Below are 124606 nucleotides of genomic sequence, written 5' to 3' on the forward strand. Positions count from 1 at the left end.
AATACCTTCTCGCTGCCCAAAGCCTGAACAGCCTGAACTTGGACAGTGCAGTTTCTGGCTCTCTTGCCAAAAGAGAGAAGACACGAGAGTGCGATCAGTCTTCTCATCTGACTCCCGGCGACAGGGAAGTAGAGAGGCATATTTTCCAGAATTTGGACCGGACTCCAGCTGCATGCACGTAAACGGTCAGGAGGCGCACCAACAGCCTGAGGTGGTCTGGGCCATAGTTCACTGCTGGGTGTGACGTTGTTGATTTTGTAAATTACGGAAAAAGGTAAAAATGAAAATGGAAACTCAAACAAAATGTTCAGGGTGACCAAGCTGTCATTCTTAGCGCTCTTTTACAGCCCCACAATCAACACAAAGTGTCGGGTGAATTTCCATACTGGAAAAAACCAAACAAAACATACATCTCATTCACATATAGCACAATAAGACGAGAAGGAGAGAGCTTGTCTATTTAAAGCAGTTACAGTCTTCGTGAAACGTTTTGAATGAGTAATACGACGGCAGTGGTTCCAAATAAAGATTATCTGGTTAGTAATTGCGAGACCAGAATGTGTCGTACAAAGGTTTGGAACAGACTCCGGAGACATTGAGGATTATTCATCTGGATGGTCGGCTCCGATAGCTGTCAGAACCAGGGAAAGTGTTTTACTGAGACGGGTCGTTACCAGGTGGGGTGGTATCAGGTTTCTCATCTAACCCTCGGCGAGGATGCAGATAAGCGTGTTTCCCAGAACGTTAAATGAAGCCTTTAATACTTTCACTTCAGCCGATACTGTGGGAATTCGTGGAAATTCCCAAACAACTTTCCATTTCATCGAATTGCCACAACCTAACCTTTGTTATTTCAGCTCATAGGAAGGACTTTGTGTCAGTCTTTGCATCTAAAAATCCTGCCCTGGTGCTTTGATCAGCTGCTTTTAAATGAATCAGCTCTTGATGATGACAATAACAAAAACCTGCTTACAATCAGAATAAAACCTGACATCATAAAACTAATTTAAAAAATAAAGCAAAATAGGTTAAACTATAATACTAGTCAAGCCAGTTTAGAAATTTGCTTTCTCCCGATTCTGTTCAAAGGGACCCGTTTAAGTTAAGCTATGCACTATATCTTTTTATGATATTCGCATGTACGGCCGTAGCGTCCTCAGGACATGTCTCGCCGTCACCTCAGACGGCCCCTGAGGAATGAGCCGCAGCAGCCTTTTGGCCTCACCACGCTGCTGATGTGGATCTCACCGTGTCCTCCGTGGTGATGGGGAAGACCAGATATACTCTTAATCTGATGAACACAAAGTTGACCTTTATCTGTGCACCGCTGAAATTCCTCACCATACATAGCACGAGGCATCTTTCACCTGCAGTGCTAGAGTAGCAGCTTGACCAAAACACAAGTAGCACACATATTAATGTCCTCATGATTCGCTTTATGCTAATCCTCTTTTTTTATTTCAAGCTGGCATCGTCCGCTGCGGTTGGACATTAAAGCGTCTATAATGAATATATTTATAATGAAAAATATCAAAAGACGATGTGAAACCCTTGTGACAGTGTGAAAGGAGTCTCTGGTGGTGCTGAACCTTCAGAGAATCATCCGCTGAATCTTTAAAGTGAGTCTCAGCTCATTGTCTATCCGTCCGGGCCACGGCTTTACTGGGCTGGTTGACTCCAACGGCTCTCATAGTGTTGTTTTCAAACACGACGGAAATGAGTAACAAAATGAAAAAAGAAAGGCCCTGACTAAACTTGTGTTGTTTTGTAACTCATTTCCATCTAACTCCAGTGTTTCTGTTTTAGGTTTATAAATTGTAAAACAAAATTGTTTGCCAGTTACGTTGTGGTGACAGTATTATTCACTGGTTGGAGCCTGTTCAGAGCCGATTGTTTTTTTGAACATATGTAAGTGTGTCTGTGTGTTGATGTGTGTGTGTGTGTGTATATATATATATATATATATATATATATATATATATGTATGTATATATATATGTATATAACTATAAAGAGTCCTGGTCTAGACCTGCTCTATATGAAGAGTGCCCTGAGATAACCTCTGTTATGATTTGGCCGCTATATAAATAAAATTGAATAAAATTGAAAAAAATTGAATTATTCTGCGTATGTGTTTGAAATTTGTATTTTTTCTTCAATTTCTTTTGTTTTGTCTATGAATATGGGTTTTCTAAGTTGAGGGCCATCGGATTTATGCGGCGAAACTTTACTAAAGTTGTACAGTTAAGAAAAGGAAAATTGCCTCAAGGTACCACAGGGTGCCGAGGGCGACGCTTTGGGAACCGCTGCATTTTACAACTGTTCTCAGAGGCTGCGTAGTACCCCTCTTAATATTTAGACTGATCTTAATTTGCTCCTTTAAATTCGCTTTTCGGCGTTGTCGAGGGCATTTGGGTGGCTGTGGCCGACAGCATGAAACACGCCACAGCACTCTTATCGAGCTGAGAAGGGCTGATGGTCGCGTACAGCACTGCCACTCTGTCCTTGTCTGTGTGTTTGGACGTACACACTTCCCGTGAGCGCTTCCTCTTTTGCTCTGAGGTCACAGCCCCAGTTCCCCTCTGGTCCATTCAGGTGCCCCTCCGGCTGGGCCGAGTGCTGCTCTAAGCTGTGGAGGAAAACGCCTCTCTCGGATGATGCAGACAGGCTGGAGTCAGAGGAGTTTTTCTAGCGTATCGTGTCTCGGGTTCTTCTCCGACATCTTTCACACAAACTCAAATCTGACTCACCCGTGTTCAGACAGGATGCGCGACCCAACTCCTCTCGCCTTCGTCGGATCAGAGTAGAAAGGCAGACATTACCTACAATCTGAATGAACTCGCTATAACTGAGCGTCACATCATTTCCTACATTCAAATTTCAGTAACTATAATACAGCCCACGATCTACAGTGTAATTTTGAAGAATTAGGTACAAAATACTTACTGGTTTCATACAGGTGCTTGCACAGAGGAAGGAAACAAGACTTATGGGGAACAAGGGAGTTAGAATTGTTATAGAAAGGAGAAATCAATTAAACTCTACGTATTTTTGTAAATACTGCATACCTACAGGGTGAAGCACTGGGAAAGAAAACTGAAGTTTGGGGAAAGTGGTCAACGCTTCATATAACTGCCTCGTTCTTACTCTGCAATTAAAGAGTAAAAAGGGAACAATGGTCAACGCCTTTTTACCGCCACCGAATCTACACTGACCTACCAGGAGGGACCAGTGGGAACCATTTGCCACCTGGTTCATGAAGTGAAGTTTGGCTTCAGAGCGCGGGCTGGGTTATCACGGGTTCTTCGACAATCGCTGAAGGCATTATCTGGTGAGGTGCCCCTTCCTTCCACCTGTGTGACTGCGCCTTGGGGAATGCGGAGCATGCGGAAACCCGCAGTTAGACAGTTTTGACGTGACCTCCGGTTACCTCCAATTACTCTGCAACCAGCGAGTACAAGAACCCGGAGGACCAATTCATTTAACCTAGTTTTGACTTCAAACTGTAGCTCAGTGTCAGTTCCTTCACTGGTCTAAAAGGGACATTTACTGTTCAGGCCTGGATTTAGAAGCGGGTAGTACTTGGTGACATTTACTCGATTATACTGTATGTATGTACTTTACTTAGGTACCATTTTGGAGTGAATTGCACTTTAAGAGAAGCTTTAATGCATCATACTTTTAAACTCTGGGACAAAGTTCTTAATACTTTTTCTACATTTCTTATACGCTACTTTTATTTGGTATTTATTTTTATCCACTTACTGCACGTTCTGGTGGTCAGATCCCGGTTTTTCTGCTGTGGCTCTCTGTTGACAACAGAGATAAGAGTGTTTATCAAAAAGCTACAAGCCCTCATGTCTCTGCTCACAGATTTATCTACAGAGTCAGATCCAGAGAGATTAAACCTCCATGGCAACAGCACCAGTAGCTCAATGAAATGCCATGAAATTTTACACCAAACATGCATAGTTGCCGGAGGATAAATCGTACTGACTTTGGAAATCCCTTGACTTTCCTTCTAGTGCCACCGTGAAGTTTGCTTTGTGGTTTTGAGTGAAATGTGTACCGACAACTATTGGTTAGATTGTTATGAAATCTAGAACAGACATTCAGGTTCCCCCTTAAGATGAATTGTAGTAACATAAGGTCCGAAATGTAACTGAGCAAATACCTGCAAATAATGACATTCCCGTCAGCCTCGGCTGTAGTTGGTGTTTGGTGCTAATTAGCAAATGTTAGCACGCTGACAAGTTAGTGAACGCGGGTTCGATATCACCGCCTCATTCACTCACTCACTTTACCCCATATAACGGACACTCATTGCTTTACCTAATAGTGAGCAGTAAACTGAGATTTCAGACACGTACTAATCATCATTTTGCATCACCTCTGTCGGCTGTCGAGTTGCCCGATGGGTATTAGACACTAAATTAGTGTACACGCCATGGACAGCTGCACGGTTGTAACATGCTTACTTTCAATTCGTGATGTTTAGCATGATAGCAAGCTTTCGTGCTAATATTACCACGTCAGTCTGCAGCGTTGGGATAATGGGGTTAGCAGCGTGCATTGCTGTTTGTGACTGTATCTTTTTTAATTCTGCCGGTGAGGTCAGAAATTTTCCAATTCCACACACAGTGGCTTTAACACAGTGCTGGATGAGACCTAAAAGTAGACCTGAAGCTGACAGGAGTTCGGCCGTCGGTGTTGGTGCTAGTCTCTTATGAACTTTCTCAGGACAAATTCAAATTTTGACCTGTGGATGGTCCTCGACTGAAAAGTCAGGGCATCAACATGGTCATTGGGACTCATCCAGGGAATAGAGTCTGATGTTTGACATGAAATGTGTTTACACACCGAATGGTAGTGTTTGAAACTTTTCAGTCTGGAATTGAGTGTTGGGTTGACACACCAACAGACAGTCTGCATCACCATCCGTACAGCCACTCCCAGCATTGCTGATACCTTTTCAGTTACATTATACTTGGTTTTATAAGGAATACTACAACGGACAAGCACACAACCACCCCAGACTGTATTTAACAAACTTGTCGGCCTGTCCTATTCAATTTTTATCTGGTACTCAGTCCTATTTGGCTGTGCATTTTGGATCTTTCTGTCTATAGTTTCTCAGTAATTAATTCATTAAATGCATTCATTCCAGTAAGATGCTTTAAACCTTTATATTTAAAAAGTCTTATGCTTCAACCGAGAAACTAATGTTTGACTGCACTCGAGGCATTTTTAGGGGTCTTTGAGCAAGAAAGTCAACCACCTTCTCTTGTTGTCTTTTTACATCACCCTGCATGAGAGAATCAGCTAATCCTCTTCTTGACACATGGTGGATGTTCAATTCTGAAAATCCAAGACATTGTTGTTTAAAAAAACAAACAAAATACACACAAACACAACAAAAAACATTTCTTGATCCTATTTCTTGATCCTATTTGTGCTGGCATACTTTCCAGCGACTAGTCAGGTTTGCCGTGCCAGATTTATGCAACAAATTCTTGCCCCCCCTAGGTTACACAGAAAGCACAAAATCAGAACCAGATGTCGAGCTCCTTACACAGCTCTCGATCCCTCGCACTGAATTTCTCGGAATAGGGCTGCTGCTCTGAGACCAGCCTGGCTCTCATTCTGTGTTGCGCATCTTACTGATATGTGACCTTAGCAGTGGTCCTAAATCAGTGCTTTGTTTGTAGAGACTCCATTCGTGGACTCATACTCCACCTCCAGAGAGTAGAGCAGAACAGCAGAGACACACTGGTTTCAAAACTTCCAAGGGTCCTGCAGCACAGGACAGCTTTAGAGATTACTGAAAACCATGAGGTATTTTGTCTTGGTGGTTTTGGGATTGCTGTTGTCTCCTCAGCAAGCACGTAGTGGGAGAGATGACAGGCCAAATTGCAAGCCGGTAACAACCAGCTTTTGTCAAGGGCTGGGATACACCACTACCCTCCATCCGAGTGGAGTTCAAGGCTTCAGCCTGCAGCAGATTGGTCAGATTGTGGAGACAGCCTGTTCACCAGAAGTCTCCACACTCATGTGTCGTGTGGTCATGCCTGAATGCAGCTCAGAGGACGACAGCCGGATGAAGCCATGCCGAGCTCTCTGTGAGAAGGTCAAGACAGACTGCGCATCTGCCCTCAAAGCGAAGCGGTTGTCCTGGCCGATAAGGCTCCGATGTGAAGCTTTACCAGAGTCTAACTGTATACGGGTAAGTATGAAATAATGAGGATATCAACTCTTGTATTTGAAGGGGGTCTTGTTTCGTTTTTATGAGTCAGTGGCTTTTAGAGACGCTTTGAAAAATAGTTTGACACTTTGTGAAATGCCCTTATTTGCTTTCTTGCTGATATTTAGATGAGATGGATACTGCTCTTATTTCTGCTCATTAAATATGAAGCTACTGTACAGCAAGGAGGTAGGTTAGTTTAGCTTAGCATTAGGACAGGAAAGGGGTAAACAGCTTTGTCAGAAGGTAACAAAATCCACCTACCAACACCTCCACAGCGCACTAATTGAGGCGTTATATCTTGTTTGTTTAATCTGCACAAAACCGAAGTGCAAAAACAACAATTTGTGGTTTCACGGAGTGACCCCTGGAAGTCACTGCACTCAGCCGAGACATAGTCTCGTAAAACCACTTCGGCTAACCACTTGGCTCAACCAAAAGGCCAGTGTCCCATTCGGGCAAAGACGAAGTCCTGGTTGAAGTTTTTTTGGTGCCGGGGAAAAAAGTTAAAAGGGCAGGACAGTTGGGGTTGGTGAGAACTACAGTAGTAAGAATGTTGTTTATTCAACCTTCACTGATTTATCTTTCTGTTATTCCAGGGTCAGAACACCAATGTTACTCCAACCTCCCCTGCAACATGTCAGACAATCACTGTCCCTCTCTGCTCAGACTTACCTTACACTGAGACTGTGCTGCCTAATATTCTCGGCCACAAAACTCAGGAGGAAGCAGGCCTGGAGATACATCAGTTTGATCCACTTGTAAACGTGGAGTGTTCCCCTCATCTGAAGCCTTTCTTGTGCTCCGTCTACACTCCTAAGTGTGTGTCAGGAAAAGCTCGGTCTCCCTGCAGAACGCTCTGCGAGCAGGCACGGTCCGGCTGTGAGTCACTGATGAACAAGTTCGGCTTCCTGTGGCCCGAAGCCCTCAGGTGTGAAGCATTTACCACCGAATCATGTGAACACGTGAGTCTCCTCTCTTTACCGACATGAACATATGTTTACATGTTTACAAGCCACCAGGGGAAGAACAGAATAGAAGAATGCATTTGTCTAGGCGACCCAGGGTAGGATCCGTGGGTAGCTGAAAAAAGAAAAGAAAGAAAGAAAAAAAAAATAAAGGAAGAAATAAGCCAAACTAACATATTTGCAGAAACATATGTTGTGTCGAAGGTTGTTGAGCTCACCAAGGCAAGTTCCCGACAGTGGCAACAGCCAGCCTCCCCTAGTTACCTTAACACAGCTCCCTAAGAGAGAGACTTTCGACTGCGTTATCTACCATGACCTTAGGCTTTGAACCACCACGTCAGTCCAACATAATGACTAGCATCTTCTTCGGTCTTGTCATTTACAAATCAGAAAACACTGCCATAATTAAACCAATGCTCTCCAGAAACATAGTTGAAGGATTTATTCACATCTTTTTCTTTAACTCTCGCCTAGACTATTGCTATTCATAACTCGCCTGAATGATGCAGCAGTTGTCCACCTACAGCAAGGCTTCCGGCAAACACTAGATATGGAGAACATCACCGGTCCTCATACATATCACATCTCATAACCCCTTATTCTACATGAGACCCCTTTAGACGTGAAAACCATCTGCCATGTAGATGTAGTTACATGCAGAACATCATGAACTCCAATGATCATCGCATATAAAACATCCATTAATCTGCTTAGAGAGCACGGGAATAAGACACTTCAGAACTTGGCAGAGAATCAAAACATTTTTAAGTTTTCTTAAGTATCAAAGTAATGCTGTGATAGCTGTCCGTAAGTCCATGGGTACGCTGTAAACAGGAAGTGCTAGTAGCTAATTCAACGTACTTTTAATGGTGCCAATTTTGACATAATGTAAACAAATATAGGCTAAAAAACAGGACTCAAAAGACAATACCAGTACCTGCATGTAGATTTCATTACAGCAACACATTTGATGAGCTTTTATGGGGTTCTGCTCTCCTGGTGGCTTTACTTTTTTCTGTTGTCATATTGGTTCCCCATTAGACCCGTACGTTGGCGTTAGCATGTTTTATCAGATTAGCAGAAACATTTTACTTAATTTTTTTACGTATAGGGTTTTCAGGCTTAAGTTCTGCTTCTGTGCCCAACCCTCAATGACAATATTTAGCCAAAGATGTCGCCACACTAAAAGAAAAAAAGAAAAAGAAAAAAATCTGACACATGTCAAAGGGAATTGGAATTGGAATTACACTGTGCACTTGTGTCTCGTTCCAGTATGGAGTGAGCAACAGTGGGGGGATCTGTGAGCCGATCAGCATACCGATGTGTCAGGGTCTCTCCTACAACCAGACCATCACCCCGAATCTTCTGGGACACACAAGTCAAAGGGAAGCCGCAATGAAGATGTCTTTTTTCAACTCGATAGTGCAAGCCGTGTGCTCGGTGGACATCCGCCTCTTCCTGTGCAGGGTGTACGCGCCCCAGTGTGTGGCTGGGGAAGTGCAGCGGCCCTGCAGGTCTTTCTGTGAGAAAGCCAAACAGGGCTGCGATGGTCTGATGACCAGTTTCGGTGTTTACTGGCCAGATGAGCTGCAGTGCAACTCATTCCCAGAGGAAAGGTGTATATCAGTAAGTAACGGACAATTTGTTGATTTAAAAAAAAAAAAAAAAAAAGAAATTAAAAGAGTTCTGTTTGGTGAAGGGCATGAACCTGAATGTTTCCTAAATGCTGCATCACTGGATATTTTGCTAATCATCTATCTGAACCTGACATCTTCCTTTTTCTCTTCTTTTACAGGAAGACAGCAGGAGTGAGGTATTTTGTTTTCAGAAATTTATGTTAACTCTATACTGAATTTTATATTATATTGTATATTAGTTGTTGATCAAGCATCTTGCAGCAGCACCTACTGAGGGCTCAACATTGGAGTGTACAGGTGACTCAAGGGGAAAAGTTCTCACCCACCACTGCTGGGTTCAGCTTGATTGCACAATTGAGCACGTTTGCATGTAGGAAGCCAGTGACAGATTTTGTCCCCATTGCTGCATTAAGTGACTCCTTCTGGTGGGTGCGGGCCTCTGCACGGAGGGTGTTGAACTGAGGGGGTTACCAACCTGTTAAAAAGACATCATCAATGCCATGTGTCCATCTAATCACGGCTGGCAGAGACAAGAACCGCAGTCCGCATTGACGAGAAAATTGAACACATTCCCAAAAAAGACAATAAAATAACAAATAACTTTAAGGTACCCTGTAGAAATGTTTTTCTTTATCACCACTAGCGCTGGGAGGCAATGTTTTACCCCTGCCAACAGTTTCACAGTGTTTCAGCGATTAACAGGTGGCGATAATGGACCGAGAAACACAGCGATGTGCCAGTAAAGGCAATGAAGGAGAAGCCTACAAGCAAGTAAACTATGCAGGTTTCAAACGCTTAAGAAAAGATCAGATTGGCAAAGGTCTTCGGAGGAAGGAAATGTGTTCAACATGTTTAGACCTCCAAGATGCACACAATGCATTTTACTGAGTAACACAAAATGTAAACAGAGACTTTGTTTGTTGACAAGAGAAACTCCACAGGCCACCTTTAAAGCAAGACTATCTGACTCTGAGCAGCGGCAACAGCGCCCCCCGCAGCCACACTTGGTGCACAAGTGTTAATTACAGGACGCCGGCGCGTTAAATTCTGTTGGGCCCCGAGTCCGCGCGGTTAAGGGAAGGGGAAGCAGCGTATCCCTTGAAGCTAACAGCTCGTGTACAAACAACAAGGCCCATCAGTCGCTCAGGCAACAAACAAAAAAACCATCATCTCAGGTCAAACCAGCAGTCACGCCGTCCACTCACGTCAAGTCAGCGTTCGGCTGCTCTGACCGATACCACAGCAGCTGTGTGCTAAGATGTAGATGCTAGGAGACGGTCTCTTCGCCTCTGCCATGGCGTCCGTCCTGAGAATACCGGGCTAGCTTCTTCTCACGGCTAGCTGAAGACCCATAGTTGGGGTTGTGCGACGTAGTGCCGTAAAGCGTTGCACACTTCTCGCAGGAGTTCGGACCCACTCACTCCAAGTTACATAGGGCAAGAACGGGAGTTCGAGGCACAGAGTGGGAACGAAAGAGGCGCCATTCTCCCCATTACAAGTCAGCTGTTTGAAGCTGTTATTTTAAAGTAAAATAGTTGCATAATGTTGCTTTAAATCATAAATGACCGTGATTTTTACCCATTAAAGGAAAAGAGAAAAGTTTGTTTGGGGCATTCGATTGGGTTTATTTCAGCAGGACTGTGTATTGCCTTGTGTGCTTCAATGATACAAAAAAAAAACCAAACAAACATGGATCCTCTCGTAAAAACATTACTCCAGAGAACTACTAGTGGTCAGAAACGCCACATGGTACCTTTAATTGACGCTAAAGTCTCGACCGGCAGCTGGAATTTTAATTTAATGTTTTGGTGCACGTACAATGTTGTGGGGGGGGGGTCCCTGCCAGTATTTTAGGATCATTTTGTGCGATGAAGCCGTTTGTATTGTACTAACTGTATTTCACCTCAAAGTTAGAGTTACCAAGTTATTACATGTTGTGTCTTGTGTCCAACAGATGCTGAAAGCTGAAGATGTTCTTGCTAAACTGAATGCTGGTGGCTACTCTGTTCGTGGGAAATGTCAGTTTATTTTCCGCTAATTTTAACACTTATCTTATGAATGAGAATGAGACATTTTCACGCTCATAATCACATTTATTTTCCCCGATTTAGCCCTGAGTCTCAGGACTGCGCGCCTCCTGTTGACCCTCATGGATGTATCCTTTGCAGCTCACGCTTCACTGCCGGGTTTTCACCCTTTTCTCTTTTGGGCAGTAATTTCAACTACTCATCAGAACAAAAGGAACTTCAACCATCATGTAGCTGCTCTTTACGGTCGGTAGAGGACAAAAATTTGACCCAGGAATAAATTATTCTTCCCACCATGAACGCTGATTACAAGAACATGTCCCATGGGTGGGTCTAAATAAAAAAGGTGAATGTTGTAAATGTTAAAGTGATGTTTCCCAAGGTTTTGTTTCTCTACCTGATCCTAATGAAAAAATCTGAGACTTTATGTAAACTGGCAGTTTATTCCAAATTACGAATAGTTTTACCCAAAAATTAAAAGTAAAAGCATCAGTGAAACCTCAATATTTTTGTTTTGTTTGGTTCAGATCTTTATTGTCCCACGAGAGGAAAAAATACAATCCTAACTAACCAGTAATGGGTCACGAATCTGTCACACCGACCTCATTTCTGGCTGTCAACGGAGCCACTATGCAATCAGGTCTTGGGCTGTGAGTTTTCAATTTAGTTGAGCTCTTCAACAACACTTCCAGGCAGACAAGACTAGGGACCTGGATGTGGTGGAGTTCTTCAAACTGGAGCATTATGTGGCTGTAATCAGGAGAGAGTACGTGGAGAGCTACGAGAGGACGAATCCGCCCTCCGTCACTCAAGCCCAAATGGAAAAGGCTCTGTCTGCCCGTGGTAATACATTCTATCTTTAACAGTACAGTAAAAATACACACGGTATCATTTACCTTTTATTATTTCTCATAACTCTGTTGTTGAATCTGAAGGATGAGAGTCATTTTTCAAGCTTTCCTGACAAAATGAAGGAGATGGTAACTGGCCGAAGGTCAGGAAGGTTGATGAGTCTACGCTGACTCGCTTTTCGTCCGCCCTTGTCTCTGTCATGCAGACTTCAGGTTAGACGATGACACCTTCAGAATTCTGTGGCACGAATACCAATCCCAAGGGGGGATCAACTACGATGAGTACGTGGCGGTCCTGACCAAACTCCAGATCCTCAAAGGTAGGTATCGGCAGGCGGGCTGAGTGCTCTAGGTTTTGGAAGGTGCTGCCGAGGGAAGCTGTTGTCTGTCACTCGCAGCTGTTGTGATTTTGCATGGTCGCGGAGCCGTAGCCGGGATTTTAGGAATACTGAGGCCATCTCTCAAACCTCCATGAAGCTAGCCCCCGAAAAGTCTTTGAATTTTTTTCTTTTTCCACATTTTTGCTAGTATTTCAGCGGCAATATTTTCTGCAGATTTTATCCTCCTTCACAATTGTCCAAATGAAATCCCTTTCTGTTTTCGGCCTAAAGCTGACATGACCTCAGGGTCCTCGCCGGTAACTTCCGCCCTCCTCGACTCTTTCGCCACGTATTGCATCTTTTTTGGAAATGAAGGTGGATACGACCGTACCTTTACACAGCCCAGAAACCACTGGGATGATTCGACAACGGCATGGTTTCTGTGAGCGAGAGATTTACCCGGCGGGAAAACAAAGTGAACTTTAGAACAGTCTCACATTGATCTGTTAGTGAAACAACTTGTAGAGGTTTTCCTCCTTATCAAACACGATGAATTCATTTCATAGAACGGATGAACATTAAAGGAGAAAACAGCAGACTGTTAAAAAATGTAATATTTGATCAAATAACACGTTGTCACATTGAGCCTCGTCAGCTGTTATCTCGTCAAAGTGGAGTGAAGATTATTCCCCAGTAAAAGTTCGAAAGGTTATGTTATCTTCACCTTCTTACAAGAGTTTGATGAGTGTGTTTTGTTCGGTCAGCTTTTCATGGGTTTGTTTGTGGTTATGTTTGGGGGGGACTCAGGTGAATGAGACAGGGAGGACGTTCTGAGAACATCTGGTGGGAAAGAGAGGAAAAACTAAACAGGGCTGAGACGGGAAGACTCTAACCACATATTTTAAATACCTGTCTCAGATCGTTTCAGAACCCATCTGCTGAGCTTGCCATGTGACTGCCAAGTCGCCAGCTTCTCTTTCAAGCAGGTGAGTTCAAATATTTCGATTTATGTTATCAAAGAATTTCTCCTCGAGGCAGCATTGGCCTAGACGCTGTTTGTCCACCTGGGTGTGAACCTGCACCATAAACATTTCCAGCAAAAAGAAGTATCACTTAATTACTAAAAAGAAACAAAGGTGTTATAGAAATACTTCAAAAAAGTTATATTAGTTAATTTGGGATTGTGCAGATTGATATCAGCATTTTGTTTGTTTCGAGAGACTTCCTAAACTTCACCCGGGACTATGAATTAAAACAGTGTCTGTATGTACAAAATAATCCGCAGCAAAGAAATGACAGATGAACAGCAACCGAGAGAAGTAGCAAATAAAAAGAAATGTACAATAGAGTTTATGAAAGGTATGAAAAGTTTTACAACTCTGCATCCGACCACCGTAGATTAGATTCAGTTTTATTGTAACTGCACAGAGCACAGGTGCTGAGACAATGAAATGCAGTCTAGCATCAAAAGCAGTAAAGTGCAGAGCAATGTACGTATGTATGTATAGAGATACACTGTACGTAACAGCGAGAGGAATAATTGAATACGCTTAGATAAACAGTATGAACAGAGTGAAACGAATACACCAAGATATAAACAGCATGCGCAGCAGTTACAGGAGCCGTTTGCAGGTATAGCTGTAAATATGTGGTGCGGGTGTGAGAAGGAGTGATGCTGGCAGTGGACATTACATATAGAACAATCAGTGCAGAGGTTCAGTGCTTAACGCATTAGATGCAGCTACAATGGCGACGCCGGCTGGTCAGTCCTTGGTACTGCACACCTGGGAAAATTAAAAGGCAAAGCCTGGTGATGTCCTGCATGCTCAAAGGTTAATTGTGTTATTACACTGTTAATAACTTTTTTCCCTCTCTCCCTCTTTTCAGTTCATGAATTCAGCCATAATCTGAGCGTCAAGCAGGAGCCGAGCTGAACGAACCGGTGGAGGAATGTTTTTGGAAAGTGGCAGCGTAGCTTTGGTAGCACCGAGAGCTGCAGGGCCGAATATATGGTTGTGAATCCTTTCATTATCATCTCCATTAACAAACCTTCATTGTTTAAGTGTAGAATTATTAAAGGGACATTGAGCTATTTCTTATTAATTCCTGAATTTTGAAGTTTCAGCAATGTAAAATGCTTCTTTTGTGTTTGTTTATATTTTCGGATCAAATACATGAAATAATGCCCATCTTGTAAAGTTGTTACATCTCTCATTTAAAAAAATACTCGGCTGCAATAATCATTAAGCCTTTTTTTTTTTTAACATATTCCTCTTTCTTTTTCTGTGGCTCAAAATCTGATGAAATTACACTTGAACGTGATGGTCTATTTTAACTTATTACAAGCACACATTAGGTTAAATAAAAGAAACAAGACATTAAAAACATTAAATTGAATTTTAACATACAATCATCAAGCACTTTATCAGGAACACAGGTACACCTGCTTATTCATGCAATTATCCACTCAGCCGATCACGTGGCAGCAGTGCAATGCGTTAAATCGTGCGGATACAGGTCGGGAGCTTCAGTTATTGTTCACATCAAACATCAGAATGGGGGAAAAAAAACACGATCTCAGTGACTCTGACCGTGGCAGGACTGTTGGTGCCAGACGGGCTTTGGGTTCGAGTGTTTCTGAAACAGCTGATCTCCTGGGATTTTCACACACAACAGTCTCCAGAGTTTTTACTCAGAGTGGAGCCAAAAACCAAACAGACGGCAGGTTGGTGGGACGGGTCAGAGGAGAATGGCCAGACCGGCTGGGCTACAACAGCAGAAGACCAGACCTGAGGCTGCAGTGGGCACAGACTCAGCAAAAACTAATCTGGCTGTTCTGATACCCAGTATTAGTACGGTGTTCCTAATAAAGTGGCAGTGAGTGTGTAATTGATAACTGGCAGCACAACAGTTTCTGCAGGTACGATTTCAGTCAACCAGGCGTTTCGTTGGTTGACTACAGCCCTGGCGCCTTCATCCATTCCCTTCAAAGAACACAAGCTCATTCTCGTCTAGGCCGAGCTTTCAGTGGTAACTTGACATCCACTCAAGATGTGTAGTCAGCGATACACGCACCCACTTGAGCGTCAGTGGGGGGCAATGACAAGAATAGCTGAGTGGTAGAGGAAGCCACCTGAGTAGACTTCCTCGTGTTGAAGCACTCGAGGAGGGGCCCAGACTTAAGCCCTGTGGAACCCCTATAACCACAGTTGTTAGGAGCAACCTCTCAGGAAGGATGCGAACAAAGTGTAGAGCCTGATACACCAAACCCTTCAAGAGTGGAGAAGAGGATCCGTTGGTTCACCGTGGTAAATTCAAGCAGACCGGTCCAGGGTTCACTCTTACAGCATGCAGTGCCCCTGTCACGGCAAGGAGGGCTGTCTGCGTTGGACGGCCTGCCTTGAATCCAGACTTGGTGACAAGTGGCTTGCTGAAGTTTCTCAGAAAGAAAGGAAAGAGGAGTAAAGGTACATAGCTCTAGACGTCTGAGGGGCACTTTTTTTTTTTTTTTTTTAATTTTGTTTTCAAAATATTTTCAACTTGGAAAATTCCAATTTGGCTACAGCCCTAGTTGTGAGTGGACAGAGAAGAGGGGGGTCAATTAGGACACAAAGTAGTGATCAGAGACATGAAGTGGCAGTGAGATGACGGGGTTGGCAGTAGGACAGAGTCAGGTGTGGACAGGGTCCGACTGATTGCCAGCTCTGTGAGTGGGCTGGGCCACAGGGGTATGTAAAGAGAAGAGAGGAGAAGAGGACAGGCGGAAAAAAGAAAATCAGACTTCTCTGTGTGGGAGTTAAAGCCTTCAAGAACAACGAGTATAGAGCCACCATCAAAAAAAGTGAATGGGAACCATTATTATTTTCATGAGAGATCTGCCTGGTCCCTAATACAAATCTAATGGACAGAGGGCAGAGACTGTCCAGACGAATCTGTGGCATCGTTTCCCTCCAGTGAGGAGAATGTGCTTGAGGCAGTAGACCGGAGGCAGCCAATGTAGACAAGAGGTCCACAGGCATGTGAACGTTAGGGGGATCAGGCAGGGATGCACTGTACTGTACACATGGGACGGAGTAAACTGAGGTTGGCCATTACGCAGTTTTGTTTCAGAAGTAGGCTCAACTGTTCAACAGCTGACTGTGTGGGAGGGGTGCAGACTATTTTATGGTTGATTAAAGAAGGAAGAGGTGAGGAAGTCTGCTGAGGTAAACACATGAAATGAAAACCTGCAGACTGTTGGCTCTCCATGGTGCATGGTTGTGTACGACTTCGCTCTCACTATTTTTTTTTGAAAAGAGAAGCACACTTGCACCTCCCCAGACCAGATAGCGTTGACTGGTCGACTACTGTCCAGCCCCGGTGCAATGTATAGATACGTTTCTAAACATGTCTCCAACGTTCTCCATCTGTGTTTTGCTCAAACAAACGAAAGAAAAATAAAAAATTACAACCCCACCGATGTTAAATGGAGTAAAAAAAAAAAGGACCAAAACATCAGTGAGCGATGTTAGTTTTTTAGCGGTCGCCATGTTTATTCATTTCATACACCTTCACATTCATATGTTGGCCAGTGCTTTGGGCTAACACGGCTACCCGAGGTAAAAGGCTAAAAATGTAAGAGTGATAATAAAACCCTCCGGTGCACAGGTAAGCAGGCACTCTGGTGGTCGCTGCTGGTGCAGCGTGAGGTTACTATAATTCCTGTTTGGTTTACAATATGCATTAGTTGTTTACTGTTCATATTAAAATGGAATGTGACAGTGACATTTTAATCTCATTTATACAACGTAAATGAAAAAAGGCATGCAGTGTACAAATACATATGGAAATTATATGCTGTTAATATGAGAAAATGTTAAAAAAGGCCTGCGTGTCCCTTTTCTTTGGTCTTTTCCTCTTCATATGCTCATGGTGACCTGGATGAACTAGAGAGAGAGAGAGAGAAACGTATTCAGTGTTATCGTACTGCTCCCAATCATCTGTCCTCTGTAAGGTCACAAAACAAAGTCATACGTCCCGGGAAGGAACATCCTCTCATGCTACCTTTTGCTGTAACTTTTCAAATCTGACAGTGTTTGACGCAGGTCATCAGACAATCTGCATCGTTTCACGTTACTAAAAAAAAAACTGTTATTTGTTTGTACACTAAATGCCACAGTAGTTCGGAGGCAAAACCTGCATATCCACTGCACACTTTATACGTCATATACACCAATTAAGTGTTTACAGTAACTGTAGTAGAGGAACTGCACCACACCCATTTACGAAATGAACGGCCGTATTCAATTACTGTCTGTGAAGCAATAAATCCGTCACTGACCTGTAACTGATATTGTCAGTTTGCTAGCTGGCCAACCGTAGTATCTGCTCAAGCAACCAACACCCATCGCACACTGGCTTACATACAGAGTAGAAACATTAGCACTAGCGTGTTGCCGTTAACCGCAGTGACTGTGCTGACTGAACCTGCTGCCTAGTGATCAAGCTCAGAGTCAGCTCAGTGTTCTGTGGGACTAAGACAGCGTTTTCTACCCCGGGTATAGACTTTTAGCCTGTAAAGCCAAGGAGCCACTTTTCCTGTGCAGTCCCATGACAGAGCTAGATGTGACTGATAGCAGATCTGTGAAGCAACGTCAGAAGCTTTAGAACATGAAAATCGCAGCTGTGGAAACTTACATCATCATACTGAAATGAGGCATTGCCAGTACGGGTCGTGTCTCTCCTTCGGAACTGATCTGAAACACACACACACACACACACACACACACACATTAAAACAACCTAATCGATTAACACTGTTAAATGCTTTGATTTTATTGACTCTGACCATGCATGTGTTCATTACACCGTCCCAGATTTTTAGCCTTGTGGGGCTCTCAGGGTCGGTCTGTGGGATGTATGTAACTGCACAGTCTACGGCAGCTTCTGAAAACTGGCCATAATTCTGAGCGGCCTTCCAAATGCCATGTTTGGTCACATCATCTTTTCAACTTGAACACAGCACGTGTCTAATTCAGAGGATAATGCAGAAGTAGAAGAAAGGTCCTCTGAACTGCCCCAACAAGCAAAACTCTCACCGAGCTGCCAGTCTGTGTCAGTTCAGTGCTTTTCCGACCGTTAATGTGGCAACAGTTGGTGCTGAGTTCATGCTGCCGAGGGGCATTTAAAGCAAATGTATTCGTTCTAAATGCTGCAAGTTAAGTCACAGTTCACGCATTCCTCGCTCCCTCACCAGTCAGGGCGCGGAGTCTTACGCAACAGCTCACAAAATCATCGAAGGGGATCCTGCCGTTTATGCTGTAGCGCTTCATGATGCAGTTCATGGCCTGAGGGCTCAGATTGTAACCTGCACAGAAACAGGCAGATTGTCAACCTCATCTCCAGTTTATTTAGAGTGCACATCATCACCAAAGAGTCTCTGCAGAAGAGCTCCTTCACAGTTCTCATTCCTTTACACTTCCATATACTGCTAAACCACTGAGTTTATTTGAATAAAAATCTGTTTTACGTCATGTTATAAATATATAAAACTATAAATGAATTCGGTGTCTAACAGGTCGTTGTGTTAGCTTGCCCATACCCAGGGTGGCAATGGCCTGCTGCAGCTCATGGCCCTCCACCGTTCCACTGTGGTCCCGGTCGAAAGATGCGAAGGTATTCTTCCATCCGTTCAGAGCCTGCCACAGCTCCTTGAATTCGTTAAAGCCCATGGAGCAGGACATGTCCCTCTGAGACAGCGCTGTCCGTTAAGGATCCGACACGGGCCTCTCCAGTTATCGTTTCCTTTAACAAAACACTTCGCTCAAATATGAAGACTCCATGCTGATGTTAAAAGCCGACTATACTCGCTGAAAATCCTCACGCCAAGAGGAAAACTATGAGATAAGACACTCTGTAGCTACGGTGTGGCCCCATTTCATAGGATGTATTACCACTATACAGTGTTTACAATATACTAAACTTTATAGTATGCGGTTTTTTGCAGGTAGCATTAAGGAAATCACTGATGATAATGAAATGATACGAGACGTGCACCACACGACAAATATCAAACTAAGACTTTGGGAGCTTTTTGTCAGTTAAACTTAACAAGGGAGAAGCAAAATGTTTTCAGAAGGATTGGAAAAACCCAGCTGGAATTACAACATATGGTCAAAAGTATGTGGATAAATACTTCTGTGTTCTTTTGGTGTGGGTTTGTTGTTCCTGGTTTGGGTCCTTTAGTTCCAATAAAGGCAAATGTTACTACAGTATACTCTGATATTGTAGGCAGCAGCGTGCCTCCAACTTCCAACAGTTTGTGTTTGTCCCTTTCCTGTTTCAACATGACAATGTCCCCGTGCACGACACGAAGAAATGTTTTTTCTCAGTCTGGTGTAGAAGAACTTGACTGGTCTGCACAGAGCCCTGACCTCCACCCCATGCAACACCCCTGGGATGAACGGGATCACTGACTGTGAGCCAGACCTCGTCACCCAACATGATGCTCTGTCCCTGCAGCAGGTTCGACATCTGCTGGGAAGACTGGAACCAGAGGAGCGGAGGCTGTTAGAGCAGCAGGTTAGTGCTCATGGAATGACACGTTCTGCGAGGCTGTACTGACTGACAGTGTCCTGCAAACGGAAGGAAGGAAATCTAATCTCATCAAAGTAAAATGCCAAAGTAACATTTAGTCCAAAGAACGCTTGACAAAATGTCATCATGGGAAACTATAGACCAGCAGCATAAACACAACAGTAAGGTTTAAAAAAAAAAAAAAGGAGGAACTTGACTTTGACTAATGAACCTGACATTTCGTCATAACGTTCACAAAGAGTTTAATCACTAACAACAACGTCCATCATGTCAGTTAACCTGCTATATCTGTGTGTTTGGCTGATGGGTGAAGGATACATCCAGCATGTTGATCATCAGTCTGCAGGTCTCCAGGCTGAAGGCTGTAAAAGGAGAACACCGACTGTAAGCGCAGGCCAAGGCCACATCCACGCTCGCACGGACACATCTTGAAGTACACATTCAGATTACATCTGGAGCAATGCATTTCACAGTTATTCTCTTGGGAGACGTTATCAGTGCATGGTATAGTTATCTTTCTGTCCATCTGACGGCTAGACCGACCACCCTGGTACATATCTGCTCTAAGATTATGGGTATAACACTTGGGCCAACTTTTAAAAAGTGCATATACAGGATGTTGTCTCTGGCTGGTAGCATTACATCAACCCCTCCCATGTTTTATCTGGAGTATATCAGCTTCTTCCATCAAACAGAAGATTCAGAGTCGAAAAACTAAGTCGGAGAGTTGTGAAAATTAGTTAGGCAAGTTTAATTGATATCCAAGTTGATTCATTTAGTAGCTACCACAGGAAACTGTAGTATATCTGGCCAGCAGCAGCTGATCACCGATCTAAACTTAATCTTTGAGTTATAGTTATTTATAACTTTAGTTACTGGCAAATGATGAAAGCCGGAATTAACGGGATTCGTCTTCGATTTAGAGAGGATTCAGATGTGATCAGGGGATTTGATGCTGGATTCAGATTTGATAAAACGCTACTGAACGCCAACCCTAGTTATGTGAAAAAGTGTAGCTCTTGTGATGCAGGACAAATTTCAGAGAAATCTGAGCTGAGTGAAATTCAATTAAATCAAAATCTAAAAACCAAATTTACACATCAGAGTTCCTCTTTACAAATAGAAGTAAATGCATTTTCAGATTTCTTCCCCAGGCACAACGACATGAGACAACAACAACATTATTTATCTCTAACGATGAAACCACCTTCATTTTGTTTTCATCCTGTTGTTTCATCTTGTGTTTTATGACTTTAACAATAATACAAAACCTGCCTACTGCCCAAATGCCAATGACCTTGCAAAGGTCGTTGGAGAGAAGAAAGTGTGTTCTTCTCTCCACTCTTTCAGCCTTCTCTCGCCTCTCGCTCCCTCTGAGACCCAATTCTTGTGTTTTCACTGGCATTCAAGTAGGTTTCTGGTGTCAGACAGTTGCATTAGTATAAAATAGTGATTTGACAGAAGCGCTCAAAGCCAACGACCTTGCAAAGCTCCTGCCATCCATCATGAGGGATTCTCAGCACAGCACATTTTTAAAATATGCAGGCAAAGGAGGGACTGTCCACTGGCTGAAATTTGTGGGCCACGGTATAACAACAGCATTGGGTGAAAATGTGTCCACACAGCTGCAATGCATGTGGATATTTTATAAAAAACAGTCCGGGGTTCTTACGTTGGTATGATCCAGAGATGCCGGACTGTGTGAGGCAGCGCTGCAGCTCGTCTGCTGAGATCTGCCCATCCTGTCAGAGTTCCGGAAAAAACAGAAGGAAGGGAAAAACACAATGTCAGCGTGCAGTCAGATAACAATAAGCTATTGTTGTTAGGATTTGGGGAGTGCTGCGTGATCTGGCTCAATAATACAAAGGGAAATTGTTTCTTTAATGTCTGTGCAGTTTAGGTACCTGTCCTGCTACGGCTGAAAAATATCCATAGAGGGGATCCTGCTGCAGAGAGAGACAAAAGAAACGGGACAGATTTAGTGTGATTTGGTCTACTTCTTAATATTACTATAATTATTTCTTCTTTGTTCTCCACCTGCTTGGCTTTGTGTTACTGAGCTCCTGACAACACCAGTTTATGGCCTGCTGTACTGGTGTGAACGCCAGTAAAGCTTCGCTGAATCATGGGTTTGACACATTTGCTATAATCTCTGTAAAAAAAAAAAAAACCAAAACAAACAAACAAGGCAAAACAAAATCCAAGATGACCAGAGCTTCTACTAAAAATATTTCAGTATCAATTAATTTGCCAGTTATTTTCTAAATTATTCAAATAATCATTTTTCCATTAAAATTTCAAAAAACAGTGTAAATACTGTCATATATGACAAAGCAAAACTAAAAATTAACAAATCTTCACGTTTGAGAAGCTGGAATCAGGGAGTTGTTTTTTGGGGGTTTTTTTGGGTTTTTAAAAAAAAAAAAAAAAATTTTTAACCATTTTTGCTTCAAAAATAATGTGACAGAATGTCACATCAAGTCACCCGCTACTCCATTTTAGCTCTATGCAGCTATGTAGCTGAATTACTTCATTTAAAAGAAGCTACACTTATCAAAACACATCACGCAGCACCGAAATCAATCATGACTTTGGGCTCTGTGCAAGTCCCTCTAACGGGTTTTCAGAAGGAATTTAAATGATTCTACATTATTTAAAAGCCAAAAACCCATGTAGCTGGTCGCTGCGCATCCCCAGGGTTTTTAAAAGAATGGACGTAACCACAGCCAGTGAGGACATGCAAGTCTCACGCTCATCATTTATTATTTATTTAACAGCCTTCAGTCCTAACCAAAAAGTATGGTTCTTGCATGCTTACTGTAAATTGCTTTAAGTGAGGAAAGGCAGGAAGAGCAAACCTTCCCGCACGCCGTCTCATCATGTCATTACTTAACCTTAAAAGGCAGTTTAAATGACGAGAGAGCGCTCAGGAAGCTTTGCTGCCCTTTCCTAATCACGTTGTAAAATCTCCAAATGTTAACAGCTAGAAAGCCGATGCGGTGGCAAGTATGCGGGTCCCGGCCTGTTGCTGTGCAGCATTTGAGTCATCGAACTCATCCCAGATAAAACCTCATGAATGTCATTGTAGCAGCGCAAAACCCGATCCCTCGTTCATAATCACTGCCAGCAGCCTGCATGCTTTACATCGCCCACCAGCGCTGACTCAGTCTGCCCATGTGTTCGTGCTGACCACAGAAAAGACTTGATGACTGAGCTGATTATCTAGAGTATGTGTGTGTCTGTGTGTGTGTGCTTGTGTGTGTGCTTGTGTTTGTGTGTGTGTGCGATTGTACGGAAGAGATCCCACCGTTCCTCACCCCAAACTCATTGTAGTTCCACCACGAACACTTAAACACTGTAAACGGTAACAGATTGTTTTCAGGCTAAAAGTTGCACAAGTCATCTGGTTATAAGAGCTACAAGAGTTCACACGAGAGTCCTCAAGACAAACAGTCAAAAAGTCCACAAACAAAAGGAATCAAGTTTCAGCGGCTGTCTGTCCTCAAATGTCTCGTTTTGTCCAACTAATTGTCCAGAATGCAAACATATTCAGTTTACTGTCATGTGCGACGATGAAAAGCTTCAAATCCTCACATTTAAAAAGCTGGAACTAGCAAATGTTTGGCACTGTTGTTCTGAAAAAACAAATAAATAAAATAAAATACTGAAGTGAGAATTTGATCATCAAAACAACTGATGACGGTGGATTAATCTTCAGTCGATCGACGAACAGACTGATCAGCTTTTAAACTGCAGCACTGCTACTTTTACTTCAGTAAAAGACCAGCAACCGTCGTCGACCACTGGCCGTGAAGTGACGGGCGACATAAACGTGTGCACGGCTGCAGTTGAAGCACACTTGGTGACTTGTGCTAATGGTCAGCTGGTCAGCTGGTCGCTTGGCAGTTCTCTGAAATCGTCCGTATTTTCTACACAGTCAACCCGCGGTGGGAGAAGTATTCAGATCCTTCACTGGAGTAAAAGTACCGGTACAACGATGTTAAAAAAAATACTCCATTACAAGTAAAAGTCCTGAATCCACAATCCTACTTAAGTAAAAGTACAAAAGTATTTTTACACAAAATGTACTTAAAATATCAAAAGTAAAGTTACTTTTGTACTTTTCTGCTGTAAAAGCTTCCCCGTTGACTGATATATTATTAAATGCGACATCATTAGATGGTTAATGCATCGATGGTTCGGCAGCATTTTATGGAGCCGGTTTTAACTACTTCATGTACAGTTGGCCAGGTCAGTCCAGTGGTGCCCATCCTACGGGGTCGGGCCCCTCCAAGGGATCGTCAGATAACTCTGAGGGGTCATGAGATGATCAGTGGGAGAGGAAAACTGAAAAAACAAAGCTGTGTTACGCTTACTTGTATCCCCCCCCCTCCACTTTTCTCCGATCTTTACCACTTTTGTGTAATATTGGATTATTTTACTTGTCTGGGCCTCAAGCAATTATTTACATTAAAGCATCAGAAGGGAATTCACTCTTCTACGTAACTCCTAAAAACGTACAGAAATCTGAAACTACACACTGCTTTGTGTGTGTGTGTGTGTGTGTGTGAGGGGTCACAAACCAATAACCCCTGCTTTAATCTTTAATAATGTGTTTGTAATGTAAGCTTTTCATGTTTTTATTTATTTATTCATTAGTAAAACCTCGCACTGTAAAGTAACAATTCACTATATCTGCCAAATAAATGTAATGGAGTGTAACTATTAAGTAGTAAAAAAGGGAAAATACTTTTAAATACCTTATAAGTGTACTTGTACTAAATTCGGTACCTGAGTAAATGTACTTTAGTTACTCTCCATCACTGCATTTGACAGATTCGTTTTCGGCAGAGCCTTTAAACAGGTGACACACCTGCAGCCTTGTGCATTTTTAGAAACTAACGACCCGCTTTCGGCCACTTCGACCGACTTCCGCCCCGAGTGTACAGGAAGCCTGTCCCGGGACGGGTGGTCGGTGGACATGTCGTCGAGTTTTCTGACGGTTTTTCTTACCGCTCCTGGTCCTCCTGGGAAACCGCCGGGGCCAGCGCCGTACCCTGGATAGGCCATTTTGTTTTTGGTTTTTTTAAAACCACGACCGCGGTTCTGCTGGTTCAGCTCAGAGGGCGTGTCGGTGTCTCTGCACGCAAACAGCGAAAAGCAAATAAAAAACGGTGAAAGCTGAGACTTAAAAAAAAAAAGACACAAAGACTAAAACTGCTGTAAATTCGCCTGAAGCACCGTGGCGGGCAGACACGTCCACAATCGCGGGACAAAACGACCCAAGTAGAGCTGGAACTGGCAGTAAATTACAAAACCTTCCGGCGGTTAATGAAAATCCCCAGTGTGTGACCACATGACCTCTCATCGACCAATCGGATCAGAGCGCAGGCTACAAAATAAAAGCCTTTTGTTTTTTTCGTTGTTTCTTTTAAATTTTTATTTATTTATTTATTTATTTATTTATTTAGCAGCAAGGAAAAAACAACCTAATAAAAACCAAACAGACGTGCAGACGCCAGACACGCAGAGTTTCCAGTTTACTGGGTGCAGCAGATAAAAAGTAATGCAGACTAATGCAACGGTGCAGTCATTAATCCTACCATCATGTCAGTTATCACTGATCTTGAAACCGATTTAGAGAAGTGTTGCTTCTACTTTTGGAGCGTAGTGGTTGTGCTGTTGAACTGTATGTTTTTTTTTTTTTTGGTTTTTTTTAACAGAGAATCGTTTCTGCTATTGAGCCTACCCTAGTTGAGTATAAACAGGGTGGACGAAATGAAAGAAACACCTGTGGGTATAATTCAATACAATTCAACAGCCTCCAAGTCGAATCAACACCTGTCTAAAACAGTTTCGACCGAAACTGAGCATTTCTGGCAGGAACGTTGTATTCGTATTAATCGGGACACCTACAGTGAGGTGAAGAGTGCAAACATATTAAAAAAGAAATCAGGTACCGGTGCACGACATAATTTAAGAATTATAAACCACTGTGGATATCATTTTCTTATAGCTTCGACAAATAGATTCAGGGGAATCAAGAAGAAGACCTGGCATAATAAAAACTGACATGACTGATGGCATCCCATCATTAAACATAAACATTAAAAATAACAAAAGTTAAGTCAAGTCAGTTTTATTTCTAAAGTCCCAACTCACAACTTTGCCTCAGAGGGCTTTACAATCTGCAAAGCATGGGCCTACTATACGCTGAATTTTTGTGTGTAAAGTGTAATAACTACAAACTGTCAGTACACAATGTGCAGTACAAACCACGCAATGTTAAACAATTTTATTGTGGTTGTAAATATGAACGTCAGGCTAGCCTCTCCAAAAAAAAAAGGAAAAACCTGTTGGAGCTGATTCACTGTTCAGCTGTTACAGGTTTGTCTACATTATTTTTTAGGGCTGTTGGTTAAAAACAGGCCTATTCCCAGTTATGACAGCACAAAATACAGATTATCCTTTTTTTGAGTCACTTTTTTTACTGTTATAACAGTTTCCATAAAGTCACTGATATTTTAAAATGTGTTTTTTCCTTCCTTACAGACAGCCAATGGTCTTGCAGAGAGTATGTTAGTTGTTCAAATTTGTACATACACTTGTGCATAGTTTTCAATAGGTTTGCATCATAGACTTACAACTGCAATAGCAGAATAAGGCTGGTGTAGCTTCAAGCCTCTTGAAGCTGATTTCTCTATACTTTAGCTCAATGAATGAAAGCCAGCGGAAAACTTAGTAGCATGTACCCCACATTAATAAATCTAAAACAGTGAAAACACATCTAAAACACTCCAGCTTGCCTCGAAAAAGCAGACAGAAAAAGAAAATATTCTTAATACGTAGTAAATGTTTTAGTACTTGGAAAACACAGGTGTAATCCTTTAAATCCACAACATTACATCAGTAGCTGAGACAAGCTGCCCAATCAGCTTGTTCTCTGACACATACAGTCACTCCCGCTGTGTCTAACTCCATCCAGAGAAAACCCATCTGACGCTGCATGTTTTGTTTCAGAGGCAGAGCTGAGAGGAAGAGGGAGGGAGAGAGACGCACTCCACTTCACCACCCTGACCACGCGTACCCGCGGAGGGCACTGAAGGTCGAGTTCGGGGCTGGGATGTACAGACTAAACCCTGACTGCTGGGTTTGGTCGCCCAGACCTCCTCTGTGTCGCCTTCCTCAACATTCAGGGAGCTTTGCTTCAGGCATGCTGAGCCACCAAGGGGAGGAGGAGGAGGAAGAGGAGGAAGATGCAGGAGAGCATCCTGCTGTTTGCTGCCACACCACAGGTAAGTTTAAGATAAGATAAGATAAACTTTTATTGATTTACATGTGTTGTAGATAAGTTGTTGCTCCAGTAAAAGCAGCAGAACTTGCTAAGTCTTGACACCCCACGAGTAAATACTGACCTTGGGAAGACAGCCTTCCACAAATCACCATGTAAACAGGATTAACTACACTGTATATCAAAACCTGAACGTCTCATCTCATCAGATGAATTTAAATTTTTAACCTGGACCTTTTTAGAGATGTCTGTGACAGTTTCGGATGCTGTTTGTATGTGCTTGCTTGTGATTTGTTGTGTGAATTGTTTTTCTTTGTATGAGACCACCTGATTAAAAAGAGGTCAGAACAATGAGCTCGTTGATCCTGTCAGTGCCAGCCCCTCTCGTCCCTGCCGTCCCGACACATCAGAGCAAACATCAAAACGACTTGGCTGTGAATCCATCCCTGAATGCGGGTTTTTCGTTTGCACTCCTTGCTATGTGTGCATGCGGTGTTGTGGGTGTTATTGCGTATTGTGTGCCAGTATATGCAGGTGACCGGTGACTACAATTCCTGTCCAAACCCAGCAGGTCTAATCAGCAGGTACAGGAAACATACGGATCAGACATGTGATTCAGGCATGACATGCAAATCTAAGCCAACCCCCTGCATCAACCGTGCAGCCGTGGATTGTTGATGTGTGTTTACAGTGCGGTTTTACAGAAACACGAATGTGCTTCTTTAAATCCAGAATAAAACTAACTAAAATAAAAGAATGTTAATCCACAGTGATTCCAGGTTGACCTAGCACTACCTGGCAATGATAACTCTACTTCTTTTTTTCTTTTTGCTATTTTTGATCTGCTATTATTGGATTATTTATTTTTTATTGTTATAAGAGAAACAACAGCTCTAAGGTAGGAGGAGTTACAAATCATAAAAGGATTTTTAATAAAAAACAGGTATTAATAGTTTTTACAGCCTTTGGATTAATAGAAAAACAAATCAAGTCAACGCACCATGAGCACCACCCATGAGTTCGGCTTTTTATCTGTAAATTTGCATGTATCAAAATGAAATCTAGGCAATAAAAAGAAGAGATTAGCAACCTACAGCTGAGAATTCAACTGTATGTACACTGCTCAGCAGTTAGGGCGAAGCGTCCAATCGTCTAATTGAAGGGTTGGTACTTAGAATCCAAGCTCCTCCTTTCCTATGTGAGTGTGTGTGTGTGTGTGTATGTGTGTGTGTGTGTGTGTGTGTGTGTGTGTGTGTGTGAGAGGTTGAATGAGAGGCCAATGGTAAAGCGCTTTGGATAAAAGCTCCATAAAAATGCACTCAATTTACATGTTTCCAACACAATATCCAATTTTTCCACAAAATGCGTGTTGGTAAAAATACAATAGTTACTCCACAAAGGGTAGAACCTAAATAAATGAACAAGACTCAGGGCAACTACAACAAAATGCACAATTTATATCAATATTTTTTCTGAATTTTTAAAAATAAACCTTAGCTGAGCAAAATCTATGAATAAGTTGGAACGGAACTTCCCTAATCTACTTAGTTATCAGATTCCAGTTATAAGAGCCAGGGCCTTTTTCCAAGTACCAAGTTATCTGGTAACTCCGCTTCTCACCAGGTGACATCACCAGTTGGGCTGCTGACGCTCAGCGGTCCAGATCCGAACCCCCCGTCCACTCGGGGACACCCAGCGGCTCTGGCCTGGCTGGACGAGGACCTGGTGCTTCTTCCTCAGAGCAGCCAGTGACAGTGATCGGCTGTGATCAGGAAGACTTATCCCGGCATGTCATTGGTGGTCGCTGCTGGGAGGGTCCGGGGATGGAGACCCAAGGATGCGTATGTGTTTATGGGCAGAGGGAACCAGAGGGTTTGGGTCCCTGCTGGCCTGGATCTCCATACGTTTACTATGGACGTGAGTGACTTTGCACTTTGTGAAGGTTTTATGTTTTTTTCCTCTCTGGTTTTTAATAAAATACTTTCTTTCAACTTTTAAAAGGGGCGTTATTCAGGGGACAAGGCCATTAACCTTTCATCAAGGCAGTTAAAGCTAAATGAGCTACTGCTCACGCATCCATACATACATACATACAGGCACACAATCCACTGACGAACCGCCAAGTGGCAGCAGAACCAACATGACGCTGTTGTTGTGTTTGCTCCATGCAGTGAGGAGGAACCTGGTGGTTGGAGTGGAGGTGGTGGAGGAGGTTGCTGTTGAAGACACTCTAGAAGTCATGTGAGCACCGCACAAATTATTATGCCAGTCGTGCTAATCATACCTCAAATACAGTGTGCATTTATCACTTCTATTAATTGTAAAGCTCCTAACCTTCTTTGTCCGACACGGAGATACGGTGTGATACATGACAGCACAATCATACGCACGTTTGTAGTTGAAAAAGATGGCTGCTGTCTTTTCTCTTCCCAGAACAGAGGACGTGTATACAGATGATCTGCTGGATCCTGAAGACAACCATCTGTACCCCACATGAACCTGTGTGACTTTCAGCCTGTCCAGCATAGATTGTATCCATTGTAAAAAAAAGATAATATTCACATTATTATCCGATTTTTTTGTATTTTATATGTTTACCCTATAACTATTGTTATGTGTGTCTTTGATATGTTTTTTTTTGTAAATAAAAGCCAATTTCATGTGTGATTAATAAGATTTACAAAAGAAAACAAAAAAATAAAAAATGACTTGCTTAGATGATTGTTTTATTTGTTTATTTTTTTAAAACGGAGATATAATACAGGTATAATCCATCCATTTTGTGTCGCTTATCCGGAGTCGGGTGGCACCAGGTTAAGCAAGGTAATCCAGACGTCCCTCTCCGCTGCAACGTTATCCAGCAACATTATCCTCCCCCGCTGAATACAGCCCGGGCCAAGCCCTGCTTTGCCTTCTTGGGTCATCTGATGGTTTTCCAGATCTTCCTTGAGGCCAGCCGAAGATGCTTCTCCATGGCCTCCCCGAACTCCTCCCACACCCAGGCTTTTGTATCTGGGACAGCCACAGCCCGGCTTGCCTTCCAGTACCCATCTGCTACTTTCGTAGACCCTTGGGCCAACCATTCCCAAAAGGTCTCCTTCTTCAAACTCCACCAGCGTTTTCTCAGGTTACAACCACGACAGGCACCGATGACCTTCCGACCGCAACTCTGAGAGGCCGCCTCCACAATGGAGGACTTTGAACATGTCCCGCTCGGAATCCATGTCCCCAACTTCCCCCGGGATGCACGAGAAGTTCCTCCGAAGGTTCGAGTTGAAGACCTCGCCGACAGGGGTCTCAGCCAGGCGTTCCCAGGTCCCCCTCACTACGTGTTTGGGCTTACCAGATCTGCCTGGCAGCCTCCCCTGTCACGTGTTCCCACTCACCACCACCTGGGGAAGCAGTTCTGCTCCTCTCGTCGCCCGAGCGTCCAAGACATACGGCCACAAATGTGAGGATATGACCTCAAAGTTGGTCATCGATCGTGGTCCTTGAGGGTTCTGGTAACAAGTACACGTATGAACCACCCTATACCTGTACATGGTTTTATGATCAGCCCGTGAGGAGCACAGAGGCCCTTTAACAAAGCACCACTCTGGTTTTGATCAGGCAGGCCGTCCCTCCCAAACAAACCCCTCCACGTTTCTCCATTGTTGCCCACATAAGCGATAGCATAACATAGTGGACTTCTACTACCAGCATGCATCTGTTATGCGCTCCCGCCAACGCCCCGGCACACGTCATCATCTCGCGCACAATAGGGCCGCGGTGAGCGTACGGTGAAAACGGACACAGACGATTCCGGGGCAAAATCTCCGCTGATTTGGCTTCAGACTCCCAAAATGTCGGAGTCCTCGGAGACACAGACTATTCAGGATCGTCTGGACCGTCTGCAGGAGCTGACGGAGTTCACCGAAAACTGCAAGAAACAGCTAAACGACATATTTGAAACGCTGGGATGGTCGCTGGACTACGAGCAGGTACCGGTCAGACAACGTTAGCTTAGCGTTTAGTCTCGAGTCAAAATACAAGTCAGTCTTTTATAAAATAATCTAGGGTTTGTCGTAGTCTAACTACGTTATCACAATTATTTTGAAAGTAATGTAAAGAAAGCGTCGCTTTTCAGCTGTTGCCGAGCTGTAATGCGTTTTTATTGTTATCTTCATAAACCCAGTGCTACAGATTAATTTACAAGTCTTCACTGTCAGGTCAAACATATATTTTTGTGTGTGTGTGTGTGTGTGTGTGTGTGTGTGTGTGTGTGTGTGTGTGTGTGTGTGTGTGTGTGTGTGTGTGTCTCTCTCGTTTAAAAGTAAACAAAAAGGGTTTTCACCTCATCATTTGTGCGCAATTTCCCGGCCGTCGTCCAGCTGAGGTTTGTGGTGTTTTTCCTCAGGAAGCCACGGAGCAGTGCCCCTACGACCCCGACCACAGGGTCCCAGTCAGGACCATGGAGAAACACAAAGCCTCCTGCCGCCTCAGAAAGATGGGCTACTCAGCGGAGGAGCAGGTAGTGCGGCGAGAGTGACAACAAAACCCTAACCAGACAACAGACCGCCACAGTGTTGACGCACTGCAGCTGTTAACGTTGTCTCTGTTTTGCAGGCGGAGATGTGCGACCCTTCCGTGTGTTATGAGAACAGCAGTGTCAGAAGCTTTACCATGGGTGAGTCGTCGTTGATGAGTGTCACTGCAAATCAAGGTTACCCGTCACTGTCTTCTCCTGACTCCCATTGCAGCTTAGGGCCTCAATAAAATGTCCCTTTTTTGTCCATTTGATATTCGAAGAAAATGAGTTCAAGACAATTAAGTTATGATGATGTTTATGTTCGTAAAGATCAGTTAAGGTAATGTACGCTTTACCCTGCAAAACAATGTAAAAAATAAAACAAAAAAAGCCCCTCTGTTATGTTATATTGAGGCTCACTGTAGGAGTCTTCAGAGCTCCAATGGTCAGCTAATGAAAGTCAGGATGCTCTGCAAAATAGTAGTCTTTATTCGTAACATTTATTTTCTAATTGCTGTTGATGAGCGTTTTTTAAAGATAAGAGAACCTAAAAAACAAATATATTATTTTTCCTGTCGTTGTTGTTAAATGGTTTTGCAATTACTATGTCTAAAGGACGGGAAAGAAAAAATCTTCAAGACCTGTAAGATATAATCAAATAGAAATTTGTTTTTTAAAAGATCATTAAAAAGGTTTCTTATTTAAACAACACTGATCCCACCCTCAACTGCCTCACGTAAGACTGGTGACGAGTTGGGTTTAAATTAAATTCTTTCATCACACACACAAAATCTGTGATTGGGAAAAAAAAAAAGTGGGAAATCAAGGGAAAATATTTAAATCTAGAAGTTAAATGCATGTTCATGTCAGCTTCTTCTGGAGCTTCTGAAATCAGTCATCATGTCATTTCCTTCTTGCAGACAAATCCACCCAGCACCAGGTGATCCTACAGGCCAGATCTGCTGCACCGTTGATGCGGATGGAAGGAGTCTTCTGGCAAGGTATCGGCTCCTTTTATAATGGGGTTACCGCAGAACTGTTTCCTCTGGTGTGCTCCTCTGTACCATCCTGATCAGAGATGCAACAGCTTGTCATTAGAGGCGAGGACACACAGTTAGATTTCGCAGCTCGAGGACGTTCAGTCTTACGTTCAGGTGCAATGAAAGACCAGTAGGTGTCACTAGAGGGGTATCTAGTGCTAAACTCATCACTCAGTTGTTTGTTCCAAACCCTCTCAACCGACATCCACCTCCATTACTCCCAAAATTTAATCCCATTAATTCAGAGGATTTTGTAACTCTTCGGGTACTTTTTGCCCGGATTTGTCATCTTTATTTAATATCATATTTCTGCTGACGTGTGTGTGTAATGTGTGTGTTATGTGTTCTGTTTGCAGCAACAGGGGTGAGTATTAAAGAGACGATGGGCTCTAGAAAGTTATGCTGCTCAGGTTCAGGCTTGCCTGATTACGTGCAGTATCCTTTAATGTCATATCCTTTCTAACCACAGGGCTGGGGGATTCTCATGCTCACACACAAACAGATACACACACACTTTTCCCATTACGTGTTGGGGAAAGTCCAATCCATACATTCAGACCTGTCAGTTAACATTAATGTGGATAAATGTAAACTTTATGTATGTGACATGTTTTAAAAAAAAAAATGTAAAGATTGAATGTCACTCCCTCTTTCCATGAAGTCCACTGCTAAAATGATCCTAGTTAAAAGCCATGATCGCTCACTAATTTCCCTCATTAGCTCGATATTGATCGCAAAGGAGGAGATATACAATAGATAAAAAGAGCAGATTAATTCGATATTTTGTACAATTTACAGCAGCTAAGAAGAAACAAAGCCGCATGTTAAATTGAAAACAAACCAGTGCCGTTAATAAATTTTAGAGAGCTGGGGAACTTGTTGAGCAGACTCTCTTGTGACCTTTGAAACAGATCTGGTGTTTAGCATTGAAGTGAAATTTAAAAATTAAAATAACATCAATCTGATTTCAAAAGTATTTTTCTCTCTCCCCAGTGACTCGCTTTGATGGGTAAATCAGATCACAAAATTATATTTTTAACTCATTTGTAGGATACAAACTACGCAATTCTGCCAGTTACATAGTGTAAATGTAAATGTCAAGGGTCCACCTCCTGATCTTTCCCTATGTAGTGATAACTAATTTGCCTTTTTTGCTTTGTTTTCTGAGTCCAGCTCTGGACTAGTTTTGGTTGTGTTGAACTCAGTTGGTAATTTCCCGCTTTTAGGGCCTTTTCACTTTCCTCAAAATAAGTAACAGAACTTTTTTGTGTGTGTGTTTCAAATTATAATGTCAGAATCAAATTTTGTGTGAATTTAGGAGATACTTTTCCTTGCAGTCCAAAGAGTAAAATTACACTATTTTGAGGTTTCCCACCTGGAGCTGATGAGGAACCTATGGAGATGATCAATAACAGTTGGACTTGTACCATGGAGACCAGTTCTGTTGACCATATCCAGATAATGTAATTAGTTAAATGACTGGATGAATGTTTCTGAATAATAAACGTTATCACAATTATTTTGAAAGTAATGTAAAGAAAGCGTTGCTTTTCAGCTGTTGCCGAGCTGTGATTTGTTTTTATTGTTATCTTCATAAACCCAGTGCTACAGATTAATTTACAAGTCTTCACTGTCAGGTCAAACATATATTTGTGTGTGTACAGAGACACACAAAGTGTGTGTGTGCGTGTGCGTGCGTGTTCGTTTGTGTGTGTGTGTGTTTGTGTTCACCTGCCTCAGTCATTCCTCATTGTGTAAAGCCTCTCTGGTTCTCCATCAGGTCAGTACTCCGGCCAGCCTGTCGACGTGCCTCAGAACCACAAGCGAGCTGTGTGTGATCTCACTGTGGCCGACCGATTGGCTCTGTACGATCACGTGGTCGGCGCCCTCGGCCAACAGAACGAAGCTGGCTCCTCCAGCAACGAAGATCTCTACGTAGATTTGGTGTCCAAACTTCAGAAGGGTGAGACTTGTACGACATGGTGGGGACCTCCCAGGTTCTCAGAAACAAGTAGCCTGATTTATACTAGTAAAGAAGGTTGGAACGTGTCGGCTGTGCCTCTCCACCATTGTATGTTTTTGTTTTAGGGTTATTGTTTTATCTTTGTTTAGTTTGTTTAGTTTTGTTTTGTTTTAATTATTTTTTGTGAGTACCACAATAGAACTAAGTTATTTACTCCGTACTTTTATCCATCAAATGAATTCAGTCAATCAATCAATAAAGCCTTCCAAACATCAGAATGATAAAATGTTAGGTATTGGATTATCTGTACACGAAAAAAACAGTTTTGTCACAGAGTATTTGGACTATATAGGAATTTTAAAATGTTTCTATTTGTACAACTAATTTCACTCCTAAAAATAGTTTCTGTTTGGCTTTTTGAAAAAATTGATTTTTGCGTAAGTTTTGAAGAATAAAGGAAGAGAGGTTTCTTTTCTCCCCTCGGTGCAGTGCTCTGGTAAAATTAGTCTGAGTGTCCCTATTTTTGTGTGTACAGATGACGAACAGAACGAACCGAAGACTCATCTCGAGCTGATGGCAGAGATGAGGGACTACAAGAGGCGGCGTCAGTCCTACCGCGCCAAGAACGTTCACATCACCAAGAAGTCCTACACTGAGGTACGAGTGAGCCACAGGACAACGTTCGGCCGGTTCTCTACCCACAATTATTTCTGTTTGTGGTTACGTTATAGAAATCGCTTCACAGATCTCATGCTGGAGGAGTCACGCTCACATTTTCAGGTGTCTGTGTACCTTTAGAGTTCGGGGGGGTGAAACAGAAAAACAGAATACCAGAAGCACCGCAGGTGACTGTAACAGGCTGAGACACCTGTAAATCAAGCAAATTTGGCCTGAAACATTAGACTAACGTTCAACACCAAGTTCCTGACAGCAGAGCGGATAACCCAGCGCACAAAATTCATTTGTATCTCATTTAGGATCATTTAATGAAGTGCAAATGAAAGACACAACAGGCTCAATGCGCCGTGGATTTGGCAAAAGTGATTTGCAAATCCAGCCGCTGTGACTGATTCTTGATGTGTTCAGGTTGAACATGAAGGTTTTCCTGAATTTTCACATACGAGCAGTGGACAGAGGAAGTAGAGCACGTAGGTGCAGGAAGTAAAGAACTCGTGAACTCCTGTCAAATACTGATGAACAGGGCACTGACCCTCTGCCTGCTCACTGGATCTGGAGCTTCCAGCGTGTGTGTGTGTGTGTGTGTGTGTGTGTGTGTGTGTGTGTGTGTGTGTGTGTGTGTGTGTGTGTGTGTGTGTGTGTGTGTGTGTGTGTTTTCTGCACCAAAGACTTTTCTATCAGTCTAAGTGTATAACTAAATCTTAATGTAGAGTTTAGAAGTTGAGAAGTAATATATGCAGAAAATTTTAGTATGTTGGCAAATGCGTTAATGTCGGCCCAGATAAAGACTGTCTGGGAAAGGCTGGTGTTTTAGTGTGTAACTGTAAAAATCTGAAGCTGACCCCAGAGCATTAGATTCAGTAAAGACTTTCCTGTTGAAATGAAGATTAAGAAACCAATTGATTACTTGGTATCACTGTGGTCACCCTGTAGGTCATCAGAGAGGTGATCAACGTCCACTCAGAGGAGCTCGCCAGACAGTGGAGAGAAGAGGATGACGAGGATGAGTCGACACGATCCGAACACTGCTCCCGCAGGTACAAGAAACACTATGAAACGTATTATAAACTGAATTAAATCTGAATGAAAATGTATAACGACTGATATTTATTTATTTATTTATTTATTTATTTATTTATTTATTTATTTATTTATTTATTTATTAATTAATTAATTAATCAATCTGTCAGGCGTCGCTTGGATGAAAGGAGATCAGCGTCCTCAGAGTCTCAACATTCCCGCAGCAGGTGCCATCGCAGCCGGGAAAGAAGCCATGACAGAGAGAGCAAGAAGAAGAAAAAGAAGAGGGAGAGGTAAGACAGGACGAACAATACCTCCTTGTTCCTCTGTAAGTTGTTTAGGACATGTTACCACCATGTACTGTACTGTAACAATCCCTGGTGAAATTTTTTTTTTTTTTTTTTTGAAAGAGCCTATTGTCCTGTGGTAATCTTGTTAAAATCTCCGCAGGGATTCCCGCTCCCCCAATGACAACCACTACGACCGAAAGAAGAAGAAAAAGAAGAAGAAGGAAGACAGGGAGAAAGAGAAGTGATAGTCCTGGATCAGCAACAACAGAAGTCTGATCAGATGAGGTCATAGGTCATTTTGGCCTCTGCAGGTCAAAATATGTCAGACGCTGTAACATTTTAAGTTTTTCAACTGGGGGATTTTGGGACGCTATAAATGGGAATAAAGTTTTGGGAACCAACAACACGAACATCTTGAGCTTTTTGTGCTTCACAGGAACTATTTAAAAACTGTCAGAACTGCTGATTGTCATGGTAACTGCATGTCTGCCAATCTCAAACAGACTCCACCTGCCTCTGTTTGATTGGCTGAGAGTGATTTCCAGCTACAGACTACCTGGAATGTTGGACAGGAGTGTCAAAGCTGGCACGCTTTTACCACAGGGTCAAAGGTCATTTTGTTTTGAGCCTAATTCTGCTGTGTGTCTGCAAGTGTTTACGTAGGATTTCTGCAGTCTTTAGGGAAAAAATGGAATATCTTAAACTGAAATTTGGGTTTCTAATGTCTAGATTTTTTTTTTTAAGACAAATATTGCAAAATTGTTTATTTTTAGAATGATGCTATTTAAAATGTGCATGTCCTCATTTTTAAAAACCACACATGATTACATTCAGTCCATTTGTGTGGTGAATGTGGTGTACACGGATCAGCCACAACATTAAAACCAGCTACCGGCTTTAATGTTGTGGCTGATTGGTGTGAAAACCACTACAGTTTCAAATGTTTTAGAATCTTTTAGCAAACAAGAAAAAATCTGCAACATGATGTTGCCAAAGTTTTGTTCTTTTGATATAATGAGGGTTATTTTGACAAGATGAAATCTGTTGCTACGTGTAGAACCTGGGGTGAGCAGCAGAAACTGGTTTGTAGGATCCAATTTGAACGCAGTATTGGTAGCCTCTTGGAAAGTGTGGTCGTATTGCTTTGCCAACGAGGTTATGTTTTCAGTCTCATTTGTCTATTTAGTAGGTAGTCGGATACACTATAGAAGAGGTTGTGCTTTGAGATGAACAATTAGTTTTTGGAGCACAGTGTTTGAAATGTATTTCTTAACATTGAGATGAAGGAACTACTAGTCTTATTTGATTTAAAAAATCTTTTAATTTTGGATGCATATGAAAACTGATTAAAAAACATTTCAGATATGAAAATGTGTAATACTTTCTGGTTACGTTTTCATTTGCAAACACTAACATCACATGAAAAGAATATTGTAAGTATAAAGTTTGGACTTTCTCGAAACTTCTGCACCAATCCAAGCATCTCTCTCTCTCTCTCTCTATCTCTGTGTCATTCTTTCTCTGCTGATGCCGGATTCTGACTCAGGTATTTCTCACCCTGTTGAGAAGCAGAGATAGAGGGCGAGAAGGACAAAAAAAGACGGAGAGGATCCCGTCAGTGCCTGGGAACCTGAGGGATCCTGGAGAGACAGACAGAGGACAGCGGGAACCATCGGAGTGATAATGCTCTGAGGAGATCTGCTCAGGGAAAGCTAAACCAGGTTGTTTTTGTCCTCATCTGTATCCCGAAAGCGTCCTGTGCAGGATCTGGTCTGGTCTGAGGGGACTCGCTCGGCAGCACCATGGGAACCCCCAGTGACAAGGTAAGTGGGGATGGCCTGGGTTTGTCCAGGGGCCCTGCAGGTTTGGGTTTAGGGGTAGCTGATGTCCGTTTTGGTCTGCTGAGGCGACCAGTGTGGAAATTTATTGGTTTGGATCAACTGGGATTAAACTGAAATGGATTTTGGTTTTTTTTGGTGCAGCATTCAGGTAATGGAGAGAAAATAGTGTAAAACAGCAGCCGTGGACCGTTTGTTTTTGGAGAAATCGTATGGAGCACTGGCAACATGGATTGGTTACAGTTTTTGGACAGTTAATGTTAGATTGGCACCTCGTCCATCAAAGAAACTACTCATGTTTAGCTGTGTTCTATGGAACTAACGGTAGATGAACATTTGACAGGTACTGAAGGGAAAATCAATCAAAGCCGGGGTTTTAATTTAAGTCTTTAGTCTTAATTGGTCGATTTTTCAATTGCTTCCAAAGATGTCAGCTGCACTTAAAAACCGTGACAGCCTAAAATTTGAATGACGTCTTCATTTCCACATTAAAATGATTTTCTTTTTCTCTGTCATTAAATTTAGTTGGTGTCCTCAGCAGCAGGATCAGAGGTATAATAGTTTGTAAAACACCCGTCTAATACTTAATAATATACTTTATCTCTACTTCCCAGCAACTCCAACCCGTTTTTATCCTGAGTTGTCATAATGACCTACAGAGAGAAACTAGCAGGACCCCGAAAGCATCATTTGTCCAAAAAATATTTTTAAATGTCTAATATTTGGTCCCGCAGAGTACGAGATGTAACTTTCAGCTCCCTTCATATGTCCTTGAGTGCTAACACTTTCTTTGGTATATAACAGAGGAGCTTAAAACTAACTCAGCTTCACGCTTCACATTCAATTGTGCTGAGAAATGTTTGACGGTAAATGTTGAATAACGAAGGTCAAAATATTCGGTCTCTCTTTGTTTTTCCGTTGTGGTTCATTAGAGAGCAGATGTTTATCAATGTTGCTCTTCAGTGCACAAAACTCAGATTTTACTTAGTTACTTAACTGCCTTTGGCATTTTTCTTGAAATCGTAACGAAGCCCGATTGTAGAGGAATTTTTTGAATTGATTTTTTTTTTTATGAACTAAGTGAAGGATTTGGTTTCCCTGAAATGTCCGGACCATGTGAACTCATCTGAGGCATTTTTTATTTAGTTAAGTAAAGTAATCCAGGTGAAGATCATTTAATCTTAGACGAAATTATTTGTAGCAGTGTTGCATTACACAGAGCTTGTGTTTTGTGTAATGCAATGCAGCGTTTCCTACAGCAAACCCCAAATATCCAAGAGAACACGTTCAGTATGAAATGGAGTGTAGCAAATGACGGAGGTGTCTCACCTCTCTGCCCCGTAGGTCCTGCAGGACGGGATTACTGGTTCATTCTCCGTCTGTTGCAGCGGATCTTTTTGGATTTCCGCCCAATCTAACCTTTGGTGGGTGATTGTTTACAAGGCATCATTGAGTACATCCAGTAGAACGCAGGAACCCTGCTGGCAGAAAAACATTCAGAGAAACAGCAAAACTCAAAGATGAATCAAGTTTTTTTAGGATAACACTTTTAAAAAATGGTGTTGTTGAAGTGCAGGACAGTGAGACGTTTTCTTAATCTCAGGGCAAATCCAATATTGTATGTTTATATTTTTTAGCCTGTTTATTGATTGTCCCGGAGAAATAAAAACATGTATCGCCTCTACGTTTTCCTGCATTTCTTTTTAAAAAAAAATACACGTTAAATTTCTCATTTGAATAAGGAAAAGAAAAGCAAGAATCAGTAGGGATTAAATTAACACCAGAGAGGCAGCGATGAGGACAGTTGATTTGAACTTTTGGGAGTTGAAATATTTAAGTTTTCAGAGTGTTCCCCCATGAGTTTTCCCAAACCCAATCTCCGTGTAAGCTCAAACTCTGAGGTTTCAGAAATCACACCAGGAAATTGTGGTTCCTGCCAGTTTTTCCCCTTTAGCCCACAGTTTATTGACCTCTGGTCACAGTCCACTGTGCAGCTTGTCCAGCGCGGTTAAATGTCCTGGTTTGTCCTCGGTTTGTTTTCAGGCTCACAGTGAAGCTGAAGGAATGTGACATGAGTCTGAGAAGAGCTCAGTGGCTTTCATCCTGACAAAGGAACCTCTCAGTTCGTTTAAATCTCTCTTAAACACCAGCAGAGTCTCATCTGAGCCACTCAAACCCCTCAGCAGCCGCGGGGCGACCAGAGAGCGCTGCAGGCTTTAAGAAATGTATTTCAGTTTTGAATGTAGTCCACTTCTCTGGTCCTGCTTGACGCCAGACGCTCTGCTCTGGGGTCAGGAGGTCCACTGGTGAAGGTATTCGCTTCACTCCCGATGTTCTTTTGATGCCACAGTCGGGCCCAAATAATGCAGGCGATAATATGACTTTCTGTAACTTAACTGCACCGTAAGGACCTGTGCTTGTGGATCCTCCAGGTAAATATGGAAGGATGATGGAGAAGTGTGTTGGTCTGATTCATCACGGTTGCACCTAAATCTGCAGTTATCACATGTTCCAGTCAAAGTGTAGGCACCAGATTGTTTTATATCCGGCCGGTTAAACATCCGGATATAAAATGCAGAACGCGCCAAAATGTCTTACAGCATTTCACAGTATAACCCCGAGAAGAGCTGTGTATTTGTGCATTATTTGTATTAGTGGTTAAAGGAGGTTTTAATGTGTATTGTGCAGCAGAAATATCATTTCATTTTCATTTACATATCTTTTGTGTAACCTGCTCGCATTATGCTCCACTGTTGTACCTGTATTTCAGTGGTGGAAATTCACTAAGTAACTAAGTACAATTTTGTGGTGCTTAACTGTAGTATTTCCATTTTATGCCTCCTTATACTTTATACATTGTACTTTCTACTGCACTACATTTATTTGACAGATATAGTTACTTACTAGCTACTTTTCAGACTAAAATTTTAGATTAAAGCAGTGATCTTTGGCTTGTGACTCCTCAGAAAAAAAAGCAGTGTCTACTCTGGGCCCTTTGTCACAAATTTCAGATTTCCATAAGTTTTTAGCAGTGACGTAGAAGACTGAAATTCCCGTCTGATGCTTTAATGTAAATAACGGCTTGAGGCCCAGACAAGGAAATATTATCCAATATTACACAAAAGTGGTAAATATTAGATTGAAAAAAATAAAAACAAATTTAGCTTGTGTCCCTTCGAGGGGTCTAACTAGTTAATTGTACATAAAATAGATCAACTAGCTCAACCTCCAGCAGCTACAACAGTAAAGTGCTGCTGTTGAATGGCTGCATCAGTAATAACAATCTAATAATGTCAGGTATATAATAATGTATCATATAATAATATATATGTATGTATGTATAATATAATAATATTACCTGACCGTGGCCCGATTAACCTCCGAAGGGGCCCCGGAGCAAAAACTTGTTCCTGTACCCTGGTTTACAAGTTGATCGAAGCCGTCCAGTCACTTTTTACTGTAACATTTGTAGAGGTCGTAACTTTTAGGAATAAATGTATTTAGACTCAAGAGAAGCTGTGCCAACAATATGAAATTCATTGATGCATTGAATTTTTCTTGAAAGTATCAAAATCAAAAGGAAATGTTTGGGGTAAAATCCTTGTATGTACGTATGTTTGTTTATTTATTTATTTTTATTTTTTTTAATTCTGTTGTGACTCCAGAGGCACTCAGCAACATTTTTATTGAGCCTAGAGTCTGAAGCTGTGTGTTTGTGTGTGTGTGTGTGTGTGTGTGTTTGTGTGTGTGTTTGTGTGAGTTTGTGTGTGTGTGTGTGTGTGTGTGTGTGTGTGTGTGTGTGTGTGTGTGTGTGTGTGTGTGTGTGTGTTTCAAATAAAGTTTTGTTTCTGTTTTGTTTTGGTTTACAACCATTTATATGGTTATTGAATGTTAGTTATTAAACTGTCTTGAAAAAAACGAGCTTGAATTTAGGTGAAATTCATCTACAGAGTTGTTCAGAGGAGCCCAAAGTTAAAAGCAAGTGAAGGAGAAAAAAAAAAAACCAAACCAAAAAAAACAACTGGCACAGATTCACCAGTTACATTTTTATACAGGCAGTTTTATCTCTGCTAGAGTTAAATGTCCTGTTTCTGGCAACAGTATAAAAAATGTATATTTTCATTTTCAGTAATAATCTGCAGTAAGGATTCATGTACCTTCAGTACGCACATCAATTGTTTAAGATGTCTTGTTTGGTAGTAGTTGACCTCACTGCACAGTATATATTAGAAATGCTTAAAGCCAAGAGATGAGAAAGAAAAGACGATAGATAAGAATCAAACTGTCACATTTGAGGAGCTGGAACCAGCAAATGTTTGTGCTTGAGAAATGGCTAAATTATTAAATCAAATTAGTTAATTACAGTTCATTTTGACACAAGTACGTTTATTGTAAATAGTGTTATAGTGTGTTTGGTCAATTTATTTCAGGCCAGTATTATTATTCTTTGATTGCCTCCTCCTTCCGCACCAAACTTGGTGGAGGGGATGGGGCATGGGCCATGGAAGAACCTATTACACTTTGCCATGAACTTTAATTTTTGTCTCTGAAGTCTGGTATATTGGTGTGCCTTAAACAATCCAACAAGAGCTCCAAAAGCTGAAGCTTTTCAAAGTCGGCGTGTGATAATGTGTAAATGTCAATGAATCCATGTATGTATTAAATATTGTAGGTCTTATCATCCCTATTAGTTTTCCATCGTTTTACCTTCATCCTTTGATCGGTGTGACAGTGAAAAAAGCGTTAAATTGCGTTCTGTGTGGTATTAAAAAGCTCTTTTAAAGTCTTACGTTTAATTTAGGGACCACTGCAGAAACTCTGTCGGAGAACCACAGCCTAGTTAATAAAGTGAGTACAGGTGATCGACAGTGTACAGGATTCTCTGTCAATAAGACTTGGTAAACAAATAAAATGTTATTATCTTCGGGTCCGAATCTGTGAAACTCGGTGGGCGGTGACACAATCTATACATCAATACACTGGCTGTTCCGCACCAGTAATTGTAAGCTACTTTTACAATTGAACATCAAAACTTCCACAACAGGACAAATAACTTCTCACAGTGGCTGCCCCCCAACCCCCCGATGTTTGCATTACCTGGTAGATCACATTAACTTAATGTTGCTGTGTTTGTTTTTCCTCCTGCAGGTGTCTCTCCTCTCACGGCTGCTCGTGCTCATGCTGTGTGTCGTCTTTTCTCTCTGTCAGGATGAATACTCCGGATACCACTCAGGTCAGAGTCGCCACACACCGATCTGATGAATCGTAACCATTCAGAACTGTTTATAACTATACATTTAGACAAATGATGTTTTTATTTGTCACACAGCTTGTAAGATAGCTGTTTATTCCTGCCTTGCAGAACGACAGGTGGAAAAAGTTGATTCAAAGTGAGAAAACAGCAAATCTATAATCTGTAAAGTTTAAATGAATTGTTTGGTCTAGAAAATGTCGAAAATATTCCTAAATATCCATAAAAATGTACTGGAATTTGCAGATTTATTATAAGATTTCTTACTTATCCTGATTGGCCACCAAAAAGAAAACCAGTAGATTTATTTTTGTAATAATCTGAAAATTAAAAAAAAAAAAACGGCTTTTTAACTTATTAATAGATCTAAAAAATGACTTCACTGGCAAGAATATAGGGCGATGTGAGGTGGGATCGTATTAGAATCTGGATCAATTTACACTCAAGCCAATACAGGAATCACATATCAGAATTAAAAACTGCTGAGTTTCCTGTGGATTGATGAACACTCATGTATAAACCTTTTTTATTTGTCCATCTCCACTTTCAGAACAGCATTGTAAATTTCCATGACACTGCATATTGTAGTCTTTTGAAGTAATATCTGTCCGCGAGGTTTATCGTCTCAACTCAAGGGCTCGTCCGGGATTTGAACCCGGGACCTCTCGCACCCGAAGCGAGAATCATACCCCTAGACCAACGAGCCGCTCATGTGTTTCTTATTTGTATGTCTGCTCAGGTGAGGACCACACCTATGAAGGCTCTGTGGTCGACCACTATGACAACTTAGCCCCTCCTCAACCAGGTGAGACCATGTCCCTCACTGTTCATTCTTACCTATTTATGTGCAGTAGCTGCTTCACAGCTACTGTTTCTCTCCAAACACGTTTACGCTGTAGCACAAAGCAGGCACTTTGGAGGTCTGGGTAGGTCTGGGTAGACCTCCGACCTGAAGAATAAGACCCCAAACTGGACAATACAGATAAAGTCTCCTTTGTGCCGTCAGAGTATCCGCCCGAGCCGGCTCACAGATACGACGAGGATGAGGGGTCCGAGGAAGGGGACTACGACGCCTACAGTCCCGTCCCCACCGAGGTCACCATGATCACTGAGGATGCCGTACCCTACGCCACCACCACCGAGTCCCACTATGCCAAGGAGGACACAGAGACCATGCAGGTGGGACGGGTGAGGGATGGAGGTCTTTCCTGGGGTCACAGCCACTCTTACAACCGTTTAATTTCAGTTGAGAAAACAATCTCAACACAAGGTCCATTTAGCAGCTGTTCTGGAGCTTTCCATCATATCACATGATCTTAATCAGCAGAAGGCGCTTTCCCAGTTGTTCAAGTTTCCATTTTTTCACGCCTACTCCCATTTCTCACTCAGAAAACCGGACGTTGAACACGTCTATGACGAGTGGGTCAAACTCTGTCTGCTGATGAGGATCATGTGATATGATCGAAAGCTCCCCAACAGCTGCTAAATGGAACTTGTTTTGGGGATTTTTTTTTTTTTCAACTGTTGTTCCCAATGTCAAGCAATAACTTTGCACCTCAATTTCACTTTAAAATGTTAATACAGGGATGATAGGTAGGTCGGTGAAGCACAGAGTCTCTTTTGATATACAACCACAGAAGTCACCAAGGTTGAGTTTTCATGTCCTGCGCCAAGCGGCCTCAAGAAATCCCGGCCTTCGGTAACAGACGAAACTGCCACAACAACAGATTATGACCTTGTTAAGGTTACTGAGGTATTTGCCACGGCGCTGTCAGAGCTATTACCTAACGTCTCTTTAAACTGAAGGTTTCAAACTTCACTTCACTTTAAAGATAATGGGACAAGAGTAATGGCCACGTTGAAGACGTTAAAACCTTAATGTGAGAGCAGACTGAGCAGCATGAGCAACATTTAGGAATAGAATAGATCAAACAGGATTATCCCTTAATGTTACTTATTCAATGCACTTTTCACTTAGATTTTTTTATCAGAAACGTTGAAGGGACTTTATAAAACTAAAGGGTTCTGTTTCCTGGAACCTGTAAAATGAAATTGCAAACATGACTTTAACTTTATTTTTAAACACTTTTCAAAAACCACTTCAACAAGATCAGCAGAATGTAATGGGGGGAAAAAAGGCACATCCAGGCCTCATTGTCCAGTTTGTGTCGCTGTTGCTGTAGAAAAACCTTTCATTTTTAACTCTAACCACAAGCGGGTGATCTTCTTCTCAACAATGTGTATGTCTGTGCATCCCTTTGTGTAATACTGTTTTTATTATTGCGTTTTAGGTGCCATATGAGTACCCTCCAGCAGCACCGGACACTGACTCATCTGAGGAGTCTGGGGGTGCACATTCAGCACTTGGGGAGGAGGGGCCTACGGAGTGCGACTGCAAACCCGGAGAACCCGGATTTGCAGGCTTCGCAGGACCAAAGGTACCGACTCAGTACATCACATCGCTGTCGCTTTACCGTCATGACACACAACTGTTTGTCCTTCTTGCATTGATAATGGCTCATTAGCACCTAGAGGGAAGATGATACTTTGGAAAAGTTCCCTGGCTTCTACAAACATTAAACCATTTGGCCTGATAGAGGCACTGTTATTCTCCATCAAAATTTCATACTTTGAATGGCTTCATCTCATTCTCACCAAATTCATTCACCCATTACCGACTGGACTCACGTAGTTCGTCTCACAGTTACTTTAAAGGTGTCTAATGGCAGCTTTCATGTAGAAATATCACAGTCGGCCTTCAGAAATTACTCCTAGTACATATAGGTTGAGTTTGTACTGGAAATAAATGTAGGAAAGCCTGTTGGAGACTATTTCTTATAATGACTAAACAAAAGGTGTTTTTTTTGTTGGTTTTTTTTTGCCCTTCAGCTGTTCTCACAAAAGTGTATATCAGCCGTTCGATAAAGAGCATCCTTGTATTCAATGTTTCAGCTGTTAGAACAGAGGAGAAAAAACTGTACGTCGCCAACAGAAATCATTACATTATCTGTTGTACAATACTGTTGAATGCAGGAAAGCTTTGTGTATTGTTAATGAGCCTGAACACCCCCCTCCAGTCTGAATCTGAGGTGATGCCTTCTGGATGAGGCCTATTGAACACCTCGGTACAGTGTAAGGGATCCCTTATACCACGTACAATTCATATGATGAACAAACGGCCCATGCAAGGAGATTTCATGACCTTGCGCCAACTTATGCACAATTACAGAATTATTGTCTTTCTAATGTTTTATGATGAGTTGTCTGTAAGTGCTACGCGGAGGCAACTGGACTTTGCTGCTTGGAGTTCTTGAAGACGTTTGGCCTCTCATCCGAAAGGCTTCTCCAGTTCTAACTGACTCGGAGGGAGTTCCAGGTAATCCTCCTGAGATGGTGAATAAAAAAAGTGAGCCGCTGAGACAATGAGACAATGGGATGGGACAATGATGAGACCACTTGCACTTAGACTTTTGTTTCATCTATTCTTTCCCTTTTTCAAAAAAAAAAAAGAAAAAGAAGAAAAAGAAGAACAGAAACAAAAACAACATTGTCCTTCGTTGTTGCTGGATTATCCGAAAATCATCTTAAAAAACATAAAAAAAATATCCATCCCATAATTCAAGCCCAGTAACACAAGCTCTACAAAACTGAAAACCAAAAAAACTGGAACCAAGGGCAAACAAGCACAACGACGCAAGCAGTGCAGTCCAGTGCAGCACGACAGAAGTGCACACACGGGGAAACAAACAAAACAACAACACAGCGCCACATGCACAGCACAGGAGAGCCAGCAGGTCAGGCAGGGACTCAGCGGTCCACCTGCCCCTTAAGACTCAACACCACCCAAAGGGACGGGTTTGGTATGCATTTTGGCCAGAAAGACGATGATGAGAGAGAGGGGGCCAGAGATCTTTGAACACCAAACTGGACACAACCGTCACTAAACAGAACTTGAGACACCTGTCACCCATCACCCTGTGAACACACACCATCTGACCACCCATCTCATGCCTCATCATGCACTCACTGGGCAGGGTGGGTCAGTTGATTCACCTGTCACCTGTCACCACCTTACACACCCCCCTACCCCCTGTCCACTAATGACTGCCATTGATGATGACCTGGAGGGTCAGTGCTCCTGAACCTGAACACTACTAGTAGAAAGAAAGAAAAGAAGACTTTGGTAGAAGAGAAGAAAGAACTCGGGCAAAAACAAGAAGTCCCCACGTTTCAAGCAGAACAGAACACTGTGACCTGAACTGAGAGAGAACATTCACAGACATTTTTGTGACAGGTGTGTTAAATATTTTTGTTTTTTTTGTTTTGTTGTTTTTCTTTTTTGTGTTGTTTGTTGTTTTAAGACAAAGATTTAATTCAGTTCAGGTCAGACAGGAGCAATATGTTCACTCACACACACACTTAAGTACATGTGTTGCACTGTGTGCAGCACTAAAGTAAGAAAAAAAATGCTGAAAGCGGAAAAAAACGAATCAGAAAAAGTTTTTTTGAGATTCATTTCAAGTTTCCCCGAATCATCACTTTCAGTTTTGAGCCCATTTTTGAAGCCCATTCACACAACACTGACACAACAACACACAACACATACACATTGCATGGAAACACCAGGACTTGACTAATAATACTGTAGGTTTGTCATGATGCGTGGTTTGTTATCTTTTCCTCAATCTGACTGATTTTTTTTCTCCTCCTCTCAGGGATCCAGAGGCCTGCAAGGTAGACCGGGTGAGCCAGGAACTCAAGGCAGAGAGGTGAGAGTCTAAACCTACCAGATGTTTATTTATGATGAGAAAATCAGAATAAAGTAATTAAAAGTAAGTAATCTAATGCCGGCCGCATGTCCAACTTCTTCCACTGCTGCAGAGCTCAGTGGGTGTTTTTAATTTGTGATCTGATTGGTGTGTTTGTTTTTTTTTAAGGGTTATAAAGGAACCAAAGGTGTTCAGGGAAGAAGCGGAGACACCGGGCCAATGGTGGGTAAATTGTGTCACATCATGTTCCAGGATTGAAAACTTAAACTGATGGATGTACCTTCCATGACACTGTGCTGAAACTCAAACTTAAAAAAAAACAACTGAAGTGAAAATGAAACTAAAAATGAAAAGGATCTTAAAATAAAAGAGGCATTAAAGCGAAACAAAGAAATAAAAGTAAAACTAAAAGAGAGGCTACAGCACTGTCTGATGAAAACACATTCTTGTGAACAAGAATGAAACATAAAGAGAAACAGCTGTGAAATGTTTTCAGCTATAATACATTTTCTGCAATTAAATTGTGGCTAATTTTGCAGCGACCTTTAAATTAGTTTAAAATGCACTGAGAAATAATTTAATTTACTTTTGAAAGAATTTCTAGATGCGGTTATTCATTTTGGTGCACAACACCTGTTGCCAACAAATGTAAAATACTAAACTAGATTTAAATGTCAGATATTGTACTTTCAAAAAAAACCCACCACTACCAATTATGTAATAATTGTTAGGCCTAAATTAAATAAGACATAGTCCAACTAAATCTGCTGTAAAAAGCAACAAAATCTCAACGGAAATTAAAACTAAAAACAAAAAAACAAAAAAATCCAAACAATAAAATCCCTCTTGTGTGAGTTTCTTGCTCGGTATGTATCGATGAACAGTGTAGAGATCAATAATAATAAAGCAGTGCATTTTTGGGCCCTCTTTCTGTTATCTTCAGGTTTTACCTTTGACCTCTTGTGTTGCAGGGCGACGTCGGGCCTGAAGGAGAAGAGGGAGCTTCTGGTTTCTCTGGAGCCATGGTGAGATTAAAACCAGTCCAGACCTTCCACAGGCAGTCCCACCGTGAAGGTTCCCTGATGCCGTTTACGTTTTATTTTGAATATTAGAGAATAAAAGTGCAGAGTTTGGCAGGTATGACCATGAAATCAGGTATTAAACTGCATTAAAAAGGTCTGAAGAACTCCTACATTTAAATTGGTGAATGCTGCAGAAACCCTGCATAACAACAGCGTTTGTCAAATTTTAGATTAATCATTTGAAATACTTTCACTATAATGGTAAGCTTCATAGATCATGGATTCCTTCAAAATAAATTGATAAATCTGTGAGGACTTTTAAAGCAAGCCAATAAACCTTTAAAACCTTAGCAAACTTGTAATCAGTGAATTGACTGAATCTTTCTTTCGTCGTCAACAGGGAGAACCTGGACTTCTAGGAGACCCAGGTGAGAGCGGAGACCTGGGTCTGAAGGTAAACACACACACACACACACACACACACACACACACTGACTCATTTACTCACTGCATTCTCCTTTTAAATTTTAAACTTGCCCATTTATCCTGAAATGGGAGAATTTTTATATTTTGTTTTTATTAAACTTTTATTTTTTGTTTAACTTTTGTATCCTATTTGTGTCTTTTTTTTTTAATTCTCCTGTAAATTGTTGACATATTTATACATTTCCACCATCATGTGAACTGGTAAAACATACTGTTATTTAATGTTTCTCAGCAGTTCCCCCTCAGCTCTACAGAGTTTTTAATTTTTCTATCCCACAACTTGACTGTTTTGGTTCACTGAGCGGCCAAAAAATCAGTCAGTCCTATTTTAAAATAATGAAGGGTAAAAATGGTTGTTTATAGTTTGAGAAATAGATCTTTGGTTGTCTAGATATGACACTATTCTCCCTCCTTCATCCTTCAGCCAGGTCACCAGCGTCATAGACAGCTCCACTGTATTGATTCTGTGTTTATTTAAGTCTGTCGTCTCTCCTTCACGACAGGGCGACATCGGTATGGAGGGACCCATCGGAGGAGTCGGAGCTCCTGGTGAGACTGTAAGGAAACGCAGCTTCCTCTCAACCTCTCTGTGGTGGAAATATTCAGAGTTTAACTTATTGTATCTAAACCAAAAGTTGTTATTAGCTGCGCCGGAATACGCAACAAATATCTGTGACAAATCTTTCATTTCATCAAGTGAATCCAGCTAAAATCCGACGTCCCTTATTATGATAAAAATAGGACGCCACACAGGATTCGCAGTATTTTTGGATTTCTTAAACCCAATATTGTTGTTGTGAGGCATTATTTGTTTTCATGGAGGCAGGTGAGCGAGGATCCTGTTGCTGCAAAACTGAACAGGTTAGCTGGAAAGTGGGAACTTCTGCTACTGTTCTGTGTGTTAGACTTCTCCAGGTGCATTCAAGCTAAATGACTTCAGTTTCAACTTAAGAGTCCTCTTTAAATTAAAGATAAAATGGAAACTAAAACAGGAGACAAAGTATTTGTGAGTTAGGATAGAATAGAAAAAGAACAGATTTTTAAAAGTACATTTTCAAATCCATTTAAAAATGTTTTCTTTATTTGTCATTTTAAAACAGAATCATTAAATTGCCACAAGCAAAATTAATCACTTTACCAGTTCATTTTAAAGGTATCAGTTAAGTATTCAATGTGATTTTAAAAAATGAAAATGCTGAAAGAGCTGGGTATTAATTTTAGTATTTCAGATGCGAACTGGGTTACTCAATATTTTGAAGACCTCTTTGACATTTTATATGTAGATACAGTGTTTGATTCTCAATTCAAAAAGTCATTCATCTGAATCTTGGAAACGGGCCCTTAAAAACCATTTCAGGATTTAAACCGGGGGCCAGTTACCGGGGCTGAGAAGGGCCGTAGTTGCAATAATTATTGTTTTTTTCCCCATTATCTCGGGATCATGCATTAATTATCTCGTTATCTCTGAATGACAGAGACGTTTTCACGTGATACCAAAGTAATTATCTCGATAAAAGCAAAGGATCTTCTCTGCATAATTACGCAGTTATCTCGAGAAAATGTGGTGAAATAAAATCATTGAAACAATGGTTGTTCTTGGCTTCCACAGTACCAAACTAGCGATACAAAAATGTTCTTTTTTTAATTCCCACTAAGACATTTTTCATCAAGTAAATGTTTAGAGGCAGGTGCAGATGAAGAAGGGGAGGAGGAGTAAGCGTCAGCGAAACCGACAACCACTCTGTGTGTTTGATAAGGTCGGAAAGCATCCAGAGTTCTGGCGCCTCCGCCAACCGAGTCGTCTCCGTCACATCAACAATAATCGGATGGAAAAGTGATGGTTGAGAATTTGGTGTTCGGCGTAAACACCCGGCCGTCGACTGCTAAGGCCGTTACACTATGTGTGACCCGTGAGAGTAGTCAATTACTCAATGACTGAACCACTGGCTGAAGCTGCAGTTATTTATTTATGTATTTATCTTTTTGGTTGTACTTGCATTTTACAATTCCAGTTTCACCAAACGTATACAATTTAGGTGGTCAGCAAACTGCAACGCCATAAACAGAACACGACATTTCTACAGTGTTTATCCAATGTTTGTTTTAGGCTTCAGTATCCAGCCAGGTTTCATATTATTGTATATCTTCACCGTTGTTCTTATCAGTTTAATTGTTGACTGTAAAGTCAGCGTTACACTGACAAACACAGACTTCATTATTTTTCGTTATTTATTTATTTGTATTATTTCAGGGCCCTCGTGGCGACGCTGGGCCTCCGGGAACAGATGGAGGTACAGGTATCAAGGTAAAGAAGCAAATTAAACGTGTACACACACGCACACACAATTACAAAAAAAAAAATACAAAAAAACCTGTATGTTGTTACCATAAAAAGATTTTAAACAAAGTATTAAATTCACATGTTTTATTAGATTGAATTCTTCTCAATGGTGTAAAGGACTTTTTGTTGTTTTGTTTCAATCTCAACTTTTTGTTGAATTTAAAGAGCGTTTTTAAAGTTTTAATGGGAAACACAGAAAGCCGAATATGTTGCTGTCATCCACTCATTATAAGTTGCAACAATTTTAAAACCTTTTCCTTTGTGGGTTTCAGGTTCATGTTCGTGTTTCAGTGTGTTTTTGTGTTTTTGAATTTGTTAACCCTAAATCAGCTTCCTAGTTTGTTCGTTTTATTTTTTTTTTAATCATTTGTTTTGGCCCTTTTTCCTCATTCCCTCATTTCTAACCCTGCTCACTGTGTGTTTTCTGTTCAGGGGTCTCGTGGCAATGAAGGCCAAGAGGGTTCACAGGGACAGGATGGACAGAAGGTAGGGAAATAAAACAGTCAAAGTCTCTGAAAAGAGCATTTGCAGTACGTGCAGTTTCCCCTGTTGTGCATGTGAATATTGTTCGGACTCCACACTATTAGTTTTATTCCACTACTTGCCTTTGTGATGTGCTACATCTTCAGTAGAACTTTCCTGCGCTTCGTAGTCATAGCTGTCGCAGTCCCTTCTGCTGACCAGCAGTGGCCGATGGACGTCATGGCGGACTTGACGACCCTCTAACTGTCCCCTCTTCCCCCGCAGGGTCAGATCGGAGCACCCGGGTTTCCCGGTGACGTCGGCGAGAGAGGCTACACTGTAAGAAAGATCCTCGCTCATCATCATCATCATCTCTTCTCACCGAGATAATCTGAAGCTCTGAATTTTTGTTCCGTTCGGGATCACTCACATTTGGCTGCGGTTTCTGCCCAGGATCAGCCGCTTTTTCCTAAGTCTCTCCTCTTTTGAGATATGAAAAGGCTGATAATGGCAAAACTCTCTACAGGAGTAACTGAGCGTTAAGACTTTTATCTAAAGGATTGCACATTACGCACTGGAAAAACAGAGCTGCAAAGGTGATTCATCCATTTTAGGTTCAGAGTTTCTCAACTTTGATGGCATTGTGTCTCGAATCTGCCTGAAGGAGCGTCACAGTTTGCCGAAATTTTAGCCAGTTAGAGAACTTGACCCGGTGATTGGTTGTTTTGTCTCCAATCTAGTGGCTAGAAGGTCGTATGGTCATATAATACCCAAAAATATTGTGAAGTTCTTTTGCATTTATCCACAGATTGTTAAAAGTGTGCGCACAGACCGCCGGACAGGTGGGGACCAGGTTACATTGCGTGTGTTGGTGTTTTGAGACTCTTTTTCACGGTCTCTGATGAGCTAATGCGTGCTGCGTTTAAGCGCTCGTGGAAAACTCGAATATCTGGCTTTTTCAGCGCATTCATGTGTAGTTTCAGAAGAGGAGAGACTTTTTTTTTTCAAAAGAGATTAAACCGCTCGACACCCTAAGTACTTTTTTTTTCAGGATTAATGTGTTTGATTCATTTTTACTAAGAATTAAGTCTTTACTCCCGGTTGAAGTCAAATTGTTGGCATGAACAAACACATTTTCTCCTTTGTCGTTTCCTGCGTTATGACTAACAGCGAAGTAAATAATACCGGGCACATGACATATCACTCTTGATGCGGTTAAGTTTTCTTTCAGTTTTTATTCCATGAATGTCACAGCGGGTTACATCACTCAAACTCCTCCTGTCACAGTGGACTGGAAGCTCTGAAAATGCAGAACTCCTAAAATAAGATTCAGCCAGCGTGACTTTAATAACTACTCCTCGGTTGAAGGTTTTTAATGAGCTCGCCTCGTGCTTTTAATCTCGGCAGATTCAAGTAAGCACGCTTTTCTGACGATTTCCTCTTTGTCCTCTGCAGGGTTATCCTGGACAGCCAGGTGGCTTTGGACCCAGTGGACCAAAGGTACAAACACACAGATGATTAAGCTCCTGCATTTTAGTTTAACTGTTCACTGATGTCTCTGTGAGATTATCCTCCGTTTACATACCACAGCGTGTAGGCGTATGTCTGGGTTTCTTGTGTCAGTGAGTGACTAAGCTCTGTCTATCTAACTAACTAATCTCATCAGCCTCAGTTTCAGTTTCAGTAGTTTAGTTGCCCAGTGAGTAATTCCATACTGTAACAGTCCATTCAAGGGGGGAAAGACTGAAACTGCCCCAAGGCTGTAGTTACAGTCTGAGGGTCTGTGAGTGTGTCAGTTTGTCGGACAGAGCTCAAGACTTATATAGACCTACCAACACCTCTGAAGTTGTGATTGTAGGGGAAGTAACTATTTTGTGACGAGCATCTGCCCGGTAATTCTGTGCTACAGTGCTGGTTGACCCACATGGTAGGTCACCACCCGTCAGTTTTTAAATTACTCCTCTAGCACATTTGAAGGACTCCCATACCTCATCTCTCCCAATACAGAATTTCCCCATGAAACTTTCATTTCTAGTTGGAAAATTACCAAAATTGCTGTAAGAGTTTTCTTGTTTTTCTAGTTTTGCTTTTCCTTTATTGGACCAATTCCCCAATTAGACTGTGCTAACTGAAGTGTGGGAAAATGAAAGTCAAAAGAAAGAAAAGAAGAGAAAAAAGAAAGGGAAAGTCTCAGAATGTCAGACTGAGGTGTTATCAGAGAAATCAAGTGGAAACCAAAAGTATGATCACTTTGTTATTTAAGGTGTCATGGCAGATTGCCATGTGGACCAGTGATGCATGAACTGGATGATTATAGCACATGGATTAGTTTCTGAAGTTTCTTGGAGCCCTGCGGGGAAAAAAGAAAAGCACCTTCATCTGACTTTTTCAAAATTGTTGTGACGTGTTTGTCGGACCATTTATAGAAATGCTTACCTGAAACATGTTCACACTTTTATTTCATTATTCTAAATGTATAATGTAGGTACAGTGCTCCTAAAGTTGTCTTTTCCATGTCTGACAGGAACTTCTGATAATGTTTAAGCACTGAGTTTTCCTTCACTCAAAAATTGACCCAAAACTGCAGCAACACTGGGATAAAGGTTGCTGGTGTTCGGCCACAGATCAATAAAGCGAAAGAAAATAAAAGTAAATAGAGAAAGGCATGATGTTTCATGGACACACCGACACTTTAGTTTATGTCAGGAGTAGGGTGAATCTCTCTCTCTCTCTTTTTTCTCTCTCTTTTAAATAAAGTATTATTGTTTAGTCAGAAATTAGTGGCAAATGCCCTTCACGTCCCTGCAGATCCAATATTATGTCCTTAGATAGTTGGGTTTTGTCCTGACAACTGTCCAAAATCCAAAAATATTCCACTGACTGTGATGTAAAACACAGAAAACAAGTGAATCCTCAGTTCTGAGAAGCTGGGACCAGCAAATGCTCGGCATTTTCACTTCACAAGGGATTTAAAAGATCAACCAAATTCGGAGTTGTGTTGGCAAACAGTTTTGAAAGCTTCAGCCATACAGTTTCAACTCAGGGCACTAGATAGTTGGAATTCTAATTTTCTGGGATTTATTTTCGGGATGTTTGACTTGGAGTGGTTTTACCGATGATGATTGAGGACTTAATTGTGCTGGTTTTGTTGGTAGCATGCTCTCACCTGGTCACCTGGACTCCTGCACCCGTCTGTTCTCTGTATATCGACGACAGTCTCTCTCTGCTAACATCCTTTTTTTCCCTCCTTTTCTCTCAGGGCACTCAAGGTTACGACGGCCAGTCGGGCAATGACGGTGACCCCGGAGAAGATGTGAGTGGGTTAGATTGAGAGTTACAAATCTCTGCAAACTGTCCCGTCGTCTGTATTTATCCTAAATCTGCAAACTTCCCTTTATCCCTGCCGTTTGTCTCCTCAGGGTCCTATAGGAGTCCCAGGGGTGGAGGGAGAGCCTGGACTGTTTGGTGTCAAGGTAACGAACACAATGGCTCCTACCTCCAATGGCATCAACACAGCATAGAGAGATACATAGATGGACTACTTTATTTATCCCCAATGCGAAAGTGCTGAACCTTTATTAATGTATACAGAGGTTTACTGAACACTTTATTTTGGTTTGGCCTGAAAATTTCAGTGGCAACTACAAATACTTATATTTAGTTCCCTTGTCACCACCACGTTAATTTAAGCTTATTTTTACCTCAGTTTTCCTTCAGTTTAAGTCTGTTATTGAGTTAATTAAATTTTTGTATCAGGTACCAAAGTCTGTAGAGCCACAGCCCCACTGTTAATTTGCATGTGAAAGTTCATTATTCGTCATAATCTTGATGTTCTCCTGGATGATTTAGCAATGCTGTACAGTTGTGTAGCAGCCATCCGTTCTACATGTTTCATTGTGGGTTTGAGAATTTGTCTGTTCTGTAATGAACTATGAGGAATGGCGGTGAATACTACAGCACCCAGGAGCCTCAGCGGTCACTGCTATGGAGAACACAGACAACACCGAACCATAGCTGCTGAACTCATCCAAAAGAAAACTGTCAAATTGGCGATCACCATTAGACACACAGCAAACGAATCTGAAGCCCTGTGATTGGATGTTCCTTACTGGGATCCACTCAGGGTCAGTTTCAGTTTACTGATTTTTTTTTTTTTTTTTTCCCCCAGCTCAGTGTCCCAGTGTTTGTACTGATGACTTAACCAGGAAAATTTCATGTAAATCACATAGCTTTGTATGGACAGGAAACCAGTCAACCAGGACCTCTGGACACCTGACACGACCTCACCCATTCCACCATTGTACCCTCCGCCTAGCACAGTCCAACAAAACGAGTCACGACATGGGAAATTATTTGATAAGTTACTCCGAACAGTAAAACGCACACTTCACCAATAACACACGATTCCTGTAAAAACACCCAAGGCCCAACACAAAAGTTAAAAATGAAATTATGTTCTCTCTTTCACCGCAAAAATTTTTACATGTCATGGCAGGAGAAAAGTTATAAAGGTAAGGTAAAAATAAGAAAATTAGCAATGGCTGGGTTCCATTTAGCTGGATCGGTTTCAGGGCCCTGGGGCCTGCTGGCTCCATCAATGTTACTAGTAACTCCTGCGGTTTTCTCTCCATGACAAGCCAAAATGACTGCTTAAAAAAAACAAAAACGTCAGAGAATACAGGGCTTGGTTTTAAAAACAGAGTGCGAAACTTCTACTCATTGTCATAATATCTGTTTTACTGTTGCAGGGCAGTAAAGGGGATCTTGGTGTGATGGGTCCTCGCGGCAGAGTGGGCGCTGTGGTGAGTGAGCAGTGGGATCCACTGGTTAAATAAACCATCCTTTAGCTCTAAAGTCGCAGGTTTGATTCCTGAAAAAGTCCAAGGGGAGGAAATGGAGTGGGTGTACCTGCTGAGTCAGTCCCGGGAAGTAAGATGCCAAATCTGTGAATGCAACTGGGAGGCAGTTTGTCCAGTGATTATAGAAACTGTCCATTTTTTATAATGTCTCCTAGGTCACTGGAGGAGCGTAATCAAATCTGAGAAAATGACTCAGGTCATATCGCTTGGGTACTCTTGGCCTGGTGACTCTTCTAGAGTTTGACCCATATAAGGGACTAAAAGTCAGGATATCTCAACTTCTCTTGCCCCCCCCCCCCCCTTTTTTTTAAAATCTGTCTCAGTTGCGGCAAGTCCCACGGCTCAATGGAAGTGTATCACTAAATCTCTAGCAGTTTACAAAAGTCAGGAGAGTCCTGACATTTGGATAGAGCCTGTGCGTGTACATGAGAATCCAACTAGCTGACATGAATTCAAGGGGAAGTGGAAAAAAAAAAACAGGAAGCCGGGGAGTTTCATCAGTGTATCTGCTTTATCGTGAAGCCTCTTCTAGAAAAAGGAGAAAGGGGGAAGTCCTTGTGATTACACGATATTTTGGGAGAACAGAGAACAGTTCAAGTGTTTGTCTCTGCCGAGAGCCGATTCAGTAGGGAAATGTTTCTGAAAGAGCAGTTGTGTAGTTTAACTTCAAAAACATCCATCAAGATTTCGGTTGCGTAACTTTCTGTTGATACAGAAAATGCAGCCTAAAGTACAACTGAATAATACGTATTATATGGTGTATAATATATCTTTTTTTTTTTTTTTTGATTCAGTATGACATTGAATACCCAGTTCCGGGGTCCTGCATGACGTTTTCATACCCAGTCCTCAATACGGAGCTAGGTCAGGCCGAAACAACGTGCCTCAGACATGAGCAATCAGACACACATAGCCAATCACAAGCCGACAAGGAAAATCCAGCTGAAAATAAATCCTGATGTGGAAGTAAAATATAAAGTAACTTCCGTTTCAGAACAACGGCAGTCAAGATAAGGTTGACCGACTGAATCCTACATAGGAAGAAAGGCAATAGTCAAGACCAGAAGATATTAAAGCATGTACTATGGTCTCCAAATCCTTAAATCCTTAAATATGCATGAATGTAATTTTGCCAGCTCAAATTTTCAACCGGAATCAAAGATAACACCTGGATATCTTGCATTTAAATTTTAAGACAGAAGCCCAAGAATATTCATTGGGGCACTGGAAGAGTATGTGGGGCAGAGGATTGGGGCCTCGGTTTTACCCTCATTTAGCTTTTTGCAATCCAGGATTTAATATTCTCAGTGCTGTTCAGCGGGGAGTTAAAGCAGCACGGATCACCAGGTTTTAACAGGAACTGTAGCTGAGCCTTGTCTGCATATAACTATGGTGGAGATGAATTTTCTACAGATAGAGCTCAAGGGAAACATATATTAAACATTTGATTGGGCCTAGAGTGGAACCTTGGGGTCGTCCGCAGCAGATGGATGCAGAGGATGGGAAAAGAACTGATTCTCGTTGGCAGGATTTTGAAGTTAGTTGAGGTAAACCAACTCTGAAAATTAAACCACTGAAACAAAAAAACCAAACAATAAACAAACTATTACTTTTATTTTTGCAAGTCCCATCTCATCACTGTCAAGTGAAAACTAAGTAACTAACTACCTGAATCAAAACGTCAGACTGCCTGAGCATCGCATCAAAAACAGCTGTTTTTCATACCTTTTGGAGATTCCAGGCTTTTCCCCGGTGAAGGGTTTTGAAAAGCAGAGTTTTAGAGTTCTTTTACTTTGATGTTACAGTTTCTCTGTTTTCGCTCACTTGTATCTAAGAGAACAAGATTTCTTTTGTTTGTTTTTTTTAAATACTTATGAGATTTTTATTTTGGTTTTGTTTACAATTACACTCAAGAGAAAGAGAGGAAATTAACCACTGTATATATATTCGGCCAACAGGTCTATAAAACAAGAAGAGTTAAAGAAAGACAGAGAGAATAAAGTAAGGGACAGAAAAGTAGTGATTGATTGATTTTTTTTTTTTTTGTCTGTTTGTCCAACAGGGGTCTGAAGGAGAGCAAGGAGATGCCGGAGTACCAGGGAAGCCTGGACTGAAGGGCCTGCAGGGCCACAAAGTGTGTACACACAACACTCAGAGTACAATACAAAAAACAATCCAATTTAACCTGCGGATCAGTAATCAATTTATCGAGCTGATATCCATCATTTGTTAAATAACAGACATCATGTGGTTCTTAACTCTGTCCAAAGAGAAGAACTTGAATCTATTCTGAAACTAAATCACACAATCTAAGCTGTAACCTGAACAAAACAACTTTTGGTCATCTTTTTCAGCTCAAGGCTCAAACCTGAACTACACACAGAATCAGGGTAAAGGGTTTTATTTCACACGTTGAAATGGTGGTTTGAAGCACGACAAAACGAGTTGTGGATGGGTTCACTTATAGTGCCATGTACACCTACATACTGTGTACACATACATTATATACACTCACTGATCACTTTATTAGGAACACCACGCTGACCCTGGGTGGTTCCTCCCTTTGCTCTTAAATCCGCCTCAGGACCTCGTGGCCTCGTGGCCTCGTGGCCTGGATTCCACCAGATGTTGGAAACTTTCCTCTGAGATTCTGCTCCATGTTGACATGATTGCATCACATCATTTCCGCTGATTTGTCAGCTGCACATTCACCACATCCCAAAGGGGTTGTACTGGATCCAGATCTGGTGACTGGGGAGGCCACAGGGGTTCACTGAACTCAGTGTCAAGGCCATGAAACCAGTTTGAAACGACTTTTGCTTTGTGACATGGAGCGTTATCCTGCCGGAAGCAGCCATTAGAAGATGGTGAACTGAGGCCGTAAAGGGAAGCACATGGTCAACGACAACACTCAGACAGGCTGAGAAGAAAACCTTCCCCGCACCGTTACACAACCACCAGCAGCAACCTGGACTCTGACACAAGGCAGGTCTGGTCCATGGACTCATGCTGCTGATGCTAAATTCTGACTCTACCATCTGCTGCCTCAGCAGAAACCCAGATCCATCAGACCAGGCTACGTTTCTCCAGCCTTCGACCGTCCAGTTCTGGTGCAGCCCGTGACCACTGCGGCCTCAGGTTTCTGTTCCCGGCCGCCAGGACTGGAACCCGACGCGGTCTTCTGCTGTCGGAGACCATCTGCCTCAGGGTTCCACATGTTGAGACGCCTCTCCGCTCCCCACAGTCGTGAAGCTCGGTGACCTGAGTCACCGCAGCCTCTCTGTCAAGTCCAGCCAGTCCGGTCGTTCTCCTCTGACCCCTCTCATCAACACGGAGTTTCCATCCACAGACCTGCTGCTCACCGGAGGACTTGTGTAGTTTTCCTGTCAATGTCAACATTGACAGAAACTCCAGAGCTGTATCTGAAGGATTTTATGCACTGCACTGTATACACACACACACACACACATATGTGTGTGTGTGTGTATGTGTACATATGTGTATATAAAGTGTCCAACTTGGCAACATTGTGCTGCAGACATGAGCAATCAAGCCAGCTACTGTGACACAGATCAGCCAACCCCTGGCCAAAGAGGAAAATCCTGCGGAAAAAAAATCCTGACGTGGAAGTAAAATATAAAATAACTTAAATAAACAAATTTTTTTAGATTTGTAGATGTATTTCTGGGAAAGTCAGCTTTGGTCGTAAATCTACCACAGAAAGTAGTTTCTCATAACCTCAAGGTTAAAAATATCACAATGACACATACAGGCACTTAAATGAAGAACTACGGTGGCTGGTGGTCCAGGCATAGTCAACATTGAAGTCAGCTGTGAAGACGTGAAAATTACAAACATGCTCTGCCTTTAGTCAAAGGTAGAAGTTTGATTCAGTGTACAGAAACATCTGTGTGACCACAATGCTTGTGTGAGTTCAGATGATTCTTTTCTTTATCTACACAGCTCATATGAATATCCCGGGTCTTTATTGAAGTGTTGGTTCCTCTAGAGTCCCGACGTGTGTTAAGAACTTAGCGTTATTGTTTAAGTGCAAAACATTGGACATTGATCGGCCTTTTTTAATTTCTCAATTGTTTCTCTCGCATTTCCACTCCTGGGAAACTCAAGTTCAAGTCCAGATTTATCCTCAGGTTGCGTGTGTAGCTAATGAGATGAGTGACGGACCGTCTGTTTTTCTTCCAGGGGGCCAAAGGTGAGACGGGACCTGATGGTGAGAAGGTGAGATCTTTAACAAAACCGCTGAAATGGTGTGAAGCTCACGAGAAAAAGAAAAGTCGAGTGTTCTGTGGTTAGAAACGAAGTTAAAAAAAGTAACGTGAGGATGACTCCGCGTTCGTCAGAGACTCGGGCAGCTTTTTCTGTCTGCTGGTCATTTCAGCCAGATAAACCTCAGCCACTTGTCAAACGCATCACTTTTTCTCATCAGCCTCATTAAGAAGAACAGATTGTTGACTTTACGGGACGTAGGATCTGTGGAGGAACTGCCATAACTTTGCAGTGTTAATAAAATAATAATAATAATAACATAATAATATTCACACTGAATCCCACGCCATGAACGTTATCCTTCATGTCTGTTGATTATTGTCCGCCCTAAACTCAGCCTGAGGATCCTACAGGTTAAACTTCAGTTCCATTGTTGTTGTATCAAAAAATACATGTTATCGTTAGAGGCCGTCTTCAAAACAATACAGTGTATGAAAATACTTCCTGACCTAAATAAACCACAAACAGGAGTTTCCCTTCTGCTCATCTGTTTCTTGACTTCTTCTTCTCCTTCCACTACAAGTCAGCCCTTTATTCAACATGTGAACTTATGCGACTCGAGGAATGGGTCAGCTGCTGCTGCTGCTGTTGTTACCAGCTGACCGATTCGTCGGAATCATCCGACCATGATTACAGTTTCCTTTCTTACCACATGTTTGTTTTTGTTTTTTGTTTTCCTGCAGGGTACAGCAGGCAAGAAGGGCATTGAAGGGGGAAGAGGAGAAGAGGTAATTTTACCCGTTTACAGTTGTGATGAAACTGCCGTCCTCTGTGCTTTACTCTCTGGTTCACTTCCTCTTTCGACACCTGCTGAAATTTACTCACTGATTAGTTCCTCCTCCTTCTTATCTCTCAGGGAGGCGTGGGTGGCCGTGGAGACAAAGGACAGGTGGTTATGTATTTATTTGCATTTTTTTTTCCCCTGACACAATACAAATACAGACACGCACACACACCTCATGTCGCAGCTGAAGAGTTTCTGAACCAAAACAGGCTCCATTTGACGCCTGGTTTCACAAAATAATCTGTAGTACGGAATTCAGAAATGTCAAACATGTGCTACAAACAGCTGTTTTTAAAACAACAGCAGACATCCCAGTTTTCCCAATCTTCTTTGAAGTGTGAAGACATTCAGCGATAAACCTCCGGTTCATGACTGTGGCTCCAAAATAGCTTTTGATAAGAAAGATTTCAACTGTAGAATAAAGTTGAACTTTGGCCTTTAACAAATCAATTTTAAGTCATTAAGTGAACATGGTCAGACTCCAATTCTCACATTTTTTGCCTCTTCATCTGGTCCCTCTTTTCCGGCAGCGTGGACCGAAAGGTGGGGTCGGTCTCAACGGTGTCTCCGGCCCTGTGGGCCCACCCGGCATCCCAGGAACCAGGGGAGAGCGCGGCCCGATCGGCGACCCAGGTGTCAAAGGCCAAGCGGGACCTAAAGGAGTCCGAGGTCCTTTTGTGAGTCTGCAGTCTGGTTGTTCATGTAGTTGACCATATGCATAACTACGGAGCTTATAAACCGGAATTAAAGAGAATGAATGGACGGCCCTCAGAGCTCCTCTATTTTATCAGTATGCCACATGCCATCAGCAGGTTAGAGCGTCTTTCAAAGTCACAGAAGTTTTTAAATGGACCTAAAATAATCTTTCAACAAGATCACAGCTATAAAATGGGACCTGAGCTTTGTCTTGGCAATTCAAAAAAGCCAACTTTGATTCCTCAGCTTTGAGCAAAAAGTAACAGCAAAGCGCTTGAACTTTAAATTCTGCTGAATCTGGAGAGCCCCATGTCAATAAGAGTTTCAACAATGGGTTGATTAATCGATCAGTCGATCCAAGCAAAATTAATCCGCAACTAGTCTGATAATCAGAGCCATTTTTCATGAAAAATTACAGAACATTTGATGGCTCCAGGTTCTTAAATGTGAGAATTTGCCGTTTTCCTTGGTCTTGGTATATAACACAGAAAATAATAAAGATAACGCGGCAGAAATGTCCATATGCACAGGGGTATGCTTTATTTTGTCATAATGTATTTTGGTGACTTTAAAAGGACTCGTTAAAGTTGCTCGGCTGGGAAGGACTAAGCTTAGGAAATAACCTTACTGCAAGATGTGTGTTTATTAACGTACAGTAATCATCTTATCCTATGAAGACATTTTCATATGTTATTACAAGTCACAGCTGTTGACAAATGCATGAATAAAACACTGACAGCTGCTTACAACAGCATGATAACGTGTTAAAACCCATAAAATATGTACGTACTGCCGATAAAGGACAAATAGTGGCACTTGATGTGTTGCTGATGTTTTCACCTAAAAAAAAAAGAAAGTAAAGCAAATAAAACTCGTCAGATATCTGCGTCCGCCTGCATAGTTTTCCAGTTTTTTAAACCCGATTTCAAGACTGAGTACAGGATGAAATTACGTGTGAAAGTTGGTGTTGTGGAGCAGCGATGGAGGAAAGATAACCTGAGTGGTTCCTGTCCTGCAGGGTCCTGGTCTGACTGATGAGCAGGTCCTGCAGCTCTGCAGAGGTGTGGTGACGGCCCAGATCTCCCAGTACGCCGCCTCCATCCGCGCCAAGTGCTCCCAGGGCTGCCCCATCAACAACCGGACACTCATCGGGCCCCCGGGGGACCGAGGGCAAACAGGACCACCAGGCAAACCTGTAAGTCCCCCTCCTGCCTCCCAGTACTGATGGTGGAGAGGGTTGCTAGTTAGATTCTCCACTCCTCCGGGGGAGAATGTGTTCAAATCAGTCTTCTCCCTGGTGATTTTATAATCACCCCAATTCTCGACACTAAACTTACTTAGTGAGGCAAATATTTGAAGCTCATTCTTTTCAGTTTGTAAGCATTTCCTTACTGATGTGTAGCCGTCTTTTTATCTGGATTTTCTGCCCCCACGCATGCAAAATGTGTTTGTTTCACCACAGTTTATGGTGAGCAAGGTCCGCCTGTGAGAAAGACAGCTCAGAAATGCTTCAGATAGTAGAGAGCGAAGAGGAAGAGGAGAAATGAAGAAATAAAGTCTGTTCATAGCAGCTTCACAGTGGCAAACATGTACTTACAATCTGTTAAAAAAGATTACACTTTGTCTGTTGTCTATAAAATGCTGCAAAACCGAAGGAGTGAATAAAATAATTTACTTACAAATTTGTTTTATCCTATAAACTATGACAACTGGTGATTTGCTCCGCTCTCTTTGAACTGAATCGAGGAGTAATTCGACAGCATTTCTGCCTCCGCCAGGGTAAAGCAGGAAAAGCTGGAGTGAAAGGAGCCAGAGGTGTTCAAGGCGACAGAGGACTGGAGGGACAGAAAGGAGCGCAGGGCGACAGAGGTAAAGCTCCACTTACTATACACTAACGTGGACATATGAAATTGTCAGGAAGCCTCTATCTGCAGGATTGTGGGCAACAGGTCAAAAGTGGAGGCGCACTGAGCGTGGTGAGTGTCAGGTGAACGTTTTTGAAAAATCAATCCCTCGAGTTATTAACCTTTGTCCTTGGTACACTTTTTTATTCTTTGTTTTGTTATTCGTGCACTCAAATTGCCGAACGGCGAAATTTGTCGCCTTTAATGAACAATTCTCGCCTCTGAAAGGCAAAATCCTTTTCTCAAATGACCGACTTCGCTCAGATTAAAAGCCTTTTGCCCATTTGTCGCCCCTGACGTTTCTCACAACGGGTTTCCCTGACTTACTACACTTTTGCTTATCTAGTAGTATATCTACTATGACTTCAGATACGTGAATATACTACAGCGATCCAGGTGTAGAACAACCTTCAACCTACAGACCGCAGGGAGGGCACATTGTGTCACTCGAGACCATGGCTTAGTCATTCAAGGGCAAAAATCGTTGAACGGTTCAAGAGTGTGAAATACTAAATTGAGAGAACACAGTAAGAATCTTGAGCACATGAATTAGAAATCTGAGGACATCTGTGGGCACAAATTTACAATTTGAGGCAAGATTTATCATATACCAAATTTTATTGTCGTAAGTCCCCCGACAGCTACCAGGCTCTGTGCTCTCATCTTCCGACCTCGTCATCTGTTCGGCAGAGAAAGAAGTTGGAAGCGAATCACAGCTTTTCTCAGCAGCGCTGTTGTTTTTCTCCACAGGTCAGAAGGGATCTAAAGGCGTGGCAGGTGACCCCGGTACAGGCCTGCTGGGACCCGATGGACCGCAAGGCCTCAGAGGTACGAAAGTGTTCAGGGTTTTTCTCACTTGAAATGAAGAGTGCCTCGGCTAATGTCAGAAGAAAATACCGTGTTTTATGAAATACAATACTGGGCTCATTAATCTTTATGAAAAACGGGCAGAGATTCTACATCGCACAGCGAGGTGATGAAACGGTCATCTAATGACAGCACAGCGGGTTATTGATCGATCAGTCACAACATACTCTCACTTATCAGTGATTAATCGCAGTAGCACAGCACAACGCTGGAAAAAAGAGGAAAACTTTCGGAGTTTTTTAAAAGCAAACAGCCCAGTCACCTCATCAGCTCCGCGAACCCATTAGACCTGGGGTTCATCTCCGTACGCTGATGAGAAGCTGCTGGAGACCAGATCTGTGATCACAGATCAAGTGGTGCTGCTGCTTCCTCCCTGACTGGGAAAATCTGAACGGTTAGGATTTCCTACTTGTTACAATCCACGGGTTCATGCTCGATGTCACCATGTTATAATTTCCTCTCCCCAGGTTTGCCGGGTCACCCAGCAGAGCCTAAAAACGGTATGGAGGGTCCCCGTGGTCCCCGTGGCTACCCTGGTGCGGTGGGTCCACGGGGTATGGTCGGGATCGCAGGCGTGCCGGGATTTTGCGAGGCGCGGGACTGCAGCATTCATGCGCCGGTGATGCGCAAGGAGCAGGGTCTGGTGAAAGGACCTGTCAGTTCAAAAATCTGAACCTGATCGCGAGCGACAAAGACCACCGCTAGAGGGTCTGAGATTCACCAGGTGGCAACTTCAAGGTTCATCTTCAGTGATATTCCAGCTGACAATAGAACTGGGTTTAACTTTTTAAAAAAATCTTTATATGTTTATGGCAAAGGTTTTAAGAGGCTGTGTCTGATTCTATCACAACACTGACTCCTGAAAATGTCAGCGAGCCAAGTATACTACCATGGGGCGCTCCGCTGAGAAATGCCCCACTCTGTGCAGGAATCGGACCAGCAAGGACTTCTCCATCCGGGCCGGACAAAGCTTCGAGTGAACATTCAACATTGTAGAGGTTTATACTTCGTAAATATCTGAACTCTGCTACAGTTTTTACTGGGAACAATTTGGTCGAATGTGTTGTAATTTGATAAAAACAAAGAGTAAATGATTCTTCACTGAATCCGTCCTTTGGTTTAGTTTTTGTTTTCTCTGATACCCCAAATCACTATAAAAATAAACAAAAATAAAAGATGCAATGTAAATATTTTGTAAAGTATCTAAAATACATGTACTGTGCTCTGAAATATGTTTCAGATAAACTGATGTTTTTTTAATCTGAGTCTTCAGTTTGTCAGTCGTCACATTTTTTAAGACTGCTTGTGCTTTTCGATTCGAAAATAATATACTAGTAAAGATAAATCACAGAAACAGCCTGGTTTCAGGCTTCTGACTCTTCACCCACGTCTCAGACTTTTCAAAGCAAGTCCAAACAACATTGCTTTCAAACAAAAAAACATTCACTGCGATTATCAGGCTGCCACAGCAGAGCAGTGATCTGATTATTGTTTGTCTGTGTTTCTAGAACCGTTTGATGAGAGACGACTTTTTCCTTCAGACTTATCAGAACTGTAAACTATTAAAAATATAACTGCAAGCAGATGCATTTTCCCCCGGAGCTTGTCGAATATCTGAGTAAATAAACTCCAGTTAAAATACCCTTGAAACTTGCGTGTTCTACAATTCTGAATTTTAACTTCCACTTTTTTGACAAATTAAAAACATTTTGGTTTCAACGGAAAACGTTTCAAGCGTGACAAACGCTGCAGTGGAAATTTCTGAAAAATCTCAAACAGAAAAATCCTTTTGAACTCATTATTTCTCGCAATAAATTGTGCAAAACTATAAATTAGTTTAAAGAACATTTGCATGGCACCTGTAAAGACCAACACTAATATATTAAAAATTACTCTGCTACATGTCATTTGAAATGAATATTCTTGGATAAATTAGTCTGTTCTGTCCTTCAGATTACTTGCAGTGTTTTCACAACAACACACTGCAGTCATTAAAATACATGTTCTCAAGCCACAAAACAAAAGCATCTGCATAGTCTGTATGGTAGCACTTTGGTTCTATGTTCTGTTCTTACTCAGCTCTTTCTGAGAAAATGTCCCTTTAGCATCTCCGTCAGTTATTTTAAATGCTTTTTATCACTATTATTGTGACCTGTCCAGCGTCGACACAATCCTGAATAATGCAGAGAATGATTGTATGCCTATTCTAACAGAAAAAAAGAAAAAAAGGAGATAACCCTTCTCTCGCACTTTTTCATCAAAGGTCACGTAACACTCTTAAAAGGTCCAAGATGGTCATGAAGCAGGAAAGAGCATCATTATAGCTTATGCTTTTTTTTTTCTTTTTTCTTTGTTAAAAAGTTCCAGTTCGTAATCCAACTTGACATGAACGAACACTAGATGACAAACCCATTAAAAAAATATATGAGATATTTTCAATTCATCACCAGCTCAGAATTTCCATTCGTCTCGCTGGGACTGGATATTACGGCCCGATTTAGCCTCTCAACAAAAAGTAGCAGAAATAGTGTTGTTAACATGCAGGGAAAATCCAGCGTCATGAGTGCGGTTCTAGCGCGGGACTGTCCAGAGAACAGCCCTCCCGTCTCTGGTCACAGCCCGATGCTCTTTGACCTCCCTTCGAGTGCATTTGGGCCGGTACCGGATCTTAACGGCCCCCTTAAAGCTGTCGGACAGATCTTCCCAGTTGACTTTGCTCCATTTGTTAATTGCGTTCCTAAGGAATACAGCAGGGGCGATATGGAATCGGAGAAAACGGGACCCACAACACTTTCCCTGTAGCAGCAATGTTGGAGATGTACACTGGAATGGATACGGACATTTTGGATCTTTGGCTGACCGGGATCAAAAAAATCGTCCCGGTTCATACCGGCTTTAGGTTTTAGTTTCTTACGCCTGTTAATTGGCTCATAAAAGTAGCCAATGTTAAGGCATTTTAATACAAGTTTGTAATTTTCTGCATGTCAGTTTTGTATTTTTCAAAAAAAAAAAAAAAAAATTTCCCTTTTTCTTTCTTCTACCTTTGGTCCTGTGACACTAAGAAATCTCTCCTTCTTCTTCTTAGCATCTGTCCCTGAGGTTACCGTTTGACCAAACATAGGTAAGATGTTAAAACCGTATTTCTAACTAGGGTTTCATAACAAAAAATTACAGTTGAAAAGTTGCTGCTGCTCATTTGAACTATCAAAATCAAGAAAACATGATCTCAAGAGCATTTCTCAACTCTAGTTTAAAAAAAACAAGGATTTTTTTGGGCTTAAAATCTTTTTTTTTTTTTTTTCAATCTGTACTTACTGAGTGTCAGAGTGAGAAGGGGAGCTGGTATTTTTTCCCCATTTTGAGTCCTAATTTTTCTTTCCTCAATGTTACCTGACGCAGAAACACGGGACTCGTCAACGGATCATCGGATCGTGAAGCGATCACGAAGGTGTGTGGCGCCGACGGTTGCTACAATTACCCATGAGCCTCGGCCAATGAGGAGGAGCCAGTCGAACGTTATTAGAACAAATTACCTTGTTTTTTTTTTAAACTTATTTTCCATTTAAATGTCCACTCTTCATTTTTTTCTAACGCAGTCGTCCATCTTTCGTGCTGACGTTTCGACAGGAGGGTTTTCGTGTCGACTCAGGAGCTCCGACACGGAGCACGGACGCATTATGAGACATCAGGCTCCTGGGCTCGGAAACGTAAAAGGCCGCCCAGCCCTCCTATATAAGAGCAAGACCCCCAGAATGAGTGAGACTCTTTGTGGCGTCTCGTTTTACTCGTTTTCACATCTCTGTTTAGTTATTTCGTGTCCGGCCCTGCTCCTTTTGCATCTCTGCGTCTCTCCTTAGCCGTTCTGCGTCCGTTTTTTACTCATTTTCTCTTCGGCAGGGAGCAAAACCCGAGACCACTTCTATCCTGTAGATGGCGAGTTAAAGCGATAAGCAGCGAGGAAATGTTACGGGACGACATTTAAAATATTTTGTCGTCTCTGCCCAACGTAAAGTTGAATTTCATACCAAAAGGGGGACAGTAGATGAGTAACTACCTCGTGCTTCGTGTCAGAACATAAAAATGATTCTATTTTATTTGCAGACTGTAGGGCTGTGGAGATGAAGTGCAGGCGGTGCAGCATGTGGAGTCTCACAGTAGAAAATACAATCATTTTGGGTTTTTCTTTGCAAAGGATTAAACAATAGGAGACAAAAACCGATGTGCATGAAAATTGCAGGTGTCTGATAAATAAAGCTTCACACACTTTAAGTAGCAAGTCTCCTTGGAAATTGCGAGGCACTGAAGAAAATACTTGGTTCTGAGGTCAGAGGAAGGAAAAAGAAAAAAGCGCAGAGGTTTATCCGAATGAAGATCCAAGTACCATCAGTTGTGTCTTTTCGCGAGGACGCCCGCCAGTCGCTCGTAGTTTGGTCCAACGGCAACTTCGATCGCAGAGGGTGATCATCCGCCACGTACGCGCTCCCGCCGCGGCCAGCAGCAGGCCAACAGGCCCTGCGGGGAAAAGACGAACGGCAGAGGTACCTCGCCGACGGGTCGGGACCTCTCCCTCGTCAGCCCGAACACCCAGGACCGAAGTCGTTCCGGCCTCAGCTGTTCAGACCGATGCCAACGCAGCATCCGGGTGCAGGTAGGACGAAGTTTTTCCGAATATCCGACTTGCGCGAAGCCTGTTGTTAAATGAAAACGCTGATATTCAGCGGGCGCAGAGCTTTACTGGGTAGAGGGAGGTCCTCTGAGGAAACGCGGCGGAGGTTTGCGTCTCTCCGCTTCGGCCCGATGACGTGAGCGCTCGCACGTGGCAGACACGGGAAGCTTTCCCGCCATTACCATCCCTCCCGCCGCATCACGTGGACGGTGGCGTAAACCCTTTCAATTTGAGAAACAAGGCGACCCTTCCTCCGGCGCCGCCCCCGGAACAAGCTCCGCGCCCCTCGGCCGCGCTAGAGCCAGACTCCAGCAACAAGTTGACATGTTTGGCTCAGAACATCTCCGCGGTCACCGGACGGTTTTTCCGTAATAACTGGCACAAACATTCCGGTTTTTCCATCGTCTCGCAGGCAGTTTTCAGTTGTGCTGCTGAAATGCAAATTGGCAGCGGTGGGATTACCGCCGGCTTGGGACTTAAATGAGAAGTAGAGCATCGGATAGTAGCCTGAGCCCGCTAATGAGAACGCTGTGTGTTTGACTCAGCCTCTACGTTTCTGTCGACGCCGTGGTGGCCACAGTGCAGAGACGCGTCTATTTTTACACCGGACGCGACTTTCAGTGTTCGTTGAGGCGTATTCGAGCATCAGCCCGTGTATCTGTGGTGTGGTCTTGTGGTCTCTGGGGTCCTCTGGGACCTCAGATTCATGGGAAGGCTCGCTTCACCCCAAACGACCGAAAATGAAGAAAACAGATGAAAGGAGAGAAGAAAGAAAAGGCTCTCGCCTCCCCTTAGTGCTCGGTGTGCGTCCATTGATGAAATGCCTCCTCCACCGTTACAATGGACGTCGGTGGAATTTAGTTTGTGGTTGAGATAGTTCCACAGCGACGTCTCTTCCCGGAAACCGTCTCATCGTCACTCTGGAGAATCCACAGAAGACGGTGTCCACGGTTCTCGCTGGAGCTACTTTCCCCCTGAAGAAATGACTGTCCGCAGGTTTGGTCCGTGGTCCCCCGGACCTCAGTGGACAAGGGCTTCCCCCTCCTCACAAATCACACAGTCAGGAACAGCCGGAGCAGGACCCACGCCGCTTCCCGGGCGCCATCTTGTTTGATTTGATTGGCCGCGGTAGTGGATCCTTGTCTCCAAAGTCACATCCGCCTTCTGTGGATCGATGAGTGAGAATTAGACCTAAACAGAATTTTTTTTTTTCCTGCTTTAATCTTTTTGCTCAGGACCTGTTGGATGGACGAGACCTGCCAAATACCACGAGCTCACAAACTCGTATCTGGAAATTAAATTTCTGTTTTGGACGGAGAAGAGGGAGAAGGCGGAAGAGAAGGAGAAGGAGGACAAGACGGGAAAAACTTGCTGTTTATCTCTGGACTTCACATGCAGGGCTTGCTGACTTGTTTTGGGCTTTTGTTTTCGTTTTTCTTGGGCCAGAGCTGGTTCCTCATTCTCCCCCTGACCCCAGTGTTTATTAAAGATAGCGAGAACCTGCATATGACGCTTCCTGCCGTGGCTCATCCACGTGACGGGAATTCCCTTCGTTGCGCTGCGGTTACCAGTGTCTCCTGCCAGACTGGAAACCACCCCTCACAGGGAAAGTACGGGGAAGAAACGCGCTTTAACCTCGCATGCGGCTCGTCATGACGAATACTGTTATCGCGTCCAGATAACACATTATGGCACAGCCGTACTGTTAGCAATAGCATGAGGTGTCCCCGGGACACACGCGTTCCTTTCACAGGTACGCGTGAGACAAGTGTGCCTCTGCTGGTTGACGGGGGTCAAAACCCATTAGAGTAAGTACCACGTCATGCGGAACCCCATTCAAATATCAGTCGATTTAATTTTACCGCTCTCGGTGCCCGCGTTTTCAGCGGGTAAAGCGGGACGTTTACACACCTTCTCCCTCTACAATACCCGGTTCTTTCATTCGGCTCGATTCAAACTGACTTTCATCCAGCAATTGTTCGTTTTTTTTTATAAATAAAGAATTCGGTGCCAAGTGCCATCGGCATAACGGCTAGCGCCGATTCGACCATCGTGACAGCAAGCTGTCCAGAACATGCCTGAATGTTTGGTCTTCGAGGTGTGTGTGTGTGTGTGTGTGTGTGTGTGTGTGTGTGTGTGTGTGTGTGTGTGTGTGTGTGTGTCCATAAGCAAACGGCCACTGAATTGCCAGATTTTTAAATTATTTTCTTTTTGGACGCAGTTCGGCACGACGCGCCTGCCATAGCGTCCCCTGAGCGGGAACCGTGGCTACCGGCCGCCGTGGCGCCGGTTTGCCAACGGGAACCGTGGCTACCGGCCGCCGTGGCGCCGGTTTGCCAACGGGAACCGTTCAGGGGACGCTATGGCAGGCGCGACGCTATGGCAGGCGCGTCGTGCCGAACTGCAGCGGTTACTGAACTGCCCGGCTAAATGTGACAAGACTGCTCATGTGGCTCCCCCCACGGTCTCGGAAAGTTAAGGTAGGTTTTCTCGATTCCGCCCCGCCTCCGCTGCCCCGTGTGCGCGCGCGTGTGTGTGTGTGTGTGTGTGTGTGTGTGTGTGTGCGCGCGCGTGTGTGTGTGTGGGGGTTTATCTCATAAACGCAGATATAAAGTCAGTTTCACTCTGTCTGTGTCTGCCAAAGCTTCTTAACTTTCTTCGGTGCATCCTCATCAACATCCTCATCATGTATCCGGATCCTCTGAACCTCGCTCTCCTGCTGTTACTCTGTAGGTATTAATTCATTCATTCATTCATTGTTTTAACCATTTATCTATCTAACCTCAGCCCCGTTGAGGGTGATCATCCTTCCGGCTGACAGTTAGACGGTAGGAGCCGTAAATGAAATAGTAAATGTTCCGTGTTCCGAGTTCCGTGTTATCTGACGGCTTCGCCGGTCCCCAATGCCGGGAAAACGGCGCGAGAGCGTGGGAAATGGCAGCGCTCCGATCGGGACCCGGGACCCGGGACCCGCCGTATCGGTGCTTGTACGTGCCCCACTAACCTGCGCTGATTGGGCCCCTCAGGTGCGGGGCTGCGCGTGGACGCGGCGGCCATCGACGACGCGCCGGAGATCAGATCCGTCCGCGGCGCCGACTGCACCCTGACATGCGGCGCTGAGGACAAGGCCGGTGTGGAGTACAGAGCCCTGAGGTGGTACAAGGTAACAACGCCAGCTTCTTTGAGGGGGGGGGGGGGCATCGCACGGGGGCGCTTCGCTTTCAACGCAAATGACCGCTCGGGTTTCCAGGAAACATCTTTCTAAAAGAACAACGTTTGGGTCTTTTTTGTTTGTGTTTCTCAAGACATAGAAAACCAGCAGCAAAATGTACTTTTAAATGTTGTTGTTGTTTATTTTCGAGCGAATGTAGTAATTAATGGATGCAACTAACTATAGAGTATCTGTTAGAGTTTCCTCAAACCCACGTTTGATCTCTAGGCCAAAAACCCCAAATTACTGAAACCGCAAATCCTCCAAATTAAGAAAGTGGAACCAGAGATTTCTTTGGTATCGTTGCTTTGAGAATCACTCAAATCAATAATCAGTTATCATCTCAAAGTGACCGAATGCTGCGGCCTGACAGAAATAATCTCAACCCAGGCTCATATCAGCAGCGTTTTTCCAGAGCTTTCAACAGCGTCTCGTGGGCCTTCATCCGTCAGTGGATGGAGGCTGCGCCGTTGTCGCGGCCCGGTCGTCGTCGCGTGTTGGTGTCACACTGACGCAGTGACGTCTGCCGACAGCTACTGTTCGACCCCCGTTCGTTCATATGGCAGCTGTCGAAAGGGCAGTACAAGGTGTTGTACGTCACGTCGGGGCCTGCAAGTGCAAATGATCGGTGGGTTACATTTCAGATGCAGCGGTTATCTTTTGGTCTACGAAACGGCCATAGCGAGCCCCCAGGGTCCAAAGTGATCTCAGTCTAAAGCCAAAGACATTCAGGTTGCTGTCAGACAGGACTCGGAACCAGGAGGTAGCGTGGAGCCGGAACATTTTCCAGCTAATTCCAGTCCTCGAAATGTTTTCTGATGAGTTTGTGTCGAATGACTTTTTCAGGTAATCGATTTATCGTTGGGGCACAAAGAACTAAACTAAATGATCAAAAAATGGGGGCCAAGTAGGAGCGTTGTTTGTACTAGTGCTACCCATGACAATACTAAGCGAACTGGTAGTTGGATTAAGGGTCCGGTAGTAGAGGGGCTACGTATCTGTAAGTGTCGATATCAGCGGTGCTTCTATCCGATGTCCGGTTACTGTGTAGTGCCAGCTCATGTTCTTGATCTAAAGCCTGTGGTTCTGATGCGTACATCTCACCCTGTGCCGACGATGCCGCAGGTCAGGGAGCCCCCGATGTCTCGCCTCAGCGGCCTTTTGACCCGGGACCTCCCCAACGGCACGACGAGGTGGTACACCGGCCTGGACCGAGAGGTGGAGCTGCTGGGCGAGTCCCGCAGCATCTTCCTGCCCAACGTGACGTGCAGCGACAGCGGCGTATACATATGCCACCTGGCGGCGCCTGTGGGAGAGCAGAACAGGGAGGGGCAGGTCCGCCTCACTCTGACAGGTACGGGTTTCGAGCTCGTCAGTGACGTAAATTTGAATCACGGGTCTTCTGGACTCAGAAACCAAGTGCTGTGTGACCTTTATTTTCTTTCTCGCTCCCAGTCATCACGTGTCCACGTAAACACCGCAACCTTTTGTTTTAAGATTTCAGTTTAAACAAAGCGGGATACAGTCAGTGAGCGTCGGTATTCGCCGGGTTGACCTGGCTCTGCCGTCCCGGCTTTACCCTTTGGCTTTGGCAACATCTTCAACCCAGCTGTGCAGCTGTGAAATTTAACCCCATCCGTCCAACCAACGCCGGGGGCTGAATAAGATGCGGTGCGACATCATTTGAGATGCACAACGCCCCTTTTTTCCCCACTCGAGTCTTTATCTCGTGAAATTTCAACTCAGCCGATACCACAGCCCCGAAAATGTACAAAAACATCGATAACACAAATGCAGCGGCAGAGCGGCCCATGTGATGTCAACGCTTGAGCTACATTGGCCTCGTTGCTTGAGCGGCTCAGTGTGCGATTCACTTGGTGCAGGTTCAGACTTCAGCAACTTTAATCTCTTGTCTTCGTGTTCAGATTGTGACGACCAACTCACAGAGGAGCTGATCACAGATGCTTCCCTGGTTATTTGCGCCACAGCGGTGCTGATGGTGGCACTTGTAATATTCCTCATAAGCTACGTGAGTAATGGAACATGCTCGCAAACACACACACACACACACACACACACACTAATGCTTGAGAAAATGAATGTAGCACAGCTTCTCTTTAGAACCTGGTTTACATGGATTCAATTAACGATCAGTTTGTTGTATGTCATTCGTGAGCCACAACAGGAAACAGTAAAGTGTTTTATTTTTCAGATAAATCTATATATGTGTGTGTGTATATGTCTCAGTAATGTCCCTTTCTAAATGTATCTTCCCATGTCTCCGCCACAGGGTAGTCTGAAAAATATCCTCCAAGACAGAAGCAAGACAACAACAAAAAAAGAAACTTTATTGGACGCACGACTAAAACCACTTGAAAAGAAGGACTTGATGTTGATTTACACTTTGGGTCCAAAACCAGTCACAATGAAGCACATCTGTGTTTAAAGACAAAGCCAGTGCTGAGAAAGCTTCACTGCCCGATGACCTGGAAGACCCCCCCCTCTCTGAGCAACCCGTCGTGTGTTACACGTGATTTTTGGGGTGAAAACCTTCACGAGAAAACAAAATTGAAATTTCCAGCATGAGCGGGAGGACCATCACTTTCAGCGTTAGCCACAGAATCACCTCGTCACTAGCACACCGACGGTTAATCCCTCCGGTGAGCAACAGCAGCTCCTAGAAAACCCCGACAGGAGCTAAATAAAAAAAAGAAACAAACAAAAAAAACCCAAAAACATGGACACAGAAAGTGATCTTCCTTCCAGGACAGTAAGCGGCACAGTTGGAACTGGAGTCCGACACCCACCCTCCGCTGCTATGGAGGGGTATCTCCTCCAACGGGGCGGCTGTGGCTCAGGAGGTGGACGGGTCCATCCCTCGCGCTTCCGCTCCACGTCCCGAAGTGTCCTTGGGCAAGACACTGAACCCCACATGGCTCCCGAACACCACTGCATGGTGCGCGTGCAGTTGGTCATCAGTGTGTGTGTGTGTGTGTGTGTGTGTGGCTCACAGATGAAGCAAACTATAAATGCCACATCTACTATTTTACTGAGGTGCCAGGAGCAACAGTTAGCTGCCCACGTTCCTCCCCGTCTCTGTGCAACGTATGGCTTCTCTGCGGAGCATCGTCCTCAGATTTACTGCCATTGTACCTGTTAGTTTAGGAACATGCTCCGTGTAAGCACTTAAGTGGAGGAATGAGGGCATTAAAGGTAGGTCCTCACTCGGACACAGGGATCCACGGATCGGGTGACGGATACGGAGGAGGACGACGACGACGACGCACACCTACGGGAACCTTTTGTATAACAGCGGCCTCCTGTCGCCACAACTAGCAATTACGGGATGAGTGGTTCATTTTAAAATGTAGCACATCAGTAGTCGAAGAGAGTCACGAATAGAGCTGAACCGAGTGGTCGATTAATCGATTACTCAATGAAGCAAAAATACGGAAGCATTTTGTCATTTTCCAGGCGCTCAAATGAGAGGATTTCCTGTTTTCCTTCTCCATAAATCATTGTAAACTAAATACTTTTGGGTATTTGGACATTTGGTCAAACAAAACAACTCGACAATTTTTCCTGATGTTTCAAGACTGAGCAATTAATCGATTAACTGACACAGTAATCAGCAGTTTGAGAACAAAGGGATACGGTAGTTAGTCGCAGCCCTACTCAGAAATACCACAAAGTTATCTTAACTCAACGCCCTCTTAAAAGGTTTCCCCTGAGCAGTTTCGTTCCAGAATCGAGAACTGACTGTGTCGGCCAGCATTAGCAGCCATAATGTCCAGGTCACGTCAGACCAACTTAAACTGTAGCAGTGTGTGTGGATGTATTCAAGCAATAAAAATAGCTAACTGATTATGAATTCAACAGAAAATGTGAATTTTTCTTTTTTTTTTCTAAATCTTTACAGGTATCTTTACTGGATTTAGCAGTTAGAACTACAGAAATTACTGAGCAAGGCTCAAGCTTTCGCTCATTTTGGGTTTTAGCGTCTGCTGATTGTTTTGTTTTGTAAAGTTCTGTCTTTTTTTATGCCATGTAACAAAGTTGTAAAGTTGTGATAAAATGCTTAAACCTTCATGTTACAGACTAATCCAGAATGATGTGTTTTTCGCTTTTGAACCAGGGAAATTATTTCTGAAAATCACATTTAACCCATATTTGTAGCAGACCTAGGAATAGGTAGCGTCTGAGCATAGTTTGAGGCTTTATTCTACATCTCTCTGCCTGGAAACTTCAGACCTACATCGCACGCGTTGGGGGAAACCTCCACATCAGGACCTTTCAGCTGCTGCGAGAGCCAAACCTCAGTGCCCTTTCAAAAGAAGAAGTCAAAAACACAATCCGCTCTTCTCTGCTCTGCTTTTTGCATTTCATTTGAACTCCGCTCTCACACTGGGGACTGCCACGTCAGTGCCGCCTAGGCTTTTTATTCTTATGAGATCAATGACCCATAGTAAGCCACTGGACTCTCTTCTTCTATGAGGAACTAGAAAGATGAAAAAAACCCCAAACAAACAGTGGAAATCAATGTTTTATATCCCCGTTTATGTCTTTGTCGTCAAACGTTGTTGTGGGCTGGTGTTTGTGGTGTTGGTTTTTGTCATTTGGCTCAATCTGAGATGTGTATGTAGATTTCTGCTTTGTAAAACTTTCCCCGTGATGGAAATTCAAATGATTTGAAAGTAAAGCGTGAAGAGAGGAGGACGCTGAGGCAGGAGGCTTTGTTTCAGACCTCTGAAAAGAAGGACCGAAAACCTTCGCTCTGTTTATTGATCAGAAGGAATAAATGAAGATGTGTTCCACTAGCTCGAGTTTCTGCGTGATAATGTTTGTGTGTAGGTGTGAGTGTTGAGGTGACACGTTTTAGCGTTTGAGTCTGATTGCTTTTAGTTTCGTGTCACTTAGGAGCAAGTGAAAGAAAAAAAATTTCAAATTTTCTGGTGGCACAAAAGTCTGGGCCCCTGCAGCCTCAGTGGGGCCCCTTGCCTGGTTAGTAATCCATTGCCACGCCTGTACGAGTCAACAAGTGTAAGCCCATGCATTTGTAATGGTTTTATAAAGGTATAAGAAGAAGAAGAAGAAGAATGATAAGACAATAACAGAACTAGTAGGAGGGCTAATTATAAGACTATCCATTATGATAATAAGACTAATAATAAAAATAATATTAATAATAATGAGACTAATAATAGTAATTGAGGCAGTGGGTGTTGAGCAGGATCATGGGGCAGTAGGTGGTTTACAGTCTCAGATCCAGACTCTGCAGCACCAGGGGCAGAAACACCTGCAGAGAGCGACAGGAAGAGAGAGGAGAGAGACGAGGAAGAACAAAACCACGGGAGAGGGAAGAAGACGAGCTAGTAACGAGCACTGATGGGATATGAGAGGATGGCGAGGAAGAGGAGGAGAGAGGAGCCCGGTGCATCATGGGAAGTCCCCCACCCGTCTAGGCCTACAGCAGCATAACCAGGGTCTGGTTCAAGACAGGCCTGAACCAGACCTGACTGTAAGCTTTATCAAAGAGGAAGGTTTTAAGCCTCCTGTTAAACCTGGAGAGGAAGGTTTTCTGCCTCCTGGACCCAGACTGGAAGATGGTTCCACAGTAGAGGATCCTGACGACTGAAGGCTCAGCCTCCCAGTCTACCTTTGGAGACTCTAGGATCCACAAGCAAGTCTGCGTTGTGGGACACAGTGTTCTACGGGGGTAATAGGGTTCTAGGAGCTCTTTCCGATATGATGGTTCCTGGCTGTTAAAGGCTTTGTAGGTGAGGGGGAGGATTTTAAATTCCGGTCTGGATTTTACAGGGAGCAATTTAAGAAAGTCTGTACGATCTGAAACCTCCGAATATTTCAGCCTCTGCTCTCAACGTTCTGTAATTACATATTGGGTTTTTTGGCTCTTCGCTGTCTACGTTTATATTTCCTTTTTTCTTCGTGTTCGTCGTGTTCCTGTATTGATAAAGCGGCTTTCAAGGTGCACGGCGAAGGCAGAATTTCATTGTCCAGGCGAAAAACAAACGTTTTGACTTGATTTGGGGTCAAAGAAATAATCCGCCCACCTGTTTATACAGCCAGCAGTAACAGCTGACTGGTTGTTCTGGTCATGTCAAGTTCAGACATGTGAGGAGCCTGGAGTTATGAGTTATGAACATCAGTAATGTAATCTAATGCTGTGGTACAGAACTACTATCTAGAGAGCTAATTACAGAATACTGTGAATGCTTTTGGCAGAAAAGTGCCGACAATACACCGTCAATCTCCAGGAGTTTCTCCTGTAACGTCAGGATACAAACTGCCCTGCTGCTGCTGCTGTGTTCGGAACCAAAACGGTTCAATGGGCCTGGACCCGGCCTCTCTCCCCGGGAGCCACTCAGCGGAGCCACACCACCTTCTTCGGGTTCCATAAAAACCCGGACCTGGTTTTGCAGCGTCTATGATCCCTCGGAGTCGGCGAGGTGGCAAAAACCAATATACCAACACCTGCTCCTCCGCGGAGCGTGGAAGATACCAATGGAACCCCCCCGGGGATGAGAGCAACCGTGCATCGCGCTGTGGCCGGTGCCTCCCAGCTGTGGGAACTGGTAACGGCTCCACACACGGATGGACCCACCGGCAGGAACAAAGCGCCGGGTCAAGGCGCGGGGTCGTACGTCCGCTCAGGGGTCTGAGACGACGGAGCCGGACATGTCTGAGCCGGTTTTCGCTCAGATGACAGACACAAGCATCCTAGAAGGACCATTTCTGCACAAGGCAGAAGAACCTTTGACATTTTGTAAAGAGAGATGTAAGAACTTTTATATCTTCCAGACCCGCAGACTCCCAGGACTCACAAGAGACGGGGAATTTCCCAGAAAGGGGTCAGAGTCGAGGCAGACCCTGCCACGGGCCGGGTTGAACCCTCATGATGACAGGTCAGGAGCCACTCGGCGCCTGAGGTCGGACTGAGAGGACCGAGGACCTGTTCACTCTGTCAGCTCGTTTTTACCTTGTTCTCTACTCGGGTTTTGTTTTTTATTCTCCTGCAGCCACAGAATAATATGGGTGGATGTGTTTTCGCTCCCCTTCCACTGTTGACTTCATGGAGACATCCGGTTCAAACTTTCAAACTTTATCAACGGCGTCAGCTGCAGGAGGGTTCGTGAAAGCGAAACCGAGCCACGCACCCGGTGGAAAAACCGCCGTCTCCACCGCCTTGGTTCGGGGTTGTTTTTGTTTTTTTTTTTTTTGGTAATTACAAACATCTTCACTAGAAGAAGAGGGAAAAAAAACAAAACCCCAAACGCATCACTTTCCCTTTGAGGTGTAACGGTCTCATACGTGGGTGTGAAACCATGTGTTGAAAATAGAAGCCCTAGGTCGGGGGCCCCTCAGAGGAGGCCTCGTAGCCTGAAACGGAGGTTAATGCTTTGGGATTGGAACCATACGTTAGTGAACGTTCTCGGGAAAACATCTGCCTTATTGAAGAGTCGGTGACCGAGGCTGGTTTCCAGCGGTTCATCGGCTTCGCACCCTCTCACGAGCAGACCTGCGGGTGCTGGACTCGACGCTGCGCTTCTTCGTTATAAACCTTTATATGCAATCGAGACGGTGTCGGCGGAGCCTCCTTCACCCTCTTCACATCATCGACACCATCTAGTAAACTACACCTTCATGGGGGCGTAAAAGTCAGCTACAGGCTTCACAGCTCCCCGCCGGGGGGCCGGTGAACGAATGCTGGCCTACAAAACTGCTTGCGTTTTTCCAATAAACGATCTCTACACGCCATCGGTTAATCGTCGCCCTTTCATCGGCTTCTCCTAATGTGCCTCGTATGTATCTGTGTGTATCTGTGCCGAGGTCCAGTACTCGGCGTCTGGGCTGCGCTCGCTGTCGGAACCGATTCACCTTCCTCCTGCAAATAAAACGCACTTGGTCGCCCGTTCCCAGCGCAGGGCGCCAGAACGACGCGGTCTTCCACCTTCGTCTCACGCTCAGAGTGCAACGAAGAGTCAAAACTAAAAGCTGTGACAGAAACAATGCCTGACGAGGACCTCACAGATGCAGATGCAAATGATAAAAGTGTACATTCTGATGGACGATGCATCATCCGGTTGTCGTGGCCGAGTGGTTAAGGCGATGGACTAGAAATCCATTGGGGTCTCCCCGCGCAGGTTCGAATCCTGCCGACAACGGTCCTTTTTTTTCTCCAACTTATTTTCTTTTTTCTTTTTTTGATTATTTAAAAGATTAAAACTACATATGCACTTTACCTTTGTCCCCACCAAAGCTTCTATCCTAATGGTATTTCATATCAGCTTTTCGGTTTACTTCTTTCTGCGCTGAAGTGAGGCCCAACGGAATGACCGAATGACAGAACTTCCTGTTTCATTTTCAAAATAAAATCGAAAGTGATTACCGAGGGTAGGCAGAGGCGAAAGAAGCATTCTGATTTAAATGAAAAGTAACAACACCAGAATGCGAAGTATGGTGTCCAAGTCCAACCATGGACGGATGATTAGACTTTTGGACCCTGGACAGAGACATGTAACCCCCGCCCCATCTGTCATACACAAGAGCAAGATCACCAGACTTTTTTGAGTCTCTTTGCAGTTGTTTTAAAGCTCTTTGTGGCTGTCTGTTGTCTCTTTGTGGGCATTCTGAGCCTCTTTATAGCTGTTTTGTGTGTCTTTGTCATCATTATGTGTCTCTTTTCGCTTGTTTTCTCTGTAGTCCGTTTGTCACTCTTTGTGGCCATTTTGTGTCTCTTTTTAAAGCAGTTTGGCATCTCTTCGTGGTTGTTTTGCATATCTTTGTAGTCTTTTTGAGTCCCTTTTCTGTCATTTTGTTTCTTTTTGTCTTTCCAACAAGAAATGCAGAAAAACAGAATAGAGGATAGAAATAAGCTAAACTAGAATAAGACTGGTGCTTTGATCAGTCGCCTTCCACTACATCATAATTTATGGAAGTCAAAAGTAATGTACAAATAGGTAAGAAACAAGCATTAAGTCAATTTTAACTCATTAGTTTTGCATATGTATTCACATATTGCACAATTTCTTTATTTAGTAAATTTTTGTAATTATATAATGTGTAATATATATATATATATAATATTTTTTTTTAAATGTACTGTTTAATTTTAATTTTAATTTTATTAAAACTTCTCTTTACAAGTTTTCCTAAAACCACACTGTTAACCTTTGGAATAATAGCTATTATATTTTCTAGTAGGAATTTATGTAAAACTGTATTTTATTAATATAGCCTGCTAACTAATCTGTGAGATACTGATTTTGTTATATTCCCGATCAAGATGTCCCAAAAAAATGTCAACAAGTCCTGCACAACAGACAGCCCTAATGATACTCATATTTATTACATAGCTTGTGAATGTCATTTCATCAATGCATTATTTTATTTATTATATTGAAGCTGTCTGTTACATGATTCCCCACCTCACCAGTCTATTGTGCTACTAGAGCATCAAAATATAAAACCTTATGTTAAAGCCAAAGAAAAGACATAATAACAGTGTTCCACAATAGGACTGTAAATTATCAGGCTTCAACAAGGAAAATGGTAGCGACGCTTATTTTGAAATCGGGCTGGCTCCATTTCCGCTACGTGCTCCGTTACTAAGCAACGGCGAACGCTGTCAGCGTGCTGGCGACTAGCTTGTGTGCCAGCTGGGCTAGGAAGGTTAGCCCCCAGAGCTAGCAGGGCAGAGAGAAACCCTAGACATGGATGACGATGATGATCTGGACGAACTCCTGGACGAAGTAGAGAAAAAGTTCTGTCGCGACGTTTCTGTCGCGTCGTCAGCTCGCGGGGTCTCGAGCGAGGCCGGAAAACGTGGAAAAACCACCGACGGTCCGAGAAAACACAGGTAAACAAAGCTAGTTTGGGAGCTACAAGCTAACGTTCAACATTAGCTCAGCTTCTAATTGTCTCTGTGTTGATAACATCTAGTAAACCATATGTTCTGGGCCTCAAATGGCTCAAACGTTAACTTAATTATCCTGCAAACTAACCGAAGATGCGGAATTTCTATAAAATAACTTGTGTACTGAATAACAAAAGCTGCTTGAGAATAGAGTTTAAAGCGTGTGTGGATTTATTTTGGGATTTTGGTTATATTTGGATATCTTGAAAGCTGTAGCTGTATAAATGTTTATACGTATTTGAACGTTTTGTAAATGGCTTTCTGTCACAATGCGGTAGCTTCTCAGTTTTAGCTGATGGGTAAATATCAGTAACTATAGGATATGAAAGCAGCTAGTTAGTTATGCCCCAAACCAGGGTTGTAGCCAGGATTTTAGAAGGTCTTTGTATGTTTTTTGGATTTTATGTATTTATATGAAGCTCTTCAAACTACAAGGACTACAATAATGGAAAAATACAGACTTCCTTATTCATAGTTTTTACTAAAAGAAATCAACATGTTGATTTTAAAAATCCTAGACTGGCACAAGCCTGTACAATATAAAGCATTTTAGTTGATGAATGAACAAGAAAAAATTACTGCCTGTCCAAAACATTGATGAATCAGAAACATAGAGTTTACTGTCAGAAGTATTTATTGACATTTACTGATATCTGTCACAACGCAAATACACCTAATCATGTTTTTGTTGCTTCTGATTTAGTGCCACGAAACCTGAAGAACCGGTAAGAAGCATCACTGAGGATATTGACGCCCTTCTGGAAGAATTACTGGAGGAGGACCGCGGTAATTCACCTCAACCAAAGGTAAACATGTTCTGTCTCTGAGTGCCCGGAAAAGCGCTCCACTAAAAGAAGCAGTACAGTAGAACAAACATCCTACTTTTAAAACTTTACAGAAGTTTCAATATTCATCACATCCCAATTCTTGAAAGAAAGTAGTCACTTCTGCCAACATGGTTTATCGGGCAAAAAAGAGAACTAGAAAACTTTGTGACCTACAAGTGCTCACCCACTATAAAGTGCCAGTATCTCAAACTAGTACTTTTGCACAGTACGTGAGGAACTGAACTTGTTTATTTTTCACCTCTTCCTTTCCAGATAAACATTATTATCATGCAGCTTCCTCATCTCCAAGTCTGCACTTGCATTGTTAAAAACAAAATTAGAACCATAGATGGACACCTGGGTTTGCAAGTGTGCCTAGATCCATCTGAATGTTGTATTAGGTTATAGACTACACTCATAGGTGGCGTGGTGACAAACAGGTGGTAACATGTGCTTTTTAAATGTGGTGACAGTCTGTAATCTGCTCTTTTACATTTTATTTCAGAGTGAACCATTTCCTAAAGGACCACAAGTGGAGAAGAAGCCTTCATCTCAGTCTGGAGGGAGGAAGTGGGTCAATTAGTTAATTTTGAATTTTAAAAAAACATGCAGGTGTGAATAATAATTACAGGATATAAGCAGAAGGAGAAAACGCTGGTCAGCCAAATATTTGGTGTTTTTCCTTAGTTGACATCTAAAGGACAGTTATTTACCTACCAAAATAAAAGTCTGTAACTTTTCTTTTGGTGGTTTTTTGTGTTCAGGGAAAAAACCCGCATGCTGGTCACACTGTAGAATCTTGACGAGCAAATAAAAGAAGCACGTCTCTTAAATAAGTGTATGTGAAAACTGGAATTCTGTAAGTGCTGTAAGTTATGGTGACAAGTGAATCGCTGACCCACCTTGCCATCAAGTGAGTGGTCACATGAGTCCTGGCGTCACCCTTGTCATCCTAACGACCCTCAAGGTGTTAGCACCCATCCACACCTTGACCCATGTGATCATAACGACTGCCATGATGACCTGGAGGGTCAGCAACTCCTGGAACTCCCCACTAGTCAGGTAGAACTGAAGAAGACTTTTGGGTGAGAGGCCAAACGTCAAGAACTTCAAGCAAAGTCCAGTTGCCTCCACGTAGCACTTACAGAACACTGCGACCTGGATGACTAAGAATCTTCATAGATGTGAAAATTGGGACTAGGTTTTAAATCTCTAGTAATTTCTCCCAGGTTCTGCAATCAAAAATGGCAGTTTTCGTAATGCTCTGTTGGTTCTTTCGATTTTCTTTGGATGCTGTTTTTATGTGTGTTTGGAGATGTTCTTTACTGTTTGTTCTGCATCCAGGTGCTGTCCCGTGTTCCTTGGCGGGAGCTCTGTCACAAATGGTGTTGGAACGGCCACGTCCAAGAGGTGCGAAAAAAACATTTCATACTGCGAGCGTCTGTCCTGTCTTTCCTGTTCATAATGATATGGGACTCTGGGATGGATTATTTTTCAGTGGTATAACTGATCTCAGAAGCACCAAGTTATCCCCAACATACCTTTATTTGTTTAAATCGATTAAACCAAGGTAGGGTTACCTTGGTATAACTGAATAAAGAACTATAACTGCTAAAATGTATTTTTTTCCTAGAGCTTCTAAAAATTAGATATCTGTAAATAATAATAACTGATCATTAATGTGTATCAACAGGTCCTGTGACCAGTTGAGGTGTACTTCCTGTGACTTCAGGGTGCTGACGTTTGATGACTGTGAGTGGGACTTGTCCTGTGATTACCTGTTCCTCAGGTGAGTCGGCAGGGCTGCTGCAGTGTTGTTTTCTCACTTTAGGGTGTGCGAACCCTTCCTTCCCGCCAGTGGTTTCTGATGAGTCGGTTGGTCTGTTGTTGTTTACAGAGGAAAGGGCATCGCTGTATCGCTACAAAGAAAATACAGAAAATTCATATAGTAAGTGATTAGAAAGTCATTTGTGACAGCCTTTTACTGCCTGTGCCATGTTACTTTCGTATATGACACAGGCTCTCGATATCTCAGTGCTTTAATATTCAGTATAAAATATATGCATCACATTAAGGTAGGACTCGGTGACAGAAATCAACCTTTTGTCACTTGTTTCCATGTTGTGTAAAGTGAAATCAGTATATGAGAGACATTTTTCAGAAACGGTTGGTTTTGGATGATGTTGTGTTCAGTTTGGTCAGAGAGTGGCAGTATTGAGGGGTGAAGCCTACTTTGTTTGCCACTCACTTCTTTACACAGTTACGGTAGTCCCGGCCTTAAGCCATTGGACAGATACACATGAAGTCAAACAAAATCCTCATATTTAATATTTAGTGTCAAATGCTTTGCAGTCAATGGCTGCCTGAAGTCTTTGACCCACAGGTACCAGCAGACTCTTTTTATCTTGCCTGGTGATGCTGTCCCTGAGCTTCACTACAGCCTCCTGCAGCTCTTCAGCTTGTTGTGGGTTCTCTCTGCCTTTAGTCTGGTCTTCAGCACGTGGACTGCGGCTCAGTCGGACTGAGATCAGGTGACTGACTCGACCAGTCGTGGATAATCCACCTCTTCACCCTGAAAAGCTCTTTGGTTGCTTTGGCCGTACGTTTAGGATCGTCGTCCTGCTGAACGATGAAATGTCGTCCAGTGAGTTTTGATGCATTTGAAGGAATCTGATCACACAGAATTTCCCTGTATTCCCCTCTATTCATCCTGTTTCTTCCGTCAGCGGTGAAATCATCAGTAACTGCCAGTGTGCCAGTTGCATTGGCAGCCATACAGAGCCACAGCCATGTTTGACGGATGAGATCCTCTGCGGTTATGGTCATTGCGATTGTGGCTTTTAGGGATGATGTCTGTGTAGTTGAAGAAAGAGTTGGATGGCCACAAACAATCTCCTCCAAGTTTAATGACAACCTTGGTTCATTCACGCTAAGGGAGAATCAGTAGCATAGAAAGGCACTTTGACAGCTCCTCAAATTAAAGCTGAGACTTGGAATTTTAATGTAGCATCCATTATTTTATTGCAAACTGAATGTGCCAAAACAGAGCCTGAAGAATGGAACATGTGTAACTGTCCAAATACTTATGGTCTGGACTGTATATCTCCACTTTACGTCCACTGAGACACAGCATCTAAAACAAATGATGAGACGTAGAAACACGTATTTACAGTCTACTGTTTAGAAAACTGCAAAACCACAGTTAAAACAAATTCCAATTTTATGACCTGTGGGCATGTTATAAAACCATTCCAGTGTTTACGTGCAAATCAAATGACAAAACTCTTTTATTCAGTTAACCTTGTTTTCCCCAATGTGAACATTCTGCATCTGCAGATCAGATTGACCAGAATACAAACAAGCAGAAACATCATTTATCCGAGCTGAAACACACAACCCCAAAATAGATGCATAGTGTAGTAATAGAGGTTTTTAGTCCCTTTCACAAATTCCATTATTCACTTAGATCCACTTCCCCAGTGAGTAATATATTCATTACATAAATATAAATATAGACACTTGCTCCATCTTTGTTGCTCAGCAGCAGTCATGACCATTGTGTTTGTGCTCTGTACACATCACCTGTCAATCAAACAGCGTGGGCGGGACAGTGATGTCGCCCTATAGATTTTCTCTTGACACTACTCACGTACAGTTTTGACTTTCTTTTGTACTTTCTTTTGTAACAGAAATCACAGAGATTTAGTGGAGTTTTATGATGCGATTGAAAGCTATGAAATGATCAGTAAATGTGCCGACAGACATTTCTCACCAACTTGGTTTTGTGGCACATTTCCTATCTGGTTCAGTGTCAGTGTTTCCAGCAGCAGCCGGCAGCTGAAAACTCATATATCTGTGCAGAATTAGTCCGTAAAAGTTTTTAGTGCCATTTGACTCAGCAAGGTAATTGGATGAATCTAGCGCTATAATTAAATATCACTGTTTTATGAACTTTTACCAGAATCAAGTTGTGATTAAACCTCAGTCCGATGACATTTCAGAACTACTCAGTACTTTTTCTCCCAAGTGGGCAATTTTCTTAGAGTGATTTTGTCAACTTCAGAGCAGTTTAAATCACTCACTCACTCAGGAACACTCAGGATGACGAGTTTGTCCTTCACGTCTTCACATCCCTGTTATCCTTGTCGCTAACGTAGTAGAGCTTTGACCAGCCATCTGCAAAAGGTGAAAAACATTTATAAGAGCAGGTGGATGATGGGCGAGACGTGTGTTCGCTGGTACAGTCACCAAACACTGCACTACACTTCGATGCAGCCATATTGTAGAAATAAATGTAATTTTAATGTTTTTTGTCCAGTTCTTCTCTTTAATGGCTGACATACCCTTGGTGAATGAAGATTAACCCTTAAATGCATGGGTGGGGTTGTTTTTTTTTCAAACACTCCTACATACAGTACCTCTGTCTTTAGCAACCCGACACTTAACATAAGGCATATTAAGCCTTGTATTAAAATCATATTGTTTGTAAACTTCTCAGAATATATTATTAACAATAAAAAACAAACGAAAAATGTAATCTATTTTCATTTATTACATTTTTATAGACTTTTCTTTTAAACATTTGTTATAGATGTCAGGAAGATGTTTTTTCAAGATTCGTTAATATTTCTTAGCATAGCCTGTTAAGTTTCATGTGTCTACTGTCTAATCTTAGAAATAGGCCACTGTAACTTCTCATAGACTGACCAAACACAAATTAATCAGCACTGGAATCTCTAGTCACAGTCACTCGCTCGTGGTGATTGCATCATGGTTATTGCACAAAGTGCTTACCACTTCGCTGTTTTGCGGTTGAGCGGGATGGACTGATTAAAATAAATAAACCAGTATTGATCATTTTAATCGTAAATTTTATTTATATAGCACTTCAAAACCAATGTCACAATCTGCTTTGCACACAACACATGCTTTACACAACATATGATATCAGAAGTACAGAGTTTCAAACATAAAAAGATGTCCCACGAAAACATTACAATTATTCAAAGGCTAACTGATAAAAATCAGTTTTAAGAGGTGATTTAAAAGAAGTCAGTGATTTTCAGCAAGTCATTCCAGAGCTTAGGTGCCCTAACGGCAAAGGCACGACCCCCCTTTGTCTCAAATCTGACAAGGGACAGTCAGGCTCAGGCCTCGTACAGTTTGGCATGGGAAGAGCAATGTAATGAGCAATGTAATGTAATGCATGAGTAATGTAATCTGGAAGCTGTAAAAAAAATAATCAGTAGAATCTTAAAATCAGTCCTAAAACAATCAGTAGCCAGATTAGGGATGCTGAACGTGGAGTAATGTGTTCTCTTTTCCTGGTTTTAGTTAAAAGACCGGAAGCTGCATTTTGAACTAGTTGGAGCCTGTTTCCTCCGGTTCACCCCTGGCCATGGCAGTAATCCAGTCGTTAAACAACTGCTGTGTCTTTAAAACATAAAACCAATCGAATATTGGAAAATTTCTTATATAATAAAAACAGGACTGGATGGGTAAGCTGATATGATATTTAAAACTGAGGCCAGAGTTTTGGGGTTTTTTTTGGGGTTTACTGGGTCATTGATGAGGGTTTCTGTTTTTTTTTTTCTTCCAGAGTTAGCCTGACAAAAATTTGCGGCCATCCAGTCTTTAACACCTGCCAGACAATTAGCCCGACAGGACCGAGCAGAGGTGTCACTGGGTCTTAGGGGGAGATGTATCTGCATATCATCCACGTAACAATGAAAAGCGACACCATGTCTGCGTACGATGTGACCAACGGGAAGCATATACAGTGAAAATAACATTGGGCCTAGAATTGAACTCTGGGGAACTCCGCATGTTATCGGGGCCAAAGAAGAGACAATTTCACCCCCTGACAAAAAAAACAAAACCTCAAGATCTGACTTTTCTGTTTCTGGACAAACTAATGACTTCTCAGGATCCATCAGCTTTTGGAACCTCTTTTCCTCTTCTCCCACCAGGCTCACAAAAGCTGAATGCCAACTTTTTGCAGGAGAGTGCACATTTGTGAGCTCATCTGGAAACCCGAGATGGAAATTTGGCCTGGAAAACTACTCGCTCATTTATAGCAGCAGGATCAAGCCAGTTGAGGTAACATAGGCAATTCCGTCCTCATTCACGATCTTCTCTTGGGACCGCTACTTGGACGAATTTCGACTATTGTGCCATTCAGAGCTCCTATCGTCTGAGGTAGCTTCGTCATTCTCATGCTCCAATTCTGCTTTTAAATGATCAGACTAATAAATGACAGAAAAACAAATCGCTCTGCTCTGCTCTGCTCACTCAGACATGCCTCGGGTCACTACCGTCCCAATGGACCCTTCAGAGAAACCCATTAGAAAAACAATGCTCTTAAAATTTTTTAAATTTTTTTTTATTTTGACAATATAAAATTGTTAAAGATAAATGGTTTGATGAATACCAGGTTTGGTTGAGTGCTTAGTTGAATGACATGAAGTAAATCCAGTGAAACACGTTTAACTGAGGGTTAAGGTGCTGGCCTGCACTTTAATTTCACACACTTGTTCTGTGTTAACTGAATTGGCTTGATTATGTCCGTCTGAATAATAGATTTTGTAGTTCATCCTTAATTTGTTCTCCAAAGAATATACTGTATTTGTGAACCCCATCACATTCTCAGTTCTCTAAATACTCTTCCTCGAGCAGACGAATTTCTTTTCCCACTGTCTTTTGTGTTTGCCAGGTAATTTTAGCATCTGTATGGCAAGTGTACATCCATTACCGAGACTACCCGGCCCTTTTTTTTTACCATTTTAGTTATTTTCTAATTAAGAGGCTTATCCAAGAGCATTAACACTGAAAGAAGTAAAGCTGTTTTAACCTACAATTTAATAACAAAATGTACTGTGCAAAGTGGTCAGATAAAAGCAATTATAAAAGGAGTATGTGAATTTATAATTGCTCTCAAAATTGTTGATGATACAAGTGTGGGTGTTTGAATGAAATGGCTCCAGGAAGGATCTGTTGTTTTGTTTTTTTCCCTTTTTACCATGAAGTGACTGAGTGAGTTTCCCCACTGCTCTCTGCTGGAAATAAAAGCAAACTGCACGAGACCAGGAGGATGTTAAGTGCGCTTCACCTATTGACTCTGTATGCGTTTTCATCCTTAGCTTTGCACCAGCATACAATTTACCTTTACTAAAGATCGCAGTCATTTCTTCGGAAGAATCTAGGGTTCAGCGATTATTCATAACAATTGATAATCAACTTTAAAAGGAATCAAATTGTAGTATTGTGATATAATTGTATTATATTGTCATTTTACACTATCGTTTTGTTAAAATGAACGATTCTGAGCAAATTATGAATTAAGCAAATTACGAGTCTACAGCCATGCTAGCAGCTCTGTGAGGCTATAGAGCAATGGTTTGAGTTAAAGGCTAACATGCTTACAACGACAATGCAAACCGTCATAATTGAACCTGATAGCATCCTAGCACATGCTAATTATCAGTGAAAACAAAGTACAGCGCAAGCTGAAGGGTATACCATTAGTTCTGCAGATATTTGGTCACAAACATAAGTATTGTACCATTGGACAAATTCAAATTTTGACCTCATGATGGCGCTGTATGAAAAGTTAGGGGATCTCCAAAGTCAGTAGGATTCATCCTCTGGGGAACATGAATGTCTGCACAATCTGTCAAATATCTGTTGAGATGTTTCAGTGTGGCCCAAAGCAGTGGACCAACCGTCATCGCTGTCCTTAGAGCCATTAGCATTGCTAAAAATAACAAAACAATATATTGAGGGTTTTGTTTCACACTTATGTAGACTTATGTCTGATGTAATGCATGCCAGGTCAACACAATCAATTTCAGTGATCATGAATTTGATTATTTCCTGTGCGAGTTTTTTGTAGAGCTGAAACTATTAATCAAACAGTCGACTGACCAAGTCAGCTAAGCCACAATGACCCAACAGTCTGTTATGGGTGTATATTTGCTGGTTTTCTGGATAAACTTGCTGGTAAAGTTGGTTTTGGGAAACTGACATTGACATTTTTCACAATTTTTTGGGACATTTTATAGATGAAACAGTTTCCCGAGTAATTGAGAAATCAGTAGGTTAATCCACGATGAAATTACTCGGATTTGCAGCTCTATGGTCATTTAATAATTGTTCATTTTGATCAATGCAGCTTTAAGAGGACAAGCAGTATTTTTAATCATGAAGCGGTTGTTAAAATATGTGCATCTATTCATCACCACAAGTCTATGTTAGGACAAGGTTCCTTCTTGTTTTTTGTCTCTTTCATCTTCACATCCCAGATATTTCTCCTCACAGCAGGTATTTATTACCCCTTGGTACACATTATTATATTGATCTCTTACTGAAGCTGAAATCGGAAAATCAATTTGCAGATACCAAGTAGGAGCAATAAGGAGCTGTCTGCAACACTAAGGCCATATCGTCAGTCATTATTAAACTTTCACTACGTCCTGTCTTTGTCTTTCTGTCTTTGCAGGAACAACACGCCGGACCGCCAGAAGCTCGGAGCCAAGCTGAAGAAGAGGAAGGGTGTGCGGGCTTACGCCTGCCAGTGCAGCTGGTTCTCCTCCTCAGAGCCGACAGACCTCAGGGACCAGCCTCAGCTCAGATGGGTCTGCGGAAAACACCTGGACTGATTTTCACTCCTAGCTGCTGCAAAGCAAGTGCTAAAACTTCCCATCCCAGAGTTTATGATCACTTACCTGATATAACGTCAGCATGGAGGTATGCACTGATAACACTACAAAACATCTCTAAAAAAGATTCAAGGTATCAACGCACTTTTTTAAAGAGCTTTTAGGTTTGATTTTTATTGATCTAAGAAACTTTCTGTATAATACGACCATATGATTCATACGGGATTTACATGACGCTGGTCAGTTATACACATATGGAAATAATTTTGTACAAACTCTGAAATTAAAACAGTTCAAACCAGCCCCATTTTGTATTTAGTCCTGCTTAATTTGGTGATGTTGCATATTTCATTTCTTTCTTACTGTAGGTGTTGCTCTTATCTCAGAAGTCATTTATGGTGTAGATGTTGCATTTGCTAACACATTATCAAATGTAGCCATTTGAGATCAACGGGGGACAGATCTGCAGATCTCTGCCCCGTTGATCTTCAGTCACAGCTTTTGCGGTGATAAGAGCCTGAAGTGAGCTGATGTGATTTCATTCAGCTCTCTAAAGTCAGGTCGCAGTCGAGTGAGACTAAAGCTTGCTGTTTAGCTGCAAACACAAACAAAGCCGCATGGATTAAAAGCAGCTGTGTAAATATTCAGTAAGTGATGAGTGGGAGAGAGCTGCATTTTCTGAATCGACGCTGAGGGTCAATAACACGGCGGTCGAATAAAAACCTCAAATATCACTTGGTGGTGATTTTCAACTTTTATATTCCAGCTGGTGGTTTAGAATACTGAATGGAAGTGAAGGCTTGAGGGAAACTGCTGGTCCTTGGGGTTAATAAAACGATTTCAAAACTTAATGGAACATTTCATGGACTCACAGGCTAAAAAGAGGGACATCTTTCTTGATTCATTTTTCTTGGTAATCCTAATATAAAGTATTAGGACTATTCTAAAACCTAAATTTTGAAGGATAATTTTGGTGTTATCCTATGTTTTTCTAATTTTCAGTAAATCCGATGAAAAAACCAAAACCAACAAGGTATTAGACTATTTCTCGATACTTTCTGATTTTCCTACCCTGTAAGTAAGTCATTTGTAGAGTGTATTTTAGCGCTGCAACAAACAAATATTTTCATTATCAATTAACCTGCCTGTTATATTCTCGATTAGACGATGAATCGTTTAGTCTATAAAAATTTAGAAAATAGTGAAAAATATCCATCCCAGTCCAAGGTAGCGTGTAACCAACAGTCCGAAACCCAAAGATAATTAGTTTACAAAGATATAAAAGAGCAAAAAGCAGAATTTTGAGAGGCTGAGAGTAGCAATTTTTTGGCATTTTTGCTTAAAACAATTATTTAAACGATTAATCGATTATCAAAATAGTTGCTTATTACCTTTATGACAATCGACCAATAGTTTAGTGTATTTTGTTATAGTTATCCAGTAACAACCATGTCACTAGTCAGTAGCAGAAAACACTTGCACTATGCAGGTAGTCAGTGTGAGGTATTTCTATTTCTGTGGACAAATACTGATACAACACACTTCAGCCTCTCACTGCAGGCAGCGAAGAGCGTCTCCATACTGAAATGATCCGTACCTGCTGGGATCCTACTGACACTCAGCCGGGGGGAGTTCTGGCTCGTCTCAGATAGTCCGACAATGATCACACCTGAGGAAAAAACACCGGCGCTCCTGCTGCGAGTGAGAGACAACAACAACCTCCCAGCAGTGGGAGGACGACTGTCGGATCTCCGTGATGTGATAAATGCAGCACACTGCTGTTTGTTGTGTTGGACTCGCTCTGTGAGAGGGGAGTGGTTGTGGTTATAACTTGTTGAATCTGTGTGTGTGTGTGTGTGGTTTTGTAATCTGGCAGTCTTGAATGTGTATATTAACTTGTGACTGTTTCGCTGAAGAGTTCTGTTCAGAGTCTCTGCACTGATGAAGAAGCTGGTGTTGCTTAAAACGCAGAGGTTTAAAGGCCTGAGGAAGCCGATGATGACTGGATGTCCTTGGAGTTCAAATGCACAGAACGTACTCTGCAACCGGCCGTTAACTCATATATATACACCTCACATTTTTAAACCGTGTTAAAAAGCAGCCTACAAATACCGATGTCAATCAGTCAGTCTGTCAACACACTAATCCAGAATAAATGATCCTGATATTTACTGGTCAGATGGACATAAAATTTACCCCTATATTCATGGTCCTTGGAGGGAGTCCTGCCCCTGATTGGTATTCTTACCCTGACCCTAACCAATCATCGCTCCTCATGCCTGGCCCTAACCAGCCCTAACCAACCCAAACCAACGAAGGCAATGAGTACTAGCCAATCAGAGGCAAGGTAGGGGCGGGCCTCGCCCACCTTGGGTGGGAGAAAATAATAACACCCTTGGAGGACGAATCCCTTTGTTTTTGATGACCTCCTGACCTTTCTTTAGAACCACCATCAGGACAAAATTTCCACTTTTACACAAGAAGTATTAAAATATTTGTCTTGTCTTGTCTTAGATTGTCTTAAAATTTACTGAGCACATTCGTGCTCCTCAGATGAGGAACCCTTTTGACTTCCAGCACCGCATATCAGGACAAACAACACAATTTTAGCTTCTCTCTCTGCAAAAGTTTTAGGCACTTCAGATGTTTCGATTCTTTTCCATCAGGAGGTTTCTGATCTGTCCCAGATTCATCCTGCAGCAGGACAACGAGCCCAAACACACAGCCAGAGACATAAAGAACTGTCTTCAGAGACCAGAAGAACAAGGAGTCCTGCAAAAGGTGGTCCGGCCCCCACAGAGCCCTGATCTCTACATCACGGAGTCAGTCTTGGACCAGATGAAGAGACAGGAGGCACTGAGACGGACTAAATCCACAGAAGAACAGTGGCAACTTCTCGTAGATACTTGGAACAACCTACCTGTACCTGAGAAACTGTGTGCAAGTGTACCGAGGAGAACTGGTGCTGGTTTAAAGCCAAAGGGGGGTCACAGCAAATACTGATCTGATTTAGTTTTTTTCCTGTTAACTGCACTTCATATGAAGTTAACGGATAAACGGTTAATAAAAACTATTCATGGCAGTATCTTTGAAAGCATCCTCACTTTACTTTTAGAGCCTAAAACTTTTAGAAACTACCATCAATCCCACAAGAAACGCTGTGGGACACGGTCCAAAACTTTGGGAATGGCTACGTAGGTCTTCAGAATCGTCTCCACAGATATGTCTCCCCAAGATTAAGAGTAAATGTCTACGCCGAAGTAAATTTGATTTGATTTCTTATTTATGTCCCGGTGTCACGGACACATTTCCATGAGCTCAGCTGATCACACTGCTGCTCCACAGAGGCTGAACCCTATTGATTTTGATGACCCCCGTGACTTTTCCTCCTCCGCCGCCTTCAGGTCAAACCTTTAATTTTTGGCACCGCCGTTTATTTGGCCCTTTATTGTTTTCTTCCTGGAGCAAATGCTCCAGATCTTTTTGACAGCGCTACTGGGGACATTGCACCTCCTCTCAGACCTCACATCTTTTACACCATCGCTGTCGGAGTTTCAGTCACAATAAACGTTGACCTTGTCTGACGCAATCAGGCCGTTCAGTGCAAAACCAGAGAGACACTTGTGAGTGTTCACGATGTAAGTGATGCGTGTCGGACCCAAAGTCCATTCTCTGCGTGTCCCGGGACTGTACATCACCTGAAAATCATGCTAGCCTTGTCAGTAAGACTTTGGCATAGGAGGATGTCAAACGGGACTACCGGGGTAGGGACTCAACAGACATGAAACGACGGCGCTTTCCATGCCACGTGGCGCACGTTGATCACGTTCACGGACGTACATTGACGACCGGAGGTTCTGAGAGAGCAAAAAACTGATTCAAGCGCTGCTCAGTCTGCCAGTCAGCCTTTGAGACTGCAGGGGCATGGATTCGGGGGAGCAGAATCAGATTTTTGTTGAGAGGGAAGACGGAATCTTGAGCAAACAGCAATAATGGAATGATCAGAGCTGCTCGCGCTTACTTTTGGCCGTCTGGATCCCCTGAGTGCGAGCTCAAACTGAGAGCACGATGCCACCCGTTCAGTCTGATGTGGAGGTGAAGGATCCTCCTGTTAGACCCTTCCTACTACTGTGGAAATAAAAGCTGGGGCAGTGGTGTTTTCTAACCATCAGATGGAGACAAAGAGCAGCTTAGGGTCTTTGTATTATCTTAAAAGTCAAAATGCCTAAAAGAGATGAAGAAAAAATCACATTCAGTCTGTTGGCACATGATTTTTGAGACTTGGTGGCAGAGCCATTAATGTAAAAGTAGTTACCAGCTTTATGTCACATTGGCTTCATGTTAACTTCTGTTTCTAGAATGATTTTCTGAAACAGATGTCGGCTTTTCTTATTTCTTCTTTTTCAGTTTTTCTGAATAATCTCAACAGAGAAAATTATTTAAAGAAAAACATTTATGGCTCATTGTCGTTGGATTTACTGTGATTTGATTCGACTCCATGTGGGATTTGAAAATCCAACGGTTCAAAAAAGAGAAGTGAATAAAATAAAATAAAAATATTACTATTATTATGGGCTGTTACATTGAAAATGACGGCGTTTTCAGAATAGGACACACAGGTATGAATGAAGTAGGTGATGGTCAAGGGATCAGATGGATCAGCCACACACCCACAATAATTGAAATAATAGGCTAAGTGTTATTTCATACAGGCAAAATATGTAAATCACAAGTATTCCTAAATAGTCATATGCAATTAAAAAAAATCCAAAGCTGACTTTTTATCACTTTATTAGGAACACCACACTGACCCTGGGTGGTTCCTCCCTCAGGTCCTCGTGGCCTGGATTCCACCAGATGTTGGAGACTTTCCTCTGACATTGGAGCGTTATCCTGCCGGAAGCAGCCATTAGAAGATGGTGAACTGAGGCCGTAAAGGGAAGCACATGGTCAACGACAACACTCAGACAGGCTGAGGCATTAAAACCACGACTGACTGGTACTAAGGAGACCGAAGCGAACCAAGAAAACCTTCCCCGCACCCTCACACCACCAGCAGCAGCCTGGACTCTGACACAAGGCAGGTCTGGTCCATGGACTCATGCTGCTGATGCTAAATTCTGACTCTACCATCTGCTGCCTCAGCAGAAACCCAGATCCATCAGACCAGGCTACGTTTTTCCAGTCTTCAACTGTCCAGTGTCTTTTTAACTATGTTGGGCACCTCAAATATTTTAAATATGCCCCATAAATCTGTAACTTGTGAGTTGGTTCCATGGATTCAACACTTGTATGTATGTACGGTGCACGTTTGCACATTTCCACACCGACTCAGCGCTGGAACGCGGCTCAGTCTCCCTCCTGTCAGGCAGCAGGAAGAACAGAACGACAGGGAGGAGGGGGCGGCGGAGGAGGCGGAGGTGGAGGTGGAGGAAGAGCAGGAAAACAACAGCCGGAGCCATCGGAGCTCTGCGCGTCGTGAGATGGATGATGGAGTGTCGACTGTCGTCACCTGCTGCCAGAGGCAAGCTGTCTGTCCTGGGAGAAAACCCAGCAACTGAAAGGACCGTGCCCTTGGTCTGTATATTCCCGCTCTTTAGCTATAAGTCACATATGGATTATACTAATGGCAAACATTTTTCAAACCATTCCAGCACTTTTATGTGTTCACTTCAACACATTATTAAAACCTCTTCTACTATAGCTCTGCTAAAAGATGAATAAACGGGGTGAAGCAGGCCTGAATATTCTCTCATCTTTGTCTCTGTTAGTTCAACACAGCCGACTTTTCTTTCTTTGCTTTTTTCTTCATGTTTAAAGTTTGAGAACACACTCCCACACACACAGCGAGGTGCAGAGCAGTGTGACTCAATCAATATCAAATAAGTCACAAGACTCTCCTCCAGAATATCAGGCCTCATTTTCAAACCGAAAACATGTGGGAGTAAAGGTTTGTCGGTATAAACAGTTTCAGCTACGTGGGCGGCGAGTTAACCAGTTTCTTGATCCCTGAGAAGTTTTTCTTATATGAAATGTCCAGTTTTTTCTTTTTCGTTGACCTAACCTTGTTTTTTTTTTTTGTGGTTTTTTTTTTTTTTGCTCAGGGAGTTTAACACTTACTTTTGTACCGTTTTAAGTTAAATTTCAAAGTCAAAGCTTAAATTTCAATTTAAAAAACTGGTCAAATGTGGGTGTTCTATAGACTTTGGTTAGTGTATATTTAAAATATATTCATCTATTTGTATAGCAAATAAGAAATTGTGTCAATATCGGTAACCGTGCTTTCCGTAATGACAGTATACCAATAAATAAATTGTATGTAAACCTCTGTATTGTTAATACACTAGCCCAACTTAAAATCCATTTTAGTTTCCTTTATAGATACCCGGTTGTTTATGACAGATAATGTTGTATTTGCATGTTTATCATAAAGAGCACCGTGCTTTACTGTCTTTTCTTCGACTGATCTTCAAGTACTCTGTGCTTTTTTTTTTTTTCAGCCCTGAGTAGTGACGCGTATTTCAAGTGTCCCAGGGGCAGCCAGAGAACAATGTATCAACATTTTTTTTTCTGTGGTATTGCTGAGTAAAATGCAATGCATGTCTTTATTTCAACTTATCAATCAGAATGTACGCGTGTTATGAAACAGGCTACTCTGAAGTAAAAAAGCCTGAAAATGTCATTTACAGTCAATATAATGGTTTTATCTGGTAAATCTCATGCGTGTATGTATCAAAGTTTTCTCCATGTCTCAGCTCTATGAACATTTATTGTGTATTTAAACTGAATTTAAGTGTATAATAAGTAAGGCATAACTACACTTACACGCATTCAGGTAATTTGAAAGAAAATGTAATTAATGTGTTGAATGCAAACTCCACCTCTCACTTTTCTGTGTCTGTCTTTAAACCTCAACGAGTAGGAATCTGTTCTGTACAACCCACCACAGTTTTATGAAAACAAAAAGAAAAAAAACAAAAATGAAAAAAAATAAAAATAAAAATAAAAAGCTCAGCATCGTTGGGAAAAAGCTAAATAAAGAGCTACTAGTCCTCTGCCAGGCAACAGTAGACGCCGTCCGACAGGTGGCGGTGTCACCCTTCTGCATCCGTTGAACGAACCGGCGAGAAAGTCCAGAGCGAGACGTTAAGGAAGTGAAACAGCAGCGGTCCCCTGCCCGCGGTAACGTGAGGTGACGGTGGCATGGAAGAAGCGGCGTGTGAGGATATTTTAGATGACTGGTTCATCGAGTCCCTGACAACGTGAGGAAACCGCTTTACTCTTCGTTTCAACGGTGAACTTTATCACAAGCCTCTGGCTGGAAGCCTCAGCCGCGCGGCCACGCTGCTAGTTAGCCCCGCCAAGTGAATTGCGTTTAAAAACGTACAGTTCCGTGTCCTCTTGCTTACCTGCAGGTTTCTTATAAATACTATCACAAGACATTTCCTGCAACAATACACAGCCGTGTTTTATTTCTATTCGGCTTGCACCTCTCACAACAAACAGCCACTGTTTCTTAAAAATGACAATGACCGGTGCAACTCCAGCACTTTCTCCTCTGAAAATCGCTGGATTCAACAACTCTATACTAAAGCAGTGTGTGAATTCTGTTCAAGAAACTTATCCTCGATTAATCATATTCATGCCGAAATGAAGGGGGAATTCTGTTGGGTAAAGAAATTAAGTCATATTTCATAGTTAGGGTTATGTGTGCGTAGCCCTGACATTGGAAATATTAAATATTTGAATTTTTAAACGGAGTCTTGTGTTAATGTTGAAGACTTAAAGAAGATTAAAAAGTGCTATGCAGAATGTGAGCATAAACGTGACGAATGAGTAACCTAACTCCGCCACATGTCCATAGAAATATTACTGGCTCGTTTTATTATGGTTTTCCATTATGCAGAAGTCTAGTTCTGCATCCTAACTTAACTATCAGCACCTGTGGCTGTCTGGAGGTTAAGCTCTCAGGGCCTCCCTTCTCTCTTAATCCTCCTCTCACACTTCATAATCCCGCTGCTGCGTTCACAGCTGAGAAATTATAAAATGATGATCATGATGGATTCAGACGCTAACACCTGTCTGGTTTCTCCAGGTACAGAGATCTCCATGTGTATCAGCTGGAACGTCCCACGCAGGTCATTGAGTGGACGTCGGGGAAGAGTGAGTGAATTGCTTTCGTTGTTAACCTGAGGCTGTGACAGTAACACCAGCCTGCACACTGAGCATCACGGTCTCTCAAAACAAGGCGACCTTCCGGTATCCAAGATTTTAATGGTCGTGGATTTTATTATTTCGCTTGTCGTTGAGATAAATGAACAAACAGAAGATGAGAGATTGCTGTTCCTCTGTTTTGTCTCTGTATGTCCAGCAACAAACGAAACTGTCTGCGATAGTAAGACGTGGAATAGTTGGGACTAAATGTTATTTTCAGTTTGTATTAACCTGCCGACTATTTTCTCGAGCAAACTGTTAAACGTTTCGTCTTAAACTTGTGAAAACGCCTGCTATAACTTCCCAGAGTCCAGCGTTTCTGACCCGCAGTCGGAATCACATACGACGACGAGAAAAGCAACAAGTCTTCACATTTGAAAAACGCGAAACTGGCAAGTGAAAAATGACTTTTTGAGAATCGATCAGTCGATTCGACCGAGATTCTTTTGCTGGTTAATTTCCTATTGATTAATCAACCTGAATGTGAAGACACGAATGGTCACACTTTATTTGTTGTTGTATTTTTATGATCCTATCCAGGTATCCTGCACTTTCATTCACTTGTATCCTCTAAATTATGTCTTTGTTTTTATTGACACTAATCACCCGTCAGAGTCTCATCGTTTAATCTCTCTGAACGTAAAGCACTGTGGTTAACATTTGTTGTTTTTAAATGTACTCGATGAATGAGTTGGCTTGACGTTGACTCAGTTAATCGACTGATCGTTTCAGCTTTAAAAAAAATCTGTGTTCATCACGGTTTGTTGTGTTTTTACAGCCGTCTGTGTTGCAGGATTCAGTCCGTCCAAAAATGAAATCTTGGAGCTTCATTTGCCTCTGAAACTCTTTGCTAATGAAAATAAGGTAATGACCAAAGAGTTCTGCACTTGGGCATTTATTTTATACCCAGGGGATTCGAATGTCACCCAGAGCCTCTGCCGTGTGTTTCTGTGTGTGTGTGTTGATGCGTTCAGGGTCTCTGTGCAGAACGGGATTTCAAAGTCGTCCATGGCGGTTTCACAGACGGTCCCGTGCGCTGCCTCAGACACGTCCCAGGAACGAGGTGAGCGCACACGAAGCAGATAATTCAGCTGGATTACCTGAAGCGAACTGGTTTTATTACTGTCTCCGTTCAAAAGTCTAAACCCTGTGATCTGTTTTCCGGTCGAGGCTCCTGCTTTCTGTGCCTCCGCAGAAAACTCGAGTTTTGAATCTTCTTTCGGGAGCTTCAGCTGAGTGAATCTGAAGTAGTAAAGTTCACAGTTAATATTTTTATTAAAAAGAAAAACTCTCAAAAACCATGGATGAAAAGGACACAACTGAATTGGACAATTTTTCAGTGTTTTGGTGGCTGCACCTCCGTCTCTCTGCCCGGGCAACAAATCTGTCGGATATTTCTCTTTCCCATAATTAAACATTTAAGCTATAAAATGTCAAAAATTGGGACAAATACCTATCATGATTTACCGAAGCCTAAAATGATGGATGAATTCAATTTGCTCATTTATTCTGACCAACAGATAGAAAACACAGGAAAGAAAACAGTAATGTACCAGTTGTCATTCAAAAAAATGTAATATTTTCAAAAAACAATTATTTCATGTCTGTTTTTATTTGATTTGTTGTATTTGACGTCTATTGAATATCAGAAAAGTGCGGACATCCGGTCAGTTTGTGAGAGCTCAAGGTGACATCTTTCATTTGCTTGTTTTCGTGACGGTCCGGCTCAGTTTACCGTGACATAGAACAGAGAAAAGCAGCTCACGCTCACGTTTGAGAAGCTGGAAGCAGGGACTTGGTGTGATTTCTGCTGACAAATGACAGACATGACGAATCGATCACCCAGATCAGATTAATCAACACGTCGTTTCAGCGCTAATTTCAGCAGGTGACTGCTTAAGTAATGGCTTTGTGTGTGCATGTTGTTCTTGATGTGTTTTTTGAGACATTGCTCTGAGCCGCAGTTTGGGTAGTTTAAACGTAGCATGGCTGCAGGGCCTTAAAAAAACCAGTTGTAGAGGCCTCACTTTATCTCAGCTACGCCTTATATTCTTTCCATGCATCCATCTCAAAACCTAAAATCTAAAATCAAACTAAAGTTCTGTCTGATGTGGGATTATGTTACAAAAGATCTCACCACCAGCTCCGGCCAGTAGCTGTTTCTTTAGATCATATCACATCGTCTTCATTGGGAAAGAGTTGCCCGGTTGTCAAACAGCTGTAGAAGTTCACATTTAAATTTTCAGGACCGATACGAAACCGTATCGTGATTGATTGATCCACGGCTCCAGAAGGATCAAGAGAGAACTTTTAATCACAGCTGGATTGATGCATTATAGATTATTTTCTACGTATAGTTTCATATACACCCTCTGGCCACTTTATTAGGTACACCTATCCAGTTCAGCACAAGCCAGTCCAACAGCTCCGCCGCAGATTCCACATTTACGAAGATTATAATGTTCAGTTTTTGTCATAAAACTTTCTGAAGGATGTTAATTCATTCATATGTTTATCACCGAGGCTGTGGTTGGTGGTGGTGTTGTGCCACCAATGGGTCTGACTACTTTCTGAAGCCCCTGTGGTTTATCAGTGAACGCCACTGCAAACTACAACCTCAGTAATCAACATATGGTCAGACTCGTACCTCGCTGACGGTTTTAATCAAACTGTGTTTGTCAGGGTAGAAGTTATGGCTGAGCTGTTGCACTGGAATCACATTAGAGTTGGTAGGTGTACCTAATAAAGTGGCCACTGAGTGCGTGAGCAGCAGGCAGCGCGAAAAAAACCTGCCTTGAAATTCATCAGAGCAGCGGGAGATTTAGGATCTGCAGCGGGATATTCTGCCCCTAAAGCCGCCTCGTCGACAAACCTTTTCAGGAACGCTAGCAGCTCACCTTGTAAAGAGAATAATGTATAAGCTGTGGGTCCATGAGGAGCAGCTGTCTCGTGTTTCATTTTCTCTCTCAGAGCATCGAACCTGTGTTTAGGTGAGTTTTTACCTGCCGAAGCTCCGTTGGGAACCTTTTTTTTTTTTTTTTTTTTTCCCCTCTTCCCAGAGCTCTGGGGCAGTTCAGGTGAAAGACTTCTAAGAGTTTCTTTTCATCGATGCTTCTTCACTTTTTCCTCTCACGCGAACCCGGCGAGACCAGCGCTGACACAGTTCATCCTCATCAGTTGCCGTCCTATTCTCATTATTAAGTTCTCTCTCTGCCCAAAAGCTGGTGACTGGGATGTGTAAAAATGTGTAACCAGCTGATTCAGAACTCAGCCACCGGGGTTTTAACTGGACCAAGGACACAAGGCTGTATTCCTCTGATCCTGGTCCAGCCCCGACTCGTATTTCTGACCTTTTAGGGACTTTTAGTGAGATCCTCAGTCCAAGAATACAACGTGAAGGGGAGAAGTGTTTGACTAAGCGGCCGTGGCTGACAGATGGGGTATGCTCCTGGCGTGATGTACATTGGAGGGCCAGTTTCAAGGCATTTCGTGCTACATGAGCATAAAACAAGCGGTTGTAGGCGGGAGTTCCGTATCTGTGACTCAGTGCTGGTGTGGCTGGATTGCTTTTGCGCTGCTGACGGAAGAACCTCCTGCAGGTCTTGTATATCGGACGTTATTAAGATTCGAGGCGAGGAGGGAGACGGTGGGTTCCTTCTATCAGCGCGAGAGAGGGTTTTCATGATATTTGCATATGTCAGCAGTTTTATTTCATGTCTTTGGATGTTTTTGCAAGGTGTGTTGTGACCGGTGACGGGCTGAGCTCCAACCTGCAGGTGTGGGACCTCGGAGGAGAGCACGGCGGTGAGTTTGATTTACCTGAGGCTATTGTGTGTGTGCACCTACAGCAGGTTGAACATGACTGCGATGCCATAGAAGAACGCCAGCGGCCCAGCTCTGGGGTTTGAAGCCTCTGTCGCAGACTTTTTGGTTGTTGATCCGGGAAGTGGTGTGAAAGAACTGGCGGCACTGTGCTGCTCTAGGGAAGCCAAAACACGCTGACCACAAGCTGCGTTATAACCCGTATCTGACTTTCTGACATTTGTTTTGCCGTGTAGAGAAATGTGATGCCACAGAACTCCATGGAAACAGCTTTTTAAATTTGCAGCTTGATTTTTTTTTTTTTTTTTTTCTCTCCTCAGTTTATTCTGTAAATGAACTTGGGATGAACTGACAATTTTAGTTATTCAGTCTGTTACTCCACGTAATTAAATAAGGCAGCAGCTGAATCAATTCATGATGGTCCAGCTACGGCTAAACTCTCGCTTAGGGCTGTCGTCAACCGAAGACGATCTCGCCATCGTGCCTACTCTTCAGCCAATCGATCGGTCGAATCGAAAACAATCCGCACCTTATCTCTGGATTAACTCAGCGGGCCGGGGGGCCGGTTGCAGTAGCTGCAGTAGCTGCATCTTTTTTTTTTTTTTAACTGCAGGGGATTTTCTTGTGATTTGGTGGTAAAGCTGCCTGTAAATCACATACTCAAAAGGATGAAATTGTAAATACATGTATTAGATTAGTGTCAGTGTAAGTATGAATAGCATTGGGACAGATAGAAACTGAAACAAACACATAGAGGCTGCGGACCGAATACTAATCAGTCTACAGTTAAATTTAGATGAAAACTAGACACAGTCTGGCAGATACTGCACACGGAGGAAGTGCGGTATTTGCATTTTTCTGGTACCGTGTTAGTGAAACTAACATAAGGACAGCAAACGGAAAAGTGCTCGAACAAAAACTTCCATTCAACAGATGATCAGCGGCTGTAAATTATGTCTATATTTTCGTCTCTCTGTCCCATGTGGAGCACGTTACGTAAATATGATGCATCATTTGGCTTCTTCTCTGGACACGAGCTCAGACTTTACCAGCCAGAAGAAGAAAAAAAAAAAAAGCAGTTTCCTTTACTCCTCTCGTCAACCTTTGTGTTACACGTGAAGCAGTTTCGTTCTAAAATGTGTTTGGTTTTTCTTCTGTGTCCTGTCGTCCAATATCAGATGTGATCAGGAGAACAGGAAGCATCGAGGGGAGGGGGAGTGCTTCGGAGGGAGGCAGCAGGATCGCAGCTCGACGCTCGCCACAGCCACAGATTCTCCACGGAGCTCGGAGCAGCGACATCCAGCTGACTCAGCTGGCCTCGGGACAGACGCTGTATAAACTGGGTAACACTGTGCCGTCTGAAATGTGCAGTTTTATAAGCGTCAGCTTACGTTCGTCAGCACCGTTCATCGTAATGCTCAGAACTAAAACCAACAGTTTCATTGGAAGCTTCAGCAGCTTCCCCGATTTCACAGCAGCAGCAGGTATGAAATGAAACAACTTTACTCTGCATGGCTTCCCTCTGTCAAAGGGTGTCACCGGGTCTGTTTTATGGTTTAAAAAAAAAAAAATCTGGCTAAATTCTCAGTTTATTAAACTACAGCTGTGTCTCAGTCCCTCACTGCAGACCAACTCTATGCAGGCACAAATAAAGTGTCTTTAAAAACAGTCTGTATGCAGACTGAAAAAACCCAGGATATTTTTAATTGTGCTGTTGATGGACAGTATTGTCCTAAAATCCAATACACAGTGGAAATGGACAACAGAAGACATCAGAAGACATCAGAAGACATCAGAAGACATCACCTTTTGGCTCTGCAAAGCTCTGATGAGCATCTTTTGACGATTCATCGACGAATCAACAGCAAAAATAGTCGTCAGTTGCCGCTCTAACTTCCTGTTAATATGAAACAGTAAATAAGTTGATTGCTTGTAAACTAACTGCAAAAACAGTATATTATCACATATTGCAAACTGTATTCATTTGTAGAGTAGTAGTATGGAGTTGGGACACAGCCAGTGTTCATGGAGGAGACGTAAAAGAAGGTCTGAGTGTTCAACAGCTTCACGCTCAGTGAATCCTAAGGGGCTGTTGAAGTTAAAAAAACCGCTCACAGAAAATGAACCATCTTAAAAATTACATTAGCAGCAGCATATTAATGGTTAGTGGTTGGTTTCAACCCTTGCGGGCGAGCTGAAGAGAGAAAAGTCTGCGAGGCCGTAATTATGTATTTTCTTACATAATCTCTAGAGACAGTTCGCTGAGGCTCAGTAGATCCTAATTTCTTTCTCTCGGCAGGGAGTGTGTTCTTGACTTTCCCTTTTTCCCCAGCTGCTCTTGGGATTCAAACCAGTGACTCTGGTTAAAATACAATCTCTCTGAGAGTCTGACGTGTCCTCCTATAACGATGATGTCTTACCGGTAAGCATTTGTTGAACGTCTCCGTCGTCTCATTTTGTCGCGACAGAGACCGACTCGGCAGATCCTCTGAGCTCCTTACAGTTTCTGAGTGACAGCGTTTTCCTCGCCGGCTGCTGTAACGGGAACATTTACGTGGCCGACACTCGCACGTCTGCTGCCCCGCAGCTTTCACCTCCGCCAGCGTCTTCGGGTGACCCTGTCCTCTGGTGGACGGACGCCTCTGCAGGTCCGGACCCGTCCAGCTGCAGGGTCGTCAGACTTTCCTCGTCTGGACGGGCGGTGGTTTCGGACCCGAGGAACCTGGGAGGAGCCGCGGGCCGGGCCCAGCTGGACGTTCAGGCGCGCCGCCGCGGACCGGACGATGTCGGGCTGTCGTGGGCTCCGGCGCTGGACGACTGCATCGCAGTGTCAGGTCAGTTTATGGTGGAGACGTCCTGACTGGATCACGCTCATGGCAAAATATTCCAAACAAGTGCAACCTTCTCTAAATATAAATACTGGCGACAGCACATTTAAGGTGATACTACGCTATATGACTGTGACTCCGGTTCCATTCATGACCATGTTACTACGTCATGTCACAACGCTCCCTGTTGTAAAATAGCAACGTAAGTGAAAGAGCAAGAATTCCACGCGGCAAAGTAAGTTGTCGGCGCGACGACGTACACGGCGGTTGGTCATGTGACGTGACGTCACTGCTCCCGAGCCTTGGGACCGAACGTCTACCGTCGGTTTACTGGCACGCGGTAATCCGGCTGCGGCGTGTGATCTGGTTGCAGCGTGACTTCACTGTGGTGAGAAGGGTGGATCCGTTGCACCTGTAGCCGCGCCCAACGCTGATGTCACGGCGTACCGGCACACCCCCGGAGTTGCACGCCTACATCACTGCGGCGTGGCGAGGTGAGGCGTCGAGCCGCGGGAGGGCGGCACAAACGAGGTTTCCAGCTGTTGCTCTTTGAAGAACAGCATCTACATCTCGGGCTGTTTTCTTCCTAACATTTAAATCAATAAATAGATATAATATAAACTACCAGCTGAGTGTAAATGTGATAAAGACACCGAAACCGTCTGGAAATTCTGTTCAGATACTTTATAGATTTAATCAGTTTGACGTTTTGGGGAATGTGCTTTACTCACTTTCCTGCCGAGAGTTGGATGAGGAGACCGATGCCACTCTGACATCCGGCCGTTAAATACAAAGCTACAGCCACCAGCCTGTTAGCCTAGCTTAGCATGAACACTGGAAACCACCCACCAGAAATTCTAAAGCTCATTAATTAACATGTGCTAGCTCATTCGTTTAATCGCTTTACAAACAAAGGGGAAAATCCTATACAGCCATAGAGCAAATTTTCTCATTGATTTGTGACAAATCACCCAAACAGACGAAACAACCACTTAAGAAGTTGGCCAACTAATGACCCCTAGAGGCGGTGATAGTCTTTGCATCTCAGCCTTCTGAAGTTTTCTTTATCATTTCACCCAACCAGCAGTGGGGGGAAAAAAAATTTAATTAAAAAATTAATCTGTTTTGATAATTGATGAATCGTTTTAATCAGTTTTCAGCCAAAAAAAAAAAAGCCAAACCAGTTCTCTTGGTTCCAGCTTCTCAAACGTGAGGATTTTTTTTTTGTGTGTGTGAATAATAGTAAACTGTGTATCTCTGGGTTTTCGACCTTTGGATGAATAAAATGAGCTATATTAATACATGACCTTGGGCTGTGACAAATTATAATGGGTGTTTTGCCACAATTTTCTGACAAATAAACCAAACTATCAACCGTCTATTTGAGAAAATGAATCACCATATGAAGAGATTAAAAAAGCTTTTGGAATGGGGGCCATGCCAAAAGCTTCAGCTCGTGTTTCTTGCAGTAGATCACGGTGGATTTTTGACGTCTGCTTTGGATCATTGTCCTGTAGGTGCCCGAACCTACTGAGCACATGCCACAATTACTGTTTTACGTTGATGAAATGAAAAGTAACGGAGCATTAACATTTGAGGAAAGGCTCGTTTTTTCGGATTCACTTATTTTCACTTCAAAAATCAACAAATATGTAATTTGCCGAGGGGTGGCCAAATGTTTGCACACAACTGTAACTTAGACAGTGTTATCATAAGCAACTGAAATGATCTAAATGTATGAAAATAAGACCCAAGTGCTGACAAACTAGATTTTTATTTTTTCCTTTAAGAACCAGCGAACAAGATGAAAAATGTTTGTTCTTTTCTTGTTTTGTTTCCCTTTGGCAGGTTTCAGCGGAACGGTTCAGATCTACAACACGTCGGCCTGGAGGGCAGAGCTGCAGGAAGCTCGGCCGCTGTTCGAGCATCGCGGTCACGTGGTTTCATCCCAACGGTCTGACGACGCCGCCCCCGTCTCCGTCACCTCCCACGCCTGGCATCCCGACCGGCCGCGGACGCTGCTGTCCGCGGCCTCAGACGGCTCCGTCCACGTGTGGGACTGGGTCGACCGATCAGCTGCTGGCGGTCCAACGCCGGGAACGAAGTGAAGCTGTAGTGCGCCTGGGAAAAGGATGACGAAGAGGGCCGGTGTTATCTCTGACCTGTGTGGGTCGGTAGAATTCACTGAAGGAAGAAACGCGGATCACTTTCTGAGTCGGCGCTTCCAAAAACCTTTCCTGCGTGAGTTCTACCACTGTCTGCGTTTTTCATGACGGGGTGAGGAGATGAAAGTGGAGTATAATTAAAGGAACAGTTTAGAAAAAAAAGAGCTAAAAGCGGAACCGGTTTCAGAGTTTAATTCCCACAAGATGGGATCAGAGAACATCATCCTCCGTCTGGTAGGAAACAAACAGACCTTTGTCTTTATGAAGGTTTTCACAGGTAAATTACTGTAGGATTGAAGTCGCCGCTGCTCCGCTCTCATTTAAATACTAATTTAATCAGATGGCTACTGGTTTTTATATTACAGCACATATTAGTATTGTAATTTTTATTCACTACAAAACATTTACGTCCTGAGCTGGAGAAAACCGGGCGAACAGGAAAGTCTTTAAAGTTTCAGTTCACCCAAATCACAAAAATATCATCTCTCTGACCTCCGGTAGTGTCCAGCCATGACGGTAGTTTCGGTTTTATTTGCTTATGTTTTTCCATTAAAGATTTTTTTAAAAAATTATTTTTTTTTTTTGCATTTGTCTTTAATAGTTTAAAATGTTGGCAAAGAGGCTCCAGCATCTTTATCACCTCCAGTCATTACAAGCTGTGAGAAATGTGTTTTTATTATTCTGTATCATGGTATTTTGCCTGCCAACAGGGCTGCAGCTAACGATTATTTCCACCATCGATTCATCTGCTGATCATTTTCACAACCGGTCGTCAAGTCTATAAAGTGTCAGACGAAGGCCCTTTTATAATTTCCAACATCCCAGTCCACTACAAAGAACGGTCCAAAACCTGGAAGACCTTCACTTGACTAAGGCGTGACCAAGAAAAGCATGAAACATCCTCACAGCAAACCAGCAAACATTTGGCCTTTTTTGCCAAAAAAGAAAAAGAAGACTAAAACGATTTTTGCTTATTAATTCTCTGTCCATCGACTTATTGATCAGTCGACTGATAGTTGCAGCTCTGTTTGCTGAAGTGGAAACCGGGCCTCACCGACCCAGACCGGCACCGGGCCGGTTGGGTTTCGGACCCCCCTTCCAGGCTTTTAGACAAAGCTTGCAAACTGAAACCATCAAAACTAAACAGCCAGTCCAGTTTTTCATCATCTACACACGAGAATATTTTAGAATATATTAGTTGAGGCATTTCATGGAAAATGGGGCTCACTTTCCACTTCGCTCAAATCCCACGGCTCACACAATCCGTTTCCTCCTGAATATTTCTGAATCTGAAACAGCTCTCAGCTGTGAAACTAGAGATCTTTGGCTTTCAGATAAGCAAGTTGTTTGTCCAGAAACTCTCGCTCGTACATACTGCATGTCCTTCATTTTGGCATTGACAAGACATTTTTCTCTAAACCTTCAATAAAGCTCTCGTGACAACACAAATGAGTCCTGTAGGTACAAAGCATCTCGGCCTCCTCAGAAAGACTCGGTAAAGGCATCTGGAGAGTGGAGAACTGAGGGATTTTTCTCCTCAGAAAAACCTTCTTCCTTACTCTATTCACAACTGGGTCATTTCACATATTCGTGTGCTCACCCCGGTAACGCTGCTTAGAGACCATTTCTTCTGTGTTGAAACTGTTGACAGTGTTTCTGCAAACGGGAAGTCCACTTGAGTTTTTGCAATATTTCAACTCTCTGAGGAGCACAAAGGAAAGACATTTAAGAGACGAGCATCTCAACCGAGTTGGGTGACCCTTTAAAATAAAAATTTAAAAAAGCATCTGCCTCGCAGCATGGCACATCTGTGTTAAGTGTGACCCCGGTTCAGCTCGCATGTGGACCCGTTTGTGTGTCAAATAGAAAGTCAGGCTACAGCACAGATCTTAGTTTCGGGTCAGTTTTTTGTTCTTTTAAGGAAATTTTTCTAAGTTGATTATGACTATTGTCACTTTACAGTAGTAAAACATCCAGTCAGGCAGAGGTCAAGCAAGGCGCATATGTGATCAGGGGTGAGGTTGGTTCTGCTGGGTCAAGTTCTGTCCTGTAGCAGTTCGGAAACGACTGCTACAGGACAGCAGTCGTCCTGTAGCTTATATTTAATATAAGTGCGTTTTGTTTAATTTAACGCACTTATATTTATCAGTGTCCTACACACACAGATATCTCCTCCTTTACCTGCAGGTTCTTTTTAGCCATTGTGGCTCCAGGGGTGGTGAAGTCAGTCTGTTCACCACTTTGGTCCAGACTGACACGTCGCAACAACTACTGGATGGACTGAGACGAAATGTGGTTCAGACATTCATGTTCCCCTCAAGATGAACCGTAATAACTATGGTGATCCTCTGACTTTCAGTCTAGCGCCATCATCAGGTCAACGATCTTTGGTTTATGACCAAATACTGCATCATCCTCAGCATTGAGCTCAAAGCGCCTGAGTACAACGTCGCCGAACCGCAAGCAGGACTTTACTCTTAACGCCCCTCTACACTGCGCGACTTTGGGCTGTCTGAGACTTAAGTTGACAGTCGCGAGAGGAACGTGGTAAAATCTGCTGCTGTCGTACCAAACACGCAGGTGGACGCGTCACCGTGAGACGCATCCACCGGCGACCGGTTCGGAGTTCTGGTGACCAACGAGACTCTGTGGCAAAACTCAGACAGTGTCAAAAATTCCTCAGTGTGACTGCTGCTATGACTCGCGCCTCCAAACCAACCAATCAGAATACGGCTCGAAATGATGCAGAACACACTGGCTGATGCAAATTGAACGTACGCACAGTCCCCTGATAATGTCCAACTGGCAATAACTAGACGACGGTGGATTTCCATACAGCATCGAGCCTCTTTCCTCCTGAACAGGCAGCGAACACGAAAATAGGCAAAACTTCATTTCATACTCCGCTGCCTCCGTTCTTGCCTCCTGCCTTGGCTTGTCATCAGGCTCCCCTCGAACACTAACGTCCCCAAGTAATGAAAAAACTGCAGCCCTTGGAGCGAACTTTCCTCCAAAACCTCGCTTCCTCTCAGCATCTCCCATCAGCCGCGTCCCAGCTCCAACCTGAAAATCGCTTCGCCTCACTCGCCAGCGTCAAGCATCAACCTGCAGTTTCTTTCTCTTCACCTTTAGACGCTTTAAACCAACTTCTACATTTGCCTCGTCAGCTTCAGTTTGAGCTGTTCTCTCTCTTGCTCCAGTAACTTTGTCTCCGTGCTGCTGCTGCCCTCTCTCCCATTAGAGGAAAACACTCCCTTGACACAGAATAGACCAGAGACCAGCTTGGCTTTCATTTCCTGCCACTGAGGTCGTAGCGAACGCCCGTCCGTTCTGGACGCTCGCTTCTCTCACTGAAGTTTGGATTTTCACAAAAAGCTGTCAAAGTTGTAGATCAATGCTGTGATTCTCTCACACATGAACTGTCTGCCATACCGGCTGGACACAGAGAGGCAGAGCCACGTCGCAATCAGCAGAAAGACTTTATAAGCAGGCCTGGAAAACGCTGGATAAAAATTCACATCAGCGTTTTAAAATCTTTAAGTAAACATGATTTATTAATTTGGGAAGAAAATGATCCAATTTGCAGTAATTTTACTTGAGTATAACATTTTTCATGGTCTTTTTAAAAAAAAAAAAAAACCTTTCATAGACTAAATGATTATTGTTTAACTGAAAAAATAATTGGCAGATTAATCAATAATGAAGACGATCGTTATTTGAAGCCCTAGTTTTCATGGTAACAGATCAGCGGGAATCCCGTGTGCAGACCCAAAACTAAAAACGTGTTAGTCCGACTTTCATATCTTTTGGACGTCCCCTGTTCTGTCTGTGGACCAGTCCTTTCCTAAAGCCGCTGCTCACTGTACTTTTCAGCAAACAAACAAGAGGAATCGGTGGATTTGTTGGGGACTACTTTATAGCAATAATTTGACAGTCTGGGAAATGCACTCGTTTCCTTTCATGCTGAGAGTTAATGAGAAGGTTGATACCGTTGATTGAGCCCCGGCTCTGTCTAAAGGTAGCAGGTCTTCTAAAGTCACTGATTAACACATTATATTTTGTTTGTCTAATCCACACAAACACCCAAGTTTTTGGTTTTTAGGGGGGTTACGTGCCAGACCATTTCGTGTTCTGGTGCAGTAACATTCTGGTGTCTCATTTCAGATGCTAACATCATAAGATGAGCTGAGGCTGATGGGAAAGTCATTAGTTTTGCAGGGATTTAGTCAAAAAAATCAAATTGCAGGACAAATTAACATTTTGACCTGATGATGGCGCTAGAGGAGATGTTAAGGGATCGTGAAATTTATTGTAATTCACTCCCCTGAGGGCCGTGAATGTGTCTACCAAACGTCATGCTAATCCATCCAATGGCTACTGACTATATTTTACTCAAAACCACAAATGTGAACCTCATGGTGGCGCTAGACTTAAAGTGGAGGGGGGGGGGGTCACCAAAGTTACTGCAAATTAATCCGAGGGGAACATTAAAGTCTGAGCCAGATACTGTGGCCAGTCCAACGTTTGTTGAGACATTTCGGTCTGGATCCAAGTGGTGGACCGACCAAGCGACAGCAGTGTTCCCAGAGTCCTGCCGCTAGCGTGGCTAAAAATATACCATCATTAACTTGTCCCCGCTGACCATTTGAACATTGTGCTCCTCACTATAATTGCTTTGCCTATGACATTTTATTTAACATAATTTCAGAGTCATTGTACGGAACTGAACACCCATCACGGAGCTGAAGAGTTTCCAGATATTGACAATATTGTGACGATGAGCTGAGACAAAACGCGATTCTGGTTTACGTTTCCCGCTGTAAATATTAATTTCTACCGTGAATCTGCTTAACCTCAAATCAGCCCGTTGACCCAGGTCTCTTCTGTCAAACTGAAAAAGACAAAGCTGTTAAATCATTCCAGTAAACCGGACGTTGACGTAGAGGCGCCGTGGGCAGAGAGCTGCAGAGAGCGAGAGAGAGAGGAACGAAAAGAGCAGACGTGAGGAGGTATGGAAGCGTAGGAACAGATCAGCTGCGGGACAGCGCGGAGGAGATGCTCTGTTCGGCCATTTAATTAAACCCGGACGCCTGTGTGTGGGGGCGGCAGCCCACTGAAAGCTCCTCTTCCGTATGTTATCAGACACACAACACTCACTCAAAAAATACTGAGGAAAACATCTTCTCACTGACACTCGCGTATGAAACACGTTTTCACAGACGCTCCCTCGGCTTTTAAAACAAAGACATTCCAAAAAGGAAGATTGTTCTTTGTTGGGTTTTTCTTTTTTTTTTGGAAGAAGCTGCTCTGGAGAAAAACACCAGTTCAAACTAATGTTTGTTAAACTCCGAGATAAAGAACTCAGGAAAACTTTATCAAGTGCTCTTTCCAAGAAATCAGATACGACCAGGTTAAAGCCGCGGCGATCAATATTTTACATTAACAATGGATCAAATGACTGTGTGCGGGGGCTAAGACGTCTCCTGGTTATTTTCTTGATTAATTGTTTAGTCTACAGAATGTCAGAAAATAGTGAAATATGCACAATCACAACACTTCAGATGTTCTGGTTGGACTGAGCAACAGTCGAAAACCCAAAGATACTCAGTAAATAAAAGAGAAAAAGCATAAAATCCTCACAGATGCTGAACTGGAACCAGGGAATGTTTGGCATTTTGCTTTGATTGATTAGTTGAGGGGCAGAAAAATAGTCAATCGACTAAATGCTGCAGCTCTGTGTGTAATGTGCAAAGGGGGTCGCGTCCAGTGACAAACCCCCCCACAGAGCATTATTACCAACCCTGCAAGTCCTTGCTTCAGTGAAGCTTCACTGTACGTTTCAGCTGGTTTCAGCAAACGTGGCCTAATATAATAAACCTGCTGTCCACTACCTGCCCTCGGCAGCAAACAGCAGACAGACCCGGTCAGAGAGCAGCTGGTGAACATAGCGGAGCATTTAGCAGCTGAAGAGCCAGATGTTTCCCTCAGGTGCCGGTGGAGACCAAAACCAGAGCTAAAAGAGAGGGAACACTGGACTTAGATTCGTCAGGTGGACACATAAGGTAGAACTCCTGTCGCTTTCTGCAGGTTTTTCAGCCCCTGGTGCTGCATAATCTGGATCTGTGACTGTAAACCACCTACTGCCCCCATTATGAGTCTTATTATTATTATTAGTGTTATTAGTAATAAGACTCACTCTCTCTCTATGATTTATCGGTCTAGCACTAGCTCGAGCTAATGTAAACGACACCAGGGTTTTTCTGAAATCTGGACCCAGACACGTGGCAGAAAATTGACGGTTGGATTCGCCAGTTTAAAAAATATGATCAGTGAAGCTCATTGACAACCAACTATCCACTGTCTCCAAACAGCCGAAAGTTATGACTAATGTTACCGTCTACGGTGAGTAAGAAGAAAAGGTTCAAAGGAAGTGAATTAAATGTGTTAAACTGTGTCGGTAATGAACGTTTTAGTGTCTACCCACACAAACTGCAACCGGAAAACAACAGAATAGTGGAGGCTGTCACTGCAGAGAGGGAGGAAAAAGATCATTCAAATGATCACCATTTCGACAAAGTAAACAGTGACCTCCCACACACTGTCGGGACTCAAGATATTGTGGGAGTTCACAACCTTCTTTTGTTTTCGTTCCCTCTCCTACACACCTATCAAGCAGGTGTGCATTACACAACAGTTCCGGCCCTAATAAGTCCAGGAACGAACATGCAGGCGGTGCGCTTGACTGATTTCTTGACAAAGAGTCATTTTAATTTCAGCTGGACTCTTGGAACAAACTGTGAAAAACACTCAAAATGTGGGGGGAAAAAAAAAAAAAAAGGATGAAAAACTAAACAAAACATGATGAAAACTTTTTGAAAGTCTTGACTCTAGCTGTGTATGTTTGTGTGCATGCCTGTGTGTGTGTGTGTGTGTGTTTTGGGCGCTTGCGAGAGCCAAACCGCGAAAGCAGAATGGAAGGGGTGCTTTGAAGGGACACGAGAGACAGTAATTACATCGAGCGACAGAACAGGGAGGGCTGGGCCTGAACTCTCTCATGGCCCCATGACACCAGCGCCGTTACAACGGATCTTCGTGGAGCGACCTGAATGCGTCACGGCTCCTCTCTGCGCCGCGACGCCTCTAAAAACAGCCTCTGAAATGCCAAAGCGTCTGTTTGTGAATAAATGGAAATCTGAAGCGCACGTCAAAGGCTCACGGCTCCCTGAGGAGGCGGCCGATGACTGAAAACGGAGGTTTAATGGACCAAAACGCTTCTTTTTTCCTCCATCTTTTATTGTGTTTGCTACAGATCACACAAACTTCCCTGCACTTTTCAGACCGATTTTTTTTTTTTCAACTTACAGAAAGTGTTTTTTTTTTTTTTTTTAATGCAGATACATAACAGTCACCATTTCTTCTTCTGTTTTTATCTCAGTTATGCTGCTTTGTGTGGTAATAGAGGGACCAGCAGGGACGGGTTCTTGCAGCTATATAATCATGGTCCTGTCCGTGACAACCATGTTTGTTTGGTCTCTGTCTCCGGGATTTCGTTTTCTGAAAAACACTGTAGCTCGTTAGCTTTATTCTCTCTGGGGCTGGGTATCTTCTGAAATCGGCGACATGATATATGACCCACACGCTCAACAGGCGAAATACAGTGTAGTTTGTACTCAAAGCGCATAGTGACACATCACTGCCATGTCACCACGCGGACAGATCTTTTAGCGACTGGTAGTCGGAGCTGGCAGGAATATTAGAAGCTGGATTTTAATTTCATTTTTCCTGTTCCAAACTAGCCGACACATAAGGCCCGACTGTGAAAACTGTATTTGAACACCAGCAGACTAGGAAACACGCGTTCGTTCACGCTGCAGAAAGTCTGAGACCAGTTTGCTTGACTCACAGTGAAACAGTTGCCATTTTCAAGATACAACGTTCTCAGCGTTAATGCGTCCTTCATGGTCCTGTGGAGGTGTGGAAAATGGACCTTTTAAGACTTGTATTTATTGAAATATGATATTGAAATCATACTTTTGTTATATTTTACTTTAGGGAACATAAATGGGGTTTGTTTCCCCCCCCCCCAATAAAACCCAACAAAAAACCCCCACATTTCTCAAATCTTAGCTGTCGCGTAAACACAAGCAGCTGTATGAGAACTTTGTCTAAATAAAATACTGTCTAAAAGCGGCCAAATTTTGAATGAAATCAGGAATTATCCGACCAGAGGAAGCTTTAAAAGTTTGCTCTGATAAACAAAACGTAATCGCTGGACCCAAACAACAAATTACGCCTGCAGACGGGAAAGAAACCAAACTGCAGCTTTCTTAAACAACTTTTTCTCCCTGCGACAATCCCACTATGGGCTGCACTGATTTAATACAGCTTCACTTTGATCCTGGGCCGGGACCGGGTCTCGGCCGTTGGACACAACATCGCTTTACCTTCGGCATCCGTTGGAAGGCATTTCGCAGAGTAACTGACGGATGTCATCCACGACATAAAAACCGAACTGGATCTCCTCACGGCGGAGAGGTCATTCTTGGTAATTTGACAGAACAGATATTTAATTTGAGGGAACAGATGGAGAAATCGGAGAGTGCGGATTATGACTATTACATATAATACATATACAGTATACACCTGTGTGTGAGAGCTCGTCCGGCCCGTCCCTGAATGAGCTCCTGATTGGACTCCTCTGTGCGGCCTGGGAAGCGCAGAGCTGAGCCATGTGGGTAATTACTGGTTATCAGACACCTTCCAGACAAAATAAAAAGCATTCAGGAGTGTTTCCAGTTTCTTCGTCTGAGTCTTATATGAACGTGCGTTGTGTTAGGTTCCTTTGAATGTGGGTCTTGTCCATGTTGGTTTTACTTCATACCATTTTTTCCTGCCTTTCTGATGGTTCGAGGAGAAATAAAGACCTTCGGTTAAAACCTCAGTCTTTTAGTTTTCTTCACGTTTTGTTTTAGTTTTGTTCGTCGCAGCTTCAGCTTCACAGTTACATTCGTTCAAACAAGACCACCATTTTGATATTGAAATGGCCATTTTCAAATGACAACAGCTGTGAGTTGTGGTTGATCAGGATACGTCCTTTAACTCCCACGTAAAACAAACTTCAAGAACTGCCTTTGTTCACCTACGTGACATTGTAAAAACCAGGCACACCCTGTCTCTAAAAGACGCAGAAAAAACTAGTCCAAGGTTTTGTTACCTCTAGGCTGGAATATTGTAATTCCTTATCTGGTTTTCCCAACAAATCTCTAAATACCCTCCAGCTGATGCAGAACGCTGCAGCGCCAGTACTGACAGGAAACAGGAAAAGAGATCACATTTCTCCCGTGTTAGCTTCGCTGCATTGGCTCCCTGTAAAATCCAGAACTGAATTTAAAATCCTCCCCCTCACCTACAAAGCCTTTAACAGCCAGGAACCATCAGCTCCTAGAACCCTATTACCCCCGTAGAACACTCCTAGAGTCTCCAAAGGTAGACTGGGAGGCTGAGCCTTCAGTCGTCAGGATCCTCTACTGTGGAACCATCTTCCAGTCTGGGTCCAGGAGGCAGAAAACCTTCCTCTCCAGGTTTAACAGGAGGCTTAAAACCTTCCTCTTTGATAAAGCTTACAGTCAGGTCTGGTTCAGGCCTGTCTTGAACCAGACCCTGGTTATGCTGCTGTAGGCCTAGACTGGTGGGGGACTTCCCATGATGCACCGGGCTCCTCTCTCCTCCTCTTCCTCGCCATCCTCTCATATCCCATCAGTGCTCGTTACTAACTCCTCTTCTTCCCTCTCCCGTGGTTTTGTTCTTCCTCGTCTCTCTCCTCTCTTGTCCTGTCGCTTTCTGCAGGTGTTTCTGCCCCTGGTGCTGCAGAGTCTGGATCTGAGACTGTAAACCACCTACTGCCCCATGATCCTGCTCAACACCCACTGCCTCAAATACTATCAACTATTATTATATTTAGTTTTATTAGTGCTATTATTCCTCCTGTTATTATAATTATTAGTTTTATTATTAGTCTCATTATTGTTACACGTCTCAATGTGGAGCCTGTACTGTGCTGTTCTTCTGAGACCACCTCTGTTAAGATTTGTCAGGTTGGCAGAAATAAAACGTGGACAACCGAAGCGAGGAAAGTAACTTTATAGATTCCATGATGTTATTAGAAAAAAGCCATTCAGATCTTCTGGTGAAGTGTAAGTAACAAGACGGGGACGAAAACTCCTCAGTTTCAAGTTAAACAATCTTACTCAGGCAAAAGCACAGTAAAGCATCACCGCTTAAAGTAGCAAAAGCACTCGTCACACAGGCCCTGTCCTGTCAGTGTCTCGTCACAGGTTTATAAAATATGAACTCCAGTGTTTCCCTCTGAAATGAAAAGTAGCAGAGAAGTAAAAAGAACCTCTAGAACATTTCCACTTGACTCAGTTGTGAAACAACATCGGGGAGTTTGTTTAAATCGACTTTTCTTGTAAACACGACCCCACTTGAAGGCCCCATTACATAACTGATCTTTTTAAAACCCCCTGAGATGAACCCGCTTGTCTTCCACGTGTGGTCCGTAAAGCATTGGGCGACAATACGCACTAAAAAGAAAATAACAGGCACGATTTGATTGTTGTTTTTAATGCCAGCGTTAAAATGAGTGTTAATATCTTTTTTAATAAATGAAACGTTCCCATCCCAGCAGCTTCAGCCTCTTAGTCTTCTCCTTGGCCCGAGCGCCACCTTCATTGAGATGGCCCGGAGTGTCCAGCATCTGATGCCCTTGACTATATATAATTAATGTACAATTAATATTTCATGCCTTTTTTTTTGTGTTTGGTGCATCTGGGATTTGTTTTGATGAAGGAGTACGGTCCGTTGTTTATCATGTGATACACTTACATCTCCTGTAGTATCACTGGGATTAGAGTTTCTGATGAAAAATATATAATGTATTGTTTTTGTTTTTCTTCTTTGAATTTCTTTGAATATTGATGCTCTGATGTAAACGAATCACCATGTGAACCCTGCAGGACCGAGTCCTTCAAGGCTTCCGGCGTGAAGCAGTGGATTGGCTCGTTATAAAGAGACTAATTTTACTTTAAAGCCTGATTTTAAGCGACGGGTACAGTTTGTGTTCGTCCCTTCCCCGTCCGTGGAGAAGTGGTTTTTCCCAGTTTGCTGCGGTAGGACTTGACTGGTCTGCAGGGAGCTCTGACCCTCAACCCCACCCAACAGCTTTAGGGTGAACCGGATCGCTGACTGTGAGCCAGACCTCGTCGGCCAACAACCAGAGTTGGGCCTCACCAATGCTCTTCACTAAACATCTGGTGGTGAGAGTGGAGCCAGAGGGGCGGAGGCTGTTGGGGCAGCAGATTAGTGTCCAAGCTTTAAGGATGAAATATCCAACTCTCACCTGTAGGTGCAATGTTCGGGTGTCCGTTTACTTTCAGCTGAGTCGTGTGTTCATCTCATAATTGCTGTCTGTCTTACAGCATCATGGTAGCTGGTAAACTTTGGTGTCCTGTGGCAAAAGGAGCCGTAACACTATCATCATTTAAAACTGCACTTTTTTTTTTTTTTTGTCCACTTGGTCTCAGCAGGAACACGTTGTGAGCACAACACGATGACGTATCGTCACCTGGGTGAACTTGTTAGCAAACACCTGTGTATTTGCACATCCAGCGGTTACTTACATGGATGGATTGAAAATGGGCCCCTGGGCATAGACTGGTAAAAGGCCCCCACACCCCTCCTGTATAGGCCCCCCAGACTGAAAGAGAAGTATCTTTTTGTGGTTGTTGTGAATCTCTTTGTGGTCATTTTGTGTCCCTGTGCTCTATGACTTTCAAACAGAAATATTTACAAATCGCTTTATGCATGGGTTCTGAACCTGGGGCCCCATGACCTCTCGGGGCCCCTGGTCCTGTGCCCGGTAAGCCCATTTGGTGATCCATCCATGGTTACGGAGCATCATGGTGATTCATCTGGATCCGGTGTCTGTGTCCACCAGATGGATCTAAGGCCAGCACTCCCTCTCTTTTAGCTCTGGTTTTGGTCTCCGCCAGCTCCTGAGGGAAACATCTGGATCTTTAGCTGCTAAATGCTCCGCTGTGTTTACCAGCTGTTCTCTGACTGAGTCTGTCTGCTGTTTGCTGCTGAGCAGGAAGTGGACGGTGGCTTTTTTACAGCTGTTTCTCTGAAAACATCTGCCTTCTGCGGACGGAAATGACGCCATGAGGTCGTTTTGATTCATTGTCATTATAAATATGTACATTATAGCCAATTAAAGTGATTATACCGAGTGAGATTCTGAGATACTGAGTCATGATTGAAAGTTCCCTCTTGACTTTGGAAACAGCAGTTGACAAAAAACCAGGACGTCCAATCAGGAGCTGTTCTGGAGCTTTTGTGTGTGTGTTTTTCACTTCAGTCGAAACTTTTAAGCCAAAATGAACAGGAAGTCTTTAAAAATGGAAAATTTTAACATTTATGTTTCCATCACAAGTCGGCAGCGCCCATGTTCAAGACTCACGTACGGGTGGGAAACCCGTCCACATACTTTTGGCCATGTAACTAGTGTGATTGTGCCTGGTCGGTAAAAACACAATAAAGCAAACTTATTTCTCAGACTCCACCGTTCTAATCAATAAGGACTCTGTTGTTCCTAAAGTGGATTGATAAATAGGTTCCAATATTGTTATTGATCAGGCTAACACTTTACTTTACCCCCCCCTCCATTTAAACATATTTCAAATTGTTTATAACACATTATGTCGCTCAAAGCAGATGTAAGGGCATTTTTCAGTCTTTATCAATTTAAATTATCAACAATTACAGCTTCTACTGTGAAGACATATTTTATATAACTGCGTTATATTATATCGTCTTTCATTGTCTGTGTATATACCAGCATTGGTGGAAGAAGTACTCGGATTCTTTATTTAGGTAAAAGTACCAATACAAAGATCAAAAATACTCCACTACAAGTAAAGGTCCTGAGTTCTAAAGTGTATTTATCTAAAAAAGAAACAAAAGTATAATCAGCAAAATGTACTTTAAGCATCAAAAGTTCCTGTAAGTGATACATTATCATACCGATATGACATTATGAGTGTTAATACTGACGCATCAACGCAGAAGCAGCATTTTACTGTTGTAGCTGCTCGAGGTTTTAAATGCTTCAGGGACAGTTAACTAGTTTAATCCAGAGGTTCCAGTTGTTATTTAAATGAAACCGTGTGTTTTTTTTAATGCAAAAATCTTAATCTGAAAAGTAGCTGGTACTTAGATAAACGTGGTGCAGTCAAAAAGTACAATATTTCCCTAAGAAAAGTATCAGAGTAGCGGTAGAAAGTAGATTCAACGGAAATACCCGAGTAAAGTACGAGTACCTCAATGTTGTAGTTAAGAGCAGTGCTTGAGTAAAAGTCCTTAGTTACCTTCCTTCTCTTTGTACCAGCATCCCCGGTATAAAAGGAGGAGTTAAGGCGCATCAACAGACACTTAAAAAGACCTCGCATCCACTTTATGATCTGCTGTAAACCATTTATTAGATGTTTATATCCTGTCTCCGAATCCTAAACCATGTTGAAGTGCTAGGGACTTCTCCGCCCTCAGCTCTGCCTCCAGCAGCAGCAGCAGCTGAACGGCCATTCATCCATCATCCATGCTTTTAAGCTTCGAAGTCAGATTTCATTCCCATAGTCGTTTGGTGTATTTTATCAGAGCCGCAGACGGAGCTGTGACCGAGTGATGCTGCTGGAACAAGAACATCCCATTTTCCTTGTCCTCCCTGAATGTACAGATTTAATTCAAACATTTTTTTCCTGGTTCATTTCCTAGAAAGTAATGGTGCTCACAGGATTCATTTTAATCGCAGCACAATTAACCACATTATATCCAGCTGACGTTGTTCACGTCTCCTCTGGTTTTTCCTGTTTGTGTCCGTGAGCGTCTTTTACTCCGGATTTCTAGTTTTCACCTCTTCAGTCTTTGTTTTAATCGTTTTTTTTGACACCGATTCATTGTCGTGAGTCTGTGTAAGCACCTGGATACATTTCCGTCTTTCGTTATAATTTAATTCAGTATTCAGATCCTTAAGTACAAAAGTATTGATAGGTGAATGTATTTGAAGTATCAAAGTAAAAGTATTCATTTTACAGAAAAGTGACTGAGTGATTTACTATATATTATTATTATTATTACTCTATATTATAACATCAGTTGTTACTGATGTATTCATGTGTACAAGTTTACCGGTAATGTCGGTCATGATACGGCTAATTTGAATTATATTAAAAATATGTTTTGTTTTTTTAAATTG

At 42.8% G+C, this 124606-nt stretch overlaps 7 protein-coding genes, 1 long non-coding RNA gene and 2 other non-coding genes across 11 annotated transcripts; 7 read left to right on the plus strand and 3 right to left on the minus strand.

Annotated features, from left to right (window-relative positions):
- Positions 1-5830: 5830 nt before the first annotated feature.
- LOC120784070 lies at positions 5831-14236 on the plus strand. The gene is made up of 10 exons (XM_040117506.1): positions 5831-6223; positions 6841-7206; positions 8482-8835; positions 9005-9022; positions 10801-10864; positions 10958-11001; positions 11566-11716; positions 11931-12044; positions 12963-13030; positions 13932-14236. The coding sequence occupies exons 1-10, from the start codon at positions 5831-5833 to the stop codon at positions 13953-13955; spliced, it is 1596 nt and encodes a 531-aa protein (XP_039973440.1). The 3' UTR covers positions 13956-14236.
- Positions 14237-16551: 2315 nt separating this feature from the next.
- On the minus strand, positions 16552-24973 carry sri (sorcin). Of its 2 annotated transcripts, XM_040118565.1 has the most exons (9): positions 24861-24958; positions 24633-24759; positions 21524-21565; positions 21292-21361; positions 19938-19981; positions 18625-18772; positions 18277-18390; positions 17721-17779; positions 16552-16969 (listed from the first exon to the last, which is right to left on the minus strand). In XM_040118565.1, exons 2-9 carry the CDS (start codon positions 24687-24689, stop codon positions 16943-16945), a joined length of 561 nt encoding a protein of 186 aa, XP_039974499.1. In that variant the 5' UTR covers positions 24690-24759; positions 24861-24958; the 3' UTR covers positions 16552-16942. The 2 variants fall into 2 exon arrangements, with proteins under 2 accessions (XP_039974499.1, XP_039974500.1); XM_040118566.1 differs by having other exon boundaries at positions 21524-21562; positions 24633-24973.
- Positions 24974-30630: 5657 nt separating this feature from the next.
- Positions 30631-36818, plus strand: snrnp48 (small nuclear ribonucleoprotein 48 (U11/U12)). The gene is made up of 9 exons (XM_040118705.1): positions 30631-30890; positions 31307-31420; positions 31516-31576; positions 32338-32418; positions 34238-34420; positions 34956-35077; positions 36032-36135; positions 36289-36411; positions 36569-36818. The coding sequence occupies exons 1-9, from the start codon at positions 30753-30755 to the stop codon at positions 36651-36653; spliced, it is 1011 nt and encodes a 336-aa protein (XP_039974639.1). The 5' UTR covers positions 30631-30752; the 3' UTR covers positions 36654-36818.
- Positions 36819-38207: 1389 nt separating this feature from the next.
- zgc:113232 (uncharacterized protein LOC541546 homolog) lies at positions 38208-67190 on the plus strand. Its single transcript, XM_040116822.1, has 26 exons — positions 38208-38231; positions 43395-43479; positions 44237-44302; positions 44504-44676; positions 45789-45935; positions 48213-48266; positions 48435-48488; positions 49238-49291; positions 49689-49742; positions 50278-50331; positions 52026-52079; positions 52548-52601; positions 52863-52916; positions 54033-54077; positions 55837-55890; positions 55997-56050; positions 57326-57379; positions 59499-59570; positions 61640-61675; positions 62407-62451; positions 62580-62612; positions 63038-63184; positions 64222-64398; positions 64982-65072; positions 65858-65935; positions 66442-67190. Exons 1-26 carry the CDS (start codon positions 38211-38213, stop codon positions 66645-66647), a joined length of 2016 nt encoding a protein of 671 aa, XP_039972756.1. The 5' UTR covers positions 38208-38210; the 3' UTR covers positions 66648-67190.
- On the minus strand, positions 44132-44203 carry trnap-cgg. The gene has a single exon. It is a non-coding gene; the product is annotated as a tRNA-Pro (tRNA).
- Positions 67191-73015: 5825 nt separating the features above from the next.
- On the plus strand, positions 73016-78644 carry cd83 (CD83 molecule). Its single transcript, XM_040118532.1, has 6 exons — positions 73016-73120; positions 73285-73369; positions 73667-73803; positions 74977-75205; positions 75777-75880; positions 76142-78644. Exons 1-6 carry the CDS (start codon positions 73088-73090, stop codon positions 76295-76297), a joined length of 744 nt encoding a protein of 247 aa, XP_039974466.1. The 5' UTR covers positions 73016-73087; the 3' UTR covers positions 76298-78644.
- A 3308-nt stretch (positions 78645-81952) lies between these two features.
- On the plus strand, positions 81953-82034 carry trnas-aga. The gene has a single exon. It is a non-coding gene; the product is annotated as a tRNA-Ser (tRNA).
- Positions 82035-83466: 1432 nt separating this feature from the next.
- On the plus strand, positions 83467-93566 carry c22h8orf37 (chromosome 22 C8orf37 homolog). The gene is made up of 6 exons (XM_040118128.1): positions 83467-83728; positions 84489-84591; positions 85118-85182; positions 85957-86022; positions 86306-86401; positions 93110-93566. Exons 1-6 carry the CDS (start codon positions 83583-83585, stop codon positions 93267-93269), a joined length of 636 nt encoding a protein of 211 aa, XP_039974062.1. The 5' UTR covers positions 83467-83582; the 3' UTR covers positions 93270-93566.
- On the minus strand, positions 86481-95041 carry LOC120784372. Its single transcript, XR_005706427.1, has 3 exons — positions 94867-95041; positions 88699-88788; positions 86481-86531 (listed from the first exon to the last, which is right to left on the minus strand). It is a non-coding gene; the product is annotated as an uncharacterized LOC120784372 (long non-coding RNA).
- Positions 95042-100347: 5306 nt separating this feature from the next.
- On the plus strand, positions 100348-110860 carry wdr73 (WD repeat domain 73). Its single transcript, XM_040118932.1, has 8 exons — positions 100348-100531; positions 101365-101432; positions 102262-102347; positions 102458-102546; positions 105220-105287; positions 106484-106648; positions 107774-108139; positions 109982-110860. The coding sequence occupies exons 1-8, from the start codon at positions 100473-100475 to the stop codon at positions 110239-110241; spliced, it is 1161 nt and encodes a 386-aa protein (XP_039974866.1). The 5' UTR covers positions 100348-100472; the 3' UTR covers positions 110242-110860.
- The last annotated feature ends 13746 nt before the right edge of the window (positions 110861-124606 follow it).

The sequence above is a fragment of the Xiphias gladius genome, chromosome 22 (assembly GCF_016859285.1).
Source record: "Xiphias gladius isolate SHS-SW01 ecotype Sanya breed wild chromosome 22, ASM1685928v1, whole genome shotgun sequence".
NCBI classification, from domain to species: domain Eukaryota; kingdom Metazoa; phylum Chordata; class Actinopteri; order Istiophoriformes; family Xiphiidae; genus Xiphias; species Xiphias gladius.

Excerpts from the sequence above, each read along its gene's own strand:
- LOC120784070 (XM_040117506.1), top strand. The coding sequence starts at position 5,831 with ATGAGGTATTTTGTCTTGGTGGTTTTGGGATTGCTGTTGTCTCCTCAG. Across the intron at positions 6,224-6,840 it reads CAGAGTCTAACTGTATACGG|GGTCAGAACACCAATGTTAC; the intron begins GTAAGTATGAAA and ends CTGTTATTCCAG. Across the intron at positions 7,207-8,481 it reads CCACCGAATCATGTGAACAC|TATGGAGTGAGCAACAGTGG; the intron begins GTGAGTCTCCTC and ends GTCTCGTTCCAG.
- c22h8orf37 (XM_040118128.1), top strand. The coding sequence starts at position 83,583 with ATGGATGACGATGATGATCTGGACGAACTCCTGGACGAAGTAGAGAAA. Across the intron at positions 85,183-85,956 it reads TCTCAGTCTGGAGGGAGGAA|GTGCTGTCCCGTGTTCCTTG; the intron begins GTGGGTCAATTA and ends TTCTGCATCCAG. Across the intron at positions 86,023-86,305 it reads GGAACGGCCACGTCCAAGAG|GTCCTGTGACCAGTTGAGGT; the intron begins GTGCGAAAAAAA and ends GTGTATCAACAG.
- sri (XM_040118565.1), bottom strand. The coding sequence starts at position 24,689 with ATGGCCTATCCAGGGTACGGCGCTGGCCCCGGCGGTTTCCCAGGAGGA. Across the intron at positions 18,391-18,624 it reads GCAGGCCATTGCCACCCTGG|GTTACAATCTGAGCCCTCAG; the intron begins GTATGGGCAAGC and ends GTTTCTGTGCAG. Across the intron at positions 16,970-17,720 it reads CCTCATTTCAGTATGATGAT|TTCATCCAGGTCACCATGAG; the intron begins GTAAGTTTCCAC and ends CTCTCTCTCTAG.
- zgc:113232 (XM_040116822.1), top strand. The coding sequence starts at position 38,211 with ATGGGAACCCCCAGTGACAAG. Across the intron at positions 38,232-43,394 it reads TGGGAACCCCCAGTGACAAG|GTGTCTCTCCTCTCACGGCT; the intron begins GTAAGTGGGGAT and ends TTCCTCCTGCAG. Across the intron at positions 48,267-48,434 it reads CAGGAACTCAAGGCAGAGAG|GGTTATAAAGGAACCAAAGG; the intron begins GTGAGAGTCTAA and ends TTTTTTTTTAAG.
- snrnp48 (XM_040118705.1), top strand. The coding sequence starts at position 30,753 with ATGTCGGAGTCCTCGGAGACACAGACTATTCAGGATCGTCTGGACCGT. Across the intron at positions 31,421-31,515 it reads GCTACTCAGCGGAGGAGCAG|GCGGAGATGTGCGACCCTTC; the intron begins GTAGTGCGGCGA and ends TCTGTTTTGCAG. Across the intron at positions 34,421-34,955 it reads GGTGTCCAAACTTCAGAAGG|ATGACGAACAGAACGAACCG; the intron begins GTGAGACTTGTA and ends TTGTGTGTACAG.
- wdr73 (XM_040118932.1), top strand. The coding sequence starts at position 100,473 with ATGGAAGAAGCGGCGTGTGAGGATATTTTAGATGACTGGTTCATCGAG. Across the intron at positions 100,532-101,364 it reads TTCATCGAGTCCCTGACAAC|GTACAGAGATCTCCATGTGT; the intron begins GTGAGGAAACCG and ends TGGTTTCTCCAG. Across the intron at positions 106,649-107,773 it reads ACAGACGCTGTATAAACTGG|AGACCGACTCGGCAGATCCT; the intron begins GTAACACTGTGC and ends TTGTCGCGACAG.
- cd83 (XM_040118532.1), top strand. The coding sequence starts at position 73,088 with ATGTGGCTCCCCCCACGGTCTCGGAAAGTTAAG. Across the intron at positions 73,370-73,666 it reads CGCTCTCCTGCTGTTACTCT|GTGCGGGGCTGCGCGTGGAC; the intron begins GTAGGTATTAAT and ends TGGGCCCCTCAG. Across the intron at positions 73,804-74,976 it reads GAGCCCTGAGGTGGTACAAG|GTCAGGGAGCCCCCGATGTC; the intron begins GTAACAACGCCA and ends ACGATGCCGCAG.